At 42.8% G+C, this 144,179-nt stretch overlaps 1 protein-coding gene and 1 long non-coding RNA gene across 4 annotated transcripts; one reads left to right on the plus strand and one right to left on the minus strand.

Annotated features, from left to right (window-relative positions):
* Window positions 1-20,347: 20,347 nt before the first annotated feature.
* KCNJ15 (potassium inwardly rectifying channel subfamily J member 15) lies at window positions 20,348-84,201 on the minus strand. 3 transcript variants are annotated; one of them, XM_063442492.1, is made up of 2 exons: window positions 84,110-84,201; window positions 20,348-22,205 (listed from the first exon to the last, which is right to left on the minus strand). In XM_063442492.1, exon 2 carries the CDS (start codon window positions 22,184-22,186, stop codon window positions 21,059-21,061), a length of 1,128 nt encoding a protein of 375 aa, XP_063298562.1. In that variant the 5' UTR covers window positions 22,187-22,205; window positions 84,110-84,201; the 3' UTR covers window positions 20,348-21,058. The 3 variants fall into 3 exon arrangements, with proteins under 3 accessions (XP_063298562.1, XP_063298553.1, XP_063298545.1); XM_063442483.1 differs by lacking the exon at window positions 84,110-84,201 and adding an exon at window positions 75,062-75,295; XM_063442475.1 differs by lacking the exon at window positions 84,110-84,201 and adding an exon at window positions 23,623-23,883.
* On the plus strand, window positions 83,019-85,824 carry LOC134586736 (uncharacterized). The gene is made up of 3 exons (XR_010086587.1): window positions 83,019-83,108; window positions 83,681-83,825; window positions 85,762-85,824. It is a non-coding gene; the product is annotated as an uncharacterized LOC134586736 (long non-coding RNA).
* Window positions 85,825-144,179: the final 58,355 nt, after the last annotated feature.

Consider the following 144,179-nt stretch of genomic DNA (forward strand, 5'->3'; position numbering starts at 1 on the left):
CCCCCCTCCGGTAAGGGGTCACACAACTCCCGAAGTCGACTCAGACCTACCAACAGGCCGGTCCAACAGTCGCACCACCGGGACACTTGTCCATTAACCTGTATACAACACGTAGCACCTAAGACAGAACAAGACCACACAAACCTAATACAAAAACCCAGACGAGACCACAACCGCACCACACTACACCAACAAACACCCCCCCCCCCCGCACCTTCCTTCCCCCTCCCTCCCCCCACTGCCCTACCAAATTGTCTCCCCTGGCCGCCCGGGCGATGTCGACCCCGGGGCCGAACGGATTCACTCGGGAGGAACTGAGCATAGTCTCCTACAACGTGCACGGCTTAAACATTAGAGAGAAACGAACGAGGCTTCTGCGCGACCTAAAACACTACAAGGCATCAATAGCATTCCTCCAGGAAACACACTTCCAAGAAGGCAGAGCACCGGCCCTAAGGGACCGCAATTACCAAACAGGATACTTCAGCAACAACCCAGATAGACGCACACAAGGAGTATGCATCCTCTTCTCCAGGCGAGTCCCTTACTCGGAGAAAGCCACCATCAGATGCAAGCAAGGAAGGTATCTCTTCACAAAAGGCACAATCCTGGACCAAACTTACACGTTTGCCACCGTGTACGCCCCTAACACGAAACAACACCACTACCTACGACAAATACTCAACATCCTGATGAAATTCACAGAAGGCACTCTGATCATCGGCGGAGACCTGAACCTAACACTACATCCGGACCAAGACTCCTCATCCACGCACGGCACAACCCCACGCAACAGATACGCTAACACGCTCCGCCTCCTTCATCACCACCAACTAGCGGACTGCTGGCGAGCATTACACCCATCGACCCGTGACTACACCTTCTACTCAATGACCCATTCAACGTACACAAGACTGGACTACTTTCTCATGCCACACCAAAACCTGACCCTGCTCACCACCGCGGAGATCCTACCAATGACCTGGTCGGACCACTGCCCGATCCGCATACGGCTGAAATCACCGCTGTTTCGACCCAGACAGATGTCATGGAGACTGAATGAATCGATCCTCACGGACGAATCCGTAGTGGACAAGATCAGCCACTCCATCCAGGAATACTTTGAGGAAAATGAGACAGACGATGTGACACCTCTGACATGCTGGGAGGCACACAAGACAGTGATACGTGGCCAAATCATCGCGATATGTGCAGCACGCAAGAAGGCAGCGGTGCAGGAGGTCCTCGACCTCAGCCAGGAAATAGCACACCTGGAGGCCAGGCACAAACGCACCCTAGACGCGGAGACGTACAGGGACTTAATATCCAAACGAGACCAACTCACCACACACCTCAACCGCTCGATCCAACGCTCCTACCAGCACTACAAACACATGATACACGAACACGGGGACAAATGCGGGAGACTGTTAGCGAACCTACTGCGACAACGCAAAACCCAACTCTACATCCCAAAAATCAAAGACGCACAACAGCGACTCAGGCACATGCCGGACCAGATTTCCACAGCATTCCAAGCCTACTACCAAGACTTATACCACCTCCGACGGGAGACCCCAGGAGCACCGCGACCCAGTACCATTGATGACATTAGGAGGTACCTAGCTGCAGCAAATGTGCCCGAAATAGAAGAGGCCGACCGAGAAACACTGGAGACACCCATAACACCGGAGGAACTGGCACACGCTATCAAGAGAGCGAAAACGGGCAGAGCACCGGGACCAGACGGCCTTCCGCTCTAGTACTACAAGACCTTTACACAGGAAACAGTACCAAAACTCCTCATAGACCTCAACTCCATCCACGAAGGGGCCATACCAACAACCCAATTTACTTCGGCAAACATTACCCTTCTTCCGAAGGAGGGAAAAGACCCGACACTATGCCCTAGCTACCGCCCGATCTCCGTGCTAAATACGGACCTCAAACTCCTGGCAAGCGTCCTCGCGACCCGACTGGCACCGCTGCTACCTGCTACTATCCACCACGACCAAACGGGGTTCATCCCAAACAGGGAGGTAAGGGACAACACCATTAGAACCCTGAACATTATAGCCCATGCCAGAACGCAACGGACCCCAGTGCTACTCCTGTCCACAGACGCAGAAAAAGCGTTCGACAGGGTAGACTGGGACCTGATGTTCAAAACGCTCCGACACCTCGGCATAGGGGCAAAATACCTCACCTGGGTGACAGCGCTATACACATGCCCCACGGCACGAATCAGGATCAACGGCGCACTATCGGACCCCTTCCAGATACACAACGGCACCAGGCAGGGCTGCCCGCTCTCACCCCTACTTTTTGCGCTGACACTAGAACCCTTCCTCAACACGATCCGACGCAATGCGGACATACAAGGACTAACAATTGGAAACACACACCATAAAATTCTGGCATACGCCGACGACCTCCTGTTCGTAGTCACGAACCCGATGACCTCCCTACAAGCCATACAGACGGAATTCGAGACATACGGCCACCTCTCGAACCTTCAAATCAACCACTCAAAGTCGGAGATACTGAACCTGACCGTCAACCACACACTCAAACAAACGATCCAGAGGCAACACCCATACCGCTGGTGCGACCAACGTATGAGATACTTAGGAATCTGGCTCACTCCAAACCCGGCGGATCTATACGCACACAACTACCTCCCGATACTGAAAACAGCAACAGAAGAACTACACAAATGGAACTCATACTATATGTCGTGGCTGGGAAGGGTGAATGCGGTTAAGATGACGCTATTACCCAAACTGCTATTCATATTCCAAACAATACCGATACTAGCCCCGCAAACGTTCTTCTTGACGCTAAAGACAGAAGTCCGCAGATTCATTTGGAAGGGCAGATCCCCACGTGTAGCACACTCCCAATTGATCCTACCTAAACTCCGAGGGGGCTTGGCGCTGCCGGATTTTGAGAAATATTACCACGCTGCACACCTTACGAGAATTATCAGCTGGTCGGTGTCTAGCGGCACCAAACCGTGGACCCAATTGGAATCGGACATGACCAAATGCGACCTCCGAACACTACCATGGATCCCTAAAACAGCGTACAGACACAAACACATCACCAATCCCTTTGTGGCGGCGACAATGCAAGTCTGGCACAGACAGGGCACGAAACATTACCTGACAACAGACCCGAGCCCACTCCTCCCTCTGAGGGGCAACCCGGACTTCCCAGCGGGAGAACTCGGCCCGACCCTGGGAGCGATAGGACAGAAACCAATCTTCCGCATGAAAGACGTCCTCCAACGCCCATTCATGATCCGCCCGCTGACTGAACTCTTCCCGGATCGACCACACACATTCATGCACACTCTGGCGAGAGCACAAATAGCACAATACGCCCGATCCATCCCTCAAAAACCATCCCTCCTGAGAGACCCAACATCATTCGAACTCCTTTGCACACAGGACAAGGAACCACCACGAGCTATATCGCAGATTTACTCGGTCCTGATCGCAAGCAGATATATACTGGCGCCCCCCTGCATCAGAAACTGGGAGGAAGACATAGACGAACCCATGACCGAGGCAGAATGGGACAAATCCATCACCCTGATACAGAAAACACCGGGTTCCGCACGCCTACAGGAAAACTCTTACAAAATATTCACCAGGTGGTACCTAACACCGTCAGCGCTCCACGCGAGAAACCCAGAAATACAAGACACCTGCTGGAGATGCGGAGCAGATGGCAGACCGGGTCTACAACGATGTACAGGCGTACCTCATGCTGCGAACGACGCAGAGGAACCAACAAGCTGTGGGATTGTTCCCACAGCCAGAAGGACAGCTACAGAACAGCAATTCCTTGGAGTTACAAATTGAGGGCAACGTTAGCACTCGTGCAGCGCCCCTGGCAGCAGAGGTATCCAGCGACTTGGAGCAGACAAGTATGGAAGGCTCTGACGCTGAAGATGATTTTATGGCCAAGGTGAGGCAGCAAGTGGCCCAGTATGGGGGTTATATATCCATGGACATATTCCAGGGGATCTGGAACCAGGTCATGGCTGAGCAAAACTCAAAGATGGACGGAGAGTATGATGAGCAGGAAGAGTGGTACAGCAGCAGAGTAGAGGCTGCATCCGAGGAGGTTAGCCGCCCCCCCCTGAGGCGGCAGGAAGAACCCGAAGTAGGGGTCCTCATAGATTGGTCCTGTGAGGAACCACAACAGGCAGGTGGAGATGGGACCGAGGTCTCTCCACCGGGCCCAACGGGATGGTGGGCAGCAGGCCCAGGTCCCCAGCGGCAGAGTAAGTCCCAGGGAGATGAAGGTGCCGTCCTTCCTCCCCAGCGGCAGTGTGTATCCCAGGGAGATGAAGGTGTCGTCCTTCCTCCCCAGCGGCAGGCTGAGTTACAGGGGGCAGAGGTTGTTGTTCCTGCCCCCCAGCAGAAAAGTGATATGCCAGGAAGGCAGTGTGAAGTAAAGGGAGAGGAGAGCAGCGTCCTCCCTCCCCAGCGGCAGTGTGTGTCTCCGGGAGCTGATGGTGTCGTCCATCCTCCCCAGCGGCAGGCTGAGTTACAGGGGGCAGAGGTTGTTGTTCCTGCCACCCAGCAGCAAAGTGATGTGCCAGGAAGGCAGTGTGAAGTGAAGGGAGAGGAGAGCAGCGTCCTCCCTCCCAGCGGCAGTGTGTGTCTCCGGGAGCTGATGGTGTCGTCCATCCTCCCCAGCGGCAGGCTGAGTTACAGGGGGCAGAGGTTGTTGTTCCTGCCCCCCAGCAGCAAATTGATGTGCCAGGAAGGCAGTGTGAAGTGAAGGGAGAGGAGAGCAGCGTCCTCCCTCCCCAGCGGCAGTGTGTACCCCAGGGAGCTAAAGGTGCCGTCCTTCCTCCCCAGCGGCAGTGTGTCCTGCAGGGAGCAGAGACAGTCAGTCTCGCACCCCAACCGCAGGACAAGGGAATGAAAGGGGAAACAGCTGGTCTCCCTTTTCCCCAGCAGAGAGAGTGGCAGGGAGAGGAGCCTGCTAACCCCTCTCCCCAGCAGCAGTTCACCGTCCAGAGAGAGGAGCTTGTTATACCCTCTCTCCCACGGCAGCCTAACCCACCAAGGGGAGATGTTAAGCCCCACAACTGTGCAGATGGGACTGTAGTCTCTGCACTTACAGCACAAGGGATAGGGAGGGTCGGTCCTGTTCCCCAGCCTCAGGGTGATGGATCCAAAGGGGAGACAGTCGGTCTCCCCCTCCGGCAGTCGAGCTGTGCACCTAAAGGGGAGACAGTCAGTCTCCAGCAACCAGGCGCCCACCAGACTACTCCCGTGGTAGTGCTGGCAACCGGACAGAGTACCGCTGGTCTCTGCCCCCTCAGCAACCCACCAAGGCAGCCTACCAGTCTCCCACCCAGCAGCGGTGAAACACCAGAACCTGGACAAAATTCTTCCTCACCCAGATGTAGTAACCGGTTAGTGTGGGTGGGCTGCTCTGTTATTTCTGTTTTGTGGGTGGGTTGCTGGACTAACCAGGGCACTGATCGGCAGAAAGTCAGGTACCCTGTTAGTCTAATTGGCAAAGGGGAGAAATGTGGCGAAACCAGCTTCGCCACTGTGAACTGGAGAGGCCTGGCTGCTAGCCTCCTGCCCTGCGACTATGGCCCCTGGACATATTGTACTGGAAAAACTATATTTGGGCATGTAATAATGTATATTACTGCTACTGGGCCTTTAAGGGCCATCCGTGGATCTATGGGGACTTTTGGGATACTGTACCTTTAAGACTGTGGAGCGTAGTACAGTAATCCTGCCTTTAATACTTTAATGTCATGTATGTATTTTTGTATGCAGTTTAACCTGGGATATGTATGCAGCATTCATCTGATTGTTCGGTAGAATCACTCCATTCCTTGTATTGAGGAAACTACCGAACAACCAGACCACCCAGGACTAAGTGTGCCTCCAATTACCGTTTGCAACAATGTTGCAAACGGGTAATTGGCAATCAGTGTAATGTATTCTTTGTCCTCTGGGTGGCCGCCATTCGGGAAACAAACACGTGGCGGCGGCCATCTTAAACTACCGAACAGCGGTGTTTTGCCGTCGAGTGTCTGGAACTAAAATCGGACACTTGACTAGGCAAACACCGCTGAGACCTCCATACTTCCAGAAATTCGTATAAAAACTACCGAATGACCAGCCGTTCGGTAGAAAGAACCCCACAAACAAGGGAATTCATTCAAACCCTCTCCAGGCTCTATAACACAGGCAATTCGTCTGTTTTCATTCCCTTGTTTGTGACCGACCGCAGGGCCAAAATGCATGGAACTGGTTTCGGATACTTTACCCATGCGGTCGGTCAAATCTTTGGAACCTCATATCTCCCGAACCATTCATCCGAATGACCTGATTCTTGGATATGTTGTCCCCCTGAATAAGGACTATCAGGGGATACCTGTTTTGGAAGTGTAGCATATGCATTTGGGGTACATCCAGGAATTGGGGAAAAGGGTGTACGGTATAATTATGTTAAGTGCTAATCTAAGGGGAGGAAATGTGGGGGAGGTACATCCATGTGATTGGTTAAATTCATCCTCCCCCTGGGAGTGTCCTGTATGTACTTGTTTGTAATAAAAGCCAGACTGGGTGTCCCAGTCCAGAGTTCTTGCTTAACCCTCAAAGCGATGTGTCGTCTCGGTCTTTGGGGGAATGGGATTGTATGCTGACTGCCAAGAGTGTAAGCCGATGTCTGCTTTTCTTGTTCAGCTGTTCCAGTGTTCGTGTGGTTCCAGTCGGGAGAATGGTGTTTGCAGTAGCTGCCTGTGCATCTGGAAAGGGGATTATCGCCTAAACTGGGTTTTATCCTCTTGTAAGTGAAACGGTCCGTTACAATTGGTGGCAAGCGGCGGGATCATTCCTACAACCAGAGGGACAGCTACAGACAACACCATTTCTGGATTACAAATTGAGGGCAACGCTAGTATCCGTACAGCGACCCTATCTACAAAGGAAACCCTATCTACAAAGGAAATCAGGAAAATGGAAGGAGACAGAGTCGCAGCTGCTGCAGCACCTCCGAGGGAGGAGGAGGAATCCGAGTTTGCCAGGGAATATAGGAGCAGGATGGCTCTATTCTCACCAGCCCGAGCGGAGCAGATGGCAGACCGGGTCTACAACGATGTACAGGCGTACCTCATGCTGCGAACGACGCAGAGGAACCAACAAGCTGTGGGATTGTTCCCACAGCCAGAAGGACAGCTACAGAACAGCAATTCCTTGGAGTTACAAATTGAGGGCAACGTTAGCACTCGTGCAGCGCCCCTGGCAGCAGAGGTATCCAGCGACTTGGAGCAGACAAGTATGGAAGGCTCTGACGCTGAAGATGATTTTATGGCCAAGGTGAGGCAGCAAGTGGCCCAGTATGGGGGTTATATATCCATGGACATATTCCAGGGGATCTGGAACCAGGTCATGGCTGAGCAAAACTCAAAGATGGACGGAGAGTATGATGAGCAGGAAGAGTGGTACAGCAGCAGAGTAGAGGCTGCATCCGAGGAGGTTAGCCGCCCCCCCCTGAGGCGGCAGGAAGAACCCGAAGTAGGGGTCCTCATAGATTGGTCCTGTGAGGAACCACAACAGGCAGGTGGAGATGGGACCGAGGTCTCTCCACCGGGCCCAACGGGATGGTGGGCAGCAGGCCCAGGTCCCCAGCGGCAGAGTAAATCCCAGGGAGATGAAGGTGCCGTCCTTCCTCCCCAGCGGCAGTGTGTATCCCAGGGAGATGAAGGTGTCGTCCTTCCTCCCCAGCGGCAGGCTGAGTTACAGGGGGCAGAGGTTGTTGTTCCTGCCCCCCAGCAGAAAAGTGATATGCCAGGAAGGCAGTGTGAAGTAAAGGGAGAGGAGAGCAGCGTCCTCCCTCCCCAGCGGCAGTGTGTGTCTCCGGGAGCTGATGGTGTCGTCCATCCTCCCCAGCGGCAGGCTGAGTTACAGGGGGCAGAGGTTGTTGTTCCTGCCCCCCAGCAGCAAAGTGATGTGCCAGGAAGGCAGTGTGAAGTGAAGGGAGAGGAGAGCAGCGTCCTCCCTCCCAGCGGCAGTGTGTGTCTCCGGGAGCTGATGGTGTCGTCCATCCTCCCCAGCGGCAGGCTGAGTTACAGGGGGCAGAGGTTGTTGTTCCTGCCCCCCAGCAGCAAATTGATGTGCCAGGAAGGCAGTGTGAAGTGAAGGGAGAGGAGAGCAGCGTCCTCCCTCCCCAGCGGCAGTGTGTACCCCAGGGAGCTAAAGGTGCCGTCCTTCCTCCCCAGCGGCAGTGTGTCCTGCAGGGAGCAGAGACAGTCAGTCTCGCACCCCAACCGCAGGACAAGGGAATGAAAGGGGAAACAGCTGGTCTCCCTTTTCCCCAGCAGAGAGAGTGGCAGGGAGAGGAGCCTGCTAACCCCTCTCCCCAGCAGCAGTTCACCGTCCAGAGAGAGGAGCTTGTTATACCCTCTCTCCCACGGCAGCCTAACCCACCAAGGGGAGATGTTAAGCCCCACAACTGTGCAGATGGGACTGTAGTCTCTGCACTTACAGCACAAGGGATAGGGACGGTCGGTCCTGTTCCCCAGCCTCAGGGTGATGGATCCAAAGGGGAGACAGTCGGTCTCCCCCTCCGGCAGTCGAGCTGTGCACCTAAAGGGGAGACAGTCAGTCTCCAGCAACCAGGCGCCCACCAGACTACTCCCGTGGTAGTGCTGGCAACCGGACAGAGTACCGCTGGTCTCTGCCCCCTCAGCAACCCACCAAGGCAGCCTACCAGTCTCCCACCCAGCAGCGGTGAAACACCAGAACCTGGACAAAATTCTTCCTCACCCAGATGTAGTAACCGGTTAGTGTGGGTGGGCTGCTCTGTTATTTCTGTTTTGTGGGTGGGTTGCTGGACTAACCAGGGCACTGACCGGCAGAAAGTCAGGTACCCTGTTAGTCTAATTGGCAAAGGGGAGAAATGTGGCGAAACCAGCTTCGCCACTGTGAACTGGAGAGGCCTGGCTGCTAGCCTCCTGCCCTGCGACTATGGCCCCTGGACATATTGTACTGGAAAAACTATATTTGGGCATGTAATAATGTATATTACTGCTACTGGGCCTTTAAGGGCCATCCGTGGATCTATGGGGACTTTTGGGATACTGTACCTTTAAGACTGTGGAGCGTAGTACAGTAATCCTGCCTTTAATACTTTAATGTCATGTATGTATTTTTGTATGCAGTTTAACCTGGGATATGTATGCAGCATTCATCTGATTGTTCGGTAGAATCACTCCATTCCTTGTATTGAGGAAACTACCGAACAACCAGACCACCCAGGACTAAGTGTGCCTCCAATTACCGTTTGCAACAATGTTGCAAACGGGTAATTGGCAATCAGTGTAATGTATTCTTTGTCCTCTGGGTGGCCGCCATTCGGGAAACAAACACGTGGCAGCGGCCATCTTAAACTACCGAACAGCGGTGTTTTGCCGTCGAGTGTCTGGAACTAAAATCGGACACTTGACTAGGCAAACACCGCTGAGACCTCCATACTTCCAGAAATTCGTATAAAAACTACCGAATGACCAGCCGTTCGGTAGAAAGAACCCCACAAACAAGGGAATTCATTCAAACCCTCTCCAGGCTCTATAACACAGGCAATTCGTCTGTTTTCATTCCCTTGTTTGTGACCGACCGCAGGGCCAAAATGCATGGAACTGGTTTCGGATACTTTACCCATGCGGTCGGTCAAATCTTTGGAACCTCATATCTCCCGAACCATTCATCCGAATGACCTGATTCTTGGATATGTTGTCCCCCTGAATAAGGGCTATCAGGGGATACCTGTTTTGGAAGTGTAGCATATGCATTTGGGGTACATCCAGGAATTGGGGAAAAGGGTGTACGGTATAATTATGTTAAGTGCTAATCTAAGGGGAGGAAATGTGGGGGAGGTACATCCATGTGATTGGTTAAATTCATCCTCCCCCTGGGAGTGTCCTGTATGTACTTGTTTGTAATAAAAGCCAGACTGGGTGTCCCAGTCCAGAGTTCTTGCTTAACCCTCAAAGCGATGTTTCGTCTCGGTCTTTGGGGGAATGGGATTGTATGCTGACTGCCAAGAGTGTAAGCCGATGTCTGCTTTTCTTGTTCAGCTGTTCCAGTGTTCGTGTGGTTCCAGTCGGGAGAATGGTGTTTGCAGTAGCTGCCTGTGCATCTGGAAAGGGGATTATCGCCTAAACTGGGTTTTATCCTCTTGTAAGTGAAACGGTCCGTTACAATTGGTGGCAAGCGGCGGGATCATTCCTACAACCAGAGGGACAGCTACAGACAACACCATTTCTGGATTACAAATTGAGGGCAACGCTAGTATCCGTACAGCGACCCTATCTACAAAGGAAACCCTATCTACAAAGGAAATCAGGAAAATGGCAGTAGCTGCCTGTGCATCTGGAAAGGGGATTATCGCCTAAACTGGGTTTTATCCTCTTGTAAGTGAAACGGTCCGTTACACTCTCCCACCCCTAACACTTCCAAAACGGACGAACACAGACTCCAACGCAAAAAGACCACGCTACCGAAAAGAGTGAAGACAATTAAACAACACACAAACACGACTACTCGCTACGGCGATCCCCACTGAGACACGGACAAACTAACACATCGAACAACCAACACGACCACACCCGAAACACGCTAAAACAAACACTACACAAAAAGAACACGCACACAAACACACTCACCCAACCCGGAGACCGAATATAAAACCGACGCAGAAAGAGGGGCCAACATGACAAGATACACAAAAGACCCAAGGACACAGTACTACTAGAAAACATAGACTCCGCACCACCCACCAGACCCCAACAAACCCTGCAAACTCTACAGTAGTAAGCACGGCGAGAGGCCGAGACGAGCGGGACTACTGCAGGGGCAAACAGGAGAGATAACATACAGGAGATATGTCACACACAACTACACAATACTACACTCTCATATAACGGCCAACTACACACAGCCATAAGTAAAAATCAACCGCAACATCAGCAATCCCAAAAGACGCGACGAATAGACGAAAACACTAGCACACGCAAAGCACACAGGGACTAACTAGACACAACAAATCCACAACAAGCTCCAAAAATGTACCTGGGTGCCCACCACAAAAAAAAAAAAAAAACGTGCACATCCAGACATGCACAAATCGCACAGTATGACAGATAATTACAATGCATAAAGAATGCCAATCTCGCCTCTGCGTAGGCAACCAATGGCTTATAACGCTGTATTGAGACTCATGCCTCTGCGCAGGCACCTGCATGCTATAAAGAAAAAAAAATGTTTGTTAACCTAGCTTTTGACACGACTACAATAAAAATATTTAAAACAAAAAACTAAAACACACAGCCGTAAAACTAATCGGAGTACATAGGCCAGTTGACAATATGAACCAATCCGTTATGTCACGTTATACAGGCTAAGACTAATTCGCTTCTGCGTAAGACAAACTGTCTATACCTTTACTTACCAATGCTTATGCCCCTGCGTGGGCAAATATCTTCTTTACTATGACTCAGTTCGATATATGCGTTTATATTGTGACAACAATAAAGATATTCAAAACAAAAAGCTGATTCCCCTAGCTGAACTACTAATCCCTCTATCCCAGTTTATGTTCAGGTAATAAAAATCCCCAATAATTAACGTGTTACCCAGATGTGCAGCTTTCCTAGTTTGCTCTAACAGCTGTTTTTCCTCTGCAATCATTGGACCAAATATATTATTTGTGAGGACTGTTGATTGACATATAAGTGACATCCTGACAAACAGTTTCTACTAACCAGTTAATAAAACCAAGTGACTAGCATCCAATGACATTAAACATTCATAAATGAATAAATGAAGGACACTGAATGATTTAACCCTAAGGATTAATGATATAAACTTCAACCAGAAACACAAAAAAGGAGAACCCATGCGTTTTAACTCACACCAATACAATAATAATAATAAAGTATTTAACCAGGAAATGTACATTCAGATTACTCTGGGTTTTAAGTATATCCTGGGGATGTTACCTTAGCCCAACATCCAGGGGCTGTTACTCTTACCCAATTTAATGGTACTAATTTTATCTAACTCAGAAGGATGAAGGGCTGAGTCAACCCTGCTGGGATTTGAACCTGCAACCCAAGGGTTGAACAAATTCTTGCGATGATGTGTTAGCCCACTGAGCCATTTTATCAGCAAAGCTTTATGCTTGACTGCCAGTTCCTTCAGTGGAATGCTGTGAAGAGTCAACTCGCTAGACCAGTGGTTCCTTACCTTGTCCTCAAGCACACCGACTATCTGGGATTTACGTATTTCACATGTCCATTCCAGTAGGGATATAAGACTAGGTTGGTAAATACTGTTCTAGAACATGTGGTGTTGGGTGAGTAGTAGCCATTACGCCATTTGCTTCTAATCTTTAGGTTGCACAGACCTCTGCACCAGATGCTTAAATATGATGGCTATGTGTATCAGCTAGGCACCTGCTTAAAGGAACACTATAGCGTTAGGCATATATACATTACTAAAGATATACCTTTAATCTATTTAGTGTTCCCTCTGCCGTGAGAGGGCTTGATGGCTGCAATTTACCTTTCAGTCTTCTTTAGTATCCATGGTAAAGCTTGGCTGAAATATCCATCTTGATGAATTCAGCCAATCCAAAGCTTTCGTACAGGGAAGCATTGTAAGTATAGTGCACATGCACAGCAAAACGTTGTGCTTTGCCATCAGTGAATCAGCCAATAGAGGCAATAAACCCATCAATGTAAACATTTCCGTTGTGCAGAACAACAATGTTTTACACTGCAGGTTTTAAAACTAGGCAGACATGGCACCCAAACCACTTAACTGAGACAAAGTAGTCTTGGTGCCTATAGAGTCCATTTAACTGCTGGTAAGATATTTCCATGGGCATCCGCAGGAATCTTTCCAGGGGGCGGCATCCATGCTCAGACCCTTTTTGCAGGGCCGGACTAGGGATACAAAGCAGCCTTGGAAAAAAATGTATGCCCCCTATAAGTCATTGTGCCATGTAGTGTGTGTGTGTGTGTGTGTGTGTATATATATATATATGTGTGTGTGTGTGTGTGTGTATGTATAATATAATATTATATATATATATATATATATATATATATATATATATATATATTATTAGTGTGTTTATTTTTTAATTCAATTTATTGGTTCTGTCAGTGTAAAAAAAATAATTATACAGTAAGCATATTCACATGCAGACACAGAAAATCTCCTTGACACAAGCACACAAGCTCATTGATACACATGCTCACAAACAGAAAATCTTATTGATACACATGAATTAATTGAGATAAAAACACAAGCTCACTAATACACACAAATAGGCTCACTGACAAACAATCTCACTGACAGACACATATAAGCTTACTGGCACACACACATAAACGTAGTACAAACTCTGACACTCACAAAAGGTTACTACAGACAAATTCATTGGTATAAAAACTCAAACTCACTACAGACAAGCTCACTGAAACAAACATGCTCCTTACAGACAAGCTCACTGACACACACAAGCTCACTGACACACAAACATGTTCGCTACAGAAAAGCTCAATGACACACATACACCTGCTTACTACAGACAAGCTCACTGACACACACATGGTCGCTACAAACTCACTGACACACAAATGTTCACTACAGAAAAACCTACCGACATACAAGCTCACTTACAGACAAGCTCACCGACACTTGTACACAAGCTCACTACAGACACACTCACTGACACACACATGCTTACTACAGAAAAGCTTACTGACACACATGCTCACTACAGACAAATTCACCAACACACATAAGCTCACTACAGACAAGCTCACTGACACACAAATGCTCACTACAAACTCACTGACACACACATGCTCCCTACAAAAAAAGCTCACTGGCACACATGCTCACTATAGACAACCTCACTGACACAGACAAAAGTTCACTACCGACAAGCGCATTGTCACACAAACATGCACACTACAGACAAACTCACTGACACACACAAGCTCACTGACATACACATGCTCACTACAAAAAAGCTCACCGACACACACAAGCTCACAGTAAAGCTCACTGACACATGTGACACATATACACATGCTCACTACAGACATGCTCATGGACACACACATGCTCACTACAAACAAGCTCAATGACACACACACTCATACAAGCTCACTCACTAGCAGGCACACAATCACTGTCATAGGCTGAAGCCTATCTCTCACAGAAGGCTGTGGGAGACTTGGAGCACTGGGAGGTGAAGTGTCCATTTTTTTGCCTATTCCTTTTGGCAAGGTCAGCAGCATTAGTGCAGGTTTGGGGCTTGTGTGGGGGTGTGGCTTGTGTTCAGGACGCAGTGCGGGGCAGGCAAAGAGGCACAGAATATCTGGTGATTCAGAAGGGAACTTTACAGTGCTCCCTCCAAACCCCTGGGAGCCTATATGGGGCCGCACCAGCCCCCAGCCCATCCCTCCTTCTTTCCCTTGGACTGATACAAGCAGTCCCAATCCGAGGGAAAATTATTTCAAAGGCACCTGCCTGTGGGGAGAGGGCAAGTTGAAAAATCCCCCCCTTACTCACCCCTCCGGACGTCCATGGATATTTCATTGATATTTCAGGTCCAATAACTGTTCTAGAAGAGGGAAAATGTGTCTAGAATCCTAAAATGACTTGTATTTCTTCCTGGGAAAGTGGAATTCATTCCTAAGTGTCTCTATGTCCTAACCTCAACCCTGCTTCTCTGTGACATAAAAATAAGCAACCAAGCAAGGTCACCGAGAAAAACTGAAAATTGTAAACAAGATCTTTACTACCTGGATTATAAATACATTGTACTACTTCCAAGCACCTTGGAACCCGTTTGCCATTACCAACCTTGTTAAATATTACAGTATGTAACTAATTAAACTCTATGACTTAAAGTGAGTCCAATCCATGTAAGCATTGAACCTTTTTATTCGTTCTAAATGACAAAATTACTTACTTTTCTTTTTCATGGCCAAAGTCTTAAAATATAAATTCCTTGCATAGGTGTCTACATTCCCTCCTCTTTTTTTATTGCCACCAATGGGACTTTGGAATCACAAAACAAACACAATTGGGCATTTTGTTTGTTCCATGACGTGTCTATATGCTGTTTTGGAGTTCAGCATTTCGAGCGAATCGATGAATGTCCAAATGTTGGACTAAATGCTTTCCATTAATCAATGGACATGTCTAGACTCTGTATTCCCAGTCCTAAGCTACTGTGCTTGTGCAATTGAGCAAGATTTCAGCATAAGCACAGCAAACCCATCAATGTGAAACCCCTGCATGTAGAGTGATGTTCTCCTAGCAGCAAAGAAAAATTGTAACAAATTACTGCAGCTATTTCTATAAGCTTGATCTTATGGATATGGACTACCAAAAATTATTTTGTTGCCATATTTTATTTTCCTGGAACCCACAGGCTCCTTGCTCCTTTCATCTTTATTGTCCGCACAACAAATCCCTATGTCCCTATGTCCTGGAAATATAGAATGTGACGGCAGATAAGAACCATTCGGACCATCTAGACTGTCTAATTTTCTAAATGATTTCATTAGTCCTTGGCCTTATCTTATAGCTAGGATAGCCTTATGCCTATCCCACGTATGCCTAAACTCCATCACTGTGTTAACCTCTACCACTTCAGCTGGAAGGCAATTCCATGCATCCACTAACCTCTCTGTAAAGTAATACTTCCTGATATTATTTTTAAACCTTTGTCCCTCTTATTTAAGACTATGTCCTCTTGTTGTGGTAGTTTTTCTTCTTTTAAATATAGTCTCCTCCTTTACTGTGTTGATTCTCTTTGTGTATTTAAATGTTTCTATCATATCCCCCCTGTCTCGTCTTTCCTCCAAGCTATACATGTTAAGATCCTTTAACCTTTCCTGGTAAGTTTTATCCTGCAATCCATGAACCAGTTTAGTAGCCCTTCTTTGAACTCTCTCTAAGGTATCAATATCCTTCTGGAGATACGGTCTCCAGTACTGCGTACAATACTCCAAGTGAGATCTCACCAGTGTTCTGTACAATGGCATGAGCACTTCCCTCTTTCTACTGCTAATACCTCTCCCTATACAACCAAGCAGGGGTGTACCTGGAGCACCTGTACCAGGGCGGATCCTTTATTTGGCACTCCCCCCAACTTTAAGCCCTTAAGGACTGGACTGTTTTTGCGCTGTTGTACATTTGCGACCAGGCCTCTTTTTGCACTTTTGTGGTGTTTGTGTTTAGCTGTAATTTTCCGCTCTCTCATTTACTGTTCCCATACAAATTATATATTGTTTTTTTCAGGACAAAAAGGGCTTTCTTTACATACCATTATTTATATAAGCTCATGTAATTTAATTAAAAAAAATATGATGAAAAATTGAAAAAAAAAGTTTTTTACTTTTACTTGAAAAATCTTTTACTCATCTACAAAAGCGAATTAAAAAACCTGTTAAATAGATTCAAAATTTTGTCCTGAGTTTTAAAATACCCAGTGTTTACATGCTTTTTTACAAGTTATAGGACTATAGGTACATGTAGGATATTGCGGTTTCAAAACATATTTTTTTTCAAATTTATCAATAGTGACATTGTAACACTATTATCTGTCATAAATCTCTGAATAAGACCCAAAATGTACATATTATTTTTAAAGGAGACAACCCAGGGTATTTAGTATGGGTATGTCCAGTCTTTTTTAGTAGCCACCTAGTCGCAAACACTGGCCAAAGTTAGCGTTCATATTTGTTTGTGTGTGAAAAAAGTAAAAAACTAAATTCAATGCTAACTTTGGCCAGTGTATGTGACTAAGTGGCTACTAAAAAAGACTGGACATATCCCATTTGCAATACCTTGGGTTGTCTTCTTTTGCAAATGGTATGCCATTTATATTTATATATTTGAAGTCTACATGTATATTTATATAATTATTTATGTAATTTTGTATATGGACATATGTATATTTCGTATTATTTTTATTTATTTATATATACATAGATATATATACAATTTAATTCTAAGTGTATTTTGATATAAATGTATATATTTTAATATCAAAATATAGTTAGAATAAAATTTCATATAGATATATAATTTTTTTAAATTTTTATTGTTATTTAAAAAAATGTTTTGTTTAATTTAATTTACTTATTTGTATTTTATAATAATATATATATACAATATATATATATATATATATAGTTATTATATATATATATTTTGTATATGCGATGTGTAATTTAATTATAAGTGTATTTTTATATTTATATATGTACAAATTAATATCAAAATACACTTAGTATGACGTATATATGATATATAGACATATATGCTATAGATTATATATCATATATATAAATAAATCTATATATCATATTTATATACACATATATAATTATTTTTTTTTATTAACATGTACCTTTATTTTTTTTTATTTTTTACACTGGCAGGGAGACTGCCTGTCAGCACAGGCAGTCCCCCTGCAGGCAGACACTTGGACACCTGTTGAGCGATCACATGGCCCCAGGGGTCCTAATCCGCCACGGGGAGACTGTCTGGGCTGCAGGCAGTCTCCCCACACCAGGAGCACCGCCGATCGCCGCCGGGGGAACGGCGGCGATCAGGTAAGTACATTGCACCGTTAGGACGGTTCAGGACCGTCACCGGTCGGCAACGCAAAAATGCCGATGACGGTCCTGAACCGTCCTAGGTCGTTAAGGGGTTAAAATTTAAAAAACAACCACAATTTTTTTTAAATGTATTTAGCCTGAGCAGTGTTTGTATATTTTTAATGTAAGCATGTTTTTGTATGGAGTATGTGTGAGTGAATGTACGGGTATGTTTGCACGTATTGGCATTTGAATGCAGGCAGGCATTTTTCTGTAGTGTGGTTTTTGAATATGGTGGTGTTTTTATGTAGTGTTGACATTTGGATGCAGGGTTTTATTTGTGTGTACTGTAGGCGAACTGCTGAGATGTATGCACATCCACACATATACTCTCATATACACACTCTGGCACACATACAGAAACACAGACACATAGGTACACACATGCAGTTACATAGAAACAGACAAACACACATACAGACACACAGAGAGACACATACATACAGATACACAGACACACCTAAACAAACACAGACACACAAACAGATACACAGACATACAGATACACATGTATAAGTGAATGCAGCATGTTTGTCTTGTGGATGCAGTGTGTGCATTTGTATAGTGGATGTGGTGTGTGTATAGTGAATGCAGCTTGTGTGTATAATGTATGCAGTGTGTGTATAGTATATGCAGCTTGTGTGTATAGTGTGTATAGTGTATGGAGTGTATGTATAGTGTATGGAGTGTGTATAGTGTATGCAGTGTGCATAGTGTATGGAGTGTGTGTATAGTGTATGGAGTGTGTATAGTGTATGCAGTGTATGTATAGTATATGGAGTGTGTATAGTGTATGAAGTGTGTGTATTGTGTATGCAGTGTGTATGTATAGTGAATGCAGCTTGTGTGTGCGTTGTGTGGAATAAGTGGGAAGGTGAGCAGTGTGTATGGTTTGCCCCTCCCACCCTCCCTGACACTTACCTGTCCCTTCAGTCCTCCTTGACAGGTTGTCCTGGTGGTCCGGTGGCACAGCTTTAGATGGGCAGTGAAGAGTGGCCCAGAACTCTGCACGCTCATTTCCCATCCAGCAGCAGCAGCAGCAGCCGGGTCCTCTTTTCTCGCGATCTGCGAGAGCGCTGCCGCGGGTTGCCCGCGGCAACGCTCTCGCGGATCGTGAGAACAGAGGATCCTGCTGCTGCTGGATGGGAAACTTGCGTCTATACTCTCGTAAGCGGCTGGCCCCTTTACATAAGACACAGGGGCAGCGAAATGCCGCCCCTGTGAAAGTGCGGTCCGAGCACCCCCCTAGTGAGTGGGACCCGGGGCCGACCTCCCCCGCCGCCCCACCCCCTTAGTACACCACTGCCTGCTGCTCTATGACATTGTCTGCCTACCTTTAAGTCCTCAGAAATAATTACTCCTAAATCTTTTTCCTCTGTATAAAATATTCTGTACTCTGCCCTTGGGTTTTTACGCCCAAAACGCATTATCTTGCACTTATCCACATTAAATGTCAGTTTCCAAAACTCTGAACATTTTTCTAGTTTACCTAAATCATTTGCCATTTGACTTATGATCCATCCTGGAACATCAACCCTGTTACATATCTTTGTATCAGCAAAAATACATCTAACCATCAAGACCTTCTGCAATATCACTCATAAAAATATTGAAGAGAATGGGTCCCAGTACAGATCCCTGAGGTACCCCACTGGTGACAAGCCCAAGCTTCGAATATACTCCATTGACTACAACCCTCTGTTGCCTGTCACTCAGCCACTGCCTTACCCATCCAACAATATTGGAATCCAAACTTAAAGATTGCAGTTTATTGATAAGCAGAAAAGATAGCAGATGCCAAGCCAAGATGTGAACTTCTCTATCACCATCTAATTGCTGGCCAAAGAAAGAAAAATTCCAAATAAAGCCATTCACACTGCATTATATTATTTTTTTTTTTTTTATTTCATACGTATTATTGTTGCGGTAGTTGAGGGCACAGCTTGTATGCTTTAATACATTTCCCATTTACATATAACATAAAAATAAAACATTACTGTACAAAAATAAAATATAGTCTTTTATGATTTACGTCTTCACAGAACCGTACACCACCCTAACAATGAAATACAAAATTGTGCAAATAAAATGCTATTTTTAAAAACAAACCTGTCGAAAATATACATTCATTCTAAAATATTACAATTATTTGAATTTACTTAAGACAGATTATATCCTTTTACGTTAGCAGCTGACCAGCTTCTTTTTAACTGATCTGAACAGTATTTGACTCTGTTAAAAATATATTCAAATCTCTAAATGATCTTTTTTGGCCTAAATGTTGCCAATTAAGTTATCACTTCAATCTGATTGGTCACTGTTGAATGCATTCATCCTTATCCGTCATATGCTCTTATTACACTATTGCATGTGTCTGCAGTTATACCTCAACAGAGAGTCCCAATTAAACAACTTCTGCTGTAGAGGTAAATAGGCCGTTGGCTAGAGAAACACACTTCATTAGAGATGCTTCAAGAAACACAAAGGTGGAATGAAGTGATAGCCTGATCTACAATTGTCCAGTCTGGTCTCTTTTGACCATAGTGTGTAAGTTGTTCCGCTTACTTTCAACTTTCCACCCACAAAAATGTATTCATGTTAAAACCTATGGTGAGAGAATCAAACTTTGATGGAACCATTATATACTACTGCATTGATAATGGTCCCTGCCTTATAAGTTGTTTCCGAAAGCCACCTCTGATTGTCTTCGAATCTCAGTATGATGTCTACACATCATACTGTGAGGAATTTCACAGTCAATGAAAATGGAACGTATCTTCAAAGTTACATATTATTGAGTAGTGGTGGCAATATTATTTTAACTTTTGCTTTTATTATAAAAACAAAAAAATGAAAAAAATGCAAGTTTAATGTCAGTTTAATGATCCCCAATATTTTTTTTTATTTTTTTTTCATTGGTTCACTAATGCAATCCAAACACTTAAAGATAAATGTGGTTTTAAATGATTCATCAGACAATCCCAGGATTGGGCGAAATCACATCAAATGTCTTGTTTTGCATTGATTTAAGTAAGGATCTTGTAGTTATTTTTCAATAGCAGGATAACTTTTCATTTAGCTGCTTAAATTATATTTTGCAGCAAATACTGTGGAATCTAGCACATTTTATGAAGTCACAGTTTATGGTTGACATCTGGCAGTGTATGAAAGTGTTGGTGGCGGCATGTGATTAGGCTGGCAGCCATATGTGTCCACTGTTATTATATTTGGCAATATCTCAAGAATAAAAAAAAAACAAGCCTATCACAATACTTCATATATTGTGAACACCTTTAATGATGATGGAGTATGGTACTAAACATTTGTTTGCATTACGCCAACCGTCTGTGTGTCTCTGTTTTTTAATTCTTCTTGCCTATACTGTTCTTCCAATCTTTGTTTCTCAAAATTGGTGTAGCAAAAATGGTCTTCATACGAACATTTTCTAATCTTATCAAAATTTCTAAAATTTGCAACATACTTTCCTTGAGGAGATAAAGAAATAACAGGAACAAATTCGTAACCCCAATGTATCTCGTCCGGAAGATAAGATGTTCGGCTCTGGCAGACAGTGCTGGTAGATTCAACTGTGGCATTTAAGAGAACAACCAGTTCAAACTCTTTAGTCTTTATGTTTTCTGCTGTCAGATCTTTAAGAGGACTTTTCTCATCAAGTACATGGTAAAAGGTCAGTGGTACAATCAAGAAAGGGCTTTCAGAAGAAGAGTCCACATGAAAATTCATATTGGACTGCTTGAGCAAAATCTTCTCTCCTTCTTTTGTCTCGTACGTAGAAAGAAGTTTCCCATAAAGTTGGCATTGTATCAAGAGGCTTTTTCTCATATTTGCCACTTGTACAACTAAACAAACCTTACCATTATGCTTTGTCACTACCGCCTGATTGCTGAATTTAATAGTCTCAGCACGTTTTTTTGGTCTTGCAATCTTGGCTAGGAATGTCCCAGTAATGAAGATTTCAATTAAAGTTGTAACGACTAGTTGTACAACCAGAAGGAAGATAGCATGGGGGCATTCTTCAGTAATGAAACGGAACCCGTAACCAATTGTTGTCTGAGACTCAAGGGAGAACAGAAAAGCTCCTGTGAATGAATCTACATTCATAACACATGGTGTGTGGTTGGTCAAGAGTTCATTGTGAACATCTCCGTGAACAAATGCAATGAGAAAATAGATGGCACCAAAAAAGGACCAAGTCAGGAAGAAACTGGCAGCAAATAAGGTGAGCTTATACCTCCATTTCATATCAATCACAGTTGTCCATAAGTCTTGAAGATAAAGCAGAAAGACACCATCCACTTTGTCAATCTTCACATTGCTGTGTCCAGTTTTTGATATCACTCTTGGTCTCTCAGGTTTGACTACAGTGTGAACCTCACCATTCACCAGTGGGCAAGTTGACAACTTGGATTCAGTGTTATCCATACTCACATCCAGAATACTCCTGCAATGGAAATAAAAGGCAATATGATTTTCAAAACTTTGCAATTGGAATGTTGAAATCACTGGTACCTACATGTGTTAATTAAGACAATACTGCACAACACTGAATCAATTAAACATGCACATATGCAAAACTACATACCAAACACCTCTTGTGTTAATAATTAGTAAGTATCATATCTTCAGAAATACCAACTAGTCCTATAGATGTTGTCTTCTACCCGTTTCCCATATAATAGTGATTAAACTATAGTAAAATACATAAATAACTAGCTTAAGAAAAGCACTATTAACAATGTTTTCAAAAACAACACAAATATTATAGGGCCAACAAGTTCATTGTCAGTATGAAACACACACTACTCCCTGAGTCAAAAATATAATTTACTATTTTTAACACTTTTACAGAATCCCCCCCCCCCCCCCAAAAAAAAAGATTGATATGGTAAACATATTTTACAGAGCTCTTTATCTTTACATTGAATCTGTACATATTGGTAACATTTTGTATAGCATAGTTAAAGCGACACTGTAGTCACTATAACAAAAATAATCTTTCTGAATTAATTATTGTGCCTGGAGTCCCCTCGCACTGTCCTTCCGTTTTCAAGCAGTTTAACACTAAATTAGGGTCTTTAGCCACCCACAGCCTGACCCTAACTGGAAGTATGGATAAGGCAGAGATTAAATACTTGCTGGTAGTCATACTCATTCACACAGGCAATGGGTGAAGAGGTTAATTTTATTGGTCTGCTTTATTAGAATGCCATATACTGCACGCTAGATCCCTATTAAGTAACACAATCCCAAAATCACCATCATATCTCCGTATTGCGCAATTTGTGTGAACAGCTGTGATTATGCTTTGTCATAACACCAAGCCAATGTTTCCTGCAGATGTGATATGTGACCTGCCAGGAGGGTATAACAATATGCAATTTGCTGACATTTCCAAAAATATGTGGCTGAGCGATGAAATGTTTAACTCACACTCAAGAGTTCGGGATTTTAAAAAATATATATTATATATATATATATATATATATATATATATATATATATATATATATATATATATATATATATAAATTTATAAATAATCTAAACTATTCAGAAAGCCAATGTAGAGTAGGTCAGCGAGAAAAAAGGGGAAAAAATACAATTTTAATTACTTCTCAAATATTGTTAATTATGATTGGAATTTAAACTTTGTGTTAAAAAACTGTAAGTATGTGCTGATTTACGCACATTTGTAGCTATTTGTGGCATGCAAATAATCTTTTCCTCCAATTGACTTGTAGACTTGTGCTAGCATGTTTTGCAGTTGCAAAGTAATGCAAAATGGAATTTTATCTGTAGACCCCAATTTACGTTTCTCTTTGCTTCGTTGCGGTTTTTCATCCTACAGATGTGCTTACTTCTCTGCTACGGTTTCTTCTGTGCCCCTGCATCTCTGCAAATAGAAAGTATAAGATAGCCTTTCTCCCTTACTCATTCTCTACAGCAATATTTGTAGTACAAACGTTATGGCTGTATTTTAGCAGCATGAGTGGTAGACGGGGTGGGTCTGAAAATATTGAGAATAATGCAAGGAATTTTTGCAGACTGCCCTGTTTTGTCCAGATGTACTTCCTTTATATGAACATTCTACCAACATGCAAATATTATTTTCAAATTCTGGTGGGATTTATAGAAAGCTTTCTTTACAGGTTGTTCCTAACAAATACTCATTATCAGGAAATGTTTTATTATTACATTCATTTTATATTTTATGAGATAAAGAATACCATACAGTCTTTAATTATTAATAATTATTATTGGCTTTTATATAGTGCCAACTTGTACCGCAGTGCTTTACAATATTATCAAGATGGAAATTTAACAATAAATGAAACAATTACAAAATGTTACAGGAACAATAGGTTGACGAGGACCCTGCTCAATCAAGCTTGCAATCTAGAGGAGATAGGGCATGACAAACACAATAGAAAGGGCAGAGTGGGGGACAGCAACTAAAGGGAAACTCCAGTGCCAGGAAAACAATCCATTTTCCTGGCACTGCAGGTCCCCTCTCCCTCCCACCACCCATCCCCCGGTAGCTGAAGGGGTGAAAACCCCTTCAGGTCACTTACCTGAGACCCCGCCGATGTCCCTCGGCGGTGGTTTCTGCTCGCTGCCGCTCCTCCCAGTGATTACATCAGCCGGTGGTCGAGACTGATCCGCCCGCCGGCTGAGGAGACCTGATGCACACGCGCTGCAATGCCGCTCATGCGCATTAGAGCTCTCCATAGGAAAGCATTGAAAATGCTTTTCAATGCTTTCCAATGAGGAATTGAGCGACGCTGGAGGTCCTCACACAGCATGAGGATGTCCAGCGATGCTCTAGCACAGGATTCCTGTGCTATGGACACGGAAGTGCCCTCTAGTGGCTGTCTAGTAGACAGCCACTAGAGGTGGAGTTAACCCTGCAAGGTAATTATTGCAGTTTATAAAAAAACTGCAATAATTACACTTGTAGGGTTGAGTAGTGGGAGTTGGCACCCAGACCACTCCATTGGGCAGAAGTGGTCTGGGTGCCTGGAGTGTCCCTTAAGCAACAAGGTGGGAAAGTAGTGTAGTGGAAGGTGAGATTTGAGTGTGACCCTTTAAGAGAGAGCAAGAGACAGGTATGTGAGGTACAGGTTACTCTGAGAGGCCATATGCTTTTCTGAAGAAATGGGTGTTGATGGACTTCTTAAATGATTGAAGACTAGGGGAGAGTCTGCTGGGGTAGGCAGGATGTTTCAAGGAGTGGAGCTGCCCTAGAGAAGTCTTGCAAGCACTGGTTAGCAGTAGGGGTATTAGCAGTGGACAGGAGTAGGTCTCAAGCTAAGAGGAGAGACCAGGAAGGGGCAGAGGAATGAAAGCAGCAACGTGATAGGAAAATCAGCCTGGCATCAGCATTCATTACAAAAGGTAGCAAGGCAGTAGTGTTTCTGGGGAGACCAATTACGAGATAATTACAGTAATTACAGAGATTACTATACTATGAAACAGTTTCTTAACAGCATCTTGTGTAAGAAAGGGGTGGACATGTGCAATGTTTTTAAGGTGGAATCAACAGGATTTGGCAACAGACTGGATGTGATGTGCAAAGGTGAAGCCAAAATCAAAGACAACACCAAGACCGAAGGCTTGCAAAGATGCACTGTTGCGGGCACCATCAACTTGCAGGGAAAGCAAGAGGAGGATCAATATTATTAGGAGTAAAATAAGAAGCTTGGTTTTAGAGAGACTGAGTTTCAGAAAGCAGGAGGGCATCCAATCAGAGATGGAAGAGACTCATTCTAGGAGAGAGGGGGAGAGATCAGGGGAGGAGAGCTATATCTGGGTGTCATTGAAATACAGGTGGTAGGAAATGGCAACGAAGGAGTTAAGGTGCCCTTATATTATGGAGGGACTCTGTGGTCTCTTGACTGAGAATTCTTGTTCTGGAATACTCTGGAATTCCAACAGATTCCATCACATGGGGTTTATTTTCTAAACAGTGTATCCCAGTGAACGAAAAAAAACTGAACTGAAAAATGAAGGCCAAACGCTCTGTTATACTCCAATCTGCCTATTTACCAGGTCTGGGCTGGCTATGATATTGTAACATCATTCCTGGGGGTTCTGGCAGTCAACTCATAACAGTGAAAAGAAAAACATAAGCCAAAAATAGATTTAAACCCAAATAAAGGCGTAAGTAAACTTTTTCAACTGTTCTGTTCAATTATGACTTCTCTACAATTCACTGTTTAGTGAGAAGGTCCCTTATTTAAGGAACTCTCCTCTTAAGTATGTAAACACAAAGGGATTTCTCTATGTCAACTCCATCATTAGCTAATGTAAACATGGGTGGCCGCACCATAGCTAATTATACCATGAACAATGGAGGTCATTACATTATAAATATTGAAAGCTTTATTCGCAAAACATCCATCCAATACAAACTTGCTCATTACTCAGAAAGGCGTTATGACCAGTGTATCTCAGATTTAATAATGTTAAATTATGTGCCAGCAGCTTAGGTTAAGGAATACAGTACCTGCATATTTGTTACAGATTACTGTCAATCTTAAATTTACCGGAGGCGCTAATCAGATTTAAGCGAAAACCCAACCTTAGTTTGAAATATGCACCTTTGTATAGACCAGAGGTAGGCAAGCTTTGGCACCCCAGATGTTGTGGACTACATTCCCAATAGTGCTCTAACACCCATAATGCTGGCAAAGCATCATGGGAGGTGTAGTTTAAAACATCTGGAGTGCCGATGGTTGCCTATGCCTGGTATAGACTGTCTGTTATCATATCTAAACGCATTGGGAGGTATGAAATAGGAACAGGGGGTTGGTGGGCCTGTGGGGGCCTGCCAATGAGTGACAACACCTGCTTTACCGGCATTGCCCAGTATGGGTGGTCCTTTCTGGAAAGTGGGCAAGGTCACCCAAAAAGGGGGCTGTCAGCCTGGTATGACCAGGATTACTGATAACCTCCCAGGCCGCCACACGTAGTACAGCTGAAGTGCTATGTACAGGGTCCGAGTAACCAGACACCATTCAGCGCAATGCAAGCCAACCTCCATGGGGACAGCACTCTGGTGCTCCCATATGTGGGTTACCAAGGAACCAGGCCCGGACTGGCCATCGGGCATACCGGGCAAATGCCCGGTGGGCCGCGATGGCCGTGGGGCCGAGGCCGGCAGGGGAGATCACAGGATCTCCCCTGCCAGCCCCTGCAGGGCCAGCGCTACCCGAGCGCCGGCCCCGCTGTGTGCCTCCATGGGCCGGTCTCCCTCACCGGCCCAGAGACACTGAGATGCGGCCGCCGGCAGGAGAGGGAGGGAGGCAGGAGAGAACACCGGCGGAGCTCTAGCCAGCAGCTCCGCCGGGTCCTCTCGCGAGGTCTGAGCGTTGCCGGGCTAGAGTTCACTCTCACCACTAGGACCGCCAGGGAAGGATGGCAGCAGAAAGGATCCCCCCTCCCAGGCATGATGTAAGAAGGGAGGGGGAATATTTAGCAATCTGCCCCACCTCCACTAGGACCACCAGGGATCAGCCCCCCCCCCCCCCCCCCCCCCCATGGAAACCCGGCTTCCCACCTTCTAAAGGTAAGAAGGGGGGTGGGAATATAACTTTTTATTTTTTTATTATTAGTAAAAAAAATATTTAAATTTATATACAAAATACACTCACACTAACAGCCCCCCCAGACACACACACAGCACCCCCAGACACACACAGCACTCCCAGACACACACAGCACTCCCAGACACACACACAGCACCCCCAGATACACACAGCACCCCCAGACACACACAGCACTCCCAGACACACACACAGCACCCCCAGATACACACAGCACCCGAAGACACACACACAGCACTCCCAGACACACACACAGCACCCCCAGATACACACAGCACCCCCAGACACACACAGCACTCCCAGACACACACACACAGCACCCCCAGATACACACAGCACCCCCAGACACACACAGCACTCCCAGACACACACACAGCACTCCCAGACACACACAGCACTCCCAGACACACACAGCACTCCCAGACACACACAGCACTCCTAGACACACACAGCGCACCCCCAGACACACACAGCGCACCCCCAGACACACACAGCACCCAGACACACAGCGCACCCCCAGACACACACAGCGCACCCAGACACACACAGCACTCAGACACACACTGCACTCCCAGACACACACAGCGTACCCCCAGACACAGCGCACCCCCAGACACAGCGCACCCCCAGACACACACAGCACTCCCAGACACACACAGCGTACCCCCAGACACAGCGCACCCCCAGACACACACAGCACTCCCAGACACACACACAGCACTCCCAGACACACACAGCGCACCCCCAGACACACACAGCACCCAGACACACACAGCACCCAGACACACACAGGACCCTCAGACACACAGCATTCTCTAAACACACCCTCTCTACAACCCCTACACACACTACGTCACCTATACACACACACACTACAGCCCGTAAGCACACACTCGCTACATCCCCTATAACACTATGCCCCCTATACACACACTCTCTACAGCCCCTAGCCACACATATTACACCACAAACACAAATGAAATTGACCTATCACAATACCACACCACACTCTACACACACGCAATCCCACAAGCAGGCTCCAAACATATGCACCATGCACTTTACTGGCCCTTTTGTCCTCTGGTATCCCACTTGTGGAGAAACCAGAGACAATTTAAAAGCAAACACAGCGCAAGCATGTTATTAAATTTGCTTGCGCTGCGCAGAACAAATTCAGGGCCTTTTTCTAATGCCAGAGCTCTTCAGCTGGCTCTGCGCATTGAACTAACATGCTCACTTTGAGAGGGGGCGTGCTTGTCATTAGTGATGACAAAACACACCCTCTCTGGCCCCGCCCCCTTCTTAGGGGGCCGCTCTGATTGAAAAATGCCCGGGCCTAATTTTTTTCCCAGTCCGGCCCTGCAAGGAACCAACACAGGACAGCATGACAGAACCACAAAACCAGGACAATCCCATCAGACTGTTGAGAGATTTGCAGTTTTCCACACGTAATGGGGTTTTGTGCACTAAAGCATGATTTGTGATGAATATTAACCAATATTAATCAAATTGCAAAAAAAGGCAAAGGCAAAATAACCAAGCTGTGATTATAGCAGAGTTTTCCAAGTCAGCTATACTTGTCTAAATGCTGCCATTTTGTTTTCAATTCATTACAATTCAGAGTCTACTAAAAAAAAACCAGAAGCACATTGCGATGATTACTGCAGACATGCATACAGTTACAGTGTGTTTATTTTAACCCCTTAAAGACAAGGTATATCTTAATCTTCCATGAAGATCCCATCACCTCTCGGGCAGGTATTAGAAACACGTCAAACAAATGAAGCCCTTCAAAGGTTCCCCCTGTATTAAAGGGACACTATAGGCACCCAGACCATATAATCTCATTGACTTCTTCTGGCGGCAGTGTCCCTGTCACCCTTAGTCCTGCAATGTAAAAAAGTACTAACACAGCCACTCAAGGCACTTCCGGGATCTTACCGTACTCCTCATGCATCCTCATGCTCAGCATGCAGACTTCCAGCATCAGTGAACACTCCATAGGATGCATTGGTCCAATGCTTTCCTATGGGAAGGGCTTAATGTGTATGCAGGGCACTCCCCGCACACCGCGCCTGCACATTAGGTCCCCCCTCAGATGATGTTGGAGGAGACAGGGCGCTGACCCAGCATCGAATCAGATGAGTAAATAAAGATTTTTTTTAACAATTTTTGTGCCACAGTTAGGGAAAGCACGAGGGGAGACCAGTGGGCACTATAGTGTTATGAATACAGCTTTGTATTCCTAACACTATAGATTCCCTTTAATAAAAAAAAAAAAAAATCACAGTGATTCCCATACTTACTTTGTTTACCTGCATGTAAGGTTCTAATCACTTGCACTAGATACATTTACTTTTACTTCCTTCTTTCTTGCAGAGTACATAGTTACTTGTTCCCTGGGCCATTCCTTTATCTTCTAAAGGTCAATTTGGAAGGGACTATCAAGATAGGTCGATAAGTAGTGTGGTCTGGGAGAAAGTGAATAGCAACATGTCACACGTTAACCTCAATATACAAATTGTAAGTCCAGTGTTTTCCAACCACTGGCCACCAAATGTCATTACATAGTTACATAGCTGAAAAGAGACTCGTGTCAATAAGTGTCCTTAGAGAATCACCAGGATTTAAGGAGTTAAGGAATGCGCTATTAAATCTGGAGTGATACTTATTTTTAAAGTTTCAAGATACATTTCTAGTTTAAATATGATGCAACTAATTTACACTACTACGCATAATTCATAAACACAGTATTTATTAATTAAATATGGAACCCCTGGCCTTGACAGAGATGGGCAATTTGACTGTAATCACTAAGGTTAAATAGAGAATTATCAAATCCCTGAAGTGGTTTCTCACATTAAAAAAAAAACACAAGTCTTTGTCCCACCCAAATTCCATGTTATGGTTCAGTGGTGGGACAACTTCTCCATTCATCCCACAATCAAGATGAAAACGACATTTATTGCATTTATTGCATTTTTTGGAGATGTTTGAAAGGGTTTTTCTGTTTGTACAATAATATTTCATTGCACATTTCCTTGTAAATAACAGTACATTGATTTTATTCATTTTTGAAATTTTTATTAAAAAAGTAATTCAAGGTGATATATCGAACTGATTCAAATTTGGGATAAAGATTAAGAACCATTTAAAATATTATTTCACGTTTTACTCTTTTTAAAGAAAGATCTCAAGCATTATAGCCACAGCATATGAGAATGGTTTGAGGGCAAATACACAAAAGCTGTTGAGCCACATGAAGCCTGTGTAAAGTTGGTGGTACAGAAATGGTTGTTTACGATTTAGCACAGATGATGCTTGCTTACCCATACATGTATTTTGTATTCATGATGAACAAAGGGATATTCTTTTTGATGACTTGCTTAACAGAGGTGGTGGACTGTGGGAGCTAAAGAATGCTCCATTTATATGTCAAACGGCTTGAAAATTGTTTGACAGAAAGAACAAAATATTTATAAGTTATGGTGCTTCGAGTGTCCCTTTAACCCCTTAAGGACACATGACATGTGTGACATGTCATGATTCCCTTTTATTCCAGAAGTTTGGTCCTTAACCCCTTAAGGACCAAACTTCTGGAATAAAAGGGAATCATGACGTGTCAGACACGTCATGTGTCCTTAAGGGGTTAAGGGGTTAAATAGATTCACAAATAACTCCAACACTTCTTGTACCCATATAACAACCAAAATCAAGCTAACGTTACGTTAGACTTTACGTCTTACCTCTCCACTTCAGACAGGATTGTAAGCTTGTGAACATAATTCTCTCCTGTACATACATTAGCAGATTGCGGTAATAGTTCTTCCCAACATGGAATTTATTCCACAATCTATAATCGTCAGAGTGGTTTTGCACAAATGATGCAAAACTAGACTCCGTGCTTCTTATATTCCCTATTTTTTTGGCCTCAATTTAACAATTCAGCCATTACGACGTCTATTCAACTTAATATGCAGATGCACACATTAATATATATATATATTTAGTATATCATTACAAACATCATCTATGTTACTTATTTGTTTCCCTCACATATAGATAATAAAAATAGTTCTATAAACATTCCAACTGTTGCTACAATCACATTTTCTTCGGGTCATTCTAATTGTACCCTGTTGTCATGTGACCAAAGAGCAGACACTAATAGGTCAGGCTCTTTGTTACAATAGCAATATAATAAAAACCTTGAAGAAACTTTAAAATAGAACTGTTGAGCCAAGAACACAAAAGGCTTATGTTACTTGGCTGAACATACTGTATGACTGTGATCAGTTTTGTTTAGGAGAGACAGCAACATTAAGATGATGAATAATTGTTAATCTTATCCATTTATTTCTTCCCAGTTTTCTAAGATATGGCTGTGTAATAGAATGATGAAGAAACGGAACTTGGTTACTGAATAGCTCAACATGCTACTGAAAAATGGATTTTTCTCAATAGCATAAGATTATTAAAGGTACTACGACTGCAAATAAATTGACACCACAGATTAAGTACAGAACAAGAATGCAATTTATCATAATTTTTGTTTTAGCTACATCTAAAAGGAAAAACGTGAGTTTGGTGTAATAAAATATTTTATCTATATTATCATAAATGTGAGTCTTTGAGAAGCCTCCAGTACTTAGTTACCCATCATTTGATCTTGAGACGCATAATTGGAATCTGCTAACACGGTTCTAACTGATCCAGAGAAGGATTAAGATTCTTTAATTCAGCTACTAATTGTATTCTAGACAAATTGTGGTAAAATACAGAGGAGGGAGTTCGACTATGGTGATCCTTCTTTGAGTGTGTACGGTATGGTGTGGCATCTTGTATGCTCTTTGTTTATCCTCAAATTTAATACTAATTAGGACCTAAGGATGGGTGAAAGTTTTACCAGGACATAAACATATGAAGATAATTATCTGATATCCATCTCATTTATCCAGAGAAAGTTCACCAATTTGTATTTATTTTTTAGGAGAAACATTGACATGTTTGCTAGACTGTGAAGGATTAGTTCAGATAAGAGACTTTGTAGTGAGATACAGGAATGTAACCCGGTTAAGAATAGTTTGCATGTATTTTTTTTTTTTATTTACTTGTTTTTATTTTATGAGTCATGCATTTAGTATCCTAACCACAAATGTCAAAAACATGATAACTGTGCTCTTTAACCTCTGCTGTAAAAGCACGCTATGATTTTAAATGTAATTTTGAAAGGCGCTAGTAAAACTAAGTATGGTGTTTGTTTAACACGGATTACAGGTTTTATTTGCTTCATGAGTGTTTTGTAGCTGCCGACTCTACGTATTACCATACAGCCGAAACTCCTGGCCTTTGAATTCTACAAGAAGTAATGCTAAATGTTGCTAAATTTATGCTTTTGGGCAAAATGTAATTGCTGCCTTGTGACTAGGGGAAATTCCTGGCATTTGATCCAGTTTGAAACACTTAAGGGTTGTATCCATAGATAGGACATGAGCCAGACATCATGCACAAGAAATCTTCTGGAAACATATTGACGCATGACCGTGATTGTTGTTGAAGAGCACTTTAGTGTCCGTAACACATCAAGTTAGTTCTAACATAATCATCTTCTTTGAGTGTCAGGAACAGGCCACTTTTCTTTAGGGAGTGGATTTACAGGTTTAGCAAGGGGCAGAGATATTACAGAACATTTTAGTAGACTTCATGATCTACTGTTCGTCATTTAAATAACTGAGAAGCAATTTTGAATAAGAACTATTTTTTTTTTAATTTAATTTGTAAACATAGTTAACAGTTTAACCCCTTCAGGACGGAGTTAATAGTGCACGTTTTAATCAAAACAAAACGTAAACAAAAACTGGAATTTGCGCTACATGTCTGTTCAACCGTAATTCACCGCTGTCACATTAAGTGCACCCACACTTATTATATATCATTTTGTTCAGGAGAAACAGGGCTTTAATTTATCATTAACTATTCATATATGGAACATTATTTATTATGAATAAAATTGAAAAAAATGTGAGAAAATAGATTGTTTTTTAATTTGTATGTCTGTCTGACATTTTAGCTGTGAATGTCATAATACTGTTTTACTGCAAAGAAAATGCACATAATAATAATATAATAATATAATAATATAATAATATTTGTAATCAGCGATGTCTCACAAGTACAACAGTACCCCCCATTAACAGGTTTTATGGTGTTTTGGAAAGTTACAGGGTCAAATATAGAACGTTCCATTTTCAAATTGAAATTTGCCAGATTAGTAATGTTATCTTTGAGACAGTGAGGTAGCCCAGGAATGAGAATAACCCCATAATGGCATACCATTTGAAAAAGTAGACAACCCAAGGTATTGAAAGTCGGGTATGTTTAGTCTTTTTTTAGTAGCCACTTAGTCACAAACACTGGCCAAAATTAGCGTTCATATTTGTTTGTGTGTGAAAAAAGCAAAATAACTAATATTTGGCCAGTGTTTGGGACTAAGTGGCTACTAAGAAAGACTGGACATACCCCACTTGCAATACCTTGGGTTGTCTACTTTTGCAAATGGTATGCCATCATGGGGGTAATTCTCATTCCTGGGCTACCATATGCTCTCAAAGGCAACATAACCAATCTGGCAAATTTCAATGACAAAAAAAATGAAATGCAAGCCTTATATGTGACTCTCTAACTTTCCAAAACACCATAAAACCTGTACATGGGGGGTACTGTTATTCTCAGGAGACTTCACTAAACACAAATATTGGTGTTTTAAAACAGTAAAACATATTACAACAATAATATAGTCCATAACAGTGCCATTCGTTTTTAAAAAATGCAAAAACGTTACTTTTACTTAAAATATCATCGTTGTCATACAATTTACCAGTTTGAAACACTAATATTTGAGTTCAGTGAAGTCTCCCGAGTAAAACAGTACCCCCTATGTACAGGTTTTATGGTGTCTTGGAGAGTTACAGGGTCAAATATAGTGCTTGCGAATTACATTCTCTGCACTTTCTCCCTGTGTTGTCAGGCATGTCAATCAAATTTTAATTAATCAAATCACATAATTATGTTGAAAGATAACTTAAATATACATGTAGAATTTTAATATATATGCATTTATAGGTATTTAAATTCTATGTGTATACTAATGTAATCTTTTATGTAATTATATGTATTTATCTATATATATATATATATATATATATATATATATATTTGCGGTTATTTGTATATAGATAGATATATATAGAATGTCATTCTAAGTGTATTTTGTTACCAATATATATATACTAATAACAAAATACTTACTCTTGACAAAGGCGACAGGTAGCGCCGAAACGCGCGTTGGGCATCTATCTAACTAATGCGGATGATTTTATTTTAGGACCATCGATCCCTCTCTAGTTGATTTCTCTCTTTAATCAGAGAGTTTGATGGAGGGATGGGATTTAGTTATTAACCTCTACCTTAGGCATACCTACCCCCAAATCTCCTATAGTACTATTATATTTTTGCTCTCTTAAGGTTCTGATATCTGGATACTTTTTATTTATATAGGCACATTGAATATTAGCTTGTGATTATTTGGATAAGTTTGGTCTTTGACTTTTCTAGTACATATTTTTGGCAATAAGAAGCACTATGGCAATCTAGCCGCTATATCTCTAGACCACCATCATAGTTCGTTGTGTGTAGGCTACCTTACCTTAACGTTATAGTCTAACTTGCTACTGATTTAACTTGTGCACTACCCCCTTATTTCTATGGGGGATATATCCATTCATGAATTAGTATCTATCTTTATATAAGGGCATTTCAATATATTCTCTCTTTATCCTCACGATCATTTATATTAACTGTTTATATTTAATTTTGTATTAGTATGGTCTATTTTAACTATGTTTGTTTATTAGCTTACTTTTTTCGTGTTGTTCCTTATGAGGGACTAATAAAGAGTATTTTGTTCTAGTTCTCTGCGTTCTATTCAGGCACTGTTCACACATTTGCAGAGCAGCTTTCCACTAAAGGATACAAAGTCTAATAGGGAGGCAGATCTTTTCAATCTGCTACCCATTAGTCCACCTTTTTTCTTCTAATAACAAAATACAGTTAGAATGAAATTACATATGTATATATAATTTATTTTAATTTTTAAAAAATATTTTATTTATTTATTTTATTATTTTATTTATTTATTATTGTAATTATACATATATATATATAATGTGTATATATCTATTATATATATAATATATATATATATACATATTATTTATATGTAACGTCATTCTAAGTGTATTATATATGTACTTATATTAGTATTCAAATTCACTTTGTATGACGTTACATATATATACAATATGTATATATATTATACATATAATATATATACATATATTATATATACATAAATATATTTATTTTATTTTTAAACATGTTTATTTTTCTTTTTTACACCTCCCCACCAGCAGGGGGACTGTCTGAGAGCTCAAACAGTCCTCCTGCTGGCAGATCCACAGCCAGCTATAGGGGGCCATGTGATTGCTCTTTGAGAGCGATCACATGGCCCCCGGGGGCCTCATTTGCCGGGGAGGGCTGTCTGGGGTGTCAGGCAGCCCTCCAGAAGAGGATCGCGGCGGAGGTGAGTACACAGGACCTCTAGGGGCTGCAAGCCGTTACGGTGTTCTATGCCGCCGCAACGGCTTTAAAGCCCTTTTAATGCGGGACGGCATAGAACGGCGTAACGGCGTTAAGGGGTTAAACAAAAAATACTGTAAGCACAGAGTGGAAGGGAATAAAAAGGGGACAAGGTTTGGTCATGATGAGGGACACTAAGGTGTGTGCAATTTTCTTACGTAAAGTCATTTTATGTCTAGATTCTTCTTAATTGTTAAGAATTAAGAATGAATTTTGGCCTAAAGGGATCTACTGATCCGCTAGAATAATCCTACATTCTAGCCAGATGTCCAGGGAATGCTAGGGATATGTATGTCTTCTCTAACCTTGACGATTGGGCGAGTAACCCAGAAGCAATCGTCATGATCCTGATGCACAAGTGTGTTTGGGGAAGTTGCAACACCCAAGTAATGTTTCTGTACTGTCTAGGATGGTAACTGTCTGTTTTTTTTAACAGATTAAACCACTTGAAAACCAATGATTTTCCATGACCCAACCTTGATTTCATACTTCCCAAGGTTCAAATGTATGGGAATGCTTTATTACTTATATGTATAAACAGTTCTATACAGAAGGCTGTTGATAAATAAGTGAAATAACCCATCCTGATGTACAATCTTTCAAAAGAAGATAGTTATAACTGAATAAACCATCACTGGTCATTAAGTGGTTAATAAAATCTGCTTGTTTACTAAAGCTCTTTGTGCCCTTTTACATTCTTCCTCGCCAAATCACTCATGGACAACACGTTGTGCCACTCTATGCCACTCTATGCCACACCATCGTCACAAGGAATCCACCTTCTGGATTCAAAGTTGTCTAAGCTCAGCTGTGTTCATGAGCACTCAGTAGAGTGTGCAGAGGGCCAATGAAGAACAGCTGAGACGCTGATATTCTGGTCACACATCGACTCTGGAGACTCATTGCAAAGCTGATTCCACACATGTCAGAAATGCAGCTAGGCATTTTAATAACCAGTCACCGGCATTGCGAGTGTCACCCCTGATCCTTAGTGTTGCCAGGCCTGATTTTGTACATTACACCGTAAGTACATTTAATTCCAGTAATCCTCACAGCTGAAATAACACATCTTAGTTTAGACATTGTTAAGAACATTACAGCTATTTTAGGCAGGCCTCTGGCTACAGATATGCAAGTCCACTGGAAGCTTTTGACTAATTATTGGCCAATGATGCAAAATATTCTCTCCCACAGTAACATGTGTTCTTTTATAAATGTCCCAGTAATTAATGTGTAACCTTTAGTGGTTACAACCCAGCCAAGCTTGTCAACAATGTTAATTAATAATGTTCTCCTGTAAAACTTTTACTACACATTGAGAACACGGAAAACATAGTCATGGATGAACTCCATAGCCTTTCGATGACTGCTCTAAACCAGATCACAAGTGGATTACTTAATTGTAACAAATAAACTGCAAGCATATAGTCATCTGTGTTAACAAAACACTCAAATGTTAATTGCATTAATAATGTCACCATATTACATATACATAATATGATCTAGAACTTTTATCTGAATTCACGGTCATTGGAAGGTGAAGAGTAGACATGTGCAATTCGTTTCGGTCCGAATATGAATTTGGACGAATTTCAGGCAATTCGGACATTCTGGTACTTCCGAATGTCTGAATTGCCGAAGTGCCGAATTGCCGAAGTGCCAAATTGCAGAGGTCCCGAAGTTCCGAAATTACCGAATTTCTGAAGTGTCGAAGTGTCAAAGTTCTGAAGTGCTGAAGTGCAGAAGTTCCGAAGTGTCAAAGTGCAGAAGTTCCGAAGTGTCAAAGTGCAGAAGTTCTGAAGTGTCAAAGTGCCGAAGTACAGTATTGCCCAAGTACTAATATACTTACCCAGTGAAAGAAGAAGAATGTTACATTGTAAACAATTTTAAATAAAAAGTATACAAACATAGCCAAGATTCAGCTGTAAGCATTTGCAACACTTACAACAATCAAGTAACATGCATTCATATAAAATGTAAGTTACTTGGCCAGTCAATGGAATGACAGGAATGAATAAGTAGATAACTCCCTAATTCCCACGGTATTAGGGAGCTATCTACTAAAAGGCTGAAATACCTAAATTGGTCTTTCAGCCAAATTTACTAATACTAAGTAAAGATTACTTAGTATTAGTAAATTATGTCCCTACTCGCTATACCGCCAGTAGGGGCATGTCTATTAAACAGTGAGCAGCCTGTGGCCCCCACCCCTGAGCGGTGGGTGGGGGCCCTAATGTAAAATAATGGGGGGGACCTATTGCCCCCCGGTCCCCACCCCTGAGCGGCGGGTTGTGGCCCTAATGTTAAATAATGGGGAGGACCTATTGTCCTCCCCCGAGCCCCCACCCCTGAGCGGTGGGTGGGGGCCCTAAATCAGAATAAGGGGGGGACCTAACGTCCTTCCCTTCTGGCCCCACCCCTGAGCGGTGGGTGGGGGCCCTAATGTAAAATAATGGGGGGGACCTATTGTCCTCCCCCCAGGCCCCCACCCCTGAGCGGTTGGTGGGGGCCCTAAATTATAATAAGGGGGGACCTAATGTCCTCCCATCTGGCCCCCACCCCGAGCGGTAAGTGGGGGCCCTACATTATAATAAGGGGGGACCTAATGTCCTCCCCCCTGGCCCCCATACCTGAGCGGTGGGTGGGGGCCCTACAGTAAAATTTGTGGGGGGGTAACCTAATGTCCTCCCCCCCTGGCCCCCACCCCTGAGCAGTGGGTGGGGGCCCTAAATACTAACAACGGGGGGACCTAATGTCCTCCCCCCTGGCCCCCACCCCTGAGCGGTGGGTGGGGGCCCTACAGTAAAATAAGGGGGGGGAACTAAGGTCCTCTGCCCTGGCCCCCACCCCTGAGTGGTGGGTGGGGGCCATAAATTGGAATAAGAGGGGGGACCTAATGTCCTCCCCCCCGGCCCCCACCCCTGAGTGGCGGGTGAGGGCCCTAAAAAAATGTTAACCCCCCCTCCCAGGTGACTAGGGGTCCCCAAACCCCTAGTCACCCCCTCCCCCCCAAAAAAAATTAACCGCTAGCTATCCCCCTACCCCTAAAAATAATGACGGGGGGACATTTTATTAAGTACCTGTAAAATAAAATAAATTTAAAAATTACCATTCGATGTTTTCTTTCTTCTAAAATCTTTTTTCAGCCCCAAAAAAGGGCAAATAAAAAAACATAATAACCGATGCAATTATAAAAAAAAAAAAAAAACGAGCGCAAAAAAAAAAAATCCATGTTCACCCAGCGTGTGCTCCGCGCAGACTGAGCTCTGCAGGGCAGGGGAAGGCTTATAAAGCCTTGACCCACTCTGCAATTAGGCTCAGAACACTCTGATTGGTGGGTTTAAGCCATCCAATCAGAGTGCTCTGACAGGTAAATGAAGAGACTGACAGGTAAGTCTCTACGTTTACCTGTCACAACACTCTGATTGGTTGGTTCCACCAATCAGAATGCTCTGTGTCATTTTACACAGCGTGGGAAAGTTCTTTGGAATTTTCCCACGCTGTGTAATTTGACTCATAACTCTCTGATTGGTGTATTAAGTAACCAATCAGAGAGTTATGAGTAAAATTACACAGCGTGTAATTAGGGCCCCCACCCGCAGGTCAGGGGTGGGGGCCGGAGGGGGCTATTTTTTTTATTTTTTTTAAAAACAGTGTGCAGCCACAGGCTGCTCACTTTTTAATAGACATTACTTCGTATTAGTAAATTTGGCTGAAAGACCAATTTAGGTCTTTCAGCATTTTGGTAGATAACTCCCTAATACCGTGAGAATTAGGGAGTTATCTACTAAGCGGCTGCAATAGAAGTCCTAAGTCCCGAAATTCCGAAATGCCGACGTTCCAAAAATTCCGAAGTTCCGAAGTGTCGAAGTGCCGAAGTTCCGAAGTCTTGAAATGCCGAATTGCCGAAGTCCCAAATTGTGAAAATCCCGAATTTCGGAATGCTGAACCGAACCGAACCGAAAATTTTCCCAATGCACATGCCTAGTGAAGAGTGGTTAAATGTAATAATCATCGTCTGTTATGTTAAGGGCAGAGATTGCATTCTACTACAGGAATATCTGTGAAGTCATAGCAAATACTTGACATAACCAGGTATGAACCTTGTATGAACAGACCATTTTAGCCCCTTAAGGACACATGACATGTGTGACATGTCATGAATCCCTTTTATTCAAGAAGTTTGGTCCTTAAGGGGTTAAACCTTCTCTGAACAGGCTATTGGGGTGTGTGGATGTATTTGTAAGAGGCCTCACTAAGTGCCCACAAGCCTGACTTTTCCAGATCTTTCTGTTTTCTCTGTCTGGCTGCTATACTGCATGAGCTAGTGGCCTAAATACATTGTATAGGTTTGACTTTGTCATCAATTAAGCAAAAAAGAGGAATACTCTTTAGCTATGGGGAGTAGCTCCAGTAGTTCTCTCCCAGCCAGAGCACGGAGTCTGCATTCATCAAATGTCCACATCCAGTCACCTAGTCACAACACCTATTATTATTTTATTATTTATATAGCAACAGAAAATTCCGTATCGCTGTACAATGGGTAGACTAACAGACATGTAATTGTAACCAGACAAATGGATGCACAGGAACAGAGGGGTTGAGGGCCCTGCTCAATGAGCTTACCTACATAGCCAAATACCCAAACACAATCACCTACTACAGGGGCAAACTGTATTTCATTCTGTGATTATGTATACTTGCTACAGCTCCACCTACTGTTCAGCCTTCCAATCACATTCACATACCTCCCAACTTCAGCAGTCCACGAATCGGGATGTCATGGGAGGGAGTACATGGGTCAGGCCAGTGATGCGATAGCGTCACCTGCTCTAGCAAATTTGAGGAGGGTGTGCCTGAAAGGTCAGCTTACATTACTGGCAGATCGACCAGGTATGAATGCACCCCAGGTTGCATGCCACTCTTGCAAGGCGAGCCCACTGAGGGCCGACCCTGCAGGGAGCTATTTCTCAGTGCTTCCTGCAGGGACCTAGTGCCCTAAACATAGCGCAAGTATACGCTCGCACTACGATTGTTAAGGACACAATTGTGCCACAATTGTTAAAGGGAAACTCCAGTTCCAGGAAAACAATCTGTTTTCCTGGCACTGCAGGTCCCCTCTCCCTTCCACCTCCCAATCCCCGGTTGCTGAAGGGGTGAAAACCACTTCAGTCACTTACCAGAGACAGCGACATGTCCCACGTCGCTGCTTCTTCCTCCGTCGCCGCTCCTCCTCTGCATTACGTCGGCCGGTGGGCGAGACTTGGGCGAGACTTATCCCCGACCTAATGCGCATGGGCGGCAATGCCGCGAATGAATTGAATTCCGACAGCACAAATGCTTTTCAATGCTTTCCTATGGGGAATTGAGCGACGCTGGAGGTCCTCACACAGCGTATTATATTTTTCTTTCCCACTTACTGCATATTAAAAAAAAATGAAATTTTTAGCTACTCTCTTCCCACTCTATACAGATAATTGCCAAACCAGTAATTGCTCTAATTGCATATGCTTGCCTTGTTTTATTAAAAAAGAATTCAGTAGTAAAAGTGTAAAAGGCTAATTAGCCAACTTGTCCTTGGTAAGTTAAACCTGTCTTGTCATTCATAGAGCTGCACAATTACCGGTTGCTTGCGAAATAAATCTCGGGGAAGAGCTCAGATTGTTTCCACACTCATGCTATATACATCCTGGCAAACACTCCTTAAGAGAAAGTATATTAAGGTATCAATGACCTTGTTCAGTCCATCAATTTGTTTGCTAACTGTAAGTAAACATTGCCGGGTATATATTAAAGGGACACTATAGTCACCTAAACAACTTCAGCTTAATGAGGTTGTTCAGGTGAGAACTATAGCTCCCTGCAGCCTTTCTCATGTAAACACTGTATTTTCTGTGAAAATATAGTGCTTACATGGAAAGCTAGGAACACCTCCGGTTGCAGTCACTCAGAGTGAACCAGAGGGACTTCGGAGTTGAATATAATATGCCTCCATCCACTCAGATCTGCTGTGCACGAGCATACTGTGATTCAGTATCTCCTCCCACTGCATGCAGACACTGAACTTTCCTCATAGAGATTCATTGATTCAATTCATCTCTATGAGAAGATGCTGATTGACCAGGGCTGTGTTTGAATCATGCTGGCTCTGCCCCTGATCTGCCTCCTTGTCAGTCTCAGCCAATCCTATGGGGAAGCACTGTGATTGGATCAGTTATCACATGTCAGCAGACTGCTTGTTTTTCCTGTGTCTCAGCATACAGATTTACAGCTTCTGGCTTGAATACAGTAAGATTTGTACTATATTTATGGAGGCATGAGGGGCCCAGGGGGGCTAGATGGTCGTGTTAACACTATAGGGTTAGGAATACACGTAGTAGCACTGGTGACACTATAGTGTCCCTTTAACCTGCCAGTCAAGAATGTAAATTTAAAGATTTTCCAAACTCTTCTAAAGCAAACGATGCTGGCATCAGTAACATTGCTTTTGCAATTACATTTTTATTGAAAAACCTTTTCAAACATAGATACAAGAAAAAGAGTGAAGCACTTGCGATATTCTCTTTGGAATAGTACCAGTGAACATGATTGTCAGAGTCATATAATTAATGACCCTGACCTTATGGACAGGATGACAACATGCATAGAGCATAAGTGAGTATTTTATTTTTAAGTTTACTTTAATTTTTAAAGTGCTTACTGGGGAAATTAAGAAAAAAAAATGTATTCCTACGATAAAGTGTCCCTTTAAGGACCAAGGCTCTTTTGTCACTTTTTCCATGCATCAATATCACCTTGTTTATGCGCATCCGTACATACTATATATCATTTTTAAAGGAGATTCTCTTTTGATACTCTGTTTGAGACAAAGTTATTGCCTACAAAACACATACTTTTAAAACCCAATTATGAGAAACTAGTGATGAAAACAGAATGTTAGAGAGCTGGGGGAGGAAAACCTCTTCTTGGTTGGGGTGCATAAATGATCGTGCTTCCACAGATCCTCTTCCTCTTTAGGGCCTTGCCAATCGAGATCCCCAAAACTATAAATAATGCAGTTTCAATGTATGTTGAATGCTCACATATGGAAGAGGAAACCACCGAGGGTCTCTCTGGCAAGCATCAGCTTGAGTATGGGAGGTGGGGGAGTGGGAGTATCAAATATCACTAAATATTACTTAGCCACTTGTGGCGGAACAGACCTCGCCACGTGTTCTTGGAGGGGGCTACTTGCCCGCCTCCGACCTCCTGACTATGGCCCTGGGATATATGGCATTTGTGCCCTGTGACAACACTGGAGATTGTGCACAAATATGACTATTGTCCATATGTTTTATGATTCCCTTCGTTTGTTGCACTGTTCCCCACGTGTTTCATCTGTTGGTTCGGCTGGATAGACTACCAGACAAACTGTGGAGTTACTGGGTGGCCACCATTTCATGTATCAGAGGCACATGGTGAGAACAATGGATGAAGCACATGGTGAGAACAATGGATGGCGGCCATTTTAACTCACAGACACTGTTTTGACTTTTCTACACGGTGCCATCTCGCCGGTATTTGGTGCACAGAGACATCGTTCAGTAGTTTTAAATTGCAGAACAGGGGACACATTTAACAGTAATTATTTTTCATATAGCCTGTATATGTTCTGCGGAATCTGCATTCAACCATATCTTCCAAACTACTGAACGGATCTCGGTGAATTTTGGATATGTGGTTCACCCAGATCCCCCAGTTCCGAGGATATATTTTATGGGATTATTGCATGTTTTGGGGTCCCTGTGATATGTTTTATAATACTGTATTTTCCTGCCTGTGATAATTAAGTTAGTCTATTGTGTTGAGATAATTGTATCACAGGCAGAGGGGAGGATTTCTGATGTAATGAATGTGTCAGGGTACCTGTAGTCTCTACCCCTGAGACGGGTAGAGACTTAGACGTTGTTCCATCCAGACGGCATGATTCTTCCGTTCCTCGCGGTCCCCTCGCGGTCCCCTCGCGCATGTAAACGCCGGCCGCGAGAGAACTATGTCTTTTTGTAACGTGACGCTCAATAGTCGACGTCATGACGCCATTCTAGCCCGACCTGTCAGTCAAATCCCGGACACGAATCAGGCCTCGGCGGAGGCGTGATTAGTCTCTAGAACCAGGGTATTTAAGGGAGCTCTCAGCATTTGCTCATTGCCCTGTCGTGGTTCTAGCCAGCCTAGTCACACAGTGCTCTTGTATTCTCTTGTCTTTTGGTTCTGACCCGGCTTTGTTATTACTTACCTGTCTTCTCTGTTATCCTTGACTCGGCTTGTCTCTCGCTTACCTGTCTTCTCGTTCCCTCGACCTCGGCTTGTCCCTGACCATTCTATACGTAGTTTTACGTTAAGTCCGGCCATTCTAAGGTCCGGTATACGTATCTGCTACTCTTTGTACTCTGCGTGTTGGATCCCTGTCCCGATCCTGACATTACGACAGGGCCAATGGATCCTGCAGGTACAAACTGTCAGCTTGGTTCTCCTGATCCTAGGTTTGACGCCATGGATCATAGAATGGATCAGATGGCACTAGCACTACAGGCGTTACTATCACGTCCTAATAATCCACCTGAGGAGATGCGTAATACTTCTATTCCTCCTGTGGGTTCAGGGCTAGAGGTAGCCACTGTAGGTGCTTCTTCCCGAGTTACCCCACCTGTACGTTATGCTGGTTCTCCTGAGAGGTGTCGTGGCTTTTTGAACCAGATCAGTATCCATTTCGAGCTACAACCCCGTTCCTACCCTACTGATAGGGCAAAGGTGGGATTTATTATCACCTTACTCATTGAGAAGGCTCTGAGATGGGCTAATCCGTTGTGGGAGAATGATAATCCATTAGTCTATAACTATAATGCCTTTGTAGCTGCTTTTAGAAGAACTTTTGACCCCCCTGGCAGAAAGGTCAATGCAGCTAGATTACTGTTGCGCCTTAGACAAGAGAACCGAACACTTGTGGATTACGCACTAGAGTTCAGGTCTTTGGCGGCAGAGGTTAAGTGGAATGAACAGGCTTATATAGACGTATTTTTAAACGGATTATCCGATATAATACTTGACGAGGTAGCGACGAGAGAGCTTCCCGAGAATTTGGAGGACTTAATTTCCTTTATCTCTCGCATTGACGAACGTCTAAGAGAGAGGCAGAACACTCGAGATAGAACCGGTAGACCTTCCTTTAGACTAGCTCCATCATTTCAAAGTCCTGAAACCAAAACTCCACAGTTTCCAGAACCTATGCAGATAGGCCTTACTCGCCTCTCAGAAGAGGAGAGACAGTACAGGAGAAGGGAGGGACTGTGTATGTATTGTGGAGTCAGAGGTCACTTACGTTTGAATTGTCCCAATCGCCCGGGAAACGCTCGCACCTAAGTTTCTCTAGAGGACAGGCCTTGGGTGTTTCTATTTTGTCCTCTACTCATAACTACAAAGAACACAGGCTTCTATTACCCGTCTCTTTAACTTGGGAGAAGGGAACTTTAGAGACTATGGCATTGATAGACTCCGGAGCTGCTGAGAGCTTTATCGACCAAGTTTTTCTCACCAAACACGCTATCCCATCCCAGTTAAGGAAGACACCTTTGGCTGTTGAGGCCATAGATGGTAGACCTTTAGTTGAGCCTGTGATTTTCCGGGAAACCACACCTCTTAACTTAACTACTAGTATTCTACACAAGGAGGAGATATCTCTACTACTCATTTCATCTCCTTCTGTTCCCATAGTTCTGGGATACTCCTGGCTGAAGAGACATAACCCCATTATAGATTGGAAATCAGGGGAAATAGTCTCGTGGGGTCAGGGTTGTCAAGAGAGATGTTTAAAGAGAGTGTCACCCCTTTGTATTGTTAACACACTTAATAACTCTACCGACTCTACTAAAGTACAGATACCGTCCTTGTATCTAGATTTAAAGGCGGTATTTGACAAAGGAAAGGCTGATACCTTACCACCACACAGGCCTTTTGATTGCAAAATTAATTTACTTCCTGGTACTATGCCTCCCAGGGGCCATGTATACCCTTTATCTACGAATGAGAACGTAGTCCTAGAGGAGTATATTCGTGAAAACCTAGACAAAGGGTTCATTAGGAGATCCTCCTCCCCTGCTGGGGCTGGATTTTTTTTTGTTAAAAAGAAGGATGGTTCTTTAAGACCTTGCATTGACTACCGAGGTTTGAACAAGATAACCATTAGAAATGCCTATCCGATCCCCTTGATCACCGAGCTTTTTGATCGATTAAAGGGTTCCAAGATTTTCACTAAGTTAGACCTCAGAGGTGCTTATAACTTGGTGAGAATTCAGCAGGGACACGAGTGGAAGACTGCGTTCAATACTCGTTATGGGCACTATGAGTATACAGTAATGCCTTTTGGTCTCTGCAATGCCCCGGCGGTATTTCAGGATCTAATTAATGAAGTTCTTAGGGAGTTTCAACATGACTGTGTTATTGTATACCTCGATGATATACTTATACATTCCAGGGATATTGAGACTCACCACGGACAGGTCAGAAGGGTTTTGCACAAACTTCTTCAACATGGCTTGTACTGCAAATTAGAGAAATGTAGCTTTGACCAATCCCAGACTGTCTTTCTTGGTTACGTGATTTCTGGAGAGGGCTTTGAAATGGACCCGGAGAAACTCCAATCCATTTTAGATTGGCCTTTACCTAAGGGCCTCAAGGCCATTCAGAGATTTAATTTCTCTAATTATTACAGACGTTTCATTAAGGGTTACTCCTCTATTATTGCTCCTATCACCAATATGACCAGACAAGGGGCTGACACTAAGAATTGGTCTACTGAAGCACTTCTGGCTTTTAAGACTCTCAAGGAGCTGTTTGCTTCCGCACCAATTTTAGTTCACCCTGATACTACTCTGCCTTTCCTACTCGAAGTTGACGCTTCTGAGACGGGTATAGGTGCCATCCTGTCCCAAAGGTTGGGTGTGGATAAACCATTACACCCATGTGGGTATTTTTCCAAAAAATTATCGGGTACTGAGAGCAGATATGACATTGGTGACAGGAAACTCCTAGCGGTTATCATGGCTTTAAAGGAGTGGAGACATCTATTGGAGGGAACTTTGCATCCTGTTACCATTTTGACGGATCATAAAAACTTATCCTATATTGGGGAGGCTAAACGATTATCATCGAGACAGGCCCGTTGGTCTATATTCCTTACTCACTTCAATTACATACTCACATATAGGCCTGGTTCTAAGAATTCTAAAGCTGATGCCTTGTCTCGCCAACATGAACCTTCTGCCATATCTGAGCCGGTTTTATCCTCTATAGTACCTAAGTGTAATATTATCGCTAACACAACTCTCAAAATCCATTCTCCGCTTCTTGATCAGATCAGGAGCTTGCAGCATCTGGCACCTAGACTGACTCCTGCGTCTAGACACTTCGTTCCTCCTGAACTCCAACTGGAGCTCTTACAGTGTCTTCACGAGAGTAAGGTGGCTGGTCATCCGGGCGTTCGCAAAACATATTCCTTGATCTCTAAGGATTTCTGCTGGCCTTCTTTACGGAGGGATATTAAGGATTTCATAGGAGCCTGTGAGGTCTGTACTAAGACTAAACTACCTCATTCGCTTCCTTGTGGTCTCTTACATCCCCTGGAAGTTCCAGAAAAACCTTGGTCCTGTTTGGCGATGGATTTTATTGTGGATTTGCCTGTTTCGAAAAAGCACACTGTTATTCTCACAGTGGTGGATAGGTTTACCAAGATGGCTCATTTCGTGCCTTTACCTAAAATTCCGACTTCACCTGAATTAGCGGAGATTTTTGCTAAAGAGATCTTTCGCTTACATGGGATACCTTCCGAGATTACTTCTGATAGAGGTTCCCAGTTTGTTTCACTTTTCTGGAGATCATTCTGTTCTCAACTAGGCATTAAATTGAATTTTTCTTCTGCTTATCACCCTCAGTCTAACGGAGCCGCCGAACGTACCAATCAAAAGATTGAACAATATCTGCGTTGTTTTGTTTCTGAACACCAGGACGATTGGGTCGGTCTGATTCCTTGGGCAGAGTTCGCACACAATAATCTTGTATGCGATTCAACTCGCTCTAGCCCCTTTTTCATGAATTATGGTTTTCATCCTTCCATTCTTCCCTCGGTTCCTTCTTCCCAGGGGGTACCGTCGGTTGATACTCATGTTGCCAATCTGAAGAAGTTGTGGGATCAGACTCGACAAATTCTCCTACATAATTCTATACTGTATAAAAAACACGCTGACAAACGCAGAAGGCCGGCTCCTAGTTTTGTACCGGGTGATAGGGTATGGTTGAGTACTAGAAACATTAGTTTGAAAGTACCGTCTATGAAATTCGCTCCTCGCTACATTGGACCCTATAGGATTCTGAATCGAATTAATCCTGTTGCGTATCGCCTAGCGCTTCCCTCTGCCTTACGTATTCCTAATTCCTTTCATGTTTCCTTGCTAAAACCCCTGATCTGTAAAAGATTCTCTTCCAAGGTCTCCTCTCCTCACTCTGTTCAGGTTGAGGGTCAGGAGGAGTACGAAATCAACTCCATCATCGATTCTCGAATCTCCCGGGGGAAAATCCAATACCTGGTTGACTGGAAGGGATATGGTCCAGAAGAGAGGACCTGGGTACCACAGGAGGATGTCCATGCTCCTCGTCTTCGCAGGGCTTTTCATTCCCGCTTTCCATCTCGTCCCGGTTCCTTCCGCCCGGTGGGCGTTTCTGAGAGGGGGGGTACTGTCAGGGTACCTGTAGTCTCTACCCCTGAGACGGGTAGAGACTTAGACGTTGTTCCATCCAGACGGCATGATTCTTCCGTTCCTCGCGGTCCCCTCGCGCATGTAAACGCCGGCCGCGAGAGAACTATGCCTTTTTGTAACGTGACGCTCAATAGTCGACGTCATGACGCCATTCTAGCCCGACCTGTCAGTCAAATCCCGGACACGAATCAGGCCTCGGCGGAGGCGTGATTAGTCTCTAGAACCAGGGTATTTAAGGGAGCTCTCAGCATTTGCTCATTGCCCTGCCGTGGTTCTAGCCAGCCTAGTCACACAGTGCTCTTGTATTCTCTTGTCTTTTGGTTCTGACCCGGCCTTGTTATTACTTACCTGTCTTCTCTGTTATCCTTGACCCGGCTTGTCTCTCGCTTACCTGTCTTCTCGTTCCCTCGACCTCGGCTTGTCCCTGACCATTCTATACGTAGTATTACGTTAAGTCCGGCCATTCTAAGGTCCGGTATACGTATCTGCTACTCTTTGTACTCTGCGTGTTGGATCCCTGTCCCGATCCTGACAGAATGGGAGTGTTAGCTGTGTTGTTATGTGTTGATTGGTTGTTCTTCAAAACCCTGTGGGCAGTACTATGTTTGTAGAATGTGAATAAAAGAGGCTGTATGTGCCAGTACAGTCAGATCTTCTTGACCCTCAACACGTAGTCTTGTTTCATGATTGGAGGGGACAGCTATACTCACACTGGGGATTGCTATGCTCTGCATACTCCCGTGAGCTTTAATCACTTAGCTATTTTAAGAGCTTGTTCCTGATACGCTCTCCTGGAGGAGTATCCTGGAGGGGTATCATGAAAGTGATACAATTGCTAGATGACAGAGGTATAAAACAGTTCCCTGATTTGCAACAAACTTACCAGCTGCCTGGCAGAGAGCTGTTCACATATTTACATGTGAAACATATCCTTGATAGGTCACACTTGCTAGGAGGCGGTACCTCCAGATTATGTGCATTTGACACGCTATGCCTGGGTCTTCCGACTCTCTCAAAACCACTCTCCCTGTGCTACAGCCGATTACTCAAAGTGGACAGACCTGCCAAACTGGGCTACATAGGACAATGGGAAAAAGAGCGCACTGTATATTGAGCCGGATGCTTGGCTTGCAGCAATGACCCAGGTCAAGAGGGCCACGCACTGCCTAGACCACGTAGAGGCGGCATACAAATTGTGGATGAGGTGGTACCTCATGCCCTAAAGGTTAGCTCACATATACCCCGGCGCCCAATAAATTTGCTGGAGATGCTGCAAACACATAGGCAAGTTGAGTCATATATTCTGGCAATGTCTGGAACTTACTGCATTCTGGCGACAAATTCAAACCTTGATTGAAAAAAAGCATTAAAAAGCCCTTACCTCTCCTACTTACCTAGTTTATATGATGCCCAAATCAATTCCAAAGTATGCAGCAGAATTGATCACTCATATTACGCTAGCAGCAAAGACCTGCATAGTCACGTTATGGCAATCAACTAAGATACCACAGTTAACGTTAGTTATTGACAAAATAAACCGCAGACAACATTACGAAAAGATAGCACCATCTCTGGTACTACGGAGGTGTATGACCGAATATGGTAAGCTCATCGAGCAGGGCCCTCAACCCCCTCTGTTCCTGTACGTCCAGTGGTCTGATCTCAATTATGTGTATGTTAGTCCACCCATTGTACAGCGCTACGGAATTTGTTGGCGCTATATAAATAATAAATAATAATAATAATATGGTCTAAATGGCATTAAAGCTTTCCATGCTGACCTGAAGGAGCCGTAGAGCTTCATCAATGCTGCCTTCCTGAGTCCTGGCCCAGGGGGAGACACCAGCTCCCCCAAAAAATCCTAAATACCGTATATACTCGAGTATAAGCCGAGTTTTTCAGCCCATTTTTTGGGCTGAAAAACCCCAACTCGGCTTATACTCGAGTCAAGGTCTGTATTATGGCAATTTGCATTGCCATAATACAGACTGGGGGGAGAGGGGGGCTGGCAGAGCTGTAACTTACCTGTTCTGCAGCTCCTGTCAGCTCTCTCCTCCTCTGCGCCGTCCGGTCAGCACCTCGGTCAGCTCCCAGTGTAAATCTCGCGAGAGCCGCGGCTCTCGCGAGACTTACAGTGTAAGCTGACAGAAGAGCAGAACGGACGGCGCAGAGGAGGAGAGAGCTGACAGGAGCTGCAGGACAGGTAAGTTACAGCTCTGCCAGCCCCCCTCTCCCCCCCACTGAACTGCCACTGGACCACCAGGGAAGGAGAGCCCCCCTCCCTGCCATATATCAAGCAGGGAGGGGGGACGAAAAAAAAAAATATATAAATAAAATAAGAAATAATAATAATAATAAAAAAAATAATAATAACAAAAAAAAGGGGTATAAGGACCACTATGGGAGGGGGGGGGGTATAAGGACCACTATGGGAGGGGGGGGGGTATAAGGACCACTATGGGAGGGAGGGGGTGGGTTAAGGACCACTATGGGAGGGGGGGGGTATAAGGACCACTATGGGAGGGAGGGGGGGATAAGGACCACTATTGGAGGGAGGGGGGTATAAGGACCACTATGGGAGGGAGGGGGTGGGAAAAGGACCACTATGGGAGGGAGGGGGGTATAAGGACCACTATGGGAGGGAGGGGGGGGATAAGGACCACTATGGGAGGGAGGGGGGATAAGGACCACTATGGGAGGGAGGGGGGGGGATAAGGACCACTATGGGAGGGAGGGGGGGATAAGGACCACTATGGGAGGGAGGGGGGGATAAGGACCACTATTGGAGGGAGGGGGGTATAAGGACCACTATGGGAGGGAGGGGGGGTATAAGGACCACTATGGGAGGGAGGGGGTGGGATAAGGACCACTATGGGAGGGAGGGGGGGTATAAGGACCACTATGGGAGGGAGGGGGGGGGATAAGGAACACTATGGGAGGGAGAAGGGGGATAAGGACCACTATGAGAGGGAGGGGGTGGGATAAGGACCACTATGGGAGGGGAGGGGGAAGTAAGGACCACTAGGGGAGGGGAGGGTAAGGACCACTAGGGGAGGGGTGAGTCAGGACCACTGGGGGGGGGGGTGAAGGAACACGGGGGTGGGGAGGTAGGGACCACTGAGGGAGGAGGAGGGGAAGTCAGGACATATGGGGGGGGGGAGGGGGCGGCAAAAAATTTTTTGCCTACGGCGGCAAATATCCTTGCACCGGCCCTGCACACACTGCATTCACACACTGCATTCATACACACACACTGCATTCATGCACACACACACTGCTTTCATGCACACACACACTGCACTCATACACACACGCTGCACTCATACACACACGCTGCACTCATACACACACACATACGCACACACTGCATTCATTATACACACACTGTAAATAAATATTCAATTAATATATTTTTTTTAGGATCTAATTTTATTTAGAAATTTACCAGTAGCTGCTGCATTTCCCACCCTAGTCTTATACTCGAGTCAATAAGTTTTCCCAGTTTTTTGGGATAAAATTAGGGGCCTCGGCTTATATTCGGGTCGGCTTATACTCGAGTATATACGGTAATTGACTGTTGAAGTGGTTGATGGATGTAGAGTCTGTATTCTGACTAAAGTAAACAAATTTCGATAGAGCCAGTATCTCATTTTCTATGTATACCAGTCTATGTCATGTTTTGGACACATAAGATTTATGTAACATGATGTACCATACCTGCATGTACCTGTCTGACAATTGGTATGTAAATTGATGTTTCACCTATGTGACCATTACTATTTGCCTGTACCACTGTGATCTGTGTGACAACCTTGCAATAAAAAAAAAAACTAATACAAATACGGCAAGGGGTGTCTTATGATTTTAAAGATAAAACTTTGCACAATGTGGCATGCTGAGATTACAACTTTTATAGTAGTCACAGAAAACAAAACTGCTACACAAAAGTATATATTTGTAGAAAGTACATCCCCCGGGCTAATTAGCTAAAAGCATTTTGACAAGTTCCATTTAGCAATTTTATGACCAACCTACATGTGCAGTTTAGAGAATGGGCACTGACAAGCCTTCACTAATTTCTTAGCAATGTCTTTAAGATGGAATAAAATCACTAGTTTAGGTTAAACGGAAGTGTCACGTGGGTTTGCAAATTAGCATATGTTAATATATGTTGCAGTATTCTAAATGTTATTTCTTCTTCACAGGAATAAAGTTAGGAATACAGCTGCAATAATTAAGCCAGTTGCTCCTAGATCACTGTTTAATCTTAAGGTTATTAAAATATGATTATAATGGCTTGTACTTAGCAGGCCAGTGCCAGAATGAATCTCAGTGTGTTTTAAAGAAAATTTTAGGATTAAAAGTGATAAGAAATTGACCACGTGCAACTATGTGTCCAACTGGTGGTTTTAACAGCTGATAACTTTATTCTAGATTATTTAACCCCATAGATCCTCACACTTCCTACACCAACACACATCTTTGTAAGAGCAAAAATGTTGAGTTTGTGTCCTTAAAGGTGCGTGGTCTGCTCCCCTCTGATGGCGACCATTATGTTAGTAAACAGTAAAAAAAGTTTTATACCTTCAGGAGAACAAATAAAAAATATATAAACAGGTTGATTGCCAAGATTTCAGAACACAAACCCATGCCAACACGCAACCCTTTGTAAAAGCATTGCACACACTCCCTATGGTGATGTTTTTTTATTGTCTCTGTGGCCTGATCGCACTCATTAGTCTGACAAATCTGGAAGTGAATTGATATAAGTTAAAGGTGAAGATTATGTAGTATTTTAGAATGGTAGAAATTGTATTCGCCACAAGAGAAATCATATTTGTTTTAGGATATTTGACAATAAAAACATTGGGTGCTTTACGTTCTTTGTTTGTAACATGTCTTACATCACAAAGATCTCCAACACATAAGCATGTTCTAAACTTTATAAACTGTATCAGAAAACAAACATAGTTTGTTCATCAAATATGTCATCATAATAAGGTACTAGAACAAAGGTCAAACGGTTTAGGAATGTTTCCAGAATCCCGAGATAGTATTATATTAAATCAACACATGCTTTGTCATCATGCAAATTGTATATTACATAAAAAAAAATTTAGGGTCTATAGTTTGTGTATAAATTCTAAGGTTAGTGTTAGAACTAGGATAAGGGTAAGTGTCTGCATTATTTTTAGGGTATTATTAAAAGGTGATTTGAAGTGGTGATGGTGACTGGAGTCTAATGTTAAGCATTTCTCTATGAAACACTGCACATTGGGAGCTTAACCTATTTGCTGCCCGAGGTATAAGTAAACCCCTAGCAGCATCATTGTGGCATCATTAGCCAAGAGATCCGGGGTGACTAATGTCAATTCTGTGCATATTTCTGTGCATAGAAAGTCATTCATTGGCTGACACTCTAAGCTAATGAATGGACGGCAAAATTGGCCTCTGGCTTCTGCAAAGTTGGATCCATGTCACAGCCCGCAAGGAAAGACCCTCATCACCTGCGGAACCAGGTAAGTGGGCAAACCATTGAAAAACTGTTTGGATCATTACCGTGAAACAGGTAACGTATCTTTGTATAATAACCATGGCAAAGGTGTTTGTATAAACAGTAAACAACAAAAATTAACAAATATAATAGTGATACTTTGAAAAAAAAAAAGCATATGAAATTGTACTTGGAAAACATCCCTTCCAATAATTATGTTATAGAAATACCTTATTGTGCTAAGTTTCTTCTGTTTCACAAATAATGTGAATGTAATTTCTTAAACACTTGCGATTTTATTTTAAAAACGCAGATTAAAATGAAATACATGTTAACTGTTCAATATATGACTTTTTTGTAATGTATTAGTACAGTAACCCACAGTGTGTCTGTTTACAAAGCAATTAGATAAATCACAAAATGTCCATGGAGATTGTGACCCACACAAGCCTAACTGGACTCTATTCACAGACAAACCTAAACACCAGTGATAATTAGGGACCTTTGGTTCCTCTTCTGTATTTCTTGCTAATGTACTGTGTTGTTAAGCTATAAACATTCTTACAGAATCGGACATTGCTAATCAAGGTCAGCCAAAAAGTGCACTTGCATAACAGCATGTTAACATTTAAGCAGTTTTTGTTGCATAATATTGTTTCTCTAAGTAGACTGGGGTTATTGAACCAAAACCTCGCCACACTCACAACGTTCCATTAACATTGTTAATTGTGCGGTAACAGCATGCTGTGGAAGGGAATACTGTCCCCATAATTCACTAATCATTACCAGAGCTTTCATTCGAGACAAAAGAATATTTTGATTTAAAAAAAAAAAAAATACATTCCTAATCTGAACATTGACATAATAATGATGTAAAAAAAAATGCAAAAGTATTTTCAAAAGCACTTGTAAGTTTCCACATTTCTTATTATTGCTATTAATATAAAGATTTTCTTATATATTTCTCAAAATATGTGGGAGATTGAGTTTGATAGACATTTGATGATGTGGGGTACAGTTTGATAGACAGAAAGTGAAACACAGTATATTTGCAAAGCCTTGCACACAAGCTTGCAATCTAAATTAAACAGGAGGCAAACCGCAAACTGGTCAGATTGTAGATATTACCAAGCTAAGTGAGTTGGGCTTAGTTAAGTGGTTTCTCTTCTTAACGGGACACTTCTCTGTCAAAATAAAAACTAAGATAAAAATCACTGTTTAGTAGATATACCCTCAAAATTGCTCTGGCATTTGCTGCCTCTTGAGTTTAGCTCCACTGAGCTAAAAAAAAAAACAGAAAGCAGCAGGAAATGTCTGACAGCCAATGGGTGTAACAGGGTGTTAATTTATGAAAGTGCCAATCCAATCTTTGTATCATTTTTAAAAAAGAGCAGATTTCAATAAAGAGGACACTCTTCATACATAATGCATTCCAGCAAGCTAAATAGCTTTAGGGGTCTAGAGTGCATTACAAAAAAATGCAACATATACCCACACAAGTCCATTAATGCTCTCATAGATTGCTATGTAGCAAAACAGGATTGGCTGACAGATTCTAGCCACTTCCTGGACATTGTAATTTACATAGGATGAAGAGTATGAACTTTCCAAAGAGGTGGAGATTTTATTATAATGTCTGTATATTGTTTATACATTATCTGTAACAAAACATATGTGGTAATTCCACCCAGAGTGTCCCTTTAACCCCTTAAGGACACATGACATGTGTGACATGTCATGATTCCCTTTTATTCCAGAAGTTTGGTCCTTAAGGGGTTAAAAAGAAAGTGAGATTGTGCAAAGTTTGCAAACTGTTCCAAGCCAACTGTCTGCTAGAGAGTGCAACATAATGACCCGGAGGGGCAGTACCCATACAATAAAGATAGCAAGAGGAGTAAAGGTCAGGGCACAGATCAGGAAAGGAAGAATGTTGGGAGAGGTCAAAGGTTACTAGCAGATCTAAGTTACAAAATAATACTGTAAGCACATCCAGCGGCTATGAGTTCACTCTTTAAGAGCACTAAATTATAACATTCTAATTTAAATCCTAACATATTCATGCATAGCTAACAATGCAAGCAAGCAGTTAATATAGATTTGCAACTTGAGTATAAACAGAGAAAACCAAATATATAAGGGGTGTTGGCATTTTTCTTGCAGAGGAACAAAAAGGAGGACACGTTTCATTGATCTTGTTAACACACTTACAAATAATGACACTTTTTTATTAACACACAAAACACATACCTAGGGAGCAGATTTCAATGTGTGCATTTTTTTATATATATTTGTATATACTATTTTAATTTACTATGCTGAGATTGCATTTATTGTTCATCGGAGTCAGCGATATTTTTATAGACTCTTAGGTACCCAACAAATAATTGAGAATGCAACATATAAATGGACTTTAAGGGTGTCTGAGAATTCTGTACATCCTGTTGTTTGAGCATCAGAAATAAAATATTTTGTGAAAACAAGTGATTAAAGGAACACAGAGGGCACCATAACAATGTCACTGAAATTAAGTTGTAATGGTGCCAGGAGGTACCTGGGGCTTCCTTACTGTTAATGGTTTAACTGTTCATGAAAGTTTAACTCCAAAGCCTGCTCTGCAGCAACATTTCTCTGTCCCAGTCCACGTCTGTGTTCAGAAATTCTTCTAAAGGAAGTCCTGAACTGCCGCCAGGCAGGGGCGCGACTGATTGGCTTAGAGCAGTCCGCTGATGTTCTAAGCCAATCAGTAGCTCCCTATTCACAAAAAGAGGTATTTACAACATTTTTAAAAAGCGGATGTGGGCAGCGACAGAGAGAAACAGCATTGCAGAGCAGACTCTCGGGTTAAACCATTTGTGAATGATTTAACCCTTAAGGTAAAGAAGTGCCAGCAACCTCCTGGCACCATAACAACTTCATTTTGATAACATTGTTATGGTGCTCAAAGTGTCTCTTTAACTGCCTTAGCTAAATGCTGCAAGAAGTAGTGATGTTTCAGCATGAATTGTTCAAAGAAGACTGTTGGAGGCTGGCATTACCGCCCAAAAAAAAAACTGAAAGGAAAAAAAAACCAAAAAAAAGTATTTTAGTTAATTGAGTTTATATTATAAAGTTCTCTCAATTTATAATATGTGGATCGAGTTACTGAAAGACAGGTAGGGTGAACACAGGTATAACTACCTGACATTCCCTGGGTCTCCTGTGTAGCGGGTTTCACTTATTTTATTGCTTGATGCTGGATCTAATCCCAGCTCACTCACCCTAACCTCTATTGTGTAACCTAGAACTATACTAATGTGAACTACGTCCACCCCTATGGAATTCCGGTGACCTTAACTTGGTTCTCCACTGATACATTTATCCTAACATGGGATCCCACAAACTCTAACCTGGAAACCCACTAATATGTGTAATTTGTGTAGCTCTCACTCTGGAAAAAAAAAAGATCGGAGTATTTCCTGGTCTCTGCAAAACAACACTGATTTTATTTTATTATAATTTTGCACTTACAATGCAATGTATCCATAACGCTATCACCATGGTGGCCATAATCTGCCTGAAGTGTCTGTTTAAATACTTTTCCTGCTTAGATCATAAATACACAATGACAAGGCACCATTAATCCAAAGAACACAGGAATGTTCTAGGTAAACACTGCCATTTCCTTATTGTTTTGTCTGAGTGTCAGAATACAATAAGCTGGGCTAATACGGACTAATTATATTATACCAGGAAGAAAACCCTGCATGGTCTTATTGTCTAAGGTTTATTGACTAAGAGCTTTAGGATGTTTCGGTTTTAAACTGAAACAAATAGTAATGGGATTATCTGCATGTTTGGTCCACTGATGTATCACTAGTAATGGTAATGGGATTCTCTGACTGTCTGGTTCACTGATGTATCACTAGTAATGGTAATGGGATTCTCTGCATGTTTGGTCCACTTGTCGATCACTAGTAATAGTAATGGGATTCTCTGCATGTTTGGTCCACTGATGGATCACTAGTAATGGTAATGAGATTCTCTGCATGTTTGGTCCACTGATGTATCACTAGTAATGGTAATGGGATTCTCTGCATGTTTGGTCTACTGATGTATCACTAGTAATAGTAAAGGGATTCTCTGCATGTTTGGTCCCCTGATGTATCACTAGTAATAGTAATGTGATTCTCTGAATGTTTGGTCCACTGATGTATCACTAGTAATAGTAATGGAATTCTTTGCATGTTTGGTTCACTGATGTATCACTAGTAATGGTAATGTGATTCTCTGCATGTTTGGTTCACTGATGTATCACTAGTAATGGTAATGAGATTCTCTGAATGTTTGGTCCACTGATGTATCACTAGTAATAGTAATGGAATTCTTTGCATGTTTGGTTCACTGATGTATCACTAGTAATGGTAATGGGATTCTCTGAATGTTTGGTCCACTTGTCGATCACTAGTAATAGTAAAGGGATTCTCTGCATGTTTGGTCCACTGATGTATCACTAGTAATGGTAATGGGATTCTCTGCATGTTTGGTCTACTGATGTATCACTAGTAATAGTAAAGGGATTCTCTGCATGTTTGGTTCACTGATGTATCACTAGTAATAGTAATGGGATTCTCTGCATGTTTGGTCCCCTGATGTATCACTAGTAATAGTAATGGGATTCTCTGCATGTTTGGTCCACTTGTCGATCACTAGTAATAGTAAAGGGATTCTCTGCATGTTTGGTCCACTGATGTATCACTAGTAATGGTAATGGGATTCTCTGACTGTTTGGTTCACTGATGTATCACTAGTAATGGTAATGGGATTCTCTGCATGTTTGGTCCACTTGTCGATCACTAGTAATAGTAAAGGGATTCTCTGCATGTTTGGTCCACTGATGTATCACTAGTAATGGTAATGGGATTCTCTGAATGTTTGGTCCACTTGTCGATCACTAGTAATAGTAAAGGGATTCTCTGCATGTTTGGTCCACTGATGTATCACTAGTAATGGTAATGGGATTCTCTGCATGTTTGGTCCCCTGATGTATCACTAGTAATAGTAAAGGGATTCTCTGCATGTTTGGTCCACTGATGTATCACTAGTAATAGTAAAGGGATTCTCTGCATGTTTGGTCCACTGATGTATCACTAGTAATAGTAATGGAATTCTTTGCATGTTTGGTTCACTGATGTATCACTAGTAATGGTAATGGGATTCTCTGAATGTTTGGTCCACTTGTCGATCACTAGTAATAGTAAAGGGATTCTCTGCATGTTTGGTCCACTGATGTATCACTAGTAATAGTAAAGGGATTCTCTGACTGTTTGGTCAACTGATGTATCACTTGTAATAGTAATGGGATTATCTGCATGTTTGGTCCCCTGATGTATCACTAGTAATAGTAAATGGATTATCTGAATGTTTGGTCCACTGATGTATCACTAGTAATAGTAATGTGATTCTCTGCATGTTTGGTCCACTGATGTATCACTAGTAATAGTAATGGGATTCTCTGAATGTTTGGTCCACTGATGTATCACTAGTAATGGTAATGGGATTCTCTGCATGTTTGGTCCACTTGTCGATCACTAGTAATAGTAATGGGATTCTCTGCATGTTTGGTCCACTGATGGATCACTAGTAATGGTAATGGGATTCTCTGCATGTTTGGTCCACTGATGTATCACTAGTAATGGTAATGGGATTCTCTGCATGTTTGGTCTACTGATGTATCACTAGTAATAGTAAAGGGATTCTCTGCATGTTTGGTCCCCTCATGTATCACTAGTAATAGTAATGTGATTCTCTGAATGTTTGGTCCACTGATGTATCACTAGTAATAGTAATGGAATTCTTTGCATGTTTGGTTCACTGATGTATCACTAGTAATGGTAATGGGATTCTCTGCATGTTTGGTTCACTGATGTATCACTAGTAATAGTAATGGGATTCTCTGAATGTTTGGTCCACTTGTCGATCACTAGTAATAGTAAAGGGATTCTCTGCATGTTTGGTCCACTGATGTATCACTAGTAATGGTAATGGGATTCTCTGCATGTTTGGTCTACTGATGTATCACTAGTAATGGTAATGGGATTCTCTGCATGTTTGGTCTACTGATGTATCACTAGTAATAGTAAAGGGATTCTCTGCATGTTTGGTCCCCTGATGTATCACTAGTAATAGTAATAGGATTCTCTGCATGTTTGGTCCACTTGTCGATCACTAGTAATAGTAAAGGGATTCTCTGCATGTTTGGTCCACTGATGTATCACTAGTAATGGTAATGGGATTCTCTGACTGTTTGGTTCACTGATGTATCACTAGTAATGGTAATGGGATTCTCTGCATGTTTGGTCCACTTGTCGATCACTAGTAATAGTAAAGGGATTCTCTGCATGTTTGGTCCACTGATGTATCACTAGTAATGGTAATGGGATTCTCTGACTGTTTGGTTCACTGATGTATCACTAGTAATGGTAATGGGATTCTCTGAATGTTTGGTCCACTTGTCGATCACTAGTAATAGTAAAGGGATTCTCTGCATGTTTGGTCCACTGATGTATCACTAGTAATGGTAATGGGATTCTCTGCATGTTTGGTCTACTGATGTATCACTAGTAATAGTAAAGGGATTCTCTGCATGTTTGGTCCCCTGATGTATCACTAGTAATAGTAAAGGGATTCTCTGCATGTTTGGTCCACTGATGTATCACTAGTAATAGTAATGGAATTCTTTGCATGTTTGGTTCACTGATGTATCACTACTAATGGTAATGGGATTCTCTGAATGTTTGGTCCACTTGTCGATCACTAGTAATAGTAAAGGGATTCTCTGCATGTTTGGTCCACTGATGTATCACTAGTAATAGTAAAGGGATTCTCTGACTGTTTGGTCAACTGATGTATCACTTGTAATAGTAATGGGATTCTCTGCATGTTTGGTCCCCTGATGTATCACTAGTAATAGTAAATGGATTATCTGAATGTTTGGTCCACTGATGTATCACTAGTAATAGTAATGTGATTCTCTGCATGTTTGGTCCACTGATGTATCACTAGTAATAGTAATGGGATTCTCTGAATGTTTGGTCCACTGATGTATCACTAGTAATAGTAATATGATTCTCTGCATGTTTGGTTCACAGATGTATCACTAGTAATAGGAATGGGATTCTCTGACTGTTTGGTCCACTGATGTATCACTAGTAATGGTAATGGGATTCTCTGCATGTTTGGTCCACTGATGTATCACTAGTAATGGTAATGGGATTCTCTGAATGTTTGGTCCACTTGTCGATCACTAGTAATAGTAAAGGGATTCTCTGACTGTTTGGTCCACTGATGTATCACTTGTAATAGTAATGGGATTCTCTGCATGTTTGGTCCACTGATGTATCACTAGTAATGGTAATGGGATTCTCTGCATGTTTGGTCTACTGATGTATCACTAGTAATAGTAAAGGGATTCTCTGCATGTTTGGTCCCCTGATGTATCACTAGTAATAGTAAATGGATTATCTGAATGTTTGGTCCACTGATGTATCACTAGTAATAGTAATGGGATTCTCTGCATGTTTGGTCCACTGATGTATCACTAGTAATAGTAATGTGATTCTCTGAATGTTTGGTCCACTGATGTATCACTAGTAATAGTAATGGAATTCTTTGCATGTTTGGTTCACTGATGTATCACTAGTAATGGTAATGGGATTCTCTGAATGTTTGGTCCACTTGTCGATCACTAGTAATAGTAAAGGGATTCTCTGCATGTTTGGTCCACTGATGTATCACTAGTAATAGTAAAGGGATTATCTGAATGTTTGGTCCACTGATGTATCACTAGTAATAGTAATGGGATTCTCTGCATGTTTGGTCCATTGATGTATCACTAGTAATAGTAATGTGATTCTCTGCATGTTTGGTCCACTGATGTATCACTAGTAATAGTAATGGGATTCTCTGAATGTTTGGTCCACTGATGTATCACTAGTAATAGTAATATGATTCTCTGCATGTTTGGTCCACAGATGTATCACTAGTAATAGTAATATGATTCTCTACATGTTTAGTCCACAGATGTATCACTAGTAATAGTAATGGGATTCTTTGCAGGTTTGGTCCATTGATGGATCACTAGTAATAGTAATGTGATTATCTGCATGTTTAGTCCACTGATGTATCACTAGTAATAGTAATGGGATTCTCTGCATGTTTGGTTCACAGATGTATCACTAGTAATAGGAATGGGATTCTCTACATGTTTGGTCAACAGATGTATCACTAGTAATAGGAATGGGATTCTTTGCATTTTTGGCCCACAGATGTATCACTAGCCTATCATTAGCTTTCCATTCAGAAAATTGCAGGAGAAAGGTATCTTCCATTCATACCGTTTGTGACAAAACCCAGTTATTCTCCCAACTACTTTCACTGCATTAGGTAGAAGGATCTACCGAACGCCAAGCAACCCCCTGGCTCATTAACTTCAAATAAACCACAAACTTAAGTGCTCTCTCTGTGTGGCCACCGTTCGTATAACCAAACAACACGTGCTGGAGAAAATGGTGGCCATCTTGTTGCACAAAAGCAGGCAGCAGGACTTGGTCGTTGAGTGTCTGGAACTCTAAGTCAGACACTTGACCTCGCGAACACCGGCAAATCCTCACGGACACCTGCTTCTTTCCACGCCAAGCCAGGAGAGCGCTGTTCGATAGGATTGTTCGCACGTACAAGGCGAACAATCGCTACCTATGAGCCAGGGATACCGTTCATCTTTTTGTTCATTTTGGAACTCCTGAAATTGACCGACTGCTACCACTGATTCTATGAAACTAATTTGGGCTGGCCGCATGTGCAGTCGGTCAAAATTTTAGCCTGGTGGCTATTTGGCTGTGTTTGTGGGATCTGAGCACTATTTGGACAACTTGGGCGCTCAGATCCAAGCTATCCGGGGATATAATATTTGTGGGGGTTCCTCTATGTGTTATGTGTATATTTTAATATTTTATGTTTTATGATTTGTAACTCTAGTGCGTGGGAGATAATTAGTTTATACAAAGTTCACTACATTTTCTCCCAGACACAGAGACTCCTGGGCGTGTTGTGGGAGTATTCTGCTATGCTCTTGCTTGAGACCCCCTGCTGAGGGTCTGTGTATAAAAGTAGGCCATCTGGCCATGATAAAATATTCCTGTTGTACCCTTCATCAAGTCTCATCTGATATTTGGGTATGCGAATGACGAACCGGTGGATTTATTCTCACAATTAACTTGGATTTCGTACTATGCGAACGGGATATAATCACTAAGCCCCTAGCGTTTCGGGAGTATATGAACGAACGTTTCATACGAAATACAAGATGTTCGTTACACCGTTACAAATCAATTTAACCTCTTAATGTAGGACGGAGCCCAGGACCTGCAGGCAACATGATATCTTGATTGAGATGAAGTTGTTGTGGTGCTTGAAGTGTCCCTTTAAATGAAACAAATGTAGCGATGACCAGGAAACTAAAGAATATCGATATAATTGTTTTGTTTAAAATGTCTCGATTGCAGTTTAGCAATGTAGGTTAATGAGGTTTACAGCAGGAGAACTAATATACAGATTATTCATATGTTATTCCCGGGAACACAGGAAAATCACACTTTTTCTGGCAAATATAATTCCAAAAACGTTTTAACTTTCAAGGAACTGCCTGTATTTAAGCTCTCTCTCCCATAATGTTAATTATTATGTTAATAATGCATTTAATAGTCCCAGCAACAATACATCTTTTATAAACGCTTAAATAATGATGGTACTGCTGTTGTGTTGTTTTGCAGACAATTTGGCGACTTCTTAGAGAGCGAGGGATTAAACGTTTAACCTTAAAAAAGTATAACAAAGACAAAATAATGAATATAATTGGAATACATATGAAAAAAACAACAACTCATAAGTGAGTCTATATTAAAATAAAACAGCACTTAAGAAATCCCGTAAGGAAATTACTTTCTAATCTCCTTGTTATCTACTATTCCTGTTGTAGAATAATTAGCACCATGTTCTGACGTACGTTTATAGCTCTGTAGATCTATAGTTCGGAATGCTGTATGTATTTAAATGTAGGATACGACATCCACAAACTCTACAACTCGTTCAGTAGGTTACATAGAGACAGGTTGCAGGGACTCAAGGTGATCGGAAGTTGGGAAAAAAAAATAATTAAAAGTTCATCAAGTCCAAGTAAATAGTATTAGAATTTTGTGCAATGCAGTGCATTGGTGAGTTAACAAATGGCATGCAAAGTTTTTTTTTAACAAGTTGTGGACATCCAATGGTAATGTAATAGAGATTTCTATATATAAAAACATTTTTTTCAATATAGCAAAGAAATAAAAAAATTAATTATCACGAATCCTTTCCCAGTGTCATAATATTCAGTGTGGGAACCAAAGAAGATCTGGGGGCAGCCATTTATTACATTTATTACAAACCCAGCGGTCTTCAGGAAGCATATGTTAAACAATGCTGTTTTCTATAGACAAAATGCTACAGCCCTATTTTTTTATCCCTCGCACCTTCACCCCCACTAGATTATCTTGGGGAAATTTGCCCATTCTCTCCCCACTTTTTTAGATCGTGAGCCTGCTTGGCAGGGTTCTTTTCACCTACCGTTCCTGAAAGACAAATGTGTTTTGTTAGCATTTTTTTGTCTTGGTTTTCATATGGCACTGTGCTGCTGAATATATTGGCACTATATAATTGTATTTGTATACCCATGCTTTCCATTGAAGCGATCATTGTACCATAGTTTACACTTGTATATTAGGAACAATGAAAGCACGAATTAAATAATAATAAAATATTTCAATATTTACTTGAATTCATGTTCTTTAAACATCCAACCTTTGTAACACCGGAGACTCCTATAAAGACAATAGAGAGATTGCCTAACCCCTAATGAACTCCCATGATAGACTGTGTTCATTGTCCATTTACAGTAATCGCTTGAGATGAACTGTGTACTCGTTTACCTTGTAGTTGGGAAAACAAATGGAAAGTGTGGGAATTGATAATTACCCGGTGGAAACAAACATCGATAATGGCAAGTTAGTGGGTTAGTGGTTTGGACCGCTGCTGCTATTAAGGTGTTTGTAAAGCACTTTGATTAATGTCATTATGAGTCACCTTCGTTCCCATAACATGGACTTGTTAATAGAAGGTGGAGCTCTTTAACTTTGAGGAAGGTTAAACAAGAAATGCAATGTTTCCATTTAAGACGATTTAGAATATATTCAAACACCAGGAAGGGATACTATATCACCAAGAGAGAGAGAAAGAGAGAGAGAGAGAGAGAGAGAGAGAGAGAGAGAGGAAGACAGATTACCTATTCAATGCAGATAAAGATATAGGGCATCATTTAGTCCATCAGTATTTGAACCATGACACACATTTTGTTGTTTGGGTTCTATATTCCATTCAGAATTATGTAAAATAAATGGTGCAATTACTAAAGGGGAAATATACAGAATGTCTGCTTTCATTTTAAAGCTTTGAACAGTGTTGGATTTTACATGTGATTGTAGAAAAAAAATCCATTTTTTTAAGTAATGTGTTTTTTTTTTTTAATTCCTTACATTCTTTGTTTTTTTTAAGTTTGAGGCTTTTTTTTTTTTTGGAAAAATAAAATCTGTCTGTCCGTCTGTCCGTCTGTCCGTCCGTCCATCTCCAGGCTGTTTCTACACTTCTGAGATTCAATGTTCGAATTGTCTAATAACTAACCATATTTTTGGGAGTAAACTAATCCATTCAGTGTTTATTGGAAATGACAAGGGCTCTGTCAAAGGAGATCATTGTTGAACTGATGTACACACACCAGTGGCTCGATCTTGCCACGAACAGTGAGCCCACAGCAGGGTGGCAGTTTTCAAATTCTTGACATTTAAGGAATTCTTTTTTTACACTAGAACACGTTCAACTTTCCTATTTCAAGGAGTATTTTTTTCTTTTAGGGCTTGTAGCAGACACAAAACTAAACATGTTAATTGAAACATCAAAGAAAGTCAAAATCAAAAGATTAATTTGCCGCATGAAAAAAAAAAAAAAAAAAAAAGAAGAAGTAATCCAAGAATGGTTCAAATGTTTTCAGCCTTCCCTAAAAAAAAATAATAATAATACAGCTTATGCTTTTATTAACACAGTCTGGAACTTCAAAGAAATCACTTGTACCTGTTTCCAAGGAATACAGTCGGACTGTTCTATCTACATGTCAAGAGAGAAAAAACAGGAAAGTGTGCATTGCCAGGGACAGCTGTTACTTAACCTTTTAAACCCGAGCGATTTACACGATAAGGATTATAGATAAAAAGCAATTCTGGCTAGTAGAATACATGTGGGCCAATTAACAGGAGAATTCTATTGGTTGCCATAGTTATTGCTCCACTGAATGAACTTTGGCTCAGAATGCAATTCATTTGACTCATGTTATGATGGCTTAAATCACACTCCATATCTGTACTAATACTAATCTCATTATTGATATGTAAGCCATATAACAGGCTCTATAACAGATGTTTTGGACTACATCTCCCATATATATACAGTATGCTAACTGAAGACACCTTGGACAGGTTGCCCACGAATGGCTAACTTACACACACAATCTCATAGCTTCTGATTGCCAGCTCACAGGCAATTTAACTCTCTAACACCCTTAAAATAAAACATACATTGGTTTTGGTTTTTGATATGTGCCGATGCTAGGTGCACAGGCCAGAGAATAAAAAAACAAAAAAACACATAAACCCCTATATCCTCAATTTGTTTTTATTTAACACATATAAAAATATATATATTTTGTAAATAAATTTAAAAAATCTAAATATGAACTAAATATTAATTTAAATTAGTAAATTAAAATATTTTCCATAAACTTAAAATCATTTTAAAGTTTCATCCAAAAATATTACATTGAGGCCTATCAAATTGCATGCAACATTTGCCTACCTCTGCTGGATTACAACTTCAACTATCGTACTTAATGAGATTTTGGCTGAGACTAGTGAGAGTTAAATTATACATTTAATGTAGGCCTCGATTTTATCATTTTTGTTATATATGATATATTTTTGATATTTGAATATTTTGATAAAATATATATTTGAAAAGTTTATCCAAAGTATTCAATAATTTGAAAAGGTAATCCAAAAATAGAAAATTGTGGTTGTAATGGCATAGTAAGGAAACAGCTTGCTAAACAACTTATGTGGAATAAAACTCCAATCAAACTCATCCAATGGTTAACTGAGCCTGGTAAGAAGTTTAGTCCACAGCAGCCTTTTTTTTTTAGAAAGTTACCAAAAATGAATAAATGAATACAAAAATGAAAACTAATACGGCGCTTAAACAAATATAGTTCTAAACTATGTTTTTTTTTATGAACCTATAAATCTCAATAAAACCACTTATCCTTATGAGGCCAACCACCTCTCTGTTCCTGTACGTCCAGTTGTCTGGTTACAATTACATGTTTGTTAGTCCACCCATTGTACAGCGCTACAGAATCTGATGGCGCTATATAAATAATAAAATAATAATAATAATAATAATAATAATAATAATAATGAGACACTTTGGAGTAGAAATGTGTCCTCAATGCTTCTCTATTTGTGCAAATTTTAGTAACTGCATTGTTTTCTGCTGCCATTAAATATATGCATTACAAATATATGCGATTTGGACATAGAGTTTCTCTTCAAAGAAATGGCACCATGTCATTTTTAACAAGTACCTTTTAAACAGTGTGTTTTTGCTCAGTACAGGAGCGTAGATCATAGGATAGTTTGGGCAGGGCCATCTTCACATACTGTTCCTGTATGTGACACATGTTTCTTACAATTAAATGTTTGTCTTGTGTAATTACTGTTTAGCGCTACACAATATGTTGGCGCTATATAAATAATTGTAACTGTAGTACTCCCGTAGCCATGGTTAAACAAACAACAGATACTTTGTCTCAGACGTACATTGGCCAGCCAGAGACAATGGCTGTGGTTTTATAGCTGTAAGTTTACAATATTGAGACGTGTTTACCCAGTATACAGAAGGTTCCATGTTTCACTGAAACATGTTTCGCAATGTCTTAACTGATTGCAATCAATCCACCTGCCTGTAAATATTGCTATAAGCATGCCTCTGTGTATTTTATAAACTCAAAGGTTACAGAGATGATAACACAACACAGAAATGGGAAGAACTAAAAGTGAATGGAGACCCTAGGTACATGGGTTGACAATTGCCAATGGATGACAATGATTGGAGTTAAAATATAGGATTTAAAAGTAGTATGTGGTGTGTACAATGCTATTATTATTATTATTAATATTATTAGGATTACTTTTATTTACAAGCAGTTAGAGATTCTGCAGAACAGCACAACAAACAAGAAGTTGCAACAAGTTGGGCGTACAGCACCAGCTCAAACACTGTTAGTATATTTAATAAGTCAGAAGGGAGTCGGGTTTAATTACACATCTCACACAAATGAAACCGTTGTTCTTACAATAGAACAAGATATTGAATGTGAGGAGGGAGGAGTAAGGAAGGATATTAAAGGTTTATGATATGATGGTGGTATGGACGAGCACCATAGCTGTATCCGATGTTACGTAGTGGTAGATGCAGATGGAAATGACAGGCTTTAGTGATTGACGGGATGTGACGGGGTGAAGCAGAGGTTGGAATCTATAAGAATGCCAAGACAGCAAGTCTCTGGGGCTGTGTTGATAGGATCAATGACCTTCAGGGAAAGTGGCACGGGGACAGTAGTTTTTGAAGGAGGAAGACAAGAAGTTCTGCTTTGGAGAGAAGTTAAAGAATGCGAGCGGTCATCCAGTTACAAATGACAGGGAAACAGCTAGAGACATGATTCGAATGGGAACTAGAGATATCTAGAAAATACAGGTAGAACCGAGTGTCATCAGCGTAAATTGATACTCCATACCAAAGAACTGATTAGTAGTCCAGGAGAGGCATTAGGAGAAGAAGAAGACAGAGAACAAAACCTCAAGGAACAAAGACAAAGAGGGGTGCAGAGGGGAGGAAGCATCAGAAAAAAAAGAAACCGAGAGAGTACTGGAAGAGGTAGGAGGAGAATCATGAGATAGTTACATAGATAAGTTTATAAAGGTTAAAGTATGACATTATCAAAATCAGCAGGAAAGTCCAGAAAAATTAGACGGGAGCCGTGACACTTGGGTTTCGCAGTAATTGACTCATGAAGTGGGTCAAACAGAGAGTTAGATTTGAGAAAGTTAATCGGTCTGGAATATACAAGTTTCTCCAGGATCTTGGAGGCAAATGATAGAGCGATGAGGTGGTAGTTGGATTTCGTATTTGGGTACAGGATGGGCTTTTTAATACATGAATTATGGTTGCATGCTTAAAGATTGCAGGAAAGACACCAAAGCAGAGTCAAAGACTGGGCATTTTAGTAAGAAACAAAGCAACTGAGGAGGGCAGAGAAAAAGTAAAATGTGAGGGAATAGGGTCAAGAGCACAGGTTGTAGGGTAGGAGGACAGAAGTAGGGCAAAAACATTTTGTGTAGTGGATTTAGCTTGAAATCCCATTCCTGACAGCAGTAATCTTTAGCATGACACGTACTGCTAATTTTGGAGTAATCAGATTAGTAGAAGGGGAAATGGTGGCAGGTTGAAGCAGTGTGTTCTATGCCAAATAACGTATTAGAGGGATGCTTTATTATCCTACAAAATTCCCAGCGGGGTTATAGGATATATAGCTTAGCACCCACTGCCAATTCCAATCATCACGTTGGATGAGTGTAACTACTGATTCAGCTGATATCAGTGTTAATTTTTGTAACGGACCGTTTCACTTACAAGAGGATAAAACCCAGTTTAGGCGATAATCCCCTTTACAGATGCACAGGCAGCTACTGCAAACACCATTCTCCCGACTGGAACCACACGAACACTGGAACAGCTGAACAAGAAAAGCAGACATCGGCTTACACTCTTGGCAGTCAGCATACAATCCCATTCCCCCAAAGACCGAGACGACACATCGCTTTGAGGGTTAAGCAAGACTCTAGACTGGGACACCCAGTCTGGCTTTTATTTCCAACTCACACATACAGGCCACACCCAGGGGGAGGCATAAAAGAACCAATGACATAGATGTTACCTCCCACACATCCCCTCCCCTTAGTGTGACACATAATCCCATTATGCATACAGAGTAAAATATACTTTTACACAACTTTCATAACTTTAAAACCATACATCACATTCACATAAAAATACATATCCACAATCAATCCATTCAGGGGAACAACATATTAAAAAATGGCATGAATCCGACCAGGGGTTTAAAAGTTACTAAAAGTATCTTTTGGGCCTGGGCTTGCAGCATGGCACAATCTGGCTCAAACAGAAGTAAAACATCCCCCACAATGCATCCCGGCTTCCTCCCTTCTGCCCTGGAGATAATTGGAGAAGTAATTCAATTATCTAGGACTAGAGTCAGACTCCATTAACCACATGGTTGCAAAAAGACAGTAAAAGACATAAAATTACATACTGATACATTTAACACATAAAACACACATTTCTACATATCCCCAGTTTAACTGAACACATAAATACCTACATAATATTTAAGACAGTATTACTGTGATATGTTACAAAGTCTTAAAGGGACATTAGTCCCAAAAGTCCCAATATGTCCATCGCTGATTTTAAAGGGCCAGTAGCAGCAATATAAATTATTACATGCCCAAATATAGTGTTTATAGAGCAATATGTCCATGGGCCGTAGTCGCAGGGCAGGAGGCTAGCAGCCAGGCCTCTCCAGTTCACAGTGGCGAAGCTGGTTTCGCCACAATTTTATTCACTAAGGTTATTTGCAGTCTAAGCCCTGGAAGAAGGATGAGAAAGTGGTCTATGCACGTAGTAGCGTCAGCAATTTTTTGCAAATCGATGCAGTTATTAGCCACTCTGGGCACGGAGGAGAACTTGATACCTTTGAAATCTTGCCAAGTTGTTATGTTGCATAATTCAAGGAAAAGTAGATGTAGCCTGTGAAAATAGCACTATAACATGTAGCGCCATGTGCAGTGTGGCCATCTCTTCCATCTCTACAACGGACAGTAATGTTACCAAGAGCGATTATATTAGTAAGACGTATCCCTATAGCACAGTACAGAATGGTACGCAACCGCAGCTTGGAAACGTTTTTTTGAAATACTGGAACAGTGAAAGTATAAAGAAGAAAAAAATAATGTTTGTAAGTTTTACTTTCAAAAGAGATTTTTGCTGATATCTGCAACCTTTTCAAAAAAGTTCAGAATTATTTGGCTGCTACAGTTATCCTGTAACTAATTCCTCAGAATGAGACTGTTGATACTGGCTGTTATTTTGTGGAACGGTTGTCGTTTCCTGTGACATGACTTAGTCGCCGGCTTTCAGTGCCTTACATTACCTCGGGCCATAGTACAAAACAGAAATAGCATTGTAAAATAAGTAGAAGTACAGAGCCATAGGCTACACATTGCAGGGTAAAAAGAAAGGTAAATTTAATTATGGTCCAAGAGACAAAACAAATATATGCCGTTTCGGCAGTGAGGCCATAATTAAATATACATTACTTTTCACCGTTCACTGTGTAGCCTGTGGCTCTGTACTTCTGGAGTTATATTGGGGGCTAGCGGAACTCCCCCACATAGCTCCGGTGCATCAATATACTAGCGTGCAGAACTCAACTACCCGATTGTAAAAAAAAAAGTTTTGTGTAGTTTAAGGGTTAATATGTAGTGTAGGAGTTAGTGTTTAGTGTTAATATAGTGTAAGGGTTAATATAATATTTTACTTTTAGGGTAGCATTGTGACATACATGTCCTAATGCTGCCTGGGATTGGTGGGAGCTAGATTGTTGGGCAGCTGGTGCTGCCATTACAATGACTGCAGGTACCACAGTGGAATGTAACTCCCACTAATCTTGGGTAGACCAGTATATTATTGTCTGCCTGTGAATCGATCCCACAGACTGTAAGGAGATGATCTGTGCATCATTACCCGTTAATTATGGGGAATAACTCACAAACAGGCAAAGTCACCATCCACGCAGTACATGATCTATCGTGTTAAAATATAGTCCTCTCTAGGCTTCATTTCAACTATGTACTAAAGTCTAGAGAAAATACAGTGGCTAAACCTTGATACAGAGGGTTTCGTTCTACAGGACCCCCTGGAATAAATTCTTAATTATCAATGCTTTCTATATCATGGGGGGTGGTAAGGAAACTACAGGAACATGTCATATCTCCCTAAGTCTCATGACATGGGATAAAGGGGTGCAGCATGGTGGTTGTGCCTTTCTTGGCTACAAGTGAGCCACAAGTACCCCAGTGCTTTATTTTGTTGCTTAAGAACGAACCATTTCAGGGAAGCCTACGGTTTTCTGTTGCTCTTGGGAATCCAAAACTTAAATGTTACTATTATTGCACCTGCATGTCCTTCAGTGCTGCTGCAAAGAGCTGAACTTTGCAATTCTTCGCTGCAGCACTGAACGGGTTAGTTTAGTCCATGAAAGTCAGGTTGTGCATGTCTAGTGTAGGATTAGGGCTCTTTAAACTGGTTTTAACTACTCAAGAAGAGCAGGTCATTACAGACACAGGGCAGTCTGAAATATGACCTGCTATACAGTAGCTCTTTGAAGTGCAATGGGTGTACTACATTTAATTACCCCCCAAACCAACCCTAGTTTTTACAGGTGAGAATGTTATTATTTCTTAGCAAGCAGCTTTGAAAAATACAACTTCTAAAAACAAAACCATAAACCTCGTTGAACTCAGAACTGAATTTAGAAAATTAAGCCAAAAACTGATAGAAAGCACGAAGGCTCATCGTTTTATTCTCCGCAGCTCGCGGTTTAGCGAGTAAACCCAATTACAAAAAACGTTTGCAAAGAAAGACAATCAGCATGTGACCCCTGTCACTTGCATGATTCTTAATGATCACTGAAGTAGTTAACCCACCTCCCATAGACTGCAAGCTCATTTGAGCAGGGTCCTCTTTAACCTATAGTTCCTGTACGTTTTTTGTAATCATTCTATTTATAGTTAAATCCCCCCTTTCATAATATTGTAAAGCGCTACGGAATCTGTTGGCGCTATATAAATGGCAATAATAATAATAATAATAATAATCAGCATCAGGCAGCAACTATCTGTTGGTTTAAATTCCATAACCCTTTGAATGTGACACTTCTATCTGTATGACACTAGTACATATGAGAGAGTAGCCAAAAACAAGGATCACATCAAGAATAAGATGTGAACCAAAAAGATCCCCAGATGTTGCTTAAACTGGCAAAGCATCATGGGAGTTGAAAAGCTAAAGTTGCAGAACCATCTGACAGTGTAGGAATTCTAAGAGTATGGAAGCCTATGTTTCAATCAGGAGGTTTCAGAGTGAATAAGATACAGTGTGAAGGAATACGCCAGAATTAGTCAATGTACTATTCACATACAGTCATTTTACACTATCCACCAGACAGCTAAACAGAAATACAGACAGACAAATACTCCAACAGATGTAGACAGACACACAGACAGAGCTATCTATCTTTATAAATGCTTGCATAAAATTCTCTGCAACAAATGAATAATCAATGAGTTGTCAAACAGTTTGACAAACAGATAATGAACATCTGTAACTCCGCCAAGTGGGTGATATTTTTCCGGTTTAACAATTGTGGCCTAGATTTCGGAAATTTGATCTGACACCCCCTGAAATTGTTTAATAAATAGTATGGGGACAGGTGTTTATTTTAATGAAGTGGAATAAGTGGTCTGCATGTGCAAAAACACACTGGGCCAGTGTAATAATATACTATGGCTCTGATATCTCAAATCAGCTGACAGAACCAATGTGTAAAAATACACAAAACACGAGCGTGAACACACACACACACACACATATTTATGCAGGTATATATGTGTACACTATAAAAAAAACATTTCCTGTAAAAGACAAGCATATAAATTACTGAGGTTTATTAACTAAACAGTAAAGTGACGGAATATAAAATCGAATCTGCAAAATTAACACCAAATTAGCTACTTTGAACAAAACAAAAATTAAAATTTTTGACCCACATTTTGTAAAATTGGTTTAAATCCCACCACAGTTCTCTGTATCATAAATAAACCCCATGTGTCCTTAAAATAGGAGCAACAATTGCCAAATTGACAGAATTCAGGATATTGCTAAATATAACCAACATAACTACATATAGATGTCATATGCATACACAGATCCTGCTTATATATTTACTGACAGATAAACCAGACGGATTTGCTTGACTTAACAATGTCAAATATTTATGTCAAATAATTTTACGAGTCTTACACAATCAATACAGCTTGCTGATGATAAAATGCTTTTTGAACCACACATACAAAAGTACAAAAACTAAACCACTTGTCAAAAGAAAGTGAACTCCTTCACATTAAACTGCTTTGGTGTGTTAACTGCAAAGTGCTTTATTTGTTTTGACTTAAAACACTTTGTATTTTGTATCCTTTCAAAACGTTTGGTTGAGATGTTCCCTGTTGTTTACACAACTTGAAAACTAGTAAGGAAGAAACCATATTGCAAAACGTATAAAAAGAAATGTTGACAGTATATACAGTCCCAGAATACTTTGTATCAAATCAGTCAGACTTACCTGCATTCACAGATCCTTACTACAAATTAAGGCATGGCTTGCACAGCCTTCCTTAAAAACTGCAAAATCCTGTCACCTCTGTGCTGTGAAATCCCAGAAAACAAGTCAGTTCAAGTCTTACTTGTAAGTAGTACCTGATCAACAACAGAGGACTTGCAATTTGAGAACTTTGAGTGATGTCATCAGCAGTGTGTCTTAAGATAATTCCCAGCCCATACAGGGCAATCAACAACCTATCTACACCCAGTCTGTGCACACCTGGCTGCAAGGAAATTGGTCGTATTTATAAAGAATGTGGCTGATCTTGGAAACTGTCCTGGAAAGTAATTTTTTTTTTTAAACTGTCTTTCTTTTATTCCAGTGTTTTGAATATTAAGACAAATGTGTCTGAGACTGTGCGGGAAGTTAATCAGTACCTAATTCCTGATAACTTGTGTTTCTCACAGTCAGAGAAGCCCTGCATTCCTGTACTCAGTATGACACTGTAACCCACACTGTTAAACCATGTCTGCTGTCCTGTAACTGCGGACTAGAAATCCAATAACACTCAGCCAGCGACCACAGCCACGCTGTGCTCCACCTTAGCTGCTTTGAAATTCAGCTCAAATTATTCTGACTGAGCTTTGTGGGCGTTTTTATTATTATTATTTATTATTTATATAGCGCCATCAGATTCCGTAGCGCTGTACAATGGGCGTTATGGTGCTGTACAGAGCTTCACCTATCCCTGATCTGTCTGCAGTGCCAACAAGCACAATTCCTGTGGCATTTAAAGTGTCTTTACTTATTATCTTATAGAAAGTGACACAATTGGGAGGCAGAATGTTGTTTACCTGGACCCAGAGTTAAAGGGGCTGTTTTTATTATGTTTCTGTTAGTGATTGTATCCATTGTAAACAGTTGTGTTTGTTCTTTTGGTGTGAAACATCAGAAAGCAGCAGTGATTTCGGTTAATACCAGATACAGATAGGAATCTGAAGTACAGTAAACATTTAACATATTTTCACCCAAGCCATTCTTTGCAACAATTCCAAAAGCTTTAGATGTGAAATATCTTTAAATGAGAAAAATAAACTACTTTTAAATCCTTATTTAAATGTGTCCTTGCTATGGAATATGTGGCTTTTTATTTTCTGTTTAAAAAAAAATGTAAATCAATGTGTATATTTAAAATTTTGCATTCTTTATCGAGTAATACAGTATTTTACAAAACAGACTGTATGTGATAATTAACAGGAGAATGTTTACTGTTCCTCCATTTTGGTCTGAAGTTGGTAATGCCCTTGTCCGTTTCTCACGATTTGCTATTTGGTGAATAAAGTCATACATTTTGACATTTCCTGGTTGGTTTAGGTTAGCTCAAGACAACGGCTTGAGGTATGGGGATCTTCCTCGCACAGATGAGTGTTGGGAAAAAAGAAATGGAAACAAAACAAAACTGGACCAGTCCTGAGTCTCCTTGATTCTGATTTGCTAACTAGAACTCCTTGACTGCTGGCTTCTCAGCCAATCAGCACCAAGAATGGTATCAGAAAAAGAAAATAAAAGAAGACATAGTGACAGCTAAACACAAAACATATCAATAAATAAACTAACAAACTAATACAAATAAAAAAATAAATAAAATTAACTGGGGACTCCAGGACGTCTGTTAAACAAGGACACTGAAATGGTTGTGACACAAGCCGCATCCTCCTATTTTCATCCTTAATGTTCAGTGGGTGGTAGGTTAATGTAAGGAGCAGGTATGTGGGCACTGGTGAGAAAGATTGGACTGGTAAACTATTAACCAGCAGGCCTTTATGTGTCATTCCCTCCAATGATCAATTATAATGACTGCTTAATCAGTGCCAGGGATATGAGCGGCCCCTCTACTCATGGAATCATCAACAAAATCATCAACACAAAAATTGATAAACAAATGAAGAATAGTATTTACTAGATATACCCATCATTTAATTACGCATTTTTTTTAAAATAGTTTCCAAATGCTGTAGTTCTCTTGTCTGCAGCCTTTGCAAGCCCTCCCATTTTAACCCTGCCCAGACTTTCTGTGACTGGCCAATCACAGACTGCTTAATGCAGTTCAATGAGTCTTTGCAAGGGAGGCTTCCCGAGGCGATAGTGCTGCCTCTGGAGTTCAGTGCAAATAAGCTAACCAAACCAGGAAGTAACTGGGCTGGTTGTCTGATTGACAGCCATGCAGGGTGTAACAAGGTTAATTTATAAATGTGCCACTTTCTATTGAAATCTGCACTTTTTGTAAAATGAAAAAAGAGGGCACACTCCTTATACATAAAGCACTTCAGGAAGCTAAAGTGCTTTAAACGGCTTTAAGTGTATGGAGTGCCCCTTTAAGAACCAATGATGGTTTATGTTGACATAACTATCTGGTCCATAAAGATCTTACTCACACACTAAACATCATACTATATTAGGTTTAGCATTGCTCGATATCACTGCTAAACGTATATACATAGTGCATTACATGATGTCACGGTGTCTCTAGGAAACCGTTTGTGGTCTCAGTACAGATAGTAATTGCTACTTCAAGGGTTAAATTCTGCCTCTCGAATAAAAGACAAACTCAGCACCAAAATTCACGATTATCTGGTAACGGAATGCCTTCGTGCTGTATGTGTTTGTGATAAGTCTATTTGTATAACCTTGTCGTGTGAATGTTAGTAACTTCACAGCCAAATTTCCACATGTATTCCTTCCCTACGGAACCGTGATACGGCAACAATGTGATGGAGCAAAAAAACAAAAAGGACCTTTTAACAGGTAATCCTGAAAAATAATTACTACAATGTAAAATATATTATTATTATTATTATTATTATTATTATTATTATTATTATCATTATTATCATTTAGTTATATTATTTCAGTGCCACAAAAAAAAGGTTAACAATTTGAGAAGCACTCTGATACAGGTTTTTGAGAACAACGTCCACATAGAGGTCCATAAAGGGTGTGTCAGATGTCCCCAGTCTAATCCTAAAAAAAAAGACAAATCACCCCCGTTATCTGAGTGACCAGTTATCACTTCACAGAGCATTACGCTGCTCTGATAGTGGCCCTGCAGTTACCAATCCGTAATTATTATGATTATTATTTTATTATTTATATAGCGCCAGCAAATTCCGTAGCGCTGTACAATGGGTATAATATTTGTCCAACATGACTGTGTTGCTCTGCTCCCTGGAAATAGACATTGCAGCCACTTTATTCAATATACACTAAAGCTGCAGACAGTCAGCGAAACAGTACATACATCACTACACATCTGTCTGTTGCGTGTCTGCGTGATCTAGTGTAGGCTGATTTGCTTATTGTATGCAATGATGCTTCTTCTGTCAATCCTATACCTAGCTGTAAACAGTCAGAGAAGCAGCAGGCTTGAGGTTCGACATGTTTGTCTGATTGTTCGCTCCTTTTACTGAAGGCTGCTTGTCTCCCTGCAGCTCAGCTCACTCAGTGCTGTCAGTTGCTTAGCTGTGTAAATACACACATTACTTATTTATCCTATGTTTCAAAAATATGAATGGCAATTAAATTTAAAGGGACACTATAGTCACCAAAACAACTTTAGTTTAATTATGTAGTTTTGGTGTATAAATCATACCCCTGCAGTCTCACTGCTCAATGTTCTACCATGTTGGATGTAAATAACTTTGTTTATGTCATCCCTGCATGTGACTTACATATCCTTGCAAAGCACTTCCTGTAAAAAGTAATCTAATGTTTATACTTCCTTTAGTGCACATTATGTATAATTTAAAATGTATTTTCTCCTGCTCTGTTAATAGCTTGCTAGACCCTGCAGGTGCCTTCTGTATGCAATTAAAGTAAGATTTACAGAGCAGGAGATAAAAACTTTAAAAGTAAGTTACTATCTGATTGAAAGTGAAACTATTTTGTTTTCATGAATGCTTTGCATGAATGCTGTGTCAGTCACAGCCAGGGGAGGTGTGGCTAGAGCTGCATATACAGAAACAAACGGGATTTAACTCCTAAATGGCAGTGGATTGAACAGCGAAACATCAGAGGCATGGTCTATACATCATAACAGCTTTTTGTGGGGTGACTATAGTGTCCCTTTAAAAAAAAAAAAAAAAATTAAACAAAACGTAGAAACTTAGAATGGTGAGTTCTAACCAATCTCACCAATGATAGATGTTCATATTCATTCAAATAAATAAATAGAGCAGATGCATGCAAGCAATGGGGAACAATTTTCTTATTATTGAATCTGAAGGGGCAATATTTTTTAGCATGAATAAATATGCAAGGGTTATTTGTGCATGCATAAATGAAATTTTATATTTTCTCTTGACTATACTTCTCTCCTTTTTTTTTTTGTGAATATAATTTTTATTGGTTTACAAACATTTTCAGGATTTAACGCAGTGGGACGCGCGGGTTCCCAAACCAAGCACCAGTATATGATTTTGCAGGACCTCTTCTAGCAAGTAATTGTAACATGAACTCAACTGGAAAAATGATGTTCAAGAATTATGTCTGAGTGAGAAAAAAATCAAATCCAATATTGCTCACAAACCAACAATTTAATACACTCTATAAATGAATCAATACTGTTGGGAAATTATTAATCTGCAAAAATTCCTATATTCCTTAATGGTGACATCTGTAGATAAATCACTTGGAAGGTTTTCCATCAGGATTGGCTCATTTAGAAAGTTTACTAAATCAAGGCCGAAGTTAAATAAAGATACAGTGTTATTCTGTTGGTTCCATAGTTGAGATTGACATGGCGCCGGGTGGTTTCCATCCCCCAGTGACCCACCTATCATACAAGTTGACAATTTAGTAAGCTATCGGCCAAATCGAGAGTCTCCTGATTTTCTATTATCACTTTAATCTTAATAGAAATGCTGCAGGAGGCATGTATGTGCATACACTCCTGGTGTGTACGATTGCCTGTACAGCAATTTGCCATCAGAATGAATGCGCACGTTACAGCGATAAGAGCTCCTCCCCACAGGACTGTCCTCAGGGCTTGCATTCACAGTACATACACAGGAATTCAGGATAACTCCCATTTACTAACATTCAAATGAAATGAAGCTTTCAAGACTGTGATACAATGTGTTTTATTTTCACTTTGTGGAAGATCAGGTATTGCTTGTTTGAGTCTTCAGACGTGGATTATAATGAGAAGAATGGAACACAATCAAGCTGTCTGTATATTTATAAAAACGCAGTATTTTCGCAATATGTTTTTATTAGGATTACTTGAAGGCTTTATGTTGAGATTGAATGAAAATGGCGCCACAGCATACGCAGTTCTCCACAAGTTCTCAACAAACGTCCAGTTAGCATGACGTAGACGTTCCTTCCAAGTTTTAGTTCAGCTCCCAGCTTTCTACTGAACCATGTACAACTTGTAATCATTCAGACCTCACCCTATCGTTCCAACACCCTCCTCATTCAGTAATTCCATTCTCATAATTTATTCCTAAACCCACCCGTCAGATAGAGTGTGAGGGACAAAGTGAGGTCTGGTGGCTTGGTTAAAACATTCCCTTGCACTATCTCTTGGTTACTCCATTTAGCAATGATTTTCCTCTTACCTGGGTCCCCACTGGACTCAGATGCTTTCTAGTTGTCCAGTGAAGTGCTCTCGGCTTCTGCAGTCAACATTTATTGGCTGAGAGCGTCAGCTGACCTCTCTCAGTCAATGACATTCTCCTCCCCTGACTGCTTCATAGGGGTGCCATCACAAAGTCCAGAACTAGAGTTCAACACTTGGCGCACAGAATGTCATTGACTGAGAGTCAGTGTTGAACAGAATTGACATTAGCCAGCCACGAACTCTAGTTCTGGACTTTCTGATGGCACCCTATCAGAGGAGGAGTTACACTTCCATAAGCTAAGGGGTTAATCTTTGTATGTGCAGTATTTCAAAGCAGATTTCTGCATGTACAGACTCCACGTACCATGACCACTTCATTCACTGAATTCACTGAAGTAGCTTTGGTGCTTAAAGTAACCTTTTAATTCCACTCATCCATGCAACAAATAGATGCCTTTTGTGTGAGATTTTGCAACAACTTTTGGAATTAATCACTGGGCATACTTCATTATATTGATCAAATGTATTTGAAATAACATTTCTGTTGAAATGGGAGAATTATATTGTTGCCTAGTTAGATACTGGTTTCCAAACAAGTCCTCCAGGCACGAAGGTGTTTTTAGAAAAAAGAAAAAAAAAAAACCTTGACACAACCTGGTAGTTCCTAAATCCTGGACTGGTAGGCATGCCTTGAGGACTGGTTTGGATACCACTGAGTTAGAAGACTTTTAACACGATTCAAATGAATACAGAGTATTACACGTAAAATGAAGCAACAGTAGTTATATAAAAAGAAAGTCTTCAGAAAAAGAGTCAGTTAAATGGGAATGTCATTTCTTTGGTATTTACACTATTTGATAAAACATTGAAAATCATCTATAACTTATGTTAAAGTGACACTTCACTGCCCAAATAAATAAATACAAATTACTGTTTAGTAGATACAGCCAAAATGACAGCATGCATGCTTTTATCTATGCATTTTTTTCATAGCCCTCCTATTCTAATCCCGCCCAGACTTTCTGTGGCTGTCCAATCACAGACTTCCCAATGTGACTCAATGAGAATTCAGTGCAAGGCAGATGCTCTGAGCAATTGCTGCCTCTTGAGTTTAGCTCCACTGAGCTAAGCAAACCAGGAAGTAACAGGACCTATTGTCTGCTTGAGAGCCAGGGGGTGTAACCAGGTTTATAAAAGTGTCAATTTATATTGCAAAATTAATTCACACTATTTACACATAAAGCCTTTCAGAAAGCTAAAGTGCTTGAGGGGTCTGGGATGTCCCTTTTAGCTTTCTCATGATAGTATATAGTTGCCTATTAATTTTATATTTAAAAAGTAGCAAATTGCATCAGAGCTTAGAACAATGACTGACAGGGAGATAAGATGGTGATGTCCAAATTCAGGATAAAGAGGTGTTACTTTCTACTTTCTACTTTTAATTAAATTTAAAAAAATTAAGCAAACGTAATATTAAAAATTCTTGAACTGACAATCCCACTTTATTTGTAAAGCCTATCAGAGAACAATGACAAACTGTACCTCCTTCTATAGCTATTTACATTTGCGCCACCTACTGTTCGGTAAGCCAAACACATGCTTTATTAAAGTTTATATATGCTGAATTATTTTTCGAACTCAAGAAAAGTGACAATAAAGAGGTTTGATGTGTTTAAAATTAGGTCAATTCATGGGGCATTTTATCATTTCCTAGCCAGGTTAATCTGTTTCACATGCAACACATGCAATAAGTCCACTCAGCATTATGCAAAGATAAGGCACTGAATATCTTCCACACCTCAAAAATATCACTATATTCATCATGATTTTATCTAAGTTTTATAACATGCCAACAAAGTCCACAGAACGGTATAATAGACAAGGATTACAAACATGTTGACAGACAATGAAATATCAAATGACATATAGCTTAATGTACACATCGGAATCGAATATGAGGGTCCTCATCTTGTAAGCTTACTATCCAGCGATCGTTGCAGGCAATTGGTATAATAAGACTTCATTAAAGAAAAAGGGGAGATTGTGTTTGGACTTTTGCATTGACAAATGGAAATGTCTGTAGGTTGCAGAGAAACTGCAAGCAATGGAGGAGCAGGTCGGTCTGTTAGGACAATTTTGGAGTAATCTTTAGTAGAGTAGACTGTTAGTATAGTAGACTATATTTGGTACTAAAAATTAAAGGATCTCTAAAGTCACCCAGACCATTTCATCTCAATTAAGTGGTATGGATGCAGTTGTTCTTTGTTTTAATACTGACAGCCACTAGAGGCGTTTCCGCTTCACTGACCGAGTAAAACTCGGACACATGATTCAGGAGCTCATAGGAAAGCAATTAATTTTGTATGAGGAGCACTGGTGTAGACCATTACAGAGGAAACCATGCCTGCTTGATGACATTGCAGGTGGAAGAGAGATGAGCAGCACAGAGTAAGTCTTTGCACTGGAAGAAAAATGACTAAAAAATGTTTTTCTTATTAATTTTATGATAAATGGGGATGAGGAAAGTACTAAAGTAGATAGGGACTATTTTGTTTTCCTAATGCTACAGTGCTCCTTTTATGGGCCATAGGTAGCCATAATGTTAAATTATATAATAATGCAAATAATATTGGTGACATTCACAGGAAAATATTCTTTTATCTCCAAAACACGTTTGAAACATACCACAATCCACAATAAACTCTTTCACCACTAACCCAGAGGAACAAAGGTTATGATAGCGCCTATTCAGATATTTCAATGGGTTGTATCAAGCCCAATATACATTATATTTAAAATATTTACCTGGTTCTGTATCTCAAAAAAGCAAAGTCTTTGTGCAAGGTACAGACTATGTGCATTTTTTGACACCTTAGAGTCAAATATTTGGCTTAGTGTGCTAACAAGGAGAAGTTGAAGCCTAAATGATATTATTATTATTAATGGAACAATCCCTGATTAGAGCCTTAATGATAACTATTGTTAATTTATGTATAAATATATTCTATTGTATTATACAGGGAGACGATATCGTGTATTAGTCACTAGTTACTGTACGGAGGCTGCAGAAGTCTATCACTAAATAAATATGGAAAATGCTGGAGTCACGTTTTCCTGTGTCCTTGAGATCTATCTTCATTTGCTGACACCGGTTCTTGGCTTTGGGTGAGTGGGTGTTTGTCACACTGAGTAGCTCACTTATTAATATGCTTAGAATCAGAGAATAGATACATTGTCCAACTACCTGAGAAATGAAAGATCATCAGAATTGCCTTTGACCAGGTGACACACATGGCTTTTGCACACAGTTTACATTAAAAATGATATAGAAGAATATGTTTCTTTTCTCTCAATGTGCAAATCGGGGATTTAGGAGTGCAGAGGCAGTGAACCCCGGATCAGTCATGGCTCAAATATACAGCAGAGAAGTACAAACAGGCATCACCTACCTCAATATAGTTTCTTTCACAAGGATGCTCGAATGCAAGACAGCAATACAACAGCAATATCCAAAGAATGGCCACCACTTCGTTCTTTGACAAACAATAGATTGCTTTTCTGAAGTTGTTACTTGTTACCCTCCAGTTAGATTGTTAACATTCTTCTTTTAACTAAAAGAATTTCGAATTTAGGTTAAAAATGTGCCTACCTGGTCAAATTACCAGTGCTCCCTCCCTTTCACATGCAAAATATATATTTTTTTCAGTGTTCTCAAATTGTTATTTAACATGCATGTGTGTCGAATTTCAAAGGCCTCATATGTGACTTGTTCATTTCTGCGTCAGTTAAAGTTTAACAAATCCAGCAATCTCAAGACTTTATGTTTAGCGACGGAGTTTCCATCTCCTATAAAGATTTTCTGGCAAATTAAATAGCAGGTGAATGGCTAAAGTTCATTATATCTAAAAAGGGAACTGTCATGTCTCTGGAAATTACCCCATTCAATAAAACATTGGAAATCACCTTGTGTTAACATTTTTGATATGATTGTCTATTTTCTTTTAAAATGTATATTAAAGATTTATCAAGTGACATCACAATCTAGTTCAGCCAAGGCACAGCCAGGGCACACAATTCAAATGATTATCAAAACAGAAACATTGTTTCTGTTTCTCTTATTTTTCCTAACTATGTTTTGTAGCAGGAAAAGGCAACATTTATGATGATTGACAGGGAGTCACGTTCGGGGCTCCCACTTCTAGAATAAAGGTAAATAAAGCCGTGTATATTTCTACTTTTATTTTTCTCAGTCCTTACAAACATGTATTTGTTGAATAAAGAGGCTTAAGTTAATGTAATATTGAAATCATGGGAAGAGTCAGTTCCCCTTTTTTTACTCAGGCCTATATCAGTGTATCCTGTGTATATCTTATAGGATGATATATTAATGGTTAAAAAAATGTAAACCTACCTTAACCAGAAGGTGGATAGCTTCCAAATTACACAACATATACACCAGAAATCAGACAAATATGTGTAACCCTTCAAGCAGCAATCTCCCGCAACTGCGGATTACAATCTAACACTCCAAATTCAGTGATGCTCTAGATTAGATACTTAACAATATTGAACCATACATCAGAGCAGTATCTGTAAAAAACAAAAACAAATATAAAGTCCAGAGCATCTGATATATCTATGAAAGAGGTCACACAGCAACACATATATAAAATAAACTCACATTTCCCAGAGCCCTATTAACCCTGGATGTGGGTAAGAAGAGCTCTTTGGAGAGGGAATAAATCCCACCGATGGATAACCAGAAGGTGGTAATGCAGTCTTCTGGAGTGCAAACACTGTATAGAGAACACAAGCAGGCACATGAACCCCCAATGGTGCAGTATAAAATAGTTTTTATTCACACACAGATTAAAATATGCTTACTTGCATCCAAAGTGGGTTATACTTAGCAGAAAACCCACAAAACGTTATTTTTGGCTACAAACGCCAGTAAACAGTCAAGTGTTCGTTTCGATTCCTGACTTCGCTCTTCTGTGACATCATTCATTGAAGTTCTGCATGTGTTGTAGATCTGCAATTATCAGGATGCTTTGCTGTCATTGGAGTGGCTAACTGTCATGTGATCTGTAGTCTACAACAGGTACAAATATAACAGGCAGCAAAATCCTTTCAAAGCCGGAGGAAGAAATCACAGACTAGACTTTAAAAATGTTGCTGATATAATAACACTGTCAATAACCAATGGAAATGATATTGTACTATAGATGATTCATTTCAATTTGGTAGTAAAACTCATCTGCGAGATGGAACGCTATGTCATGGCAGTTTGGTTTAGTTAGAATGGGGAGAATGTATGTGAACAATGGCATAGGAGATCTAAATGTGGATTTATAGAGTTAGGGGGACAGGAAGACAGAATTCTGTTCAACATGCAACTTGACAGTCAGCACCCAAGGGTGACAAATCATCACTCGTGGATAATACATCGTCATCTTCTTCTTGCATATCTGGATCACTGTTGGCAAAAAATGAACAACTCGGTATTAGTTGGGTATAATTTCATGTTGACAGCAATGCACTTATAAGAAAATGTGTTGCAAAATTCTACCTAAAGCTGGACATACCCCCTAGTTGCTTTTCAAGTTTCCTTCTTGATTTCAAAAAAATTATTATTGTGTATAATAAAGGTATTTGGTTGGTATTATTTTCTTATAATAGTTGTACAACCATAACTGTCTGATGGAACTCTTCCATTGACTTCGACATCATTCTTTAACATTGTCTTCATTGAAAATTGTTAATGTGCATTGAAATCTGTATTGAAATCTCTTTAGCCAGACAGCTTGGGAAAAATCCAAGTCGAAATGGATAAAAGGAGAGCAATCCATGTCTGTTTGATAAACCTGGTGGATTTACCCTTTTTTAAGGTTGTAAAATATTATGTAATGTCTCAGGTCGTTACATTACATCATTAGGTGAAGGTCTAACCATATCTAAGCTATACATTAACGTGGGTTCACCACAGATCTAGCGAGAATTCAGCTTAAGCGGCTGGATGGTGGAGTGAGACAATTCATTGATCAGTACAACGTGAGTCTTGCTGGCACCTAGCGATGATCTCAATGTCTTTTTTTCCCAAACAATCAAATTTAGAATCTCAAAAACCTCATTCTATTCTATTTTAGAAATATGTAAAAAGTCTTATGCAATATGATAATGTCTCTCTATATAATGTTAATAAAAAAACAATGCTCATCTGCTCATTATGTATACACTAAGAACAACACCTCATCTGATGTTTACCTCGTTATACAAGTGCAATACATGTTGTGACAAATACTTCTTATTGGTACTGTTTGCATTTGCCAAGATGAACGCAGGAAATCCCCACATTTTTCCCAGGCTACGTTAGTACTTTCTCTTGCTATATTTTCTGGAATCTTTTTTTTAGGTGATCTTTCACATTAAAAAATCTAATAAACTTACCCTGATCAAGGTGCCCTCATTTGCCAATCATATTTTTTGTTTTTTAAAGGACCACTATAGTCACCTAGACCACTTCAGCTCAATGAAGTGGCCTGGGTGCCAGGTCCCCCAGGTTTTAACCCTGCAGCTGTAAACATAGCAGTTTCAGAGCAACTGCTATGTTTACATTGCAGGGTTAATCCAGCCTCTAGTGCAGGCTTCCCCAAACTCCAGCCCTCCAGATGTTGCTGAACTACAACTCCCATGATTCTATGAATGAAATAGATAGGCATTGAGCATGCAGAACGTCCATAGGAGAGCGGCGAGTAATGCTTTCCTATTCGTGGTTTGAATGCGCGCGCTGCTCTGGCCGCGCATGTGCATTCGGCTTCACTCGGGAGCTGACGTCGGAGGGGGAGGAGAGGTCACCAGCGCCGTGGGAGCCCGGCGCTGGATTAAGGTTGAAGGGGTTTTAAACAATTCTCCCCTCTAACATGGGTACTTGGTCATGAACCGAGGACCTGACTTTGAGAGGGGGCCTGGTGACTAGGCCAGGGTACCACACCAATTACGGGACCTCTTTACTCAGTTTGCCCCATGTAATGCCAGATGGAGGGAGCCAGAAGCCCCTGGTATGAATCTCTCAAAATCTGAACAATCAGAACATTGCTGTAGTTTACCACGTTGATGATCTGACAATGTAAGTGCTCATGAGACAGTTATTCATTGGTACAAGTAGAAGTACAGACAAGATACCCAGCACACTGGATGACCAGGGACATGTATGTCTCCCCTCCCTGCAAGGCAACAGAGAAGGGAATATTTTTTAAAATCATTATTAAATGAATAATTAATAAAGCCCCTACCCCACCCCTATACACACACTACACCCCACTATACACACTTCATCCCACTATGCACATACACAGTACACCCAACTATAAACACATACAAATACACACTCTACCTATAGACAAATGTTACAGTACCTACACATACACACACAACACTCCAAATACACACACAATACAACCACTAAACAAATATATACACACACAGTGGTCTCTAGAAACAAACACACACTGTACAGCCCCTGCTGAAAGACATATACACACTCTACAGTTCTAGGCACACATAGTACACCACAAACAGTCCCCATTACACACATACACACAGACACACACACACACACTACATGACAAACAGCCTCTCTGCACACACACCTTCCCAAACATATACAACAAGAACAGGCAGATTCTTTACACATGCACAACACTTATCAGCTCACCAGCAAGTCAAAGTCTTTATATTTAGTTTACTTTTATTTTAACAGAAAGGGGGCATGCCAGTAAGAGTTTTTTTTTTTTTTTAAATCAAGTAAGTCCATCTCGGTTTGTGGTTCCTGGGGCTGGGAGTATGCAATCATGATTGTGCGGCTCCCACATAGCCACTCAACACGCTCATAATATCTGTGTGATAGTCGCACACTCAAGGAAGAAAAGAGTGTGAAGTGTGTGAAGGGGGAGGGTGGCAAAATGCATTCACATCTGTGTAGCCAATAATTCTTGCACCGGGAGGGGAGTCTTTGACCTAATTTTGCCCGGGAGCCCTGTAAGTTATTAGTCAACCCCTGTCTCTGACAAGTTGTTCTTCCACTTGTCTCTTCTATCTCCTTTTACCCCATCCCTCCTAGCTAGATGATATTATATTGTCTGTCAGTTACTTCTTGTTGTTATAGCTCCTAAAAGTACAATTGGAAGGTGCTTCAGAATGCGTTGGCACGTTATAAATAGTAATAATAACTCTTAGTTACTGTTTCACTAATGGAAAACGACAATGAAAATATGACTGACTGTCTTTACATCAATCATGTCGTAGTAAAATAATGTAATGCTGCTGAATATGTTAGTCCCAGTTTAGAAGAAAGGGAAGCAAACTTAGCCACTTCAAATAAAGAATTAAAAATATATAGAACACTTTAATCCGACACATCGATAGGTTTAGATTACCATATATGCATATTTGTTCTTTAAACTGATCTGCCCATTATATCAAATAAATTACATAATTCGTATTATAAACACATCAATTAGGTAGAATTGGGAGCAGAATCTATTCTTATACACAAATGATAATGACAGTTTATTTTTAAGAGCATATTTAGAAAAGACTGGCCAAGATGAGTATATGAGGTGTATGTTGGAGAATGTAATAATCTCAATTCCAGAACTATTTTGTAATAGAATTTTGTATTAGAACTATGTTATTAGTATTGTTAAGCCTAGATTCAAGAACTGCTAAATTGTTTGTTTTTCAAAATGCATTGACAGTTATTACAAGGTGCTGATAATCATGGAATAACTCTCTAAAATTCGAGCTAAATGTATTTTTAAAGTATCGTAGAAGAGAAGAAAGAAATAGAAATAATTGGAATGAAATCCTGCTGTTTGGGTTTCCTGTAATTGTTTTTTCTGGCAGGCCAGAAGCTGCTAAATCTGAGAAACTTCAAGGCCACTTGCCATTAGTGACATATGGAGGTAATGAATATGTTCTATCAATACACATAGCCACAGGTAATAATACTATCATGTGTATTATAAATACACTGATATACAGGTTACAGGATCGAGCCAAAATAATGTTTCTTTTTGGATATAAATGAGCTGAAATTATATTTACTCTGTACCCCAAGTTACCCATATTCCAGGGTGTTTTGCCACTTATCACCTACTTTATATCAAGTAAGGTCAGTGCCAAGCTGGAGGCTCTTTCCGGGAACTCAATCCCCCATTAGTGGTTGTTTTCCTCCTGTTTTATCCTGGATGCCCTCTCTTTGAATGTTGAATAGCATGATTCAGATCCATCTAACTGAAGAGGAGAAATTGTGGTGGGACATAGACCTTGTGTATTGATTTCGCATGCCGTATTTTGAAGCACCAACAATATGGTATAGATTGAATGTCTGATTATATTTTCTTCCTTGTCGATGATTGAAGACAATACAAGTAGATCAAACCAACATTCTAATCTCATAGTAGTTCTATATCACTAAAATAGACCTAAAAAAACAACCAAGTTCTTCTCTCGTACTTTCCTGCAACTAATGACGGAATAACGCCCTTTACATACATTCAGTTTGTTTTGTTTTTTATTTCACAGTCTCAGTTCTTAAAAAATAAGGAAAACTGGCCACATGCTAAAAATCGTGGGAATAAAAAGGCAACTCTGTGATAATCTTTAGACTTTAATGTTCCGTATGCAGTACTCTGATAGTAAGTTTCACTATGTTGAGTCCCTTTAATTTTTCATGTTACATGTTCTTTTGTTTTATCACTTTTTTAGTTTGACCATCCCTGTATATTTTAATATCAAAGGACACTTCATCCAGCTGCTTGGCAACCATTGGGCCCTTTTCTCTTATTTTTAGAGATACACAGAGCCTAGGATTTTAAACTCCTTGTTACTAAATAATCCATAGCCTTATCATCACTGTAATCCTTGGTATTGTAGCGGTACTTACCCTTCCGCGTGCCGGCCGGGGTCCTCTATTCAAGCCGCGCGCGGCTCAGCTGCTGCACGAGCCGCACGCGGCTCATCCGACGGCTGGAAATGGAGGGCGGGCAGTGACCGCGAGAAGCGGTCACGTGTCCCGCCTGACACTAAGAGCGCGCCGCGAGACTAATTACAAAAGGTCTCCCATTGGTCCCTGTCATGCCACACTCCCCATACAATTACCTTTTGGGGGTGTGGATATGACAGGGACCAATCATATTAGATGTTTGGCTATTTATACTTACCTCTTTCCCTTTGTTCCTTGCCTTATCGTGGTTGCTGCTACAGTTCCCTTTAGCGCTTGTGGTGTTCAGTTGTGTTTCTTCGTTTTGACCTTGGCTTTGTATTCTGACTTCGTTTACTCTTTATCCTTATCTGTTCTGTTTGCCGGCTTGCTGTTTACTGTGTACCAGACCCCGGCTAGTCCTAGTTTACGCTGTCTCTTAGTGCCCTTGACCTCGGATCGTTCCTGACTCTGTACTTCTCCTATATACGTCGAGTCCGGCCACTCTAAGGACCGGTAGACGTATATTCCCTCTGTGTTGTCTTCTGTTTAGCTGGATCCTGCGTGTTGGGGTATATCTCGTTACATTACGATAGGGCCATGGACCCCGCAGATTTAGCTCAACAGATGGCGTCCCATGAGGCTAGATTTGTAGAGCAGGATCACCGTATGGATCAGATAGCCACGGCTCTCCAGACGCTCTTATCTAGAACCATTGCAGCAACCACACCTAACCCTCCTACACCCCTTCTTCCTGAAGTATCTACTTTGCCTAATACTTCGGCCCATTTAACACCTCCTCCTAGGTATGGAGGGGACTCTAAGACATGCAGAGGGTTCATTAATCAAATAGAATTCCACTTTGAGAAGTATCCACGTTCATTTCCCACAGAGAGTTCTAAGGTTGGGTTCCTTATGCCCCAACTTACCGATAAAGCACTTGAGTGGGCAAATCCTATTTGGGAAGCTAATGGACCTATTGTGGCGAAACCAGCTTCGCCACTGTGAACTGGAGAGGCCTGGCTGCTAGCCTCCTGCCCGCTGACTATGGCCCCTGGACATATTGCACTTTAAAGACTATATTTGGGCATGTACTAATTTATATTGCTGCTACTGGCCCTTTAAAATCAGCAATGGACATTTTGGGACTACTGTCCCTTTAAGACTGTGGAGCGTAGTACATTAATCCTGCCTTTAATACTTTCATGTAATGTATTATGTGTCCTCTGGGTGGCCGCCATTCGGGAAACAACCACGTGGCGGCGGCCATCTTAAACTACCGAACAGCGGTGTTTTGCCGTCGAGTGTCTGGAACTAAAATCGGACACTTGACTAGGCAAACACCGCTGAGACCTCCATACTTCCAGAAATTCGTATGGAAACTACCGAATGACCCGCCGTTCGGTAGAAAGAACCCCACAAACAAGGGAATTCATTCAAACCCTCTCCAGGCTCTATAACACAGGCAATTCGTCTGTTTCATTCACTTGTTTGTGACCGACCGCAGGGCCAAAATGCATGGAACTGTTTTCGGATACTTTACCCATGCGGTCGGTCAATACTTTAAAGTCCCATAACTCCCGAACCGTTTATCCGAATGGGCTGATTCTTGCATATGTTGTCCCCCTGAATAAGGGCTATCAGGGGATACCTGTTTTGGAGGTGTAGCCTATGTATTTGGGGTACATCCAGGAATTGGGGAAAAAGGTGTACGGTATAATTGTGTTAAGTGTTAATCTAAGGGGAGGAAATGTGTGGGAGGTACATCCATGTGATTGGTTAATTTCATCCTCCCCCTGGGAGTGTCCTGTATGTACTTGTTTGTAATAAAAGCCAGACTGGGTGTCCCAGTCTTGAGTCTTGCTTAACCCTCAAAGCGATGTGTCGTCTCGGTCTTTGGGGGAATGGGATTGTATGCTGACTGCCAAGAGTGTAAGCCGATGTCTGCTTTTCTTGTTCAGCTGTTCCAGTTCGGAGTGTTATTTCGTATCCAGCTCGTGAGTTCTGATGTTCTGCAGTAGCTGTGCCTGTCTATGGAAAAGGGGATTATCGCCTAACTGCATTTTTCCCCTTTCATGCTGAAACGGTCCGTTACACCTATGGTGCATGATTTCAACAGTTTTCTTACAGCTTTTCGTAGAACTTTTGACACAACGAAAAGGTCAAAAAATGCCGCAAGAGCATTAATGAGAATTAAACAGGGTTCTAGGTCTGTGGCTGACTATGCTATTCAGTTTCGTACCCTTGCTTCACAGGTAGATTGGACCAACAATGGGTTAACTACTGCCTTCATGGAAGGTTTATCAGACACTATATTGGATGAGGTAGCAGCTAAGGAGCTTCCTATTGCATTAGAGGACCTTATTGACTACCTCATTGATATAGATAATAGGATTCGTGACAGGCTCTATACTAAGAACAGGAATAGATGTTTTGTTACACCTATTAACCCCAGAGTTAATATACCGGAGAGTGTTAAAGTATCTGATGAGGAACCCATGCAATTAGGGGTTGCCAAACGCTCTGATATGGAGAAATTACATAAGAGAAGGGACGGACTCTGCCTATACTGTGGTAGGAGAGACCATATGGTAAAGGAATGTCCTTTGCTTCTGGAAAACTCTCGCACCTAAGACCTTATAGGGGACTGGCCTTGGGTGTGATATCTAAGTCTCCTAAATTGCCTCCTAACCGTTTGCTTCTCCCTGTTTCTTTACATATGGGAGAGAGTTGTATAGCTGAAAACATATACGCTCTGGTTGACTCCGGGGCAGCTGAAAATTTTATAGACTCTGGTTTTGCGAAGAAAAACAATATTCCCATCAAAAAGAAGGAGATACCCTTGGCCGTTGAGGCCATAGATGGTAGACCATTAAGTTCTCCAGTTGTTACTCATGAGACTGTACCGTTACACATGTACACAGGGGTTTTACACTATGAAACCATTCGGTTCCAGGTCATCACCTCTTCCTCCTCACACGTGTTAGGGTACCCATGGTTACGTGCTCACAATCCCATTTTTGACTGGGAAACAGGGCAAATAAAATCATGGAGCGAAGCCTGCCACGAGTCTTGTACTATTGAAGTCACACCTTTGAATTCCATTAATGTTCCTACCACTCCTCCTTTGTCTACGGCTATACCCTCTCAGTACTTATTTCTAAAGACTGTCTTCGATAAAAGGGAGGCTGACAAATTACCGCCTCACAGACCCTACGATTGTGCTATTGACTTATTGCCTGGCACTATACCTCCAAAGGGCAAGGAACCCTTTATCGGTTCAAGGAGTGTCATGGAGGAATATATTAAGGAATCACTAGACAAGGGATTTATTAGGAGATCCTCTACTCCGGCTGGAGCGGGGTTCTTCTTTGTATCGAAGAAAGAAGGTGATTTAAGACCGTGTATCGATTATAGAGGTCTAAATAAAATCACCATCAAAAATGCATACCCTATACCATTAATCACGGAATTGTTTGACAGGCTCAAACATGCTACGGTATTCACCAAACTGGATCTTAGAGGTGCATACAATTTAATACGTATCAAGAAAGACCATGAATGGAAGACAGCATTCAACACTAGATCAGGCCATTATGAGTATACTGTTATGCCATTTGGGCTTTGCAATGCCCCAGCAGTATTTCAAGAATTTATTAATGACGTCTTAAGAGACTTTATTCACACATTTGTAATTGTGTACTTGGATGACATATTAATATATTCTACAGACTTACACATTCATCACAGACATGTTACGACAGTTCTGAAGACCCTTCTTGCTAATGGTCTTTATTGTAAATTGGAAAAATGTCTATTTGACCAATCCGAAGTCCAGTTTTTGGGGTATTTGATTTCTGCTAAAGGTTTTCGTATGGATCCCCAGAAGCTTGCTGCTGTCATAGAATGGCCTCTACCACAAGGTCTGAAAGCCATTCAGCGTTTTCTTGGTTTCTCTAATTATTATAGACGTTTTATCAAAGGTTTTTCATCTATTTCAGCACCTATTACCGTATGACAAAAAAGGAAGGCAATACTCGTGTCTGGTCTTCCGAGGCACTTCAGGCTTTTGAATTTCTGAAAACTACGTTTGCCTCTGCACCTATCTTCAGGGCCGGTGCAAGGACTTCTGTCTACACAGGCGAAGACACATTTTGCTGCCCCCAAAATGTATCTTCACCTGTCTGTCTAATATTCCCACTTTTGCCCTTCTTACCCATTTTTTTGCCGCTTTTGTGCATTTTACTACCTTTTTCTCGTTTTCCCTTTTTGTATATTGTATCCCCTGTCTGGCATTCTTTTTTATGTGTTTTGTGTCTTCTTCCCACTTTTCTTTACCCCCTTGCGTCACACACTCACTCGCTCATACACATACACATACACACACTGACCGTTACACACATACTGCTTACACACACACACACACTGCTTATACACACACACAGTCTCTTACACACTCACTGGCTCTAACAGACACACACACATACTGCTTACACACACTGTGTATACACACACACACACAGTCTCTTACACACTTGCACTGCTTATACACTCTCACTGGCTCTAACAGACACACACACACTGACCATTACACACATACTGCTTACACACACACACACACACACTGCGTATACACACTCACTGGCTGTAACACACAGTCTCTCACACACACACTAACTCTTATACACACAGACACACACTAACTCTTACACAGACACACACACTGGCTCTAACACACACAAACACACACACATTAACTCTTACATGCACACACTGGCTCTAACATACACTGGCTCTAACACACACTAACTCTTACACACACACAGACACATACTAACTCTTACACACACACACACACACTAACTCTTACACAGGCACACACACTGGCTCTAACACACACACACTAACTCTTACACACACTTACTGTTTCTTATAGTTGCTTATAGGTCCCGCTGCACTGTTGTAGCTTCCCTCCTCTCTCCACAGCAGTTGGTCGCCGGGATATGATGTCACATATCCCAGCAGCCTGTAGCTTAGAAAGATATTCGCCGCGGTCGCTCCTCGTCGTTCCGCCCCCTTTCCTCAGTGGCTGCACGTTTCCTGGGCAGATTGCTGCAGAAATTGACCAGCAGGAGCGGAGTTCTCCGTGCTCCCGCCGGTCACTCGGACATTTTTGCGCCCCTCGGGTCCGTGCGCCCTAAGGCGGCCGCTTGTGCCGCCTTATGGTAGCGCCGGCCCTGCCTATCTTACAGCATCCTGTCCCCTCACTGCCCTATATTCTTGAGGTTGATGCTTCCGATATAGGGGTAGGTGCTGTCTTATCCCAAAGAGAGTCGCCTGAAAAGCCATTGCATCCTTGTGGCTTCTTTTCCAAACAGATGTCCAAAGCGGAAAACAATTATGATGTGGGTAATCGCGAACTCCTTGCTATTATTTTAGCACTTAAAGAATGGAGGCATTTGCTAAAAGGAACCAAGGATCCTATTCTCATATTTACGGATCACAAGAACCTATCCTACCTTAGTGAGTGTGGCAAAACCAGCTTCGCCACTGTGAACTGGAGAGGCCTGGCTGCTGGCCTCCTGCCCGCTGACTATGGCCCCTGGACGTGTTGCACTTTAGAAACTATATTTGGGCAGGTAATAATTTGTATTGCTGCTGCTGGCCCTTTAAAAGCAGCAATGGACATATTGGGACTTTTGGGACTAATGTCCCTTTAAGACTTTGTAACATATCACAGTAATACTGTCTTAAATATTATGTAGGTATTTATGTGTTCAGTTAAACTGGGGATATGTAGAAATGTGTGTTTTATGTGTTAAATGTATCAGTATGTAATTTTATGTCTTTTACTGTCTTTTTGCAACCATGTGGTTAATGGAGTCTGACTCTAGTCCTAGATAATTGGATTACCTCTCCAATTATCTCCAGGGCAGAAGGGAGGAAGCCGGGATGCATTGTGGGGGATGTTTTACTTCTGTTTGGGCCAGATTGTGCCATGCTGCAAGCCAAGGCCCAAACGATACTTTTAGTAACTTTTAAACCCCTGGTCGGATTCATGCCATTTTTTAATATGTTGTTCCCCTGAATGGATTGATTGTGGATATGTATTTTTATGTGAATGTGATGTATGGTTTTAAAGTTATGAAAGTTGTGTAAAAGTATATTTTACTCTGTATGCATAATGGGATTATGTGTCACACTAAGGGGAGGGGATGTGTGGGAGGTAACATCTATGTCATTGGTTCTTTTATGCCTCCCCCTGGGTGTGGCCTGTATGTGTGAGTTGGAAATAAAAGCCAGACTGGGTGTCCCAGTCTAGAGTTCTTGCTTAACCCTCAAAGCGATGTGTCGTCTCGGTCTTTGGGGGAATGGGATTGTATGCTGACTGCCAAGAGTGTAAGCCGATGTCTGCTTTTCTTGTTCAGCTGTCCCAGTGTTCGTGTGGTTCCAGTCGGGAGAATGGTGTTTGCCGTAGTTGCCTGTGCATCTAGAAAGGGGATTATCGCCTAAACTGGGTTTTATCCTCTTGTAAGTGAAACGGTCCGTTACAATTGGTGGCAAGCGGCGGGATCGTTCCTACAACCAGAGGGACAGCTACAGACAACACCATTTCTGGATTACAAATTGAGGGCAACGCTAGTATCCGTACAGCGACCCTATCTACAAAGGATATGGAGGAGAAGTTGCAGGATAGATTGTACAGTTACGTATGCCTGGGGTCTGGAGTAGTCCCAGAGGAGCACATGTTGATGTACAGAGAGTCTGCCAGAGCCGAATTGTGGGACGAAGCCCTAGAGGAAGTACAGTATTCACGAGGGGATCAGCGCCGCAGCAGAAGGCAGCGAATTCTGGCTAGAATGGCAGAGCGGATGCCCCTCCTGAGAAAACAGACCACAGAAAAGTGGGTGACTAGACTCGAGATTCTAGTATACGCAGAACTGGTGCTCGACGACGCATACCAGGCGCTACAGTGGTACGCGGCTCAGTGTGTCCCCAGGATGGCAGAGTATGAGTTCCCAGAAGGCGGAGATTACACTGGCCCCGGTCTATTTTGGGATAATAGTGGTGACGAGGACTTTGGGGAAGATACCGACTATCGTTTTTGGGACCTGTACGGCATCCGAGAGAACATGCTGGGTCTCTTTGGCGCTATTGACCTCGAGGCAGACCTACGATATTTGGTCACCCAGGAATGGAACCTGGAGGGGGATTACCTGCGACTCATCAATGAGGCCTGGGAAGAGACAACCGGTCCTCCCGCCCAACAGCAACCAGCAGTACCCGAGGTAGCAGAGTTCCTAGACTGGTCCTGTGAGCAACCCCAGGGAGATGAAGGTGTCGTCCTTCCTCCCCAGCGGCAGGCTGAGTTACAGGGGGCAGAGGTTGTTGTTCCTGCCCCCCAGCAGCAAAGTGATGTGCCAAGAAGGCAGTGTGAAGTGAAGGGAGAGGAGAGCAGCGTCCTCCCTCCCCAGCGGCAATGTGTGCCCCAGGGAGCTGATGGTGTCGTCCATCCTCCCCAGCAGCCGTGTGTGTCCAAAGGAGCCGAAGGTGCAGTCCTTCCTCCCCAGCGGCAGGCTGAGTTACAGGGGGCAGAGGTTGTTGTTCCTGCCCCCCAGCAGCAAAGTGATATGCCAAGAAGGCAGTGTGAAGGGAAGGGAGAGGAGAGCAGCGTCCTCCCTCCCCAGCGGCAATGTGTGCCCCAGGGAGCTGATGGTGTCGTCCATCCTCCCCAGCAGCCGTGTGTGTCCCAGGGAGCCGAAGGTGCAGTCCTTCCTCCCCAGCGGCAGGCTGAGTTACAGGGGGCAGAGGTTGTTGTTCCTGCCCCCCAGCAGCAAAGTGAGATACCAAGACGGCAGTGTGAAGCGAAGGGAGAGGAGAGCAGCGTCCTCCCTCCCCAGCGGCAGTGTGTGCCCCAGGGAGCTGATGGTGTCGTCCATCCTCCCCAGCGGCAGTGTGTCCTGCAGGGAGCAGAGACAATCCGTCTCGCACCCCAGCAGCCGGACAAGAGAATGAAAGGGGAGACAGCTGGTCCCCCTTTCCACCAGCAGAGAGAGTGGCAGGGAGAGGAGCCTGCTAACCCCCCTCCCCAGCGGCAGTTTACCGTCCAGAGAGAGGAGCTTGTTACACCCTCTCTCCAGCGGCAGCCTAACTCACCAAGGGGAGATGTTAAGCCCCAAAACTGTGCAGATGGGACCGTAGTCTCTGCACTTACAGCACAAGGGATAGGGACGGTCGGTCCTGTTCCCCAGCCTCAGTGTGATGGATCCAAAGGGGAGACAGTCGGTCTCCCCCTCCGGCAGTCGAGCTGCGCACCTAAAGGGGAGACAGCCAGTCTCCAGCAACCAGACGCCCACCAGACTACTCCCGTGGTAGTGCTGGCAACAGGACAGAGTACCGCTGGTCTCTGCCCCCTCAGCAACCCACCAAGGCAGCCTACCCGTCTCCCACCCAGCAGGGGTGAAACACCAGAACTTGGACAAAATCCTTCCTCACCCAGATGTAGTAACCGGTTAGTGTGGGTGGGCTGCTCTGTTATTTCTGTTTTGTGGGTGGGTTGCTGGACTAACCAGGGCACTGACCGGCAGAAAGTCAGGTACCCTGTTAGTCTAATTGGCAAAGGGGAGAAATGTGGCGAAACCAGCTTCGCCACTGTGAACTGGAGAGGCCTGGCTGCTGGCCTCCTGCCCGCTGACTATGGCCCCTGGACGTGTTGCACTTTAGAAACTATATTTGGGCAGGTAATAATTTGTATTGCTGCTGCTGGCCCTTTAAAAGCAGCAATGGACATATTGGGACTTTTGGGACTAATGTCGCTTTAAGACTTTGTAACATATCACAGTAATACTGTCTTAAATATTATGTAGGTATTTATGTGTTCAGTTAAACTGGGGATATGTAGAAATGTGTGTTTTATGTGTTAAATGTATCAGTATGTAATTTTATGTCTTTTACTGTCTTTTTGCAACCATGTGGTTAATGGAGTCTGACTCTAGTCCTAGATAATTGGATTACCTCTCCAATTATCTCCAGGGCAGAAGGGAGGAAGCCGGGATGCATTGTGGGGGATGTTTTACTTCTGTTTGGGCCAGATTGTGCCATGCTGCAAGCCAAGGCCCAAACGATACTTTTAGTAACTTTTAAACCCCTGGTCGGATTCATGCCATTTTTTAATATGTTGTTCCCCTGAATGGATTGATTGTGGATATGTATTTTTATGTGAATGTGATGTATGGTTTTAAAGTTATGAAAGTTGTGTAAAAGTATATTTTACTCTGTATGCATAATGGGATTATGTGTCACACTAAGGGGAGGGGATGTGTGGGAGGTAACATCTATGTCATTGGTTCTTTTATGCCTCCCCCTGGGTGTGGCCTGTATGTGTGAGTTGGAAATAAAAGCCAGACTGGGTGTCCCAGTCTAGAGTTCTTGCTTAACCCTCAAAGCGATGTGTCGTCTCGGTCTTTGGGGGAATGGGATTGTATGCTGACTGCCAAGAGTGTAAGCCGATGTCTGCTTTTCTTGTTCAGCTGTCCCAGTGTTCGTGTGGTTCCAGTCGGGAGAATGGTGTTTGCCGTAGTTGCCTGTGCATCTAGAAAGGGGATTATCGCCTAAACTGGGTTTTATCCTCTTGTAAGTGAAACGGTCCGTTACAGTGAGGCTAAAAGATTGTCTTCTAGGCAGGCTAGGTGATCACTGTTTTTGTCCCACTTCAATTATATTATCACCTATAGGCCGGGTGATCGCAACACTAAAGCGGACGCTCTGTCCAGACAGTTCGAAACTACTGACAAACAGGAGATTGATGTTACTCTTGTCATTCCCCCAGAAAGGATAATAGCTACTACTATTTTGTCTATTTCCTCGTCCCTCTTGCAGGCCATACAAGCGAAACAAAGCATGGCTCCTAGCGAGAGGCCTACTGATAAACTATTCATTGATGTTCCCGAGAGACGGGATATTCTGTCGTTATATCATGACACTAAGACTGCTGGACATCCTAGTATTTCCAAAATGGTGTCGGCTATTTCTCGGTATTTCTGGTGGGATTCCTTGCGCAAGGATGTCACCGACTATATAGGTGCCTGTACCACTTGTGCCTGTATGAAATCTTCTCGTAGGGTTCCTTATGGGCTGTTGCATCCGTTACCCGTTCCCGAGAGGCCTTGGTCTAACCTGTCCATGGATTTTATTGTGGAATTACCTCCTTCGAATGGTAACACTGTTATCCTGATGATAGTTGATCGGTTTTCCAAGATGGCCCACTTTGTGTCTCTTCGCAAGCTGCCCATGTCTAGGGAACTGGCACTTATCTTTGCTAAGCCCTCTGAATCATCCGAATAGTTTTTACAGAGAAATATTCAAGCTTAATGCAAAATTTGATGCAGAGTTGTTGCTCTACTCGATCAGTCATTTTCAGTCCAACAGCCACACAGTACACATGCTCAGTCAATGGCGTCTAGTACCACCACTGATTAGAACAGTGAAGTCTTCATTGTTAATGTATGCACAATCCAGTCCACTCTCCATGGCTTCCCGGTTAAATTGATGTTGCGCAAACAGTTATCGTTATATTAACAATGGCTGGATACTTTCCAGACATACCTTGTATTTATGAATAATCCATTGAACAATCATACGATCAAATTGTGGTTATGGATATTCTGTCTCGTGGCTCAGACAGTTGCAGGTATAAGGCGGCAGTTGTTGTTTTTAGGGTATTTACGTGGAAAGTATGTGTTTTGTTGCATTATGTTCGAGAAATGTTAATGGAATTTACCCTGGGGAGAAATGTGGGGTTTGAGATCTATGTGTAGTGTAATTACTGGGGAAAACTTCAAGTATTTGACAGTTGTCTAGGGGTCAAATTACTAAAGGTCAAAAAAAGTGACATCACAACAAAGTGATGTCAAAATTCCACTTACTTGCAGGGCATTACCATGCAGAGAAAAAACTTATAAATAAAATCAAACATTCTAGATAATGACTAGGGATTTAAAAAAATAATAATAATTTAAAAAAAACGATATATATATATAATTCTCCACAGCCAAGTGATATCAGAGAAGCACAGTGAATGGTCCTCTCTTTCTCCATACACATGTCCAGAGAAGGAAGAGCATGATAAACCAGCAGGGAACTAAAACAATTGCCCCTTCCCCATCTTCCACTGCATGTGGGAGAGGGTGGGGAGAATATTAAGCTGGGTAGGGGCTCAGCAAATGGCCCTTATTACTTCCTCCACCAGCTGACTTGCGCTGACTGGGCTAGCTGGTCCCAAACACCCAAAGACATATGATAACTGGTAAATATGTCCAGTCCCCTGATTCCTGATACCCATAGGGTATCCAACTCCCTCTACAATCCTACAGATAAAATACTTCTTCACCCCTGGCACTAAAGGGGAAGGGGGATACCAAGTCCATTTATCCCAAGTACAACTCTCCTTGATGCTATTTCTAAGTTCCTATCCACCACCCCCAAAACATACATATAAAACATGTTTTACCTATTGCTATCTCTAACTTACGAATGTATTGACTGAAGATTTTCTTTTGCTCAAAAAAACCCAAAAAAGTAAGTATGATAGACCAGAAAAATTGTAATAAAAAATAAAATAACCATAACAACACGGCAAAATAAAAAAGGAACATTGTTTAGAGAATGATGTCGTGAATAGAAAATTTTCGGTTCGCGAATGGCGAACGTGAATTTCCGCAAATGTTCGCGAACGGGCGAACCCGACGAACCGCCATAGACTTCAATAGGCAGGCGGATTTTAAAACCCACAGGGACTCTTTCTGGCCACAATAGTGATGGAAAAGTTGTTTCAAGGGGACTAAAACCTGGACTGTGGCATGTATTTCTGTATTACACACTGTATCCCAGAATTACACTCAGTATCTCTGTATTATACACAGTATCTCTATATTACACACAGTATCCCTGTATTACACTCAGTATCTCTGTATTACACACAGTATCTCTATATTACACACAGTATCCCTGTATTGCACTCAGTATCTCTGTATTACACACAGTATATCTATATTACACACAGTATCCCTGTATTATACTCAGTATCTCTATATTACACACTGTATCCCTGTATTACACTCAGTATCTCTATTTTACACACAGTATCCCTGTATTGCACTCAATATCTCTGTATTACACACTGTATCCCTGTATTACACAATGTATCCCTGTATTACACTCAGTATCTCTATATTACACACAGTATCCCTGTATTACACTCAGTATCTCTGTATTACACACATTATCTCTATATTACACACAGTATCCCAGTATTACACTCAGTATCTCTATATTACACACTGTATACCTGTATTACACTCAGTATCTCTATATTACACACAGTGTCCCTGTATTACACTCAGTATCTCTGTATTACAAACTGTATCCCTGTATTACACACTCTATCCCTGTATTACACTCAGTATCTCTATATTACACACAGTATCCCTGTATTACACTCAGTATCTCTGTATTACACACTGTATCCCTGTATTACACTCAGTATGTCTATATTACACACAGTATCCCTGTATTACACACAGTATCTCTATATTACACACTGTATCCCTGTATTACACTCAGTATATCTATATTGCACACAGTATCCCTGTATTACACTCAGAATCTCTGTATTACACACTGTATCCCTGTATTACACACTGCATCCCTGTATTACACTCAGTATCTCTGTATTACACACAGTATCCCTGTATTACACTCAGTATCTCTGTATTACACACAGTATCTCTATTTTACACACAGTATCCCTATATTACACTCAGTATCTCTGTATTACACACTGTATCCCTGTATTACACACAGTATCCCTGTATTGCACTCAGTATCTCTGTATTACACACAGTATATCTATATTACACACAGTATCCCTGTATTATACTCAGTATCTCTGTATTACACATGGTATCCCTGTATTACACTCAGTATCTCTATATTACACATTGTATCCCTGTATTACGCTCAGTATCTCTATATTACACACAGTATCCCTGTATTGCACTCAATATCTCTGTATTACACACTGTATCCCTGTATTACACAATGTATCCCTGTATTACACTCAGTATCTCTGTATTACACACATTATCTCTATATTACACACAGTATCCCAGTATTACACTCAGTATCTCTATATTACACACTGTATCCCTGTATTACACTCAGTATCTCTATATTACACACAGTGTCCCTGTATTACACTCAGTATCTCTGTATTACAAACTGTATCCCTGTATTACACACTCTATCCCTGTATTACACTCAGTATCTCTATATTACACACAGTATCCCTGTATTACACTCAGTATCTCTGTATTACACACAGTATCTCTATATTACACACTGTATCCCTGTATTACACTCAGTATCTCTGTATTACACACAGTATCTCTATTTTACACACAGTATCCCTATATTACACTCAGTATCTCTGTATTACACACTGTATCCCTGTATTACACTCGGTATCTCTGTATTACACACTGTATCCCTGTATTACACTCAGTATCTCTGTATTACACACAGTATATCTATATTACACACAGTATCCCTGTATTACACTCAGTATCTCTGTATTACACACAGTATCTCTATTTTACACACTGTATCCCTGTATTACACTCAATATCTCTATATTACACACAGTATTCCTGTGTATCTCTGTATTACACACAGTATCTCTATATTACACACAGTATCCCTGTATTACACTCAGTATCTCTGTATTACACACAGTATCCCTGCATTACACTCAGTATCGTTGTATTACACACAGTATCTCTATTTTACACACAGTATCCCTATATTACACTCAGTATCTCTATATTACACACTGTATCCCTGTATTACACACTGTATCCCTGTATTACACTCAGTATCTCTGTATTACACACAGTATCCCTGTATTACACTCAGTATCTCTGTATTACACACTGTATCCCTGTATTACACACTGTATCCCTGTATTACACACTGTATCTCTATATTACACACAGTATCCCTGTATTACACTCAGTATCTCTGTATTACACACAGTATCTCTATATTACACACTGTATCCCTGTATTACACTCAGTATATCTATATTACACACAGTATCCCTGTATTACACTCAGTATCTCTGTATTACACACTGTATCCCTGTATTACACACTGCATCCCTGTATTACACTCAGTATCTCTGTATTACACACAGTATCCCTGTATTACACTCAGTATCTCTGTATTACACACAGTATCTCTATTTTACACACAGTATCCCTATATTACACTCAGTATCTCTGTATTACACACTGTATCCCTGTATTACACTCGGTATCTCTGTATTACACACTGTATCCCTGTATTACACTCAGTATCTCTGTATTACACACAGTATATCTATATTACACACAGTATCCCTGTATTACACTCAGTATCTCTGTATTACACACAGTATCTTTATTTTACACACTGTATCCCTGTATTACACTCAATATCTCTATATTACACACAGTATTCCTGTATTACACTCAGTATCTCTGTATTACACACTGTATCCCTGTATTACACTCAGTATCTCTGTATTACACACAGTATCTCTATATTACACACAGTATCCCTGTATTACACTCAGTATCTCTGTATTACACACAGTATCCCTGCATTACACTCAGTATCGCTGTATTACACACAGTATCTCTATTTTACACACAGTATCCCTATATTACACTCAGTATCTCTATATTACACACTGTATCCCTGTATTACACACTGTATCCCTGTATTACACTCAGTATCTCTGTATTACACACAGTATCCCTGTATTACACTCAGTATCTCTGTATTACACACTGTATCCCTGTATTACACACTGTATCCCTGTATTACACACTGTATCTCTATATTACACACAGTATCCCTGTATTACACTCAGTATCTCTGTATTACACACAGTATCTGTATATTATAAGGGGGGGGCCTAATGTCCTACCCTGGCCCCCACCCCTGAGCGGCAGGTGGGGGTCCTAAATACTAAAAAGGGGGGGGGGGGTCCTAAGGTCCTCCCCCCTGGCCCCCACCCCTGATTTTAGAAGAAAGAAAACATCCAATGGTAAGTTTTTTTTTCTTTTTCTTTACAGGTTCTTAGTTAAAGGTCCCCCCTCATTATTTTTAGGGTGAGGGGGGTAGGTAGGGGGACACTTTTTTTTTGGGGGGGGGGGTGACTAGGGGTTTGTGGACCCCTAGTCACCTGGGGGGGGCATTTTTTTAGGGCCCCCACCCAGGGCCGGACTGGGAAAAAAATTAGGCCCGGGCATTTTTCAATCAGAGCGGCCCCCTAAGAAGGGGGCGGGGCCAGAGAGGGTGTGTTTTGTCATCACTAATGACAATCACGCCCCCTCTCAAAGTGAGCATGTTGGTTCAATACACAGAGCCCCGCTGAAGAGCTCTGGCATTAGAAAAAGGCCCTGTATTTGTTCTGCGCAGGGCAAGCAAATTTAATAACATGCTTGCGCTGTGTTTGCTTTTAAATTGTCTCTGGTGTCTCCACAGGTGAGATAACAGAGGACAAAAGGGCCAGGAAAGTGTATGGTGCATGTGGGATTGCATGTGTGTAGAGTGTGGTGTGGTATTGTGTAAATAGGTCAATTTAATTTGTGTTTGTGGTGTAATATGTGTGTGTATAGGGGGCATAGTGTTATAGGGGATGTAGAGAGTGTGTGCATACGGGTTGTAGTGTGTGTGTAGGAGACGTAGTGTGTGTAGGGGTTGTAGAGAGGGTGTGTTTAGAGAATGTTGTATGTGTTTGCTGACAAGGAATGTAGTGTGTGTGTAGGTGGTGCAGTGTGTGTGTGTGTAGGAGATCTAGTGTGTAAATGACCAAGAGTGTGTATAGGAGATTCTGTTTGTGTGTGTGTGTGTATATAGAGGATTAAGAGTGCATATAGGGTAAGGGATCTAGCGTGTATCTGGAGCGTAGTGTGTGTAGTGGTGCAGTGTGAGGGGTGCTGTAGTGTGTGTGTATCTAGCGTGTATCTGGAGCGTAGTGTGTGTAGTGGTGCAGTGTGAGGGGTGCTGTAGTGTGTGTGTGTGTGTGTGTGTGTGTGTGTGTATATATATATATATATATATATTTGGACGTATTGTATGTGTGAGGGGCGCAGTGTGTGTGTATGTAAGAGGGGTGCTGTGTGTGAGGGTGTTTTTATCTGCCATCACATTCTAGGTTTCTAATTTTCTTTGTCTTTTAACTCACTGAGGGTTATTTTATATAATATATATATATATATATATATATATATATATATGTGTGTGTGTGAGCGAGGGTAATGTCTGTCTGAGGGTGATGTGTGTGAGTGAGGGTGCTGTGTGTGAGTGAGGGTGCTGTGTGTGAGTAAGGGTGCGCTCTGTGTGTCTGGGTGCGCTCTGTGTGTCTGGGTGCGGTGTGTGTCTGGGTGCGGTGTGTGTGTCTGGGTGCGGTGTGTGTGTTTGGGTGCTGTGTGTGTGTTTGGGTGCTGTGTGTGTGTTTGAGTGCTGTGTGTGTGTGTCTGGGGGTGCTGTGTGTGTGTCTGGGGGTGCTGTGTGTGTGTCTGGGTGCTGTGTGTGTCTGGGGGTGATGTGTGTGTGGCTGGGGGTGATGTGTGTGTGAGGGGGCTGTTAGTGTTATTTTTTTTATTTAAATGCAAGTATTTTTTTTATTAAATAAAAAAATCACACTAACAGCCCCCTCACACACACACATCACCCCCAGCCACACACACATCACCCCCAGACACACACACACATTACCCCCAGACACACACACACATCACCCCCAGACACACACATAGCACCCAGACACACACACAGCACCCCCAGACACACACACAGCACCCCCAGACACACACACAGCACCCCCAGACACACACAGCACCCCCAGACACACATGTAGACACATTGTGTCTGGGGGTGCTGTGTGTGTCTGGGGGTGCTGTGTGTGTGCCTGGGGGTGCTGTGTTTGTGTCGGGGTGCTGTGTTTGTGTCGGGGTGCTGTGTTTGTGTCGGGGTGCTGTGTGTGTCTGGGGGTGCTGTGTGTGTGTCTGGGGGGTGCTGTGTGTGTGTCTGGGGGTGCTGTGTGTGTGTCTGGGGGTGCTGTGTGTGTGTCTGGGGGTGATGTGTGTGTGTCTGGGGGTGATGTGTGTGTGTCTGGGGGTGCTGTGTGTGTCTGGGGGGTGCTGTGTGTGTGTCTGGGGGGTGCTGTGTGTGTGTCTGGGGGTGCTGTGTGTGTGTCTGGGGGTGCTGTGTGTGTGTCTGGGGGTGCTGTGTGTGTGTCTGGGGGTGATGTGTGTGTGTCTGGGGGTGATGTGTGTGTGTCTGGGGGTGATGTGTGTGTGTCTGGGTGCTGTGTGTGTCTGGGGGTGATGTGTGTGTGGCTGGGGGTGATGTGTGTGTGAGGGGGCTGTTAGTGTTGTTTTTTTATTTAAATGCAAGTATTTTTTGTATTAAATAAAAAAATCACACTAACAGCCCCCTCACACACACACATCACCCCCAGCCACACACACATCACCCCCAGACACACACAGCACCCCCAGACACACACACAGCACCCCCAGACACACACACATCACCCCCAGACACACACAGCACCCCCAGACATACACATAGCACCCAGACACACACACACAGCACCCCCAGACACACATGTGGTGCTGTGTTTGTGTCTGGGGGTGCTGTGTGTGTCTGGGGGTGATGTGTGTGAGGGGGCTTTTAGTGTGATTTTTTTATTTAAAATGTATTTTTTTAATTAATAATTAAAAAAAAAAAAAAGTTATATTCCCCCCCCCCTCCTCCCTTCTTACCTTTATCCTGGGAGGGGATGGGGGGATCCGTGCTGCCGTGCTTCCTTCCCTCCTTCCCTGGTGGTCCAGTGGTGAGAGTGAACTCTAGCCCCTGCAGGCTAGAGTTCACTCTCGCGAGATCTGAGCGTTGCCGCGGTAACCGCGGCAACGCTCAGACCTCGCGAGAGGACCCGGCGGAGCTGCTGGATAGAGCTCCGCCGGTCCTCTCTCCTGCCTCTCTCCCCCACACCCCAGCAAGCGGCCGCCTGGAAGTGTCTCTGGGTCGGTAAAGGGAGATCTTTGATCTCCCCATCGGCCCATGGAGACACACAGCAGGGCCGGCGCTCGGATAGCGCTGGCCCTGCAGGGGCTGGCAGGGGAGATCCTGTGATCTCCCCTGCCGGCCTCGGCCCCACGGCCATCGCGGCCCACCGGGCATTTGCCCGGTATGCCCGATGGCCAGTCCGGGCCTGCGCCCCACCCACTGCTCAGGGGTGGGGGCCAGGGGGGAGGACATTGCTATGACTTGCTATGGAGGATAATGTATAATAAACTCAAACAAGAAAAAAAAATATAATAAAAAAAATGAAAAAAAATGAATGCAGCTTCAGAATTAATCTAAATTGTATGCTGTCTAGGAGGTGGGAAGGTCTGGGAGGGAGGGTCTGCTGCTGATTGGCTGGAATGTGTCTGCTGACTGTGAGGTACAGGGTCAAAGTTTACTCAATGATGACGAATAGGGGGCGGACCGAACATCGCATATGTTCGCCATCAGTGGCGAACGCGAACAAGCGATGTTCGCCGGGAACTATTCGCCAGCGAACCGTCCGAGACATCACTACTATTTATATGCACCTCCTTAATTTGAGAGTTTTCGCTGCACTGTTATTGGTTGGTTGGTTAGTTATTAGAGGGGTTAGGTCTGAATAATTTTTATTAAGGCCTTATGGTTATTGAGAGCAGGTAATCAAGCACCCCTTTATCCACTTATACCTGGGCTATGATACTTGGGACTCCTTAATCTACTTTGATCGTTACCATCCAACACACCAGCCAGTGGATGGTGGAAGAGCTTGTGGTGATTTACTAGGACTCAGGGTTTCATTATTCCTTTCAACACCAAAATGCAAGAGGGTGGAAGAGGGAGATCACTCGACACCTTCTTGGTTAATCCTAGGAATCAATAGACTTTACATTGTTGGGAGGTTTTAAATCTCACTTGGTTCATGCGGCTTGATTGTCGTGGTCTCACAGACCTCTGACATGTAATTTTTTCATGAATAGTAGTTCTGTGGCCACAGTCATTTGCTTTTGTTGTTTGAAGCTTTAATGTCATATCCTGGCTCCAGCAACAGTACATGGTGTACTAGGGAGCTGGGAAGTCAGTGCAGAGTTTTATCAGCAGCTCCCTTGGTACCAGCATCACAATTACTTCTGCTGTGGTAGGGTGGTTCATGTGCACCCCCCTGCGGCCTGTCACTCAAGGCCCACCCCCCTTAGTATGCCACTGTCCATGCATAACACATTTCATCATCTACACTTGTTTTTATGCTGCTTGCTAAATCGATTCCATAGTATTGAAAATTATTTTATTTTTTTGAAATGTTATTAATTTTCTCTTCTAGAGAGGAGTTGACGATGAGAAAGGTCAACGTACGAAAGAGAAATAAAATGTGAATGTGTGTGCCTTTCAGCTACAAAAATAATAATGGTTTCACATCTGGTATTTTAAAACTATTTGAAGTGAATAACAGAGCAAATTTAAAAGTATTGCACTTGTTATCAGCAGATCTGGGTGTGGGTTTTATATTTAAAAATACATAATTCACTCTAAATTTTTGGAATACTTCAAGTTCACCAAATGAGAATGCTAAAATAAAAATATGGTTTGTTTGTGATAATTATATTATATATATTAGAATACCGTTTCAAATATGTTTACTTTATTAAAGCCTTGTAGACTGCAGCCAGCTTGTAATTAATCTATTTTAATAAAGGGACACTATAGGCACCCGGACCACTTCAGCTCATTGAAGTGGTCTGGGAGCTGTGACCCTTTTGCACTTGGTGCAGAGAAACAGCAATGTTTACATTGCAGCACTAAGTCTGCCTCCAGTGGCTGTCTACCAGACACTACTGGAGGCACTTCCTGGCTGTTAACGGACTTTTGGTCTGGTAAATGATGCTGGACGTGCTCACGTTCCACATGAAGACATCCAGTGTTGGCTATTTCCCCATAGGAAAGCATTGATTCAATGCTTTCCTTTGAGTAGGCCTAATGCACTCACAGCGCAGACGCATTAGCGCCCGTTTGTCTATGGATGGCGGAGGACTCAGAGCCGCAACGCAGTGCCGAGGGACATCGGCGCTGGGATCAGGTAAGTATATGTGACGAGAGCAATCTCGCCACATTGCATTGGAGAAGCCTGGCTGCCCGCCTGCTGCCTTTGGACTATGGCCCTGGGAGATTGGGCCCTTTAAAAACAGTATTCGCCCATACCAGAGTGTATGTCACTCATTCTGGCCCTTTAAATACAGTGGGGTCATTTGGTACTTGCCCTGTGTGAGCTGTGGTAACCCAGATAGCTATGCCATGGAGCCTATTCGTGTGATTAAAGACTTTGGCTCTATGGCGATTAAACTGTATTCGGTTGGTCTGAGTGCCATTCACCTAATAATGTGCACTCAGACCTGAGCTATCTGGGGATATGTGAAATGTCTGTGTGTTATGTGTAAAATGTGACTTTATGTATTTTAAAGTGTTTTATGTTGTTTTGCAACCATGTGGTTAATTGAGTCTGCCTCTAGTCCTGGATAATTGGATTACTTCTCCAATTATCTCCAGGGCAGAAGGGATGAAACCAGGATGCATTGTGGGGATGTTTTTTTGCCATGCTGCCAGGGGTTTTAAAAGATACTTTACTAACTTTTGAACCCCTGGTCTGATTCATGCCATTTTTAATATGTTGTTCCCCTGAATGGATTGATTGTGGATATGGATTTTTATGTGAATGTGATGTATGGTTTTAGAGTTATGAAAGTTGGGTAAAAAGTATGTTTTAACTGTATGTATAATGGGATTATGTGTCACACTAAGGGGAGGGGATGTGTGGGTTGCACCCGTGATACTATTGGTTATTTTATGCCTCCCCCTGGGTGTGGCCTGTATGTGTTCACTTGTAATAAAAACCAGGCTGGGTGTGCCAGCACCTCAGACCACTGCTTGACCCTCAACACAGAGCCTTGTCTCGTTCTTGGGGGGATTCACTGTATGCTGTTGGAGACTGATTGCCAGGAGTGTAAGCTGATGTATGCTTTTCTTGTTCGTCTGCTAGCAGCTATTCGTGAGGTTCCAGTTTGGAGTGCTATTTTGTATCCAGTTCGGGAGTTTTGGTGTTCTGCAGTAGCTGTGCCTGTCTCTCAGAAAGGGGCATATCGCCTAAACGGATTTTAACCCCTTGTCTGATGAAACGGTCCGTTACAGTATATAAACAGTTTTTAACCCTTTATTAACCATCGTCGGGAGGCGTGAGAGAAGTGGGGGAGGCAGAGAGAGCTATACTGCCAGGAATACAGCTTTAAAGGGCCACTATCGGCACCAAAATACATTTATGTTAATGAAACAGTTTTGTTGTATAGATCATGTCAATGCAGTCTCACTGCTCAATTATTTTCTATTTAGGAGTTAAACGAAGGCTGGTTTAGGATATTGGGAATGGGAATTATACTTCAAAAACACTTGCTGGAAACTTGTGCTCTGCAACAAAAAATTAGGTTTCAGCCATGCAATCGTCTTGGGAGAAACGATTCAAGGAACAGGGGCACTACAAAATTGCATTCCTACCACTATACTGTTCCTTTAAACGGTTTAGCTAATTACCCTGGCACACCTGCCACCAGTAATAGTGGTTATGGTGCTTGGAGAACACTCCTAAATTAAGATATCGGATTTCCATTCTTGAGAACTTACAAAAGAAACTCAGTTCCATCATATACATTTCACTAGAAATCATTCATCTCTATTGTGATCAGATTACTTGACTATAGATTGTACTAAGGTAAAGATACAAAGAAAGCCAAGGTCAATGTAGCTATGTGGAAAAAACCTCCAGAGCTTGAAAGCTTGCCAACTCAAACACCACGAATGTTATTTTACTTTGCTTTCTATAAATGCTCCCAATGCTAACAAGAAATGAATTAATCTCAATATTATATAATATAATATATTTTTTTACAAGAGAAATATAGAGTAAATTACAACAGCTATGTCTTTAACTAGAATGGAGGACAAAGCGGTTATCTATTATAGTTAATCGGTGGTCAGTCTAGAAATAGCACGCGTTGTTTTTGGCAGTGGCATGAAATGTTTTTCATGAAATTAGATTTGATAATCACAGGTTCCAAGAGTCTGCTTGGTACTGAATATTATTTCAGCATCAATACGTTCTGCGAGATAGGAAACACCCTTAACCTGTTCGTGCTTCGCAATAGCATTTGTCTAGCTTTCCTGTAACCTGTTATATAAACTAGATAATTGTGATTTAAATAAAATCAAACAAATTTGTTATAGAATCAGGTCAAAATAAAATAAAGCACAAATAAAATCAATGAACCAGTTCAGAAAAATATTAATTTAATGATACTGTCATTTCAACACGTGCATGGGGCCCATGGTACTTGGGTCAGGTCGTCATAACAGCACTGACACTACAATGTCTTCACTCTGATGTTCTCCAACAATATGGACACTGTGGCGAAACCAGCTTCGCCACTGTGAACTGGAGAGGCCTGGTTGCTAGCCTCCTGCCCTGCGACTACGGCCCCTGGACATATTGCTCTATAAAAACTATATTTGGGCATGTAATAATTTATATTGCTGCTACTGGCCCTTTAAAATCAGCGATGGACATATTGGGACTTTTGGGGCTACTGTCCCTTTAAGACTGTGGAGCATATTCCAGTATACTGCCTTTAATATTACATATGTATTTATGTGTTGAGTTTAACCTGGGTGATATGTATGCAGCATTCATCTGATTGTTCGGTAGAATCACTCCATTCATTATATTGAGTGAAACTACCGAACAACCAGACCACCCAGGAATAAGTGTGCCTCCAATTACCGTTTGCAACAATGTTGCAAACAGGTAATTGGCAATCCATGTAATGTATTCTTTGTCCTCTGGGTGGCCGCCATTCGGGAAACAAACACGTGGCGGCGGCCATCTTAAACTACCGAACAGCGGTGTTTTGCCGTCGAGTGTCTGGAACTGAAATCGGACACTCGACTAGGCAAACACCGCTGAGACCTCCAGACTTCCAGGATTTCGTGGGGAAACTACCGAACGGCCCACCGTTCGGTAGAAAGAAACGTACGAACTAGGGGATTCATGCGAATCCCCCTTAGTCTCTATAACACCAGTAATTCGTCTGTTTCATTCACTTGTTTGTGACCGACCGCAGGGCCAAAATGCATGGAACTGTTTTCGGATACTTTACCCATGCGGTCGGTCAAATGTTTGGAACCTCATATCTCCCGAACCATTCATCCGAATGACCTGATTCTTGAATATGTTGTCCCCCTGAATAAGGGCTATCAGGGGATACCTGTTTTGGAGGTGTAGCATATGTATTTGGGGTACATCCAGGAATTGGGGAAAAGGGTGTACGGTATAATTATATTAAGTGCTAATCTAAGGGGAGGAAATGTGTGGGAGGTACATCCATATGATTGGTTAAATTCATCCTCCCCCTGGGAGTGTCCTGTATGTACTTGTTTGTAATAAAAGCCAGACTGGGTGTCCCAGTCCAGAGTTCTTGCTTAACCCTCAAAGCGATGTGTCGTCTCGTTCTTTGGGGGAATGGGATTGTATGCTGACTGCCAGGAGTGTAAGCCGATGTCTGCTTTTCTTGTTCAGCTGTTCCAGTTCGGAGTGTTATCTTGTATCCAGTTCGGGAGTTTGGTGTTCTGCAGTAGCTGTGCCTGTCTCTCAAAGAGGGGATTATCGCCTAAACTGGGTTTTATCCTCTTGTAAGTGAAACGGTCCGTTACAGACACCATACTGAATCAAGAATGCCTACATGTCCAGACACCATGAAGACAGCAAGTTATGTATACTGAGCATGTTATCCGTAGATTTCATCCACCAGTTTATCTATCTGATATTGGAACAATGAGGCTAAACTCACTTCTATCCCATTCATCTAAACTTGGTTCTAGCAGACATTTGCCAGACCTCACTCTCATCTTCCCATCTTGAACAAACTATATACTGCTTACTTCTCAAGATAATATTCAGCCAATTTACTTTGTGTATGTTTACTTTTTAGATTATATTTCTGTGTGCAAATCCACATTGGTTTTATCCAGAAAAACTTGCTCAATATCACTGATATAAATAGGAATTTAAGTAAGTTTCTCCTGATATTGTGCTTTGACCTCTGAGACGTTTTGGAGATCTGTCGTCCGTTGCAGAGTAGGGTTGTCCCTCATATATTTTTCCTGTTGTAACCTGTTTACTGTCTGATATATAGCCAAACCCTCAGCCATTAGGCTACAATCTATACTCCAACAATATATATATAATGATTTTATATATTTTTTTAAAAATTATAAAACAAAAAAGACGAACAAAAATGTGAAATTTGCTAATTCCTCAAACTCTGCCACAACTCCTCACCAATAGAAAATGTAAATAGGAAAAGGTCTAAAAATAAAACCCAGCTTGTCAATCAACTGCTGATAAAAGGTTGGTTTGCAAAAGTCGTTTCAGGATGTTTAACTCACCCATCTTTGTGTTTTTCACTAATTTACAGACTTAGAGATACTCTTTTTGGCTCAGTTATGGCACCTGGACTTTAATGTCTTCCTTTTTCCAATACAATATAGATATAGTTTTCTACAAAATTTGCATTTTCTGTACAAGATCTGGTACTGAGTGTGCCTGCATGGCATATTGGCAGAGCCGGTCAGGCATACCTTCCACTAAGTGACTGCATGGGACATACCACAACGTTCCATGAGACAGCCTCATACAGCAGCCACATACATGAATGATATGCTTTGCGAAGTAATAAATGCCAACTTGAGGCTGCACACAATTTACTCAGTTGTTTCATTCATGAAAACACATATATAATAATAAATAATATATTTTCATTTCAGGATTGCATTTTTTTTATCTTCATAATTAACACATCCGTTTCAGTCCATTAGAAAAACATTAAGTATACTTTGTTTATCTGTTTGTTTTGACAAGGAGTACTAGCAACTAGCAATAAAAACTGGGGATACGCCGCCCCACCTGCCCCTATGGATAAGCCTCCAATGAGCTTCACCTTATTAACGGAATGTCCCTCATGCAGTATGCCAATATACCAATACATTAAAAACATTCCACAATATTTCCACTTGCAATCTCAGCTCACAGAGTGTGTAGCAAATGCCCTCATAGACAGGTTTATGAGTGAGAAAAAAAAACAAGTCAACCTGTTCGACAAGATTGCCTCTTGTTAAATGTTTGTTGTACAAGAAAAGCCAGTTTACTCTGCCTTCGCTTGGTCTTGAACTGGTTTTGTTGAGTCGCCTGTAAATGAATGAATGATGAACTCAACTGATGCTAAAAACATTTGTAGAGAGACACAATTTGCCCTCTAGTGACAATGAATCCAAACAAAATAATTGTTTCCCCAATAAATATAAAAATGTATTGTACCTGTGTGTTCTCCCTTTTAAGATATCACTGGAGCTAGGTTAGATTGTAATTGATGTCCGTGTAGCTCACAGGCCCTTTAAGAAACTGGGTGCTGGGGCTATCAGTTTGAAATGCTAAAACTCCATATCAGATTTTCTTCGTTGATTGACGGATATAGAATTCTTTCAGCAAGCAGAGTTTCAGGAAAGCATTATCCCTAAAAGTTCATTTGTTATTATTATGCTACAAGTCCAGCAAGGAATGTCCATGGAGTATGTGGGCTACATCAACCTTGAGTTGACTGACAGAACTGCGTCTTAATGTATGTAGTGAACCTCCAATACACTATATTGTTTTTTTCCACCATTTCCTGTCCCAGATTCTAGTCAATCAATATAATATTAATGCCAGTCATAGTTTTATGGACTAAACCCTCAGGAGATACTGAAATGTGATAGGGACTCAGGTCCGGTGAGAGAAAATCACTCGCTACATTAAGTGCTACAATATGGCTGTAAAAACAAGCAAACAAAAACGTTAGGCTCAGAAACCTCCCTTTTATGTAATAAGATGTCATAGCTTGTGAACATTTGTCCCAAGGTCAGTCTGTAATCTATGCAGTAGCGAAGTTTGGTTTGAAGAAAAAAAGGTTGTGCTAAATGCAAAGTAAGACATTTCAGTAAGCACAGTGATCTTTCTAGGCCTCTACCTTGTTGATGCCACAGAGTAAATGGAATAGACACAGAACAAATTAGCGATGATTATCCATTAGGCGACCCTGTATCTGTGGGGGGTGCAGTCCTGGAGTCAAGGACATCAGTATGGCACCCTGCTCAGCCCTATGCCCTCTAACCTGCTACAGGGAGCATTATGGTCTGAACCTTTATTGGGTGCAGATCATTTAAAGAGCTCTCTCACAGTCCTCCTGCACTGCACACTCATGTATTAGAAATCCCCAAATTATATACAAAAAACAACACTGCACACAAAAGCACTTCTGCAGGGGGGTGGAGTCTGACTTCCGTGCAAAGCAGATGTGTTTAACTCGAGCTGCTGCACTCTGAAACGCTTTTGGGGTGATACACTGTAACGGACCGTTTCACTTACAAGAGGGTAAAACCCAGTTTAGGCGATAATCCCCTTTACAGATGCACAGGCAGCTACTGCAAACACCATTCTCCCGACTGGAGACACACGAACACTGAATCCGAGAAACCTTTTAAATTCTCCCAAGCATATGAATGCTGTAGACCATTGAATAGGAACCATACGAATAGGCTTGTACTCCTAGCAGTCAACTGGAACAGCATGCAATAAATCCTTCCCCCCAATAATGAGACGACACATCACTTTGAGGGTAAAACAGGAACTCTGGACTGGGACACCCAGTCTGGCTTTTATTACAAACAAGTACATACAGGACACTCCCAGGGGGAGGATGAATTTAACCAATCACATGGATGTACCTCCCACACATTTCCTCCCCTTAGATTAGCACTTAACATAATTATACCGTACACCCTTTTCCCCAATTCCTGGATGTACCCCAAATACATATGCTACACCTCCAAAACAGGTATCCCCTGATAGCCCTTATTCAGGGGGACAACATATTCAAGAATCAGGTCATTCGGATGAATGGTTCGGGAGATATGAGGTTCCAAAGATTTGACCGACCGCATGGGTAAAGTATCCGAAAACAGTTCCATGCATTTTGGCCCTGCGGTCCGTCACAAACAAGTGAATGAAACAGACGAATTACTGGTGTTATATAGACTAAGGGGGATTCGCATGAATCCCCTAGTTCGTGAGTTTCTTTCTACCGAACGGCGGGCCGTTCGGTAGTTTCCCCACGAAATCCTGGAAGTCTGGAGGTCTCAGCGGTGTTTGCCTAGTCGAGTGTCCGATTTCAGTTCCAGACACTCGACGGCAAAACACCGCTGTTCGGTAGTTTAAGATGGCCGCCGCCACGTGTTTGTTTCCCGAATGGCGGCCACCCAGAGGACAAAGAATACATTACACTGATTGCCAATTACCCGTTTGCAACATTGTTGCAAACTGTAATTGGAGGCACACTTATTCCTGGGTGGTCTGGTTGTTCGGTAGTTTCACTCAATATAATGAATGGAGTGATTCTACCGAACAATCAGATGAATACTGCATATCTATATCCCAGGTTAGCTCAACACATAAATACATACAGGATATTAAGCAGGGTTAAAGTACCATGTTCTACAGTCTTACAGGTACAGTATCACAAAAGTCCCAATAAGTTCACGGATGGCCCTTAAAGGCCCAGTAGCAGTAATATAAATCATTACATGCCCAAATATAGTTTTTATAGAGCAATATGTCCAGGGGCCGTAGTCGCAGGGCAGGAGGCTAGCAACCAGGCCTCTCCAGTTCACAGTGGCGAAGCTGGTTTCGCCACATACACCCTCATAAAAGACAGCCAGACATCTTTTGAGGGGTTCTTCGGTGGTCAATCCACAACTTACCATGCTGCTGTAATCCCTGAGGACCCGAGATATACTGCAGCGGCCTATTGAGGACAGAGCTGGGAAGAGATGGCCGCTCTCTTAGCTTTCAGAATCTCGATATTGCTGCGGAGGCTCCCTTCCTGGACTTACCCATAGCCAATTCAGTCTTGCCATTGGCGGGGATCAGCTGAGTTTCCACATGTGCACCCAACCTGAGACCCAGCATGAGTACGGCGTGGGCTGATTCAGAAGACATCCCAGATGGGCAATGCCATATGTTAGTGTACAATTTTGAATGTCTGTTGTCTGTTAATAATGCTTTTAGTATGGCCCTCCCTATACTTATCTTGCAGGAGGGTTTCTGTAGTGCAGAGTACTCTCACATTAACATCTAAGCGCCCCTGCGACCAGTGGTCATAAACATATAGATCTAGCTAAATTCTGAGATTTTCATTCAGATAATCAGTGTGTTCGGCAACAGTATACTTAAAAGTATTATTCTCTATCATCAACATTAATCCTGACTAGAGATGTCCCGAACAGTTCGCCGGCAAACATAGCTTGTTCGCGGTCGCCGCGGTGGGCAAACATATGCGATGTTCGGTCCGCCCCCTATTTGTCATCATTGAGTAAGCTTTGACCCTGTACCTCACAGTCAGCAGGCACATTCCAGCCAATCAGCAGCAGACCCTCCCTCCCAGACCCTCCCACCTCCATGACGAATAGGGGGCGGACCGAACATCGCATATGTTCGCCCGCCGCGGCGACCGCGAACAAGCTATGTTCGCCGGCGAACAGTTCCTGGCAAACTTTTCGGGACATCTCTAATCCTGACGAGTGACCTTTCCTAGCACACTACTGTTTCGCAAGAGTTTATGTATATTTTTGTTTTTCTTATTATAAAAAAAGTTATTCTTGAGAGCCACAATACATAAAAACTGTCTATACATGCCAAAATGAGTTATGGCAGAATACTTATGCATATCTAGCCTGTTTATTCTCACACAATATTGTGTTGATTTCTCAAAAGCTATGTCACAAATTGTTTTCAATATCCTTGCTGCTGCTGTCGTGGCACGGCGAGTTATAAGTAATCTCATGCACAGCAAAATAAAGATTTTTTTTTTTTTTAAAGCACTTCTGCATTCAAAAGCCAACTACATACAAACAAAAACCCTACATTTAAAATCCAACACTGCCCACCAGTATATCACTGCATTCCAATGGCACCATTACACGCAAATACACCCCTACATGCACACACATACTCTATACAAAAACATGCTTACATTCAAGTACACAAACACTGATCGCAAAAACAATCCTGGAAGGATGGGTAAATGGCAGAACCTAGATGGCATAGCATCATGGTTGTAGGGAACATGGAAATCTACCTTTTGGTCACCCTTACTCTAGAAGGAGGCCCAAAACAATTCCTTGCACCAGGGCCCTTGCTATATTAATTCCGCCAATGGTTGTATGTATGCTGTATAACTGTTCTATCTTAACGTGTTTTCCATCAATGAGTGTTAGGAAATGAAATAAAGAAATAATGTGATTGAACATCTCAATCCCAATTAGGAAGTACAAAGTAATAAGCTATGAATCAATTTGCTAATCTTCTGCAAATGCATTACCAGAGTGTAAAGGTGGCTCTATCATAATGCCCAACAATGACTGCTCATCTTGGTGTCCGGTGGCCGCGGTATGCAGGCCAAGCTGAGTTAGACTTACTTGAACCTAGACCTCTCAGCCGCTGCCATGATCTTCTGACGGTCCTCTTGTCAGTGAGCAAAAGTGCAATACTGGCCTTTAGGATCCTCCATAGACAATGCTTTTTTATCTTACAGGGGAAATGACATAACATGACAGAAGTAGCTCTATCTTTTGTCTAGTTCCCAGAGTTCTCATGTTCCATAGTTAAAGGGACACTCCAGGCACCCAGACCACTTCTGCCCATTGGAGTGGTCTGGGTCCCAACTCCCACTACCCTTAACCCTGCAAGTTTAATTATTGCATTTTTTTATAAACTGCAATAATTATCTTGCAGGGTTAACTCCACCTCTAGTGGCTGTCTACTAGACAGCCACTAGAGGGCACTTCCTGGTTTCTAGCACAGGAAACCTGTGCTAGAGCGTCGCTGGATGTCGTCACACTATGTGAGGACCTCCAGCATTGCTCATTTCCCCATAGGAAAGCATTTTCAATGCTTTCCTATAAGAAGAGAGAATAATGCGCATGCGCGGCAATGGTCTCCCCAGCCGGTGGGCGGGATCAGTCTCGCCCCCGGCCGACGCAATGCAGAGGAGGAGCGGCGGCGGAGGAGCAAGCAGCGACGTGGGACATCGTCGCTGCCTCAGGTAAGTTACTGAAGAGATTTTTACCCCTTCAGCAACCGGGAATTGGGGGGTGGGAGGGAGAGAGAACCTGCAGTGCCAGGAAAACGGATTGTTTTCCCGGCACTGGAGTTTCCCTTTAAACCAAGTTCTAGCAGATGATACAGAGCACTTGTTAGCACTTCTTTACTATGTAACAGAAGGCTAGTCGAAGACATTATTTGGAACTAGTCATAATTCAGAGATCTTTGTTGTTATGTTTGTACTCCTTAAATATTCAAATTTTATAATATAAGGATTCCCACTTACTAAAATAGTGACATCACACGCAGAATATTCCTAAACTATTAGGGTCTTAGGTTTATCCAACTTGTATTATTATTATTGCCATTTATATAGCGCCAACAGATTCCATAGCGCTTTACAATATTATAAGAGGGGGATTTAACTATAAATAGAACAATTACTTACAAGAAAACTTACAGGAACTATAGGTGGAAGAGGACCCTGCTCAAACGAGCTTACAGTCTGTTGTAGAAGTTGAACACTCAAACACATATTTTTGTCCTAACTCTTAAAGTTTTTATTATATAGTTGTTTTATTTTTTTTTATTCGACTCATTTCCTAGGTCCTCTGGAAAAGTCCCTGTATTTGCAGCATGTTACGGAATATTTGATGTGCTCAAAGTAAGGACAGATTCCCTAAGACACTGATAATACTGAAGGACCTAATTAGCCGAAAAAATGAAAGATGTACAGTCACACACTAAACAGGTTTTGTTGAACATTATAACATTTATTACCACAAAACATTAAAATTAAATACAAAACTGCACTCAGCCTACATAATGTTCTCTACAGAAATAGTCATAGACTCATTTATAACAAGCCTATTGATGGATAAACCTATTGAATGTGATGGTTAAACCCAGGTGGACATTCTCTTATCTTCTCAAAGGGAGATACCAGTGGCATCCAATCTAATCTGTTGTGGTGCTCGTGTCCAACAGGAAAACACGTTTTTCAAGGTATACATAAGAGTCCATTGCGGTTCCTACCAATTTTGTGTATCTATATGCTACATCTGAGCAGCATTTCAAAGAAAAGTGCAATTTTATAGCATGACAGGAGGCTTCATATTTGCTTAAGTCTCTCTTTACTAGAACTCCACAGCAGCACATTAACATAGAGATAAAAACACCAGAGACAAAATAATCAGGAATCTATAAAAGGCTTCTCGCAACTATCTATTTCCTCTTGACTGCTGACCCAAATACCAAAACCGTTACCCCCAATAACGACATGACACCTGATTGTTGGGTAAGGGCAACGGCCACAGCTTTATTAAACTTTAACACAGCCAGCATTTCCACCTGTCAGCTGTTGGGGGTGACTACCCAACAGACAGATACTCCAAGTCTTTATCCAGAGTTCGTACAGCCTGCCTTCGGCCATCAGCCCTAGCAGGCTGCGACTCCCCAAATCCTTTCCGTGCATTACGTGCGCTGGCCAGGAACTCCGCCATAGCTGTGACAAAACAAGAACAGAAACAAACAACACCACAAGCCAAAACCATCACATAGCATGGGAAAATTGGGGAGGGCGGGCGGGAAACTGTTACAGACTGCTCCTTCTGCACTGGTGAGTCCCACCCTTCTGCTCTCCTTCTTATATCCCACCATATAGGCAACAATGTATCTTTTATACTCCCACCCCCTTACTGCAGGGCAGCAGTCATGCCTCCCCTTCCTTGCAGTCCAGGGGATATCTTGACTGCTGACCCAAATACCAAAAACGTTACCCCCAATAACGACATGACACCTGATTGTTGGGTAAGGGCAACGGCCACAGCTTTATTAAACTTTAACACAGCCAGCATTTCCACCTGCCAGCTGTTGGGGGTGACTACCCAACAGACAGATACTCCAAGTCTTTATCCAGAGTTCGTACAGCCTACCTTCGGCCATCAGCCCTAGCAGGCTGCGACTCCCCAAATCCTTTCCGTGCATTACGTGCGCTGGCCAGGAACTCCGCCACCGCAATGCCGGCCCTCCCTCTCCTTCTCCGGCATTGCGCCCCCCGTAGCCAGTGCCTTTTCTATACCTGACTGCAGCCCCGCATTAAAAATGTCCAATCCTATTTGGTTCAGGTGCACTCCGTCCACGCTCATCAAATTCCGATTGTCCCCCTCCAGCTCCACATGCCGAACCGCTACACCACCAAGCCGCCGCACAAACCGAGAGATCGTCATGTTGAGCTTGCGCCTGCTCCGCTCCAGACCCTTGGCATGCGGCAAGACCTGCCAGCCAGGATGGGGAACAATCTCCGACCAAATCAGGGTACAGTCTGAGAATAGCGCCAAACACCGGGCCAAGTCGTGCTTGACAGAGTGCATCAGATCCACCGATCTAACCCTCCCTAAATCATTACCTCCCGCATGGATCACAATTGTAACAGCCCCCGACACGAACCTGCTCAGGGCCAAGCACTCCAGATAGACTTGCCTCCAGGACAGACCCTGTACACCCCTCCATCGTACCCTTGCTATGTCCATGGAGATCCCTAGGTTCCGTCCATAGGAGCGAGACTGAGCCCGTCGAGCTGCCCAATATATAAACGAATGCCCCAAGATCCATACATAACGGGGGACGCAACCTGAAACAAATTATAACAGATGTGGTCGAACATACAGCTGAAACCTCCTGGAAGACCATCTGCCTAATCGCTGCACCACCGAACCTGCCAAACCCATACCGAGTAGCGGCCCCGATCCTGAAGGAATGAGGCGAGAACCCGGGTGGATCTTGACCGCAGTCCACCAGAGCTCTCCCCAACACTGACGCGAACTGAAAACGCGTAAGCGGGGACCCATCCGCATGCACCAACAACGAGGCCGCCGCCGGCCGACTCGCCATATACTGTTGGAAGAGCCGGACCGGACAATACTCACCCCCATAGCTCCCCACCCTGAGCCACACACCAGCACCAGCTTGATCTGTCTTGGATCTGCGGATATGCAGGTCCACAAACCCATCTGCCCAACGCACATCTGACAGCAGGAGTGGAGAAACCGAACGGCGATTGGGGGCGACAAGCTCCCCCACCCGCAATGCACCGAAGAAACACATCGCAAAACTAACCTGAAACAGCCGACTCTCGGAGACCGAGCCACAGACCCCCAGCTTCGCCCCCATCAACTGCCACAACAGCTTCACTGAAATCGGACGCCGCCGGTCCGGACGCCTCCGGCTCCTCCAACCGCGCAGAACCCGCTGCAGGCAAAACTCCTTCGTTATGTCCCACCAGCCTAAAAACCGAAACAAAAACGACAGAGCCGACAGCGCTCTCTCCGCCGATGCGCATGATTGACCTTGCTCCAGGAGCCTACTCATATAGCGTAACGTCACTGTGAACCGGGCTGACCCCGATGACATACGATCAGACCCCTCCACACACGACAGCCAACCTACCCATACCGACCTGTACGCCTTCCACGTGGCCGCCGACAACGATTCCGACACCAAGGACATCAGCCCTCCGAAACTGTGTCCCATAAGTATGCCGGGCAGCAAAGACCCTCCTGTTCTGCTTCCGGGGACGACTCCCGAAAACGGTCCCACTGAAACAGAGAAAGAGAGTCAGCCACCACATTCAAAACCCCTGGGACATGCCGAGCCTGCAACCACACATTAAACTGTAAGCTCAGCAGCACTAGGTGACGCAAGAGGGCCAACACTGGAGGAGACACAGACGATGATCGGTTAATCACATGGACCACACTCATGTTATCCGTGTGAAAAACCACCACCCGGTTCCGCAATTCGTCCCCCCACAGTGCTAGCGCCACCACTATGGGGAACAGCTCCAAGAACGTAAGGTTCTGCATCAACTCCAGCTCACGCCATGCCGACGGCCAAGCAGCAGCACACCACTTGCCCTGAAAGAAAGCCCCACACCCTACCGATCCCGATGTATCCGTGTACAGTTCAAGTTCGGCATTGGGAACCGCTTCCCGCAACCAGCATGATCGGCCGTTATACCTACCCAGGAATACGCTCCATACCTGCAAGTCAGCCCTAAGCTTGGCCGTCACCCGAATAAAATGGTGAGCCTCCCTAATACCAACCGTCGCCAATGACAAGCGCCAGCAAAAAGCCCGACCCATGGGCAAGACTCTGCAAGCAAAGGCTAGGTGACCCAGCAGTACTTGCATCGTGCGCAACTGGACCTTCCGAGATGATTTTACCAAGTCAATCTGCTTGAGCAGGACCATTTTTCCGTCCGGTAAGCGAAAAACCATGTCCACGGTGTCAATCTCGATGCCCAAAAAGGACAGCCTAGTGGCTGGCCCCTCCGTCTTCTGCTCCGCCACTGGCACGCCAAACCACGCGGACACTGCACGGAAGGCCGACAACAACCGAGCACATCCGTCACCTTCCCGAGGACTCACAAACAGGAAGTCGTTGAGATAGTGCGTAACCGAATCCAAACCCGAATACTGAACCACAGACCATTCCAAAAACGAGGAAAACATTTCAAAATAAGAACACGATATCGAACAACCCATGGGAAGGCACATGTTGTAGAAAAATGACCCCTGGAATTGACAACCCAGCAGGTGATAACATTCTGGGTGAACCGGCAATAACCGAAAGGCCGATTCGATGTCTGATTTAGCCAGAAGTGCCCCCAACCCCGCTTCCCTAACCAATGACAGGGCCCTGTCAAACGAGGAATAACGCACCCTGCTGAATTCCTTATCGATATCATCGTTCACCGACCTCACAATCGGGTAGGACAGGTGATGAATCAACCGAAAGGAGCCGGGCTCCTTTTTAGGTACCAGCCCCAAGGGCGATACCCGCAAGTTGGGAAATGGGGGGTAAGAAAACGGCCCCGCCATGCGCCCCAATGACAACTCTTTTCCCAATTTGGCACCCAAAACTTCCTCCTTACCCTGGACCGACCGAAGATTATCTGCCAAACGTGGCTCTGCAGAGAAGACAAAGGGGATCCAGAATCCGACTGAAAACCCTTCCTCCAACACCGCGGCATCGCAGCGTTTAGGGTAGGCCTCGAGCCATGGCAACATCCTTGCCACGCTCACTGGCGTCCTTCCCTTTGGAACCATCCTCTCGGGACCCTGCCTTGGGAATGGACTGCTTCGCCTTCTTGAAGCATCGCATGGCGGGGTGAGCCCCCCCGCAATGCGAGCACTCGTGCTTGAACCTACAGGAGAAGTACCACCTGCAGTGGCTCTCATTGAAGAGCCAGCACACTCCCTTTTTCTGCCCAGCCGGCGCACCGGAGGAGGCTCCGGCGCCGGCTGCCCCTGGAAAGGACGGCGGACGACTAGACGTCATGAGTAACAGCCACAGGCTGCCATCCTGCGTGCTGAAGTCCAATCCAGGACACGCCGCCATCTTCTGACAGAACTGCTGGTCGTACCGGAACCAGCTCTGCCCGCTATACACCTTATACGCACCCCAAATCAGATCCAAATACCCGAACAGCGCCGGCGCCCTATCCGGGAACCGACGGGTCAGAATACTTGCGAAAACCTGTAACCAATTCCCAAACGTTCGTGGGATTTGCTAACCCTTCTCAGGGTCCTGTGGTTCGCCACGACGTGGCCGATCCACATAATCCCTGTCCGGGGAAACCAGGGACAAAAAGTCCACAAATTCCCCTTTAATTATCTTATCCCGTGTCTCCCCTGGGACATGCATGACCAAGGGGGTTAGTTCACAACCCGGTAGAGAGGGACGGAACCCCCCCCCCCCATGCCTGAGCCCTATCAGCTGGAGCCTCCTCCAGCACCCTGCGCACGTCCCCTGATTGGCTATGCCCAGCTGGCAACCTATCTACCACTGCCCTGAGAAAGCGCATCAATTCCCTATCCGCAGTCTGCTCCTGCCCTAGCGCACTCTGCCCCCCAGCTAGGCTACCCCAAGCGCTAGCGCAAGCCAACTCACCGCTTAGTGGAGCTGCCACGGTAGCCTGCTCAGGTTGGCGAGGTCTGGGAACCGTCCTCCGGTCCAACTCTTCCTCCTCTGATCCGGATTCCGAGTCCTCCTGCAGCCTCCTCTGGGTGCTGTCTGCCCGCCATGTTGGACTCCTGTCTGGCAGTCCCCGAGTTCTGGGCTCACCTGGCTGCAGGGCATCCGCCCCCAGCCTTCTCTTGGGCTGTACAGCCCTCCGCTTCCGATCTTGGGTGCCCCCTCGGCTCCCCTGGGGCTCCGGCTCCGAATTTGCGCCCACTTCCGGGTTCTCCGGTGGGGCCTGTGACGTCTGCACTGTGCGCTGTGCGTCCGTCACATACGCGCCCCTAGCGAAATCCAGCGTTTCCACGCACCGCCCCGACGTCTGGCGTCGATGCGTCACTTCCTGCCGGACCGGAAAAGAAGGAGGACTGCGGGAGCGCTCTTCCCGCGCTACGCCATCTTGGGCCCGCCTCACCGCAGCTCTCACTACCTGCGGCTGCCTCCTGGAAGCCCGGGATCCGCCATCACCGCTTCCATGCTCCGCTGACGGCTGCTACCCGCTGGTCCTAGAACGCCTCGGCCTCCTATCGCGAGCCAGAGAAGGGGTCTCTGCCACCTGCTGCTCCACCTCCATCCGAGCCTGGGGAAGGTCGGCCATCAGCTCTGCCAAAGAACTGGATCCATTGGAAGCCAGGTAGGCCTGCAGCCCCCTCAGCAAAGCCTCCCTTGACAACTCTGCCATCTTGCAGGGAAGGCCTAGCTTGCAGTAACTGAAAACACTGGAGTGAAAGTAACTAAATGCTTTTTTTTTTTTTTTTTTGCAGAGGGCTAGAAGCTAAAGGGCTCTGAAACTTTGAAAACTGTTCCAGACTGCTCCTTCTGCACTGGTGAGTCCCACCCTTCTGCTCTCCTTCTTATATCCCACCATATAGGCAACAATGTATCTTTTATACTCCCACCCCCTTACTGCAGGGCAGAAATGCCTCCCCTTCCTTGCAGTCCAGGGGATATCTTTCTTTGCTGCTCCGCAGACAGTACAGGTCAGAGTACCACTGCCTCCTGTTATATATGGGTGGTTGTGGATATTTTACTGTATTTATATGTTTATTACTGTATTGATTTATTTGTTTAGAGGGTATTTTTGCATCTACCTTCTTAGTGCTCTAGTGATTTATTTAATTAGCTATACTGTATTTTCTGCATCTACCTGCTTAGTGCTGTAGGGATTGATTTATTTAGCTATCTGTATTTTCTACACCTACCTTCTTAGTGCTCTAGTGATTGATTAATTTAACTATACTGTATTTGCTCCATCTACCTTCTTAGTGCTGTAGGGATCGATTTATTTAGCTATACTGTATTTTCTCCATCTACCTTCTTAGTGCTGTAGGGATTGATTTATTTAGCTATCTGTATTTTCTACACCTACCTTCTTAGTGCTCTAGTGATTGATTAATTTAGCTATACTGTATTTTCTGCATCTACCTTCTTAGTGCTGTAGGGATTTATGTATTTAGCTATACTGTATTTTCTGCATCTACCTGCTTAGTGCTCTAGTGATTGAGTTATTTAGCTATCTGTATTTTCTTCACCTACCTGCTTAGTGCTGTAGTGATTGCTTGATTGATTGATTTATTTACTCTGTTTTTCTGCATCTACCTTCTCATGGCTGCAGGGATTTATTTGTTTAGAATGTGTTTACCTCCCTACTGCCATTATGATTTATTTATTTAGATTGTATTTTTCTGTCCCTACTTTTTTGCTGTAGGGATGTATTTTCTCTTATGATTTTTCTGCATTTTCCTGTTTTGGGCACCCCTGTTTAGGGATCGTTTTTTTTCTTGGGTTTGGGGGGGGTTCCCTTCCTCCCTCTACCTTTTCTGGGTGGCTTTGCCCCCTTCACTTTTCGTCCATTTTGCAGGGGCTGGAAAGCGGTCCTCCGACCGCTTTCCATTGCCGACCGCCGGGAACCCGGAGTAAGAATCCGGTGGTCCCACGTGTTGGATCCCGCCCGCCGGCTCAGTCCGCCGAGCGAGATCCTCTGCTTCCCATGCAGTGCTAGGGCCCCGAGCATCCACTTCCCCGCGACCGCGTGGTCGGGTGGGGGCGGGGCCGGCCAGTTACCAGACTTACCGCATTAGTTCCGTCGATGGCAGGCACATGTGCTGTAGCTTTGACTGGGACTCAGCTATGACTTGGGCGCATTGCACCCTCAGGCTGTCCTGGCTTTGTGCCCCATGTGGCTGGCAGGTTAGGCTACTGGGGACCATAGTGGATGATATAGATCACAGGCAATGTGATGTTATGTACAGTCAGGGCCGCCATCAGAAATTTTGGGGCCCCTAACACAGCTCAAGGTCTGGGCCCCCCTTCAAGCCCGCCCAGAAGGCCCGCCTCCAAATCCCGCCCACAGGAATACACACACACTAACATATACAAATACTGAAACAGACATACACACATGCATAGGGAGATACTGACACACACACACACATATACATGCAGACATACATACTGACAAACATACATATACATACACATACTGCATACTGATATACATACATACACACACACTGGCATACATACATACACACACTGTGGCATACACACACACACACACACACACACTGGCATACACACACTGGCATACATACACAGGCATACACACATACATACACACATACATACACTGGCATACATACATACACTGGCATACATACATACATACATACATACACTGGCATACATACATACATACACTGGCATACATACATACATAGGCATACATACACTGGCACACTGGCATACACACATACATACACTGGCACACTGGCATACACACATACATACACTGGCACACTGGCATACATACACTGGCACACTGGCATACATACACTGGCACACTGGCATACACACACATACATACACTGGCATACACACACATACATACACTGGCATACACACATACATACACTGGCACACTGGCATACACACATACATACACTGGCACACTGGCCTACACACATACATACACTGGCACACTGGCATACATACACTGGCATACATACACTGGCATACATACATACATACACTGGCATACACACATACATACACTGGCACACTGGCATACACACATACATACACTGCCATACAATGGCACACTGGCATACACACACATACATACACTGGCACACTGGCATACACACATACATACACTGGCCTACACACATACGTACACTGGCACACTGGCATACACACATACATACACTGGCACACTGGCATACATACATACATACATACACTGGCATACACTGGCACACTGGCATACATACACTGGCATGCATACATACATACACTGGCACACTGGCATACATACACTGGCATACACACATACATAAACTGGCATACACTGGCACACTGGCATACATACACTGGCATACATACACTGGCATACACACATACATACACTGGCACACTGGCATACATACACTGGCATACACACATACATACACTGGCACACTGGCATACATACACTGGCACACTGGCACACATACACACACCTCATTTTCAGCCACTCTCCTCTATTCCTTACCATTTCGTCACAGGAGGGTGGCTGGGGATGATGTGCGTCGGCTGCCTCTCCTCGCGGCCTTTCTCTTCTCCTTCCCCTGCGCGGAGTAAACAGGGAGGAAGTGACCGGACGTCACTCCCTCCCAGCAGCACTTGCTTTCCGGCTGCATTTTCTTTTTAAAGGGGCCCGGTCGCGCTATTAGAGCGCTGACCGGGCCCCTGAAGATAATAGGGCCCATTGGGTGGCCCTAAATGCTTGGGCCACCTGATGGGCCCCATCAGCGTGTGGGCCCCGGTGCAGATGCACCGGCGGCAGTTAAGCTAATACACGTGGGGCCCGGGTGGTCGGGCCCCCCAGGGCCGCCGGGCCCGTGACAGTTGTCACGGTTGTCATGCCCTGATGGCGGCCCTGTGTACAGTTACACAGAAGAATGTTATGTACTGTTACACAGAAGAATGTTATGTACGGTTACACAGAATAACGTATCGTATGTTTACACAGAAGGATGTTATGTACAAATACACAGAAGAATGTACGTACAGTTACACGGAAGAGTTGTACGTACATTTACACAGAAGAATGTTATGTACGGTTACACAGAAGAATGTTATGTACGGTTACACAGAAGAACGTATTTTATGTTTACACAGAAGGATGTTATGTACGGATGCACAGAAGAGTGTTACGTACAGTTACACAGAAGAAGGTTACGTACAGTTACACAGAAGTGTGTTAATTACAGTTGCACAGAAGTGTGCTATGTGCTATTAATCTGAAGAAGTGTTATGTACATCTTATCTAAAGAGCGAAAGGTACATTTTTATCGGAGAATGGAATGCGCAGTTCCTCACCTGTACATCTCTGAAGGTCCTGACTTGTCTGTGCCCCAGGACTTGGCCGGCTTTGTCCGTGCCTTACTGATTGGCCTGCTCTGCCTGTGCCCCATTGATTGGCCTGCTTTGTCTGTGCCCCATTGATCTGGCCTGTGAATGTCTGCATGCCAAGCCTACTGCCACATACTCACGCTTGTGCATTGCATGCGCTGCCCAACTTGCCTCGGTCACTATATGGGGTGCTGCCCCTATCTCCCTGCCAGTGACTCTTGTCCTCTATACTCCTTGAAGTCGCTTTGCCTGGGACCGCTGCACAGGAGAACCCTTATCCGGGTTAAGAGCGCAGACAATGACTACTATGGCAGTGACCGCCTCTGTGGAATTAGGCTTCAGCCAGGGTCCTCCCTTAAGCTTATCAGGAGCGTAACGCTAGAGAGCCCACCTTTAAAACGGCAGACGACTTGAACGAGTCAGACTCTCCTGGAGGAGAGCAGGCAAGGGCACATAAGCGCTACTGGAAGGGTGAAGGCCCTGAACCAGTGACTTGAATGAGTCAGACTCTCCTTGAGGAGAGCAGGCAAGTGCGCATGAGCGCTAGTGGAAGGGTGAATGCCCTGAACCAGGCTCCCGGAAAGATAATATACACACACACAAGGATTAGGTGAAATGGCGCTAAACAATATGCACATAAAATCCCAGTGCGTCAAAAAACGTGTTTTAGTCACCCAAAAACACTTACATATGCAATTTTAGACAAAAGAAAAGGAGGTTCTGCACACACTTTGGATATATGATGTATTCTGTAAAATAAACAGCTTTTTATAGGGCAATATATAAAATCCCAATACTTTTAGAGCGAATAAATAGAAGCACTCACACTTTAGAGAGCCATATCAGTCGGCTCTCTACTTTAAAGGCACATCAAATGATCTTTGTAAAGTGCTCTGTGCAGATGGGTCCCACCAGAAACGGACATCAAGTTTCGTCTGGATACAATCAGGAACCAGGATAGGTTAAAAATCAAATATTTTATTCACAATTAAAATAAAAATTAAGCACAACGCGTTTCGACCACTCTCTTGGTCTTCCTCAGGTGCAATACTGTTACATCAAAAGTTTCTACTTTTATATAACATACTTAATTAAAACATTCCAAACATATGCGTGTAAAATCAAGTTCCCACCCTCCATACCCATGTAAGGAGATTCCGGTGTTTATTCCCATCCAATATGGCGTTGCATGTTGCTCCAGGTTATGAAAATCGACCTTCTCATCATGGCCGTGCGTTTCAAACGCTCGTATCCGCTCACGTGATTACCGATCTTTATGACGTATCGGCATGAGCCGGCGGATATGACGTATCGGAAGACCAAGAGAGTGGTCGAAAAGCGTTGTGCTTAATTTTTATTTTAATTGTGAATAAAATATTTGATTTTCAACCTATCCTGGTTCCTGATTGTATCCAGACAAAACTTGATGTCCGTTTCTGGTGGGACCCATCTGCACAGAGCACTTTACAAAGATCATTTGATGTGCCTTTAAAGTAGAGAGCCGACTGATATGGCTCTCTAAAGTGTGAGCGCTTCTATTTATTCGCTCTAAAAGTATTGGGATTTTATATATTGCCCTATGAAAGCTGTTTATTTTACAGAATACATCATATATCCAAAGTGTGCGCAGAACCTCCTTTTCTTTTGTCTAAAATTCCCGGAAAGATAAGACTCCGAGGAGTGGCTAACCCCTCTGCAGTCGGCCAGACGGCCCTGCCTATATGGCGTGGGGGAGGAGATGACCACCGGATGCGGCAGTGACCACCTTCTTAAAAAGGCAGCCGACTTGGAGGAGTCAGACTCTCTGAGTGGAGAGCAGTCAAGGGCGCATAAGCACTATGGGTAGGATGAAGGCCCAGAACCAGACGCCCGGAAAGATTAGACTCCGGAGAAGTGTCTAGCCCTGATATGATCGACCTTGATGGCCAGACGACACTGCCTATGTGGCGCAGGGGTGAAGGTCCCCGTAAACCCCCCACCATGGCCGCCCTAGCTGAATGGCGGGCGGACCGGTTCCCCTTGGAGGGAGAGGACGATGGGGGTGTGGATTATGATGACGGCCCCTAGTGGCACCAACAGATGTAGAACAAAGTCCACTACAGGGGCCCCGACGACCTTGGAAGAAGAGGTTGTCTCGTGGATCGCCCCTGTTTGACCCTCGATCCATTGTTCACCTGGTTTCTTTGGAATGATCTCTGCCCGATCACCTAGCACCATCGGTGCGTTTCTGGGCCCGTAGACCGCTGGCTTGAGAAGCCTGCAGGATAATTCAAGCGGTATTCCCAGCCGGGCTCCCGAACAAAGTAGCCGCAAACCCAGACTTAGACCCCGATGGGGCACTGCGGTTTTGCTGGTTAAGCACCTGTCTAGTATTCAGGAGATCCTGAGTGTGGCCCACTGCAGTGCCTATACTATTAAGTCCGCACTGTTCTCCGCTACACAAGTTGTGCTAGCGGAACATACGAGAAAGTATAAGAGCTGTCCTTTTTTACAAGGAAGTACTTCACGGAGGCTTATCCCAGCTCCAACCCGTACCTTTTATAGGGGATTGGACCCTTGACCCGGAATTTCACACTTGCCTCCACTTTCGGATGACATCCCAGACGGGGCCCCGAGTCTGGGGTGGCAGACGACCCTATCCTAAACGCAGTTTGGACCGCTGGAGGTGCTTGGGATAAAGGGATCTGAGCCCCTCGGAGTCCCGGCACGAGTCTAAGATTGAACGTATATTCATTAGTTACTGTGAATTAGACGCGGCCCTCAAGAAACTTCTAGGGACCGCAGGGCCCAGTTCTGGTAAGGTGGCCTCTATTTTCTCCCTGGTGAGATAGGTATCTTGTGCATCAGTCATTTGGGCGACAATACAACCTGGTTGGGAGGAATTGAGGACATTCAGGAATACCAGAGATCTTTCTCGTTTTCCACACGTTGGGACCCGGATGCGACTCTTCATCGATATAGGACATCTTGCTGTACGATCTACCTGGACGGGCTTGCCGGACCCCCTGCGAGGTACCTCCCAGACCGAAAGGTCAGACGCTCCCTGCGTTTTCCCTTGTTAGAGTCCCTGGATTTCGTTTTTTTTCAACCAGGGAAATATCGACCTCCTCTACATCTCAAGGAGTGGAGTCCTGGAGGGCGGATTGGACGCAATATTTCCCCTACGCTCTCCTCTGCCCGAGTTCTCGTACATATGGAATAGTTTTCTCTGGGAGGACCCGGCGTCAAGACTTTAGTCCACGGAGGAGGACCCATCAGGCCCCGACCAGTTCGGCTGGATGACGGACCCGTTTGCTCAGCGATGGACGTTTCCCTCCAGGAGTGTTCGACATGGAGATGCGGACGAGTCTCCTCCGTTTGTTTGGTCTCAGGATCTTTCTACAGGTGCCTCGGTCTGCTGGTACTTTGGAATTATGATCTCCGTTTTGGCAGAGTCGAACCTAGTTCCTGGATTCCCTGGACCCTTGCTCATTTGATCTCTGGGATTGTGAGACTTTGGTCTGCATGGCGACCCTGACGTAGTTGGATCTCCTAATTTTGCTACCGCTTTTACAGGGTTCGGGTATTGTTCGGTCACTTTATTACCGGGGACTGCCATATTAATTAGATTAGGTAGCGCGTACGACTGTTGTCAGCGGGCCTCGCTCTGCTTAGAATTCCCTTTACGATTCTTGAGGACGGGTATTCATCTCCCTAGAGGGTACAAGCATTTTTGTCATGCTCCTATGGTGAGTTCTGTCGGGTTTTGCCCATTTACTGATTCTGGATTTATTTCTGGATATATTATACCTTGTTTTTCTTTCAGATGGGTTCGATGGTTCGGACCTTAGTTGTCTATCAGCCTTAGTCGGACCCGAGGGTCATATTCTTACTTTGGTAGCGCTCCCACCTTTAGGCGGTGTTTGACGTCACCGTTTGTTTAAATGGTTCTTCCCTTTTTCTCGCCCTTCATGTACCGCTTTGTTGTGGTTGGCATTGGCGGGGCGTATAGGTTTTTTCGGTTCACTTCAGTCTGTAACACGGGACTTCAGGTATCGACATGGCGGGCGTTTTTCTCCAAGACATTCTACGCTTTCCTGACGGTTACGAGGAGCTATCTTCATAGAGTTTAGATTGGTATGGCGGATCGTGTTTCTTTGGTCTTTGCTGTCCGAGCGTTAAAACAGCAAATATGAAGCCTCCTGTCATGCTATAAAATTGTAGATTATACCAGCTTTAGTGTAACTATAATCTTAATTTTATTAATGACAGGAGGCGAATATTTCCCTCCCAGTTTTCTCCCTCCCCTTGTTGTTTGTTGGTTTGACTGACTTGTTGTTTATTAACCTGGTCTCCTGGGCTAGGTTGGTTATCTGGGGGAGTTGGGGTTTATCTGGGATATGGTACCGTCAGTATTTTATGATGGGGATTCAGGTTTTTTCACTATCTGGGATATTATACTGTCAGTATTTACGATGGGGATTCATGTTTTCTCAGTACATTTAATTCGCTAATCAGTGTTTTCGACTCTGTTTATCTCGTTTCAGTGTAATGGTTTGGCTACAGTTCTTAGATCCGACTACTCTACAGGATAAAGGTCAAGGCTTCACCCACTGGTTCCACGGTTTCAAGTTTGCATGGCATTCATCGTTATGTTTGTTTCTTCTGTTATTGTATTTGTGGTGTATTGTTCATGTACTTTATTTGTCACAGTGTGAAAGAGGAAATAGATAGTTGGGAGAAGCCTTTTATAGATTCCTGATTATTTTGTCTCTGGTGTTTTTATCTCTATGTTAATGTGCTGCTGTGGAGTTCTAGTAAAGAGAGACTTAAGCAAATATTCGCCTCCTGTCATTAATAAAATTAAGATTATAGTTACACTAAAGCTAGTATAATCTACAATTCTAGAGAACGACCTGTGGAAGGGACTCTAAAAGCTGGAGTTGATCCATTCTTTACTGATGTAGTATATAGACAGTGCATTAAAAGAAAACTAAAACATTAGGAATGAATACAAATTGGCCATTTTTAAAGGACTTTTATTGAGATTTTTTAAACATTTGTTTATAAATGTATTATATACCAATAAATTTGTTATTTTACTCAAGATCCCACCTAAGTCCTTTTTGGAACCTCCAAAGAATCTTCATAGGCTCAGGATCAGGTGAGCACCATATTTACTATCACATACTGGTGTTTTTATTGTCACAATCTACACATTGGTCCGCTCTCTTTTTTATGTCTTTGAGAACTACTCCAAGTCGAAGTAGAAGGGTGGTGCTACCATAATAAGCACACAAGCCTCAATACGGAGCCAGTGTTTCTATATACAGGCTCCTTGAAATGTGAGTGTACAGTTCATTGCGATATTATTATAATTATTGCATTGCCACTTTAAATACCATCTGCACTATATTGTATCTTTTTGTATTTTCCTTGACATGTACTTCATACTGCACCATTGAACGAAATAACGTTTGGTAAGCTGTAAATGTGTTTGAGCGCTCCACTTATAGGTGTAGGTCTCTGTCACTTACACCGCACTAAAATCTATGAATACAAATATCCCTAATGGTTTAGTGTCCCTGTCACTAGTTAGATAGCTGCTGACCTTGAATGGTTAAATTAAAGGACCACTGCGATTCATTAAGATGAATAAGCCAGGGTGACTCTAGTTGTTCTTTAAAAAAAAAATATGTACAATAAATTACAAATAATATTAAATTAAGTGACACGTCTGCTGGAAAACTGCATCATTGCAACTTTCACAGTGAACTCAAACCAATCCAAGAAGAGTTTCAGTGAAATCATGTTGCAAAGAAGGAAGAAAAGGAGGTAACAAGGACATTTTAAAATCCACCCAGCATAATAACTTTTGTTTGACACGTCTGACCTCTAACCGGTAGTTTACGCATGAAGTCACATCACTCCATACTGCCTTGCATTATCCACACGCGCACTGTCATTGTTATTAACTGACACGTGCTTTTTTTTCCCTGCAGAATTTGGTTAATTATGAACTGCCTGGTTAGATATAAACGCAGCGAAGTTCCAATCCATGTGAAATGGTTCACTGTTATTATGCAATATCGTACATTGAAGTTTACACTTGTTGATTGTCTTATAACTTTTTCCTGCAGTAATTATGGCAAGAAGATTACAAAGTACCTTTCCATGCAGTAATTAAGCCAATAAGGCAGTACATATAGATAATGCATATATTACATTAGATACATTTTCTTTCTCCAGCTGTTTTATTTAAATTTACTCAGGTAGAATTGAGATATTATTATTATTATTATTATTTATATAACGCCAGCAAATTCCATAGCGCTTTACAATGGTTGGACTAACAGACACGTAATTGTAACCAGACAAGTTGGACACGCAGGAACAGAGGGGTTGAGGGCCCTGCTCAATGAGCTTACATTCTAAGGGGAGTGGGGTAAAGTGACAAAAGTAGGGGTAAAAAAACATATGTGGAGCTTGTGGAGAGACTTCAGGATTGATTGATATTGTCTTACATTTACTACTAAAATCATGTTTACACTTTTTTTCTTTTTTACTTTTTTTTTTCTTTTGCTTTCATTTGCTTTCAAAATGAAATGTAGTCCATAAGGATTCAGCTACCTTCACTGATACTCTATGAGTGATTACTAGTTTACTAGTTTGTACCAGTTTGTAAAGAAACAAAATTATCTGCCCTGATCCCATTCCAACCAGTGATGTATTCTGGGTTTGTGCTGCCCTCAGCATGAGAAGACACGGGCACCCCCTCTGCCTTCCACATTTCTCTTCCTGACAGACACACACCTTCACTGATGCATGCACTGACATACACTCACTGACAGATACACAGTCATTGCCACACACACTATTTAACCAACACACGCTTTCACTGAAACATACACATTCACAGACATACACACTCATTCACAGTTACACTCACTCGCAGTTACATACACACACTCGCCGACAGACACACATACACACTGACAGACACGCATTCAGTGACATATACACACTCACTGACTGACAGATGCACACTCACTCAGTGTCCTACACATTCACTGCCAGACACACTCTCAGTGACAGACACGCATACACACACTGACAGAAACAAATACACACACTAACAAATGCATACGCACACTGAAACATGCATATGTACACTGACAGACATGCATACACACATGCATACACACACTCTCAGTGACAGATACACATACTGACAGACACACGTACTCAGTCACTGACAGACGCATATACATTCTCACTAACAGACACACACACACACACACACACACTTTCACTAACCGACACATACACACACACTAACTAACAGACACACACTCTTATTAACAGAAACACACTTACACACTCACTAACAGACACACACTAACACACTCACTATCAGACACTCGCTAACAGAAACATTTACTTTTATTAATTTTTTTTTGCATTTCATTCCACCCAGCCTCCTTACCTTTGGAAGTGCTGGAGTGGATTCTTCCCTGGGGTCCAGTGGGGCAGGCAAGGCATGCAGACATAGGCGGGCAGACGCAGGTACAGGCACTGTTGGGCAGGCAGGCTAACACTGGAGGTGGCGAGGGAGCTCTGATCTTCCTGTTCAACTCCCTTGTACGCCTCCTAGTGATGCTGGGGCCGGAGTAATGTCATATCCCGGCTCCAGCATCACTTCAGTGGCTTTCTTTACAACCCCCCTGAAAGTGCCGCCCAAGGCAAATGCCTTTTCAGCCTTGCGCTAAATACAGCGCTAATTCCAACAATTTATTGTCTGAAAATGGCCTTCTCCCATCCCTCCCTTTCAAATAATAAGGGAACCTCCAAAGATGACAACATTCGAGGGGGGAGCATTAAACACACTCTCCCATACACCTCTTAACATTACACAGAGATCGCCATAAACCGTTTTAAATACCATCATTTTACTAATATATGATTTAACTGTACTCTATGTACATTATGCACAAATGCAGATATTCTTTTTACATTCCATTGACATTTTTAGTAATCTGAACTGCTAGTAATGTCATCGGGGTCTTTACAAATACCTATAAAGGGGATATTTGACCTCTTTTATTTATTTACTTTTGTCACAGCTAAAATAAGGTGATAATGGCTCTGATTCAGAGGTCAGGTGAGGTGGCCAATGAATCAGTGCCAGGGTGCCTTCTGAATTACTCTCCCAGCGAAGGGAATAACCCTCAGATTATAGTAAGAAAAAGGGAAGGAGGAAGGGCCAAAGGAAGCCCAAATGGAGAGTAATGAGGGAAGGGAGGTCCCTACCTTTTAATAATCCTAAGGGAAACACAAGTAAATAAAATAGATGGACAGGGAAAGTACTAGACCAATCCTGGGGGAGTGTTAAGACAGCTGTCCACTAAACAAGGAGACAGACTGATCTTAGTCCTAATTAGAGAGAATCCCCCATACGGATAGAAAGTCTCACGGTAACTTAATACAGAGTGATAGAGAGGACTTGGAAAGGTAGGGCTAGAGGAAAAACAGCCTTATAAGAAAATCCCTACTGCACCCCAAGGTTGCTGAGTCCAAAGCAGAGACTCCTGTAGTAGGTAGACTGTCCCTAAATACCTCAGCACAGTGGATAATCCACTCGTGCCTACCAGGATCCAAGTCCCTACCAAATCCCTGCCTGTCTAAATAACTTAAGTTAAATTAAACCAAAATCATAAGTGCTACCTATAAAGTGCAAAATAAATAAATAAATAAGGAGGCTAGCTCGACGCGCGTTTCGGCGTTACAGCACGCCGTCGTCAGGAGCAGTGAGCTAGTGATAGCCCTTGTAGCCGTTTAAATACCTTTACAGATCATGTTAGTTGGTGCCGGCTGTGTGCGGTCACGTGTGCTCGTACGTCATACGTCACTCGCTGGGCGCCGCCTCCCCCCTGGTCGCGTCATATGACACAGACCGGGAGGCGGCGTCCGAGGTGGGGAGTGTGTGTGAGCGTGTCTCTGACCACGCCCCTGGCCAGGCACGTCACTAGTAGTGTTAGCTGACGTGGGCGGAGAGGCACGTCCACACACAGTTGCGGAATGGTATCCGCCCCCATGAGGAAGGACGGGAACGAGCACGGTCCCCTGAAGTTGCAGGCAAAGACTTGCATGAATTGATGTGTAATGTCCCTGTGTCATAAAGGGACATAGCATCAATATTAATAGGTCCGCTTCTGGTACTCATTATTGTGAAAAAATCCTGCATAACAAAGAAGCAGGACTTAGCCCATTATAGTGGCAAAAAAGAGGAGAAGATAAAGGACCTATGATTACTGTATAAAGCCCCAATGTCATTAGGGGACATAAATCATCAGTATTAATAGGTGCTTATGGTGCCGGTTGGTCCATATATGACCAAAGAAACAGGACCACATATGCCTATAGTGGATGTATCTTGCCCCAGTGCCGTAATAGGACATGTGCCCCGATGTCATGAGGGGACATATTCATCAGTATTAATGGATGTACTTAAGGTAGCAGTGGATTCAGGGGATATGAGAGCATGCGGCCCATATGTAAAAGAAAAAGTAAAAGTAAAAGAAGGGGAAACTGGTTCACATTAATGGCATACAGAGACCTAAGATTAATCTATAGTGCCCTAATGTCGCTAAAAGACATGGGCATCAATAGTACTAAGTATACTCATGGTGCCAATTGGTCTGAAGGACACAAGAACATGCAGCAGGATTTTTTCACAATAATGAGTACCAGAAGCGGACCTATTAATATTGATGCTATGTCCCTTTATGACACAGGGACATTACACATCAATTCATGCAAGTCTTTGCCTGCAACTTCAGGGGACCGTGCTCGTTCCCGTCCTCCCTCATGGGGGCGGATACCATTCCGCAACTGTGTGTGGACGTGCCTCTCCGCCCACGTCAGCTAACACTACTAGTGACGTGCCTGGCCAGGGGCGTGGTCAGAGACACGCTCAAACACACTCCCCACCTCGGACGCCGCCTCCCGGTCTGCGTCATATGACGCGACCATGGGGGAGGCGGCGCCCAGCGAGTGACGTATGACGTACGAGCACACGTGACCGCACACAGCCGGCACCAACTAACATGATCTGTAAAGGTATTTAAACGGCTACAAGGGCTATCACTAGCTCACTGCTCCTGACGACGGCGTGCTGTAACGCCGAAACGCGCGTCGAGCTAGCCTCCTTATTTATTTATTTATTTTGCACTTTATAGGTAGCACTTATTATTTTGGTTTAATTTAACTTAAGTTATTTAGACAGGCAGGGATTTGGTAGGGACTTGGATCCTGGTAGGCACGAGTGGATTATCCACTGTGCTGAGGTATTTAGGGACAGTCTACCTACTACAGGAGTCTCTGCTTTGGACTCAGCAACCTTGGGGTGCAGTAGGGATTTTCTTATAAGGCTGTTTTTCCTCTAGCCCTACCTTTCCAAGTCCTCTCTATCACTCTGTATTAAGTTACCGTGAGACTTTCTATCCGTATGGGGGATTCTCTCTAATTAGGACTAAGATCAGTCTGTCTCCTTGTTTAGTGGACAGCTGTCTTAACACTCCCCCAGGATTGGTCTAGTACTTTCCCTGCCCATCTATTTTATTTACTTGTGTTTCCCTTAGGATTATTAAAAGGTAGGGACCTCCCTTCCCTCATTACTCTCCATTTGGGCTTCCTTTGGCCCTTCCTCCTTCCCTTTTTCTTTTGTCACAGCTATTATATGTGAATTTTTTTTTTTTTTTTTTACATTTATACCAGCTTACTAATATCCTGTGTGAAATTTTGGAAGACAATGGATGCTGTATACTGTCTAAAGCTATTCTCTCAATAGTTCTATAAAGAATGAATACACGAATGTACAAATTGTGAATATTTGCATAGTATTACTTTTTATGTTTGTCTGAACTGCAATCTACTGCTGTTTTATCATATGTTGTCTGGTCACAATTACATGTTTGTTAGTCCACCTACTGTAAAGCGCTACAGAATTTGTTGGCGCAATATAAATATAATAATAATAATAATATTATCACTACAATGGATTCAAAGAGAATTTCAAATCTAAGGCCAGAGTAGCCAAACTGAAGGCATAGCTGACCTAGAGGATTTTTCCAGTTCAGCTATTTTGGCGTTAAATGTGAAAATCACTTTGAATGTACCTCAAATTCTCACTTTATTGAATAACCCTGTAGGCATCCCATGTTTCAAATAACAGCGTTATTCACTAATGTGAGAATTGTGAGGAGTCCAAAGTGAATTTGAAAATGTAGGCCCAAATAGCAAAATAAGAAAAATTCTCCGATCCAACTCTATTTTCAGTTTGGCTTTTTTTGCCTTGAATTTGAAATTCACTTAGAATCCTCCGCAATTCTCACTTTAATAATAACCCTATAAATGGTATACTAATATTTTTCAAACATATCATCTGACTGTACTTTATGTAGATGGGGGTTTCGCCCCTGGATGTGGTGCCCAAGAAGAAGCCAGGTAAGTTGTGACTCATTCAACATTTGTCACACCCTCCAGGGGGTCTGTGAATGGGGATATAGATGAGGAATTTTGCCGGGTCTCTAATGCCTCGTTTGACGCTGCTGTGCGTATGGTTTGCACTATGGGGCCAGGTGCCCTCTAGGCCCAGGCCGACGTGGAGTCGGCGATCTGTTTGCTACAGGTGCATCCGGAGTGTCATCACCTCCTAGGGTGTGCCTTTTTTAAGAAAAGTATCATGTAGACTTGTGCCTCCCTATGGGGTGTTCAATATCATAATTTTTTTTGGATGTTTTAGCACTTTCTTGGAGTGGGTTATGCGGATGGAGTCAGGTTTGCCCTCGATCCTACACTACTTGGATGACTTTCTGTGTGTAGGACCGGCGGGCTCGCCTGTCTACTCGTGGCTACTGAGATCCCTGGAGTCTGTGTCGTGGTCCTTTGGGGTTCTGCTGGCGCCAGATAAGACGGTGGGTCCGGCTACCTGTCTCAGCTTTCTAGGGATCGAGATCGATTCCTTGGCCAGGGAATGCCACCTGCTTATGGACAAGATGGTGGAGTTGCGTGGGTTGGTGGCGACTGCGAGGGAGCTGCTGCAGCTGCCATTGCGGCAGCTTCATAACTCTTGGGGAAATTGCAGTTTCCTTGCTGCATAATGCCGATGGGCGGGTGTTCAATAGGAGGTTGACTGCGGCTACGGCCAGGGTGTCGAAGCCACACCATTCCATGTGACTTACACGTCCACTGCAGGAGGACCTAGCAGTGTGGGATGTATTTCTGGAGGGTTTCAACAGGAGGGTCTACTGGCAGGCCTCCGGAAGTGTCCAATTCGGAGCTTGACTTGTTTACTGACGCTGCGAAATCGGTAGGCTTTGTGGGTCATCCTGGGTGCCCACTGGTGTCACATGGGCATCGTTCCTCGTCAGGGCTGACGAGGAACTTGGCGTTCTTGGAGCTGTTCCCAATTGTGGTGGCAGTGTATTTATGGGGCAATCTGCTTCGGGATAGGCGTGTTGCATTTCACTGTGACAATTTGGGGGTGGTGTTAACCATCAACAATCTGTCAGCTTCCTCTCCCCTGGTGTTTCGGCTGCTGCTGCGGTTGGTGTTGCGCTGCCTGACACGTAATATTGTATGTATGGCGATGCATCTTCCGGGGGTGGTCAATCTGTCAAGTTCAATTAGGTTGCACCTATATTTTCCTATATCATGTAGGAATTGTCAGGGTACCTGTGGTCTCTACCTCCGA

This window comes from Pelobates fuscus, chromosome 1 (genome assembly GCF_036172605.1).
Source record: "Pelobates fuscus isolate aPelFus1 chromosome 1, aPelFus1.pri, whole genome shotgun sequence".
In the NCBI taxonomy this organism is placed as follows: Eukaryota; Metazoa; Chordata; class Amphibia; order Anura; family Pelobatidae; genus Pelobates; species Pelobates fuscus.

Bases quoted from the DNA above. Each gene is read 5' to 3' on its own strand.
- KCNJ15 (XM_063442475.1), bottom strand. From the start codon at position 23,699: ATGAGTAAGGGAGAAAGGCTATCTTATACTTTCTATTTGCAGAGATGC. The intron at 22,206-23,622 runs GTAAGCACATCT...TTTCCATTGCAG, and splicing joins GAAGAAACCGTAGCAGAGAA to GAGTATTCTGGATGTGAGTA.